Raw genomic sequence first — 130,000 nt, 5'->3', positions numbered from 1 at the left:
CCAGAATGGTCCCAGTCCTAGCTCTCTATTTTGATTCTTAAGATTCACTGTGGACTATAAGAATAAACAATGGCAACATCAAGATATATTGGCCTCAATCCAGCCAGTCAGATCCAACTCTCCAGCTAAAGCCATGTGTTGTCGTGATCCTGATCTGACCTGACCTGATACCTGACGGTAGAGCATATCCAAAACATTAGAGTGGCTCCATCTTAGCCATAAATAGCAGCTCCTAGACACAACATCAAAATTTTGTTTTCCTAAGCCCCAGTTCTCTTGAATTGAAGCAGCTTTAGGAAATCAAACATTGTTTTATTCAATTTGCCAAGAAATGAGAGCAGAGTTTGGAGTTGCAGACTTAGTTACGTCAGTGCCAAAGTATTAAATGATTTTCCCATTTACTATAAAAATGGAGAATCTATACAACAACCAGGTTTCATTGACAAACGTCTGGCAATATGGTTGCTTACTTTCAAGCATACTTAGTTTTATTTCAGGGAGCATTTTCGAAATACAATGTTCTTTAATTTACTTTATGCTTCTGTTGTTTGTTTGTTTGTTTTAAATGATGGCTGTTTTGTAGTATTTTAGATTATTTATTATAAGTCTTCTTCTGAAACTGTAAACCATCTTGAGTTGTCTCTATTTGTTGTAGAAATTGAGTTACAAATTGTAGAAGTAACATTTCAACATGAGAGTCAAAGGTGACGATAGAGGCATCTGATCTAACCAATTTGATTTTTGTTTTGTTTGCAGTGCTATGAAATCCCTACAAAAACAGGGTTTTCCCCTTTTATGTATAAATAACCATCAATTTTTCCTGCAGCTTTTATTTAGCCAGAAAGAGTGCCACATCACAATTTCCCCTTTTTGGGAAGCATAAATCTAAAGGCCAAATTAAATATAATGACAACTGTGTTTATTTACACACCTGTATGACCCATGTGTTCTCTCTCTCACACACACACACATACTGTAGAGGCAAAGAATCCAAAATATCATATATTCCGGCGTATAAGACGACTGGGCGTATAAGACGATCCCCAACTTTTCCACTTAAAATATAGAGTTTGGGATATATTCGCAGTCTAAGACTACCCCTCTTCCAACACACACCAAATAAAATTTTTAAAAGCATCAGATTTGATTTCAATATGGTAATTTTCCTATTACTGTCCCTCCATCTCTGCCTCTCAGATCTCGCACATGCAAGGCCGAACAGGGTATAGGGTTACAGCCTGTGCTGGATGGGGTCGCACTCCCCTTGAAGGCGCAGGTTCGCAGCTTGGGTGTGATCCTGGATTCATCGTTGAGCCTGGATCCCCAGGTTTCAGCGGTGACCAGGGGAGCATTTGCACAGCTCAGGCTCGTGCTCCAGCTGCGCCCGTACCTCGGGAAGTCTGACTTGGCCACGGTAGTACACGCTCTGGTCGCATCCCGCCTTGACTACTGCAATGCTCTCTACGTGGGGCTGCCCTTGAAGACGGCCCGGAAGCTCCAGCTAGTTCAACGCGCGGCAGCCATGTTACTATCAGGAGCGGGACGCAGGGAGCACACAACGCCCTTGTTGTTCCAGCTCCACTGGCTGCCGATCTGCTACCGGGCCCAATTCAAGGTGCTGGTGTTGGCCTACAAAGCCCTAAAGGGTTCCGGCCCAAAATACCTGTCTGACCGCATCTCGGCCTATGAGCCCACGAGGACTTTGAGATCGTCTGGGGAGGCCCTTCTCTCGATCCCGCCTGCCTCACAGGCACGCCTGGCGGGGACAAGGGATAGGGCCTTCTCGGTGGTGGGCCCCCGGCTGTGGAACACCCTCCCTGTAGACATCAGACAGGCGCCCTCCCTTATGACATTCCGCAAGAGACTAAAGACGTGGTTGTTTGAGAAGGCGTTTAACTAAGTGCTACAACAACTGGAAACGATGATTGGAACGGAATATGGATAACAAGATTGGATTGTGATTCTATGATGAGACATCGCGAATTGATTTAGTGTAATTGTATTAGTGATAATGATGTTGTTATTGTGGTTTGTGATATTGCCTTTATTGTAAATTGTTTTTATATGTTGTACACCGCCGTGAGTCGCCCTAGGGCTGAGAACGGCGGTCTACAAATGCAGTAAATAAATAAATAAATAAATGCGCACCTGCACCACTTCACTGCAGTCTTCAGGAGCGAGATCTGAGAGGCAGAGGAGGAGGTATGGTAACAGGACACAAGGAAGAGCCAGACATGTAAAAGAGTTGTGTTTTTCTGGGCCCAGAGCCACTCTATCTCTTTTTTCCATACCCCAGGCACCCCGGAAGCCTGCAGCTTGCTCCACCCTTCACTTTCACCTTCCCGGTGAGGTGCTCCTTCACCTCACCATCAGGACCGCATTAAGTCCACGAATCCTGATGAATGGATTTTCTTCTACTGTACTTGTACAGCATTGCCCTCAATGCTTTCATACAGTCGTTGCATATGGCAGGGACATGTCCATTGCCATTTTTTAGCTCCCCCCACCATATGCGGCAACCACAGATTCTCCAATCTGATTGGAAGTTTCAGCACCCGCGCTATAAGACGACTCCCGTGTATAAGACGACCCACGTATAAGACTACTTCCGTGTATAAGACTACTCTCGTGTACAAGACTACTCTCATGTATAAGACTACTCCCGCGGATAAGACGACCCCGCATATAAGACGACCCTTGACTTCTGAGAAGATTTTCTTGGGTTAAAAAGTAGTCTTATACACCGGAATATACATTATTTTCCAAAAAGCAGGAGTCCCCTTTCCAATGGGGAGGGCAAGGAAGGACACCACAAAAGTTGAACTACAAAAACTATTTATTGCGTGGCCATAGCAATAATGACAAACAAGCATACAGGAATGCAATCAAAGAGTTTGTCGCAACCCCCAATGGGGCTCCAGAGCTTTAATAGTAAATGGAATATACATTCTCATTGGTTCCCAAAGACAAATCATTTCATTGGTCTAAGCTAGCTATACAGTTGTTCATTTATTGTTTATGATTTTGATTGACATTATAGCACACGTGGGATCCTAACAATGACACAACTATGGCACAACTATAGTCTGTTGTTCTCTGACCATGACTGTATCTTATGTGTTAGTCTGTTGCAAACATGGCTCCAGAGCGACTGGGAAACTTGGGGGTTCTAACTCGCCAACAGCTAGCTGGTTGTGTCCGGATGTACTGTTATCCTTGAATAGTAACTTCTTTGGAGCACTGATTTCTCATACAATCAGCATTTTCTGTAAACATAGGCCTACTGCAGAAATTGGCCAATATGGTAGTAAATCAGGACATACGGGCATTGGGAACATCTCTGAAAATTCCCTTTTTAAAACCACGTCCCCTCTAATACAACAGAGGAAAGAGGGGAGGAGCACTGTTTTGAGCATGAAATGAGATACACAGAGGGAAAACTAAACATGAGCACAGCCTTTTCTTAAAACAGTGGTGCTCAACCTTCCAAATGTCACGACCCCTTAATACACCTCCTGTGGTGGTGACCCCCAACCATAAAATTATTTTCGTTGCTACTTCATAACTTTGGCTATTGCTATGAATCGTAATGAAAATATCTGATATGCCAGATGTATTTTCATTCGTTGGACCAAATTTGGCACAAATACCAAATACGCCCAGATTTGAATACCTGTGGGAGTGGGCTTTGTCATTTGGGAGTTGTAGTTCCTAGGATTTATAGTTCACCTAACAAAAAGAGCATTCTCAACTCCACCAACAATGGAATAGAACCAAACTTGGCACAAAGAACTCCCATGACCAACAGAAAATACTGGAAGGGTTTGGTGGGTATTGACCTTGAGTTTTATTTATTTGCTTTATTTCTATACCGCGTTTCTCAACCTATATTAGGTGACTCAATGCGGTTTTGGAGTTGTAGTTCGCCTACATCCAGAGAGCAATGATAGATCTGGACCAAACTTGGCACAAATCCCCAATATGCCCAAATGTGAACAGTGGCGGAGTTTGGGGAAAATAGACTTTTACATTTGAGAGTTGAAGTTGCTAGGATTTATAGTTCATCTGCAATCAAAGAGCCTTCTGAACCCCACCAATGATAGAATTGGGTCAAACTTCCCACACAGAACCCCCATGACCAACAGAAAATACTGTGTTTTCTGATGGTCCTTGGCGACCCTTCTGACACCCCCCTCACGGCTCCCCCAGGGGTCCCGACCCCCAGGTTGAGAAACACTGTCTTAAAACAATGTGTCCAGTGTTCCTTGTGCCTCTCCCCCCGCCAAAAGTAATTAGTTACTTTCCTAGATTGTTGCTTTTTATATTATTTTAAAGATCTTTAGATGTTCAGAAATCCTACTACCACTTCCCCCCTTTGCCATTGATATTCCTTCCTGGCTCACCAAACATTTCTTTCAGTGTCAATACACTTTGACAGAAGGAGCCCCGGTGGCGGATGAGCTCCCTCTATCAGCTCCAGCTCCCAATTGCGAGGACATGAGAGAAGCCTCCCACAAGGATGATAAAAACATCACATCATCTGGGCGTCCCCTGGGCAACATCCTTGCAGACAGCCAATTCTCTCACACCAGAAGCAACTTGCAGTTTCCCAAGTCGCTCCTGACAAGACAAACAAACACTTTGACAGAAATCAGGCTCCATCGATAAACTTTGGTGGATACTCAAGAGAGCAAGTCCAGTCAGACTTCCTTGCTGCATTGTGCTTCCTATGTATGTTTTCAGATGTTTACGAGTTGAAAACAACTTTTCATTTGTAGCTGTTGACACTGGTAATATTGCAGAAATTAAAAAGCATTTCTTCACATTCGGAAAAAAAAACCAGTTTAACAGGATATGCTTCTGTAATGTACTGGCCTACTGTGCAGGGCTGGTGTTTGGTTCCTTAAAGGCGGGAAACCAAACAGCCATTTTCTTAGCTCAAAGCCAAGAAGGGGCGGAGCCAGCAGGCATCCATTTTGTTAGTACTGGCAGCCTTGAGGGTATGTGTCACCACCTGATTGGTTAATAGCCCTGGAGAAAAGTGGGCGGAGCTATGACAAGACATTTAAAAAGAAGTCAGTTAGGGGTTTGGAATTTGGAGAAGTCAGTTAGGAGTTGGAATTTGACAGTTGGAGATGACAGTTAGGAATTGAAAAGGGAGAAAGAAGGAAGTTTAGCTTGTATTATATAATAGTTACATCAAAGGAAGAACTATAGGATTGAACAGACCCTGGAGAACTGGGCTGTTTGTATTTGACGGAACTGTTTAGTAGAGTACTAAAAGTTTAAAGGTTTTGACTGGAATTCAAGCACTGAACTACTTCTGAAACCAAAAAGCTTTGTACAAGAATATTGCAAACATTAAGCTTCTGTGCCTGTTCTAAGTAAATAAATAAACATCTTTCTTTGTTCATACCAAACTAAAGTCTCTGCGTGCCTCATACAAGCTACACACATAAGGTAGCCTATTGAAGAGTTTATATTTGGTGGCAACCCTACCTGTGTTTTGCCCTGTGTTTAATCTTTTACAGCTTCCAATGCAAGTGTAATCTTTTCCCATTTTCTACACCACAGATCAAATTCTTCCATCAGTGTGACAGTAACTTGAAGGCATTCGTTGTAAAGTTCTGGGCACTTGTTTAAGTTGGATCTGAAATGGTCAAGTAACAGGGAGGAACTACTTCCCTGTGCCTGAATTACTTACCTGTGCCTTGTAAACCTTCCTTGAAGCTTACTGCATAAAAACTCCAGAAAACAGATGCACACGTTTAGTCTATATTATTCCATTGATGAAGTTACTGATCTACTCAACTGCTTCCATTCTGATCTGCTCCATAATGGAGTCAGAGGTAGAAAGTTACTCTCTCTAGACCAGTGTTTCTCAACCCTCTTAATGCCGTGACCCCTTCATACAGTTCCTCATGTTGTGGTGACCCCCAACCATAGCATTATTTTAGTTGCTACCTCACAATCGTAATTGTGCTCCTATCATGAATCGTAATGTAAACATTGAGCCGCCTTGAGTCCCCTCTCTGGGAGTTGAGAAGGGCAAGGTACAAATGATTAAAATAAACAAATAAATAAATAAACTTGGCACACAGAACTCCCATAACCAACAGAAAATACTGGAAGGGTTTGGTGGGCCTTGACCTTGAGTTTGGGAGCTGTTGTTCACCTCCATCCAGAGAGCACTGTGGACTCAAACAATGATGGATCTGGACCAAACTTGGCACGGATCCTCAATATGCCCAAATGTGAACACTTATGGAGTTTGGGGAATATAGACTTTGACATTTGGGAGTTGTAGTTGTTGGATTAATACCACCTGCAATCAAAGAGTATTCTTATCTCCACCAAGGATAGAATTGGGCCAAACTTCCCACACAGAACCCCCATGCCTTGAAGCAATTTGCTGGTGTGAACCTCCCTCTCCCTTGCCTGCCATGTGCCAAGCACACTTGCTCTCCCCTCCCTGCTTGGAGTCTCAGAAACAGCCCTCCCCTTGACCGAGAGGCCGGCCAATCACAATGAAGGAGGGCTTTTGGTGGATTTGCCGTCTGTTTCCAAAAAGGAAGAGAAGGACAAGTGGAGAAATCTTCATCCTTCTTTGCCAAAGGGGTTCTGAAGACCATCAGAAATATGTGTTTTCTGATGGTCCACTACAGGGATCCCGACCTCCAGGATGAAAAACACTGGCCTAGACTAAGGACTCTGGTGGTCAATATCTCTGGCCCTCAGTGGCCACCAAGGGACAACAGTCCATGACCTTTTCAAGCCAGGGTACAAAAAACATAATAATAATAATAATAACAACAACAATAATAATCCGAATGGCCAAGGAATAATAATAATAATAATTCCTTGGCCAGTCAGTCAATTATTATTATTATTATTATTATTATTATTATTATTATTATTATTATTATTATAAATACAACAAGATGAGTCCATAGCAGACACTCTGCTGGTTGTTGAATTGGATCACACGTCGGACACTTCCCAAGTGTCTAGGGCTGTGTGATGTATTGGCGAATAATGCGTGCAGATCCCAGTAAGGTGGCCTTCTGCAGCTGGCAGATGGTAATTTTGTCAGCGCTGATTGTGTTTAAGTGCAGGCCAAGGTCTTTAGACACTGCACCCAGTGTGCCGATCACCACTGGGACTACCTTTACTGGTTTGTGCCAGAGTCTTCACAGTTCGATCTTTAAATCCTCATATTGTGTCAGCTTTTCCTGTTGTTTCTCTGCAATCCTGCTGTCACCTGGGATTGCGACATCGACAATCCATACTTGGTTTTTTAACACAATTGTGAGGTCAGGAGTATTATGTTCCAAAACTCTGTCTGTCTGAATCTGGAAGTCCCAGAGGAGTTTGGCATGTTCATCCTCTGTGACTTTTTCTGGCTTGTGATCCCACCAATTCTTTGTTGCAGGCAGACGGTATTTGTGGCATAAGTTCCAATGAATCATCTGAGCAATGGTGTTATGCCTCTGCTTGTAGTCTGTCTGTGCGATCTTCTTGCAGCAGCTGAGGATGTGATCTGTTTCATCTGCTTCCTTGCAGAGTCTACATTTAGGATCTGTTGTCGACTTTTCAATTCTGTCTTTGATGGCATTGGTTCTAATGGCTTGTTCTTGGGCTGTCAGAATCAGGCCCTCCGTCTCCTTTTTCAGAGTTACATTTGTGAGCCACAGCCATGTTTTTTTCTTTGTCAATTTGGTCTCAATTTTTGCCAGAAACTGTCCATGGAGAGCTTTCTTTTGCCAGTTTTTTAAAATTATTATTAATTGGCTAGTCAGTCAATTATTATTATTATTATTCTTTGGCTAGTCAGTCTATTATTATGATTATGATTATGATTCCTTGGCCAGTTGGTCAAGCCAACTTCAGGCAGAGTCGGATGCTTGACCCGGAGGCCAAAAAAGCACGGTCTCACCAAAGCAGGTTCAAAACACTTAATTTATTTTTTATTTACAGAGGTAAAAATATAGATGTATAAATAAATAAATACTGACTCTCCCTCCCTCCCCCTTATTCTCCAATAAATAAGCTAACAAGTAAATATTCATCAACATACACAATTGTTACAAACTGTAAAAAGACCTATTCAGATGGAAAGCGCACCATTGTTTAATATTAAGATACATTTCTGCTGTGAAAAAAAGCCATGGGAGCACCGGGCAGTGTTTCATTAACTGCTACTTATTAACCCATATCAGTAGTTAAAATGTATTCCTATTGGTACACACACATAGAGATAGGCACATAAAGATAGGCACTTGGGAGGTTAAAAATTCAGTGTCTTTGTTTTTTGTTTTTGTTTTTAATTATTTTTATTGAAAAGATTTTTTCAACGTATACAAACTGACAGACAAGACGAACAATACAGACAAATTTATATACAAGATTAAAAGGGTAGTTGCCTTAAAGGCTGTATATTTCTCTCTATGTATTATATTCTACACAATCACCCATGTCTATTTTCTCAAGTCGTATTCGTTCCTATCTATCAAGTTATTTACCTAGCCCAAATTCCTAAACTAAATCTTGTCCTAGCCCCCCCCCCTCCCCCTACAACACATTTCGATATCTATACACATCAGTACATAAATACATAAATACATATAGTTTCCCCCTAACTTCCAGGAACCTCAAGCAACCTGAGTTTAATTCATTCCCAACGTATTTTGTTTTGATAGTTAATTTTTAACCTACTTTTAACATCACTTCCGGAATTCTTCTTTCCTTCCTATTTTAACAATATTTGAGATTATTTTTCTTTAGAAAATTAATGAACTTGTTCCAGTTGGTGTTATCTGTTGTTGTTCTATTTTTTCTTATTTTTTGTGTTAGCAAGTCCATATTCATGACATCCATAGCCTTATTGATCCATGAATCAAAAGTTGCTGTGTTTTCAGTTTTCCATATGCGGGGAATACATATCCTTGCTGCTGTGGTCAAGTAAAAAAAAGATCTGCAGGTATCTGCATGTAATGGCTGTCATCATACCACAAGCTCTACTAGCTTGCAAAATTATTATTTTCTATGTGCCACAGTGAAAGAGGAGGTGAGGCAGAGGGAGAGTCAGCAGCGCCGAGATGGCTGTGGAAAGTGCCCGGGGATGTGTCTTAGTCCTCGTCCGATCACTAGTCTCTGTAGGAATGTCTATGGGATCAATCACAAGACAGGTCCTGCTGCTCAGTCCTTCCATCTTTGTAATTGAGAGAAACAATCAGAGAGGAGTTGTAGCAAATAGTCTACACAAACTTATCAGCAAGACCTTGGATGCCTTAATAAAAACTTGTTTAAAATGCTAATCGGGAGTCATTTCCTGGTGCTTGTAGAAGAAGCGGCCGCGGATGTGGAGGAGCTGGAATCAGCCTCGATTACCTCTATGTCCTCCTCATGACAGGCAGCAGTGATGGCCCTGTGGTGGAAATCTGCATCAGAAACCAGCTTCCCCACTTGTGATGTCTGCACTGAACGAAATTGTATGACTGGGGCCTATAGAGCCTGAAGACACCATCCTAAGAATATTGAAACCTGGAAAACTGCAAAAGGCTGAGGAAGGAGAACTACGAAATGGATGATATGACGCACAGTCATATCCCACAGTGAGGCCTGCTCCCACTAAGGCCTTTTCTCCCACACAGAGAGGCTGCTCTCACACTGAGAGCTCTCTCAGACTGAGGCGTGGCTAAGCAAGAGGCACGCCTGCTTATATCGCCATGCCTAAAATACCTCCCCGCTAAATGCAGTTCCTATTCATCTACTGAAATTGCTGTTTTTGATCCGCTAGGTTGGCAGGGAGCTGGGCTGAAGATTTCGGCTGCTAAAGTGCCTAAATACTCTATCTCACTGCAGGCATGTAGCCGGGGGAGAAGGGGGGGCTTGGGGGGCCTCCCCCCTCCCCCGAAATTCTCATGATGGTCCGCGAGAAGGCCTTACTGGTGCATTATTTAAACTGTTATGTTTATTCATATCATGATCAGATCACCATACTCAATATATGCCATATGCATGAGGTATTGGGGTAACAATACAAAAGGTTTGCTAGGGTAGACCCTCTTTCACTTATACTCAGCCGCCCCCCCCCCCCCCCCCCCCCCCCCGGGAATCAATCTCAGCCCCCCTCAAAACAAAATCCTGGCTACGGGCCTGTCTCACTGAAAATGGAAGGAAAAACCTGCCTCCTTCCTCCCTACCACGCTTCCAACTCACCCATTTCCACCTCCATGGGCTCGTCCTCTTCCAGCTGGTTGGCCTCTTCCAGCTTTCAAGTTCTGTGAGGAAGGCAAGAGGAAACTCTCCATTGGGTTGGGTCATTTATTTTTTTATTTACATCATATTTATCCCGCTCTTCTCACCCCTGCAGGGGGACTCAGAGCGGCTCACAATGACAGCGATTCGGTGCCGCAATAATTACAATTATAAAAGCAGAATAAAATCATACCACACAACACATTAAAACAACATTTTATCAGTCATAAAAACATTGCCATGATAACAATCGTTGTCTGGTCCAATTCACTGTTCAGGTGCCATTATATCCATTAGCCAAAAGCCTTCAGTTTTCTTCTGAAAGAAAGGAGGGAGGGCACTGATCTAATTTCACTGGGGAGCGAATTCCACAGGCGGGGGGTTGCCTCCAAGAAGGCCCTGTCCCTCGTCCCCACCAGCCGCATTTGTGAAGTTTGCGTGCTGGAAGAAGCAAAGACCACCAGCATAAATGCTCCTCCACCATCAAATCCGCTGGACCAACCATTGTCCAGATACCCATTTGTCCGACTATCTTCCCAAGAGATTTGGAAAGGAAGGAAAGAAGAAAAAGGAGAGGAAAAAGGGAGTGAGAGAGAGAGGAAAGGAAGAGAAAAGGGGGAAGGTGTTATGAGGTAAAGCAAGGGGAGGAAAGAAAGAAAAGAGGGAGGAAGAAAGAAAAGGAGGGTTTGTGACTGAAGGAAGGAAGGAGGGGGAAGGCCACACAGGAAGAAACGTATAGATATATATAAGTAAAGGTAAAGGTTTCCCCTGACATTAGGCCTAGTCGAGTCCGACTGTGGGACCTCCATTTCTAGGAGCTGGGGTTGTCCGTAGACACCTCCAAGGCCATGTGGCCACTGGCATGACTGCATGCAGCGCCCTTACCTTCCCACAGAAGCGGTACCTATTCATCTACTTGTTTCCATGTTTTTGAACGACTAAGTTGGCAGAAGTTGGGCCTAATGCCAGGAGCTCACCCCCAATTTTGAACCGCTGACCTTTCAAATACAGGAGGGCTTTGGGGGGAACTGACCTTCATTTCTGGGAGTTGTAGTTCACTTACAACCTGAGACACTGTGAGCACCGCCGAAGACAGATCTGGACCAAACCTGATCTGGACCAAGCCTGATCTACCAAGGCTGCCAATATGATAGGAGGAGACTTACGAGAGGATGGAGGGGTTGTGGCTGGTTGCCGAGTAGGTCCAGGACACACTGCGGTGCTCAGTTATGATGACCTGGGGGGGCGAGGTGACCATTTCCATGACAAATGATGAGAAGGTAGCCCTGGAGTACCTGCAAAGGGGCTTAAAAAGCCAAAACATAAAAATGCATTACAGCGCATGCGCAAAACCACATATATACACATATACTCATACATACACGCACAAAATACATATACACTGACTGGGCCACAGCAACGTGTGACAGTGGGTGACTAATAATAATAAGGCTGTTAGGAATTCTGGGAGTTGAAGTCCAAAGCACCTGGAAGGAGGAGCCAAGTTTGGGCATGCCTGCACTAATGTCTATGAGGCTGCATGGGCATCTGTTGGGAGGGCTTTGATGGTGCTTTCCCCTCCTTGCGAAAAGAAGGGGGTTGGACTGGATGGCATTTGGGGGGCCCTTTACAATGGTCTCTTATTGTGCCAACTTTGGGAGGAGAGGGGAACTGTTTTGGACTCCAGTTCCCATTCCAGGCCAATGAGGAGGGCGGGTACTCACTTCCGCTGCTGTGCCTTCAAGGCTCAGATGTCCCCATCGATCTTCCAGGCTCCGCAGTAGGCGAAGAAGAGGAGGGCTCTGACCCAGGGCAGGAGCAGTTAGATGAGCACCAGGACCGCGGTGGCGTCGAACCATTCCTTCCAGTTCTGCCACCACGGCGCCATGCTGAGTTGCACCGAGGAGCACAACCACACTGTGAATGGAGTCCGCCTGTCGAGAATGGGCTCCCAATGCACCGAGGGAACAACCAACCCCACTGCACTGTCATCCAACTCCTCTAGGCTGAGAAGAACTCTGCGCGTGTCTGTTGTAAACAAGGGGGCGGGACTTGCCAGGGACGGATTGGCTGAGGCCTTAGTGGGCGGGGCTCCTCAGAGCGGGGAAGCAATAGCTGAAAGGGGCGTGTCCGGAGCAACTATAGGGCATGCCACTCTGTTAGGAGTTGTTCCTCATGTAGTACAGACAGTAATTCGTGTTCCTGGAAAGGGGCAGAAGAAAGGAGCTGCGTGAGAGGGTCAAGCACACTGTTTTCTTGGGAGTCTCTAGAAGTGCTGTGGCCTTATGTCGGGAGGGCTTTGATCAGGACGTTGCTAATGTCTACGAAGCTGGATGGCCATCTGTCAGGAGGGCTTTGATTGCCCTGCGGAGGAGACTCAGACTCCCTGGGGAAAAGGAAAGGAGAGAAGGAAGGGGTCACAGAATGAAGAAGCAGCAGGAGGCGGTCAAGGGCCAGTCCTATGGCCCCCAAAAGACTCTCATGAGGCACCATCAACTTAGTAATAATAATAATCCTACAAGCTCTTGCTTAACTCAAAGACCCAAAATATTATTTATTTATTATTTATTTACAGTATTTATATTCCGCCCTTCTCACCCCGCAGGGGACTCAGGGAGGATTACAGTGTACACATATATATGGCAAACATTCAATGCAAATTTGACATACAACGTATACAGCCATACACAGAGGCTATTAACTTTTTCTGGCCACCAGGGGAGCTGTCGCTTTCATCGTCCATCTGCGACACTGATGAAGTACTTCCGCATTCCCCGCATGCTTTTGCTGGAGTGCTTTGCTGGAGTCTTTTTTATGGCCTCATAAATTAGTTAATTTAGCCTCTCCACACAAGGTGGTACCTAATTTTCCTACTTGACAGATGCAACTGTCCTTTGGGTTGCAAAGGTCGACAACAGGTTACACAATTGGTTGGAAGCCCACTCCAACCCGGGCTGGCTTCGAACTCATGACCTTTTGGTCAGAGTGATCTTAATGCAGCTGAGACGCAGCCAGCTGCGCCACAATATTATTAATAATAAACAAGTGCAATCTCAGTTAACTCAAGAACCTAATAATAATATTTATTTATTTTATTTATTTATTTACTGCATTTGTTGACCGCCGTTCTCAGCCCTAGGGCGACTCACGGCGGTGTACAACATATAAAAAGACAATTTACAATGAAAGCAATATCATAAACAACAATAACAACATCACTATTAATAATACCATTACACTAAATCATTCGCGACGTCTCATCATAGAATCACAATATAATAATAATAATAATAATAATAATAATAATAATAATAATAATAAACAAACCAGTGCACTCTCAATTAACTCAAGGATCCAATAATAATAATAATAATAATAATAATAATAATTTGACTCATTGCCATATTGTTGGATTATCAAATGTCTAGGTGTCATCAGGGTTTGTGAAAATATTAGAAAGTTCACCAAAAATGCAATGAAACAATGGAAAACTGAGTTGTTCATGGACAACGAAAGCTATGGAACTGTTAACATCAAGAGAGGAATTTTCCAGGGCGACTCACTGTCACCACTGATGTTCATCATTGCAACGATCCCTCTGTCACTAATTCTACAGAAAACAAACCTGGGCTACCAAACAGCAAGAAATTAACCAAAAATGTATCAATTTCTATACATGGATGATCTAAAGTTTTATGGAAAATCAGAAACAGAAATTCAGTCAGAATCTTCAGCACTGACATCAGTATGGAGTTCGGCCTGGACAAATGTGCCAAGGTGGCATTAAAGAAAGGGAAAATCACTCACAGCAAGGGCATAGAGATGCCAAATGGACAAACCATAAAATGCAATCAGCTTGAAGCCTATAAATATCTGGCTATACTACAGTTGGCCAATATCAAGCATGGGCACGTGAAAAATGTGGTCAGCAAATAATATATCCAAAGAGTCAGAAAGGTTTGGAAGAGCAAATTAAATGGCGGAAATACAATCAAGGCTATCAACACCTGGGCCATCCCCGTCATTAGATACACTGCTGGAATTGTGAACTGGACACAACCAGAGCTGGAGGGTGTGGACAGAAAAACAAGAAAACTGATGACAATCCACTACTCATTACACCCGCGTAGTGATGCCAACAGACTATACCTGCCCAGAAAATCAGGAGGCAGAGGGCTTCTGCAAGTGCAACAAATGGTAGAAGAAGAGAAACATGCACTGGCAGATTATGTGAAAGGCCGTTGAGAACCAACATTGAGTCAATAGTAGTAAACTGCTTCAAGTGCAAAAGACAAAGAGTGAATACCGTAAAAACACAATCCAGAGCAGAAGAGAAAACTGGAGAATGAAGGCTCTCCATGGACAGTTCCTGGGAAAACCTGAGAGCCAAACTGACAAAGAAAAAACATGGCTGTGGCTCACAAATGGAACTTTGAAAAAGGAGATGGAGGGCCTGATTCTGGCAGCCCAAGAAAAAGCCATTAGAACCAATGCCATCAAAGCCAGAATTGAAAAGTCGATGACAGATCCCAGACTCTGCAAGGAAGCAGATGAAACAATAGATCACATCCTCAGCTGCTGCAAGAATATCACGCAGACAGACTACAAGCAGAGGCATAACACCATTGCTCAGATGATTCATTGGAACTTGTGCCACAAATACCATCTGCCTGCGACAAAGAACTGGTGGGATCACAAGCCGGAAAAAGTCACAGAAAATGAACACGTCAAACTCCTCTGGGACTTCCGAATTCAGACAGACAGAGTTCTGGAGCACAATACTCCTGACCTCACAATCGTGTTAAAAAACAAAGTATGGATCGTCGATGTCGCAATCCCAGGCAGCAGCAGGATTGAAGAGAAACAACGGGAAAAGCTGACACGATATGAGGATCTAAAGATCAAACTGCAAAGACTCTGGCACAAGCCAGTCAAGGTGGTCCCAGTGGTGATTGGCACACTGGGTGCAGTGCCTAAAGACCTTGGCATGCACATAAACACAATCAGCGCTGACAAAATTATCATCTGCCAGCTGCAGAAGGCCACCTTACTGGGATCTGCACGCATTATTCGCCGATACATCACACAGTCCTAGACACTTGGGAAGTGTCCAATGTGTGATCCAATACAACAGCCAGCAGAGTAATAATACTAATAATAATAGACCAGTGCACTCTCGGTTAACTCAAAGACCCATTTACTCAAGGACCTAATTCTCTCACTTCTGGTGTGAAAGAATTGGCCGCCTTCAAGGATGTTGCTCAGGGGACACCCAGATGTGTTACACTCCCATGGAAGGCTTCTCTCATGTCCCTGCATGAGAAGCTGAAGCTGACAGACAGTAGCTCACCCTGCTGCCCAGATTCTAACTGTCAGCCTTTAGGTCAGCAGTCCTGTCAGCACAGGGGTTTAACCCATTGTGTCACTGGAGGCTCCTTCATAAAGGTAGATAGATAGATAGATAGATAGATAGATAGATAGACAGACAGATAGGTAAGTAGATAGATTGACACAGAGAGATAAATACATACATAGGGTTGGACTGGATGACTTTTGGCGAGAGTACAAAGCACCTGGAGGGAGGGCCCAAGTTTGGGCGTGCCTGCACTAATGTCTATGAGGCTGGATGGCCATCTGTTAGGAGGGCTTTGATGGTGCTTTCCCTGCCGGGTGGAAAGAAGGGGGTTGGACTGGATGGCCTTTGTTAGGACCCAAGTTTGGGCGTGCCTGCACTAATGTCTATGAGGCTGCATGGGCATCTGTTGGGAGGGCTTTGATGGTGCTTTCCCCGCCGGGTGGAAAGAAGGGGGTTGGACTGGATGGCCTTTGTTAGGACCCAAGTTTGGGCGTGCCTGCACTAATGTCTATGAGGCTGTATGGGCATCTGTTGGGAGGGCTTTGATGGTGCTTTCCCCGCCGGGTGGAAAGAAGAGGGTTGGACTGGATGGCCTTTGGGAGGTCCCAAGTTTGGGCATGCCTGCACTAATGTCTATGAGGCTGCATGGGCATCTGTTGGGAGGGCTTTGATGGTGCTTTCCCCGCCAGGTGGAAAGAAGGGGGTTGGACTGGATGGCCTTTGTTAGGACCCAAGTTTGGGCATGCTTGCACTAATGTCTATGAGGCTGCATGGGCATCTGTTGGGAGGGCTTTGATGGTGCTTTCCCCGCTGGAGGGAAAGAAGGTGGTTGGACTGGATGGCCTTTGTTAGGACCCAAGTTTGGGTGTGCCTGCACTAATGTCTATGAGGCTGCATGGGCATCTGTTGGGAGGGCTTTGATGGTGCTTTCCCCGCCGGGTGGAAAGAAGGGGGTTGGACTGGATGGCCTTTTTAGGACCCAAGTTTGGGTGTGCCTGCACTAATGTCTATGAGGCTGCATGGGCATCTGTTGGGAGGGCTTTGATGGTGCTTTCCCCGCCGGGTGGAAAGAAGAGGGTTGGACTGGATGGCCTTCGGGAGGTCCCAAGTTTGGGCATGCCTGCACTAATGTCTATGAGGCTGCATGGGCATCTGTTGGGAGGGCTTTGATGGTGCTTTCCCCGCAGGGTGGAAAGAAGGGGGTTGGACTGGATGGCCTTTGTTAGGACCCAAGTTTGGGCGTGCCTGCACTAATGTCTATGAGGCTGCATGGGCATCTGTTGGGAGGGCTTTGATGGTGCTTTCCCCGCCGGGTGGAAAGAAGAGGGTTGGACTGGATGGCCTTTGGGAGGTCCCAAGTTTGGGCATGCCTGCACTAATGTCTATGAGGCTGCATGGGCATCTGTTGGGAGGGCTTTGATGGTGCTTTCCCCGCCGGGTGGAAAGAAGGTGGTTGGACTGGATGGCCTTTGTTAGGACCCAAGTTTGGGTGTGCCTGCACTAATGTCTATGAGGCTGCATGGGCATCTGTTGGGAGGGCTTTGATGGTGCTTTCCCCGCCGGGTGGAAAGAAGGGGGTTGGACTGGATGGCCTTTTTAGGACCCAAGTTTGGGTGTGCCTGCACTAATGTCTATGAGGCTGCATGGGCATCTGTTGGGAGGGCTTTGATGGTGCTTTCCCCGCCGGGTGGAAAGAAGAGGGTTGGACTGGATGGCCTTCGGGAGGTCCCAAGTTTGGGCATGCCTGCACTAATGTCTATGAGGCTGCATGGGCATCTGTTGGGAGGGCTTTGATGGTGCTTTCCCCGCAGGGTGGAAAGAAGGGGGTTGGACTGGATGGCCTTTGTTAGGACCCAAGTTTGGGCGTGCCTGCACTAATGTCTATGAGGCTGCATGGGCATCTGTTGGGAGGGCTTTGATGGTGCTTTCCCCGCCGGGTGGAAAGAAGGTGGTTGGACTGGATGGCCTTTGTTAGGACCCAAGTTTGGGTGTGCCTGCACTAATGTCTATGAGGCTGCATGGGCATCTGTTGGGAGGGCTTTGATGGTGCTTTCCCCGCCGGGTGGAAAGAAGGGGGTTGGACTGGATGGCCTTTGTTAGGACCCAAGTTTGGGCATGCCTGCACGAATGTCTATGACGCTGAATGGGCATCTGTTGGGAGGGCTTTGATGGTGCTTTCCCCACCTGGTGATAAGAAGGGGGTTGGACTGGATGGCCTTTGTTAGAACCCAAGTTTGGGCATGCCTGCACTAATGTCTATGAGGCTGCATGGGCATCTGTTGGGAGGGCTTTGATGGTGCTTTCCCCGCCAGGTGGAAAGAAGGGGGTTGGACTGGATGGCCTTTGTTAGAACCCAAGTTTGGGCGTGCCTGCACTAATGTCTATGAGGCTGCATGGGCATCTGTTGGGAGGGCTTTGATGGTGCTTTCCCCGCCGGGTGGAAAGGGGGTTGGGCTGGATGGCATTTGGGGGCCTCCTTTACAACGGTCTCTTATTGTGCCAACTTTGGGAGGAGAATGGGGAACTGTTTTGGACTCCAATTCCAATTCCAGGCCATTGTGTAAGGCGGGCTGCTCACTTCCGCTGCTGTGCCTTCAAGGCTCTGATGTCCCCGTCGATCTTCCAGGCTCCGCAGTAAGTGAAGTAGAGGAGGGCTCTGACCCGGGGGGAGTAGTAGACGAGCACTAGGACCGCGAGGGAGCCGAGCCATTCCTTCTAGCTCTGCCACCAAATGCACCGAGGGAAAAACCAACGCCGCTACACCGTCGCCCAACTCCTCTCGGCTGAGAACTCTAGGCGCGTGTCCTTTGTAAACAAGGGGGCGGGGCTTGCCAGGGACGGATTGGCTGAGGCCTTAGTGGGCGGGGCTCCCCAGAGCGGGAAGCAATCGCTGGAAGGGGCGTGGCCTGAACAGCAACAGAGGGCGTGGCTTTCCAAGGCTAACTGGAACCAAGGGGAATGATTGGCGGAGAAGTTAAGGGGCGTGGCTCCTCAGAGCGGGAAGCAATAGCTGAAAAATAATATATGAAATGAAATATAATTTTATTATTATGTTAATATTAATATATGTATAATAGATTCTATATAAATAAAAATGTAATGTTCGTTTGTGGGATTAACAGAACTCAAAAACCACTGGACGAATTGACACCAAATTTGGACACAAGACACCTAGCAACCCAATGTATGTCCTTCACTCAAAAAACTGATTTTGTCATTTGGGAGTTGTAGTTGCTGGGATTTATAGTTCACCTACAATCAAAGAGCATTCTGAACCCCACCAACGATGGAATTGAACCAAACTTGGCACACAGTTCTCCCATGACCAACAGAAAATACTGGAAGGGTTTGGTGGGCAGTGTCCTTTGGTTTTGGAGTTGTAGTTCACCTACATCCAGAGAGCACTGTGGACTCAAACAATGATGAATCTGGACCAAACTCTGCACAAATACTCAATATGCCCAAATGTGAACACTGGTGGAGTTTGGGGAAAATAGAACCTTGACATTTGGGAGTTGTAGTTGCTGGGATTTATAGTTCACCTAAAATCAAAGACCATGCTGAACCCCACCACCGATAGAATTGGGACCTCCCACACAGAACCCCCACGACTACCAGAGTGGGCCACAGCAAGGGGTGATAGGGGATGGCTTGTATCTATATAAATAAAAATGTAATGTTCGTTTGTGGGATTAACAGAACTCAAAAACCACTGGACGAATTGACACCAAATTTGGACACAAGACACCTATCAGGCCAATGTATGTCCTTCACTCAAAAAACTGATTTTGTCATTTGGGAGTTGTAGTTGCTGGGATTTATAGTTCACCTACAATCAAACAGCATTCTGAACCCCACCAACGATGGAATTGAACCAAACTTGGCACACAGTTCTCCCATGACCAACAGAAAATAGAAGGGTTTGGTGGGCAGTGTCCTTTGGTTTTGGAGTTGTGGTTCACCTACACCCAGAGAGCACTGTGGACTCAAACAATGATGGATCTGGACCAAACTCTGAACAAATACTCAATATGCCCAAATGTGAACACTGGTGGAGTTTGGGGAAAATAGAACCTTGACATTTGGGAGTTGTAGTTGCTGGGATTTATAGTTCACCTAAAATCAAAGGTCATGCTGAACCCCACCACCGATAGAATTGGGACAAACCTCCCACACAGAACCCCCATGACCACCAGAGTGGGCCACAGCAAGGCGTGGCAGAGGATGGCTAGTATCTATATAAATAAAAATGTAATGTTCGTTTGTGGGATTAACAGATCTCAAAAACCACTGGATGAATTGACACTAAATTTGGACACAAGACACCTAACAGTTCAACAAGTGTCCATCTCCCATAAACACACGCGCGCGCACAAAACCCCAGCGGAACAGAGTTAAAAACCCAAAAATTCACCATATACAACATATATACATACACTCATATACCTATACACATGCACACATTCACACACGCACATGTATACATATGCACAAACACACACAAATATACACATATACACATGCACACATACATATATACATATACACATGCACGCACATATACATATCCACATACATACATATATACACACAAATATGCATATAGACAAGCACACACATATACACAATATACATGTACACATATAAACACACAAATATACAAATATATACACATATATACACACACTTATATGCACACACAAAACACAGACTGGGCCACAGCAACGCGTGGCAGGGGACAGCTAGTAATAATATATATTTGTAATATATGTATTGTTATTTCTACTAATAATGTTACTAGCAATATATTTATTATTATGTTGAAATGTTCAATGGTCTCTGTGTGTCTGTCTATATATGTTGTGTGTCTATGGCATTGAATGTTTGCTGTGTATATGTACATTGTAATCTGCCCTGAGTCCCTTGCGGGGTGAGAAGGGCAGAATATAAATACTGAAATGAAATATAATTATATCCTATGTTGTACACCGCTGTGAGTCGCCCCTGGGCTGAGATATAAGCAATATAAGCAAAGTAAATAAATAAATAAATAATATTTTTATTGTAATATAATAATATATATTTGTAATAGATGTATTGTTATTTCTACTAATAATGTTACTAGCAATATATTTACTATTTTAATATTAATTTTGATACATATTTATAACATGCACCGGGACTGTGGCATAGCTGGCTGGGAGTCAGCTGAATTAAGATCACTACTGACTTTCAGGCTGCAAAGGTCGACAGCAAGCTACACAAATTGGTCGGACACTCACTCCCAACCAGACTGGCTTCAAACTCATGACCTTTCGGTCAATAGTGATCTTAATTCAGCTGACTCCTAAACTTGGGTACCGCCTACTCGGGGAGGCTAATTTAATTTATTTACGATGCCATAAAAGTCTCCAGCAAGCCTGCAAAGTACTTCAGCAATGTCACAAATGGACAGTGAAGCAACAGCTCCCCTGGTGACCAGAATACCCTCATGAAAAAGTTGGAATGTTAAATGGCCTCTGTGTGTCTGTGTATATATGTTGTGTGTCTATGGCATTGAATGTTTGCCATGTATATGAAAAAGGAAGAGGAGCCGGCCAAGGGCAAGATGGATGGATGGTATCCTTGAAGTGACTGGATTGACCTTGAAGGAGCTGGGGGTGGTGACAACTGACAGGGAGCTCTGGCGTGGACTGGTCCATGAAGTCATGAAGAGTCGGAAACGACTGAACAAATGAACAACAACAATGTACATTGTAATCCTCCCTGAGTCTCCTGCGGGGTGAGAAGGGCGGAATATAAATGCTGTCAATAAATAAAATTAATATATAATATATAATATATTTATTAATAATATGTTGATATTATATTTATAATAATATTTTATTATCTATATTTATTTATTTACAGTATTTATATTCCGCACTTCTCATCCCGCAGGGGACTCAGGGCGGATTACAATGCACATATACATGGCAGACATTCGGGGGAGTGTGGACAACGGATGATGGGATCTGCAGTAACTTCAGCCAATGCAATTCTGACTTCCACAGACCACTGAGACCCCCATAATTTACAGACCTGGACCAAACATGGCACACAGAACCTCAATGACCAATAGAAAATACAGGAGGGGTTTGGGAGGAATTGAAAGCAATTTAAGAGAGATGTAGTTCACCTATATCCAGAGAGCACTGTGAACCCAAACAACTATGGATCTGGACCGAACTTGGCACAAATAATATGCCCAAATTTTAAGACTGGTGGAGTTTGGGGAAAATAGATTTTGCCATTTGGGAGTTGAAGTTGCTGGGATGTATAGTTCCCCTGCCAACCAAGAGCATTCCAAACTCCAACAACAATGGAATTGAGGCAGACTTGGAATACAGAATTCCCATGACGAACAGAAAATACTGGAGAGGCTTGGGGAAAATAGACCTTGGCATTTGGGAGTTACTGAGATGAATAGTTCCCCTGCCAACAAAGCATATTCTGAACTCTTAACAGCAATGGAATTGAACCAAATTAGGAACTCACACCAGATATGCTTACAGTTGATTACTGGAGGGCTTTGAGGGGAACTAACCTTTGTTTCTGGGAGTTGTAGTTCACTCACAACCAGAGTAACTGACCTCCACCAATGATGGACCTGGATCAAACTTGGGTGGCTAGGCTGCATGGGGAACCTTCCCCTCAACCCTTCCGAGCCAACCAGGGGGCGAGGGCCAAGCAGCGAAGGCTTCCCGGTCGGTCGGCTAGGCCGCATGGGGAGCCTTCCCTCAACCCAAACCAAGTAGGGGGCCAGGGCCGAGAGGCAAAGGCTCTCCGGTCAGCTAGGCCGCATGGGGACCTTCCCCTCAACCCTTATGAGCCAACCAGGGGGCGAGGGCCAAGCAGCGAAGGCTTCCCGGTCGGTCGGCTAGGCCGCATGGGGAGCCTTCCCTCAACCCAAACCAAGTAGGGGGCCAGGGCCGAGAGGCAAAGGCTCTCCGGTCAGCTAGGCCGCATGGGGACCTTCCCCTCAACCCTTATGAGCCAAGCAGGGGGCGAGGGCCAAGCAGCGAAGGCTTCCCGGTCGGCTAGGCCTCATGGGGAGCCTTCCCCTCAGCCCTTCCAAACCAAGCAGGGGGTGAGGGCCGAGTGGCGAAGGTCGGCTAGGCCGCATGGGGAGCCTTCCCCTCAACCTTTCCAAGCCAAGCAGGGGGCAATAGCCGAGTGGCGAAGGCTCCCCGGTCGGCTAGGCCGCAAACATTTGTTGTCAAACATTTGGGGACCCACTTTGCAGGGAGCTTCTTCATATTCAAATTTTCATGGGAAATCCCCATGATGTCTGCTATTCCTTTAGCTGAAATTCGCCAATTCTCCAGTATGACTTTGTGCACAGCACTGACGACCTCCAGAACAACAACCACTCTCAGTCATCCAGGACATTCCTTATCACTGGTGCTGAAGTGGCCCATTTTAAAATTAGCAACTTAGTTCTTAACTGTAGAATATGAAGGGCATGGATCCCCCAAAGTCTGCGACACATCACCATGAATCATCAACTACTTAAATCCAGACATAGTTTTCTAGATCTACAGAGACACTCGCTGGAACGCCTCAGCAAGCGAGAGTCCAAACGTGGCAGGCTCAAACCCAGAACCTCAACCAATGGCTGATACCAAATGAGAGACTCCCCCCTGGGCACACAGAGGACTGGCCGACTTGGAAGGCGCTGAACAGACTGCGCTATGGCACCACGAGATGCAGAGCCAACCTTCAGAAATGGGGCTACAAAGTGGAATCCTCGACATGCGAGTGCGGAGAGGAGCAAACCACTGACTACCTGCTGCAATGCAACCTGAGCCCTGCTACATGCACAATGGAGGACCTTCTTGCAGCAACACCAGAAGCACTCCAAGTGGCCAGATATTGGTCAAAGGACATTTAATCAACTACCAAACTCACACATTTTGTATTTTCTCTATTTGTTTGCTTTGTTCTGTTAGAAATGTAATATAATTGACTGGCTGCCCTGACACGAGAAATAAAAAAAATAAATACCATGAATATCCTTCATGGACTAACCTTGCAGAAACAAGAATTTTATCACTCCTGTGCTCTCATTTGCTGTGAATATTGCCTTAGACTCCGCCATTTTGTTTCCCCATGTGCCTAGATAACTGTTGCCATAAGCTACAAAAAATTTTTTTTGAAAACCTATATTAGACACATAAGGCTTTCATGTGATGTAACATTTGTTACCACAGAAACAAAACAAGATCACAAAGCCAAAGACTTATCAGCAGCCCCTCGTAGTATTTTGAAGTGTCAGATCTCAGTAAGGATTGCTTTGCCCATAGGAAAGCTTTGCCCATACGAAAGCTGACTGGCACAACCTGGGGATCACAACCAGACACAGTGAAGACATCTGCCCTTGCGCTTTGCTACTCTGCTGCTGAGTATGCATGTCCAGTGTGGAACACATCTCACTACGCTAAAACAGTGGATGTGGCTCTTGATGAGACATGCCGCATTATCACGGGGTGTCTGCGCCCTACACCACTGGAGAAATTACATTGCTTAGCTGGTATTGCACCATCTGACATCCGCAGCCAATAGTGAAAGGACCAAAGCAGTGACATCTCCAGCTCATCCCTTGTTTGGGTATCAGCCAGCACGTCAACGACTTAAATCAAGAAATAGCTTTCTAAGATCTACAGAGACACTCACTGGAACACCCCAGCAAGCGAGAGTCCAAAAGTGGCAGGCTCAAATCCAGAACCTCAATCAATGGCTGATACCAAATGAGAGTCTCCCCCCTGGGCACACAGAAAACTGAGCGACTTGGAAGGCACTGAACAGACTGCGCTCTGGCACCACGAGATGCAGAGCCAACCTTAAGAAATGGGGCTACAAAGTGGAATCCACGACATGTGAGTGTGGAAAAGAGCAAACCACTGACCACCTGCTGCAATGCAACCTGAGCCCTGCCACGTGCACAATGGAGGACCTTCTTGCGGCAACACCAGAGGCACTCCAAGTGGCCAGATACTGGTCAAAGGACATTTAATCAACTACGAAGCTTGCAAACTTTGCGTTTTGTCTGTCTGTTTGTTTGTTTTGTTAAAAATGTAATACAGCTGTCTGGTTGCTCCTGACACGATAAATAAATGCCCATTTGAAAACTCAAGTCAAGAGAGGCATGCAAAATCTGCCCACAGAAAAACATTTCTGAGCTTTCAGAGTTTAAAGACTACATTATATAAATGTATATTACAGTTCTACATATTTAAAGAAAAGGTGTAAGAGTTTTCCCTAATAAAGCCAGAAAGGTACATTTATGGAAAGAAGAGAACTAAGTTGCCAAAACTCTTTTGTGAATCACAAGTTGAGCCAACTTTTCTTAATGTAGTCTTATTACCGTTGCTGTCAGTAAACTGGCTGGCGAAATACATGATGCACGAAAAGGTATGTCTTTATGCCAGACTGGGTATGATCTCATCAACAGTGTCCCAGTGCCATATTTCCTAACCTAATGGGTTATGTGGCAAGAGATGGGGACACTGACAAGGACAAATGGGAAGGAGGGGTCCTTATGACTGTCTGGTACCCCAGTCCACAGCTGATTTCTTAATAAATGGGTTCACCTTCTGGTGTACGAATCCAATTGGAAAGTATATTTTTAATAATTATACTTTGGCAAAGGGAGGGGAATTTTGGGAAACTGCAGAGTGAAAGAATTTAAATACCACTCTTTCCTGCTTTCTGATTTTCTGCTAAAAATTTCCACTCCAACTCAGCCCTGTTCTAAGGTTGAAAAGTAAACAGAGTATTGAGAAACCCATCTTTTCCATAGTATTTCTACTTTAGTGGACTCAAGAAATGTGGATAAAAATATCTTGCTGTGGCTTAGTCTGGTGATCTTGAAAATAAATAAAATAAAATTTCTAATATATAGAATTTCTTTATGCTTGTGGATAAACAGTACTTCTTGTTGTTTCTTTGTCAGTGTTGATGTAGAGATTGTCTGGTTTGCCTACTCTGGAACATGCAACATATTATTGTCCTTCTTTAGGGGTCCCTTTCAAATACTATCTCTCTCTATGTGTGTGAATCACATCTATCTATATCTGTGGCTGGATGGCTCTTTGTCAGGAGGGCTTTGTTTACGTTTTCTTGCCCTGGTGAAGGGAGTTGGACTGGATGGCCTTAAGTATTTTCTGTTGCTCACGGGGTTCTGTGTGGCAAGTTTGCCCCAGTTCTCTCATTGGTGGGATTCAGAATGCTCTTTGATTGTAGGTGAACTATAAATCCCAGTAACCACAACTCCCAAATGTCAAGATCTATTTTCCCCAAACTCCATCTCTGTTTATATTTTTTGGGCATATGGAATATTTGTGCCAAGTTTGGTCCAGATCCATCAGTATTTTCTGTTGGTCATGGGGATTCTGTGTGGGAAGTTTGACCCAATTCTATCCTTGTGGGGTTCAGAATGCTCTTTGATTGTAGGTGAACTATAAATCCCAGTAACTGTAACTCCCAAATGTCAAGGTCTATTTCCCCCAAACTCCATCTGTGTATTTGGGCATATGGAATATTCACAGCAAGTTTGATCCAGATCCATCATTGTTTGAGTCCACAGTGCTCTCTGGATGTAGGTGAACTACAACTCTCAAACTCAAGGTCAATGCCCATCAAACCCTTCCAGTGTTGTCTGTTGGTCATGGGAGTCCTGTGTGCCATGTTTGGTTCAATTCCATCGTTGGTAGAGTTCAGAATGCTCTTTGATTGTAGGTTAACTATAAATCCCAGCAACTACAATTCCCAAATGACAAAATGAAATGTTTTGAGTGATGGTCACTCTTTGGGTTAGTAGGTGTCTTTTGGCCAAATTTGGTGTCAATTTGCCCAGTGGTTTTTGAATTCTGTTAATCCCATAAACAAACATTACATTTTTATTTATATAGATAGAATCATAGAGTAGGAAGAGACCTCATGGGCCATCCAGTCCAATCCCCTGCCAAGAAGTAGGAAAATTGCATTCAAAACACCCGACAGATGGCCATCCAGCCTCCGTTTAAAAGCTTCCAAAGAAGGAGCCTCCACCTCACCACAGAGTGTTCCACTGCTGAATGACTCTCACAGTCAGGAAATTCTTTCTCATGTTCTGATGGAATCTCCTTTCTTGTAGCTTGAAGCCATCATTCCATGTCCTTGTCTCCGGGCAGCAGAAAACACATTCGCTCCCTCCTTCCTATAACTTCCTCTCACATATTTATACATGGCTATCATGTCTCCTCTCAGCCTTCTCTTCTTCAGGCTAAACATGCACAGCTCTTTAAGCCGCTCCTCATAGGGCTTGTTCTCCAGACCCTTGATAATTTTAGTTGCCCTCCTCTGGACAAATTCCAGCTTATCAATATCTCCCTTAAATTGTGGTGCCCAGAATTAGACACAATATTCCAGGTATGGTCTAACCAAGGCAGAATGGAGGGGTAGCATGACTTCCCTGGATCTAGAATGGTACTGAATGCATTCCCTCACTGAACCTGGATGAACCCGAGAAAGGAGGTGTGTAGTGATTCAGCCTTCCAATTGAATATTTTATGACATGTTAATTTTTTTTTTACAAAGCATAACATCAATAAGTCGTAAGATTTTTATTGCTCTTGAGTATAGATAGGACTTCCACAGATGCAGGTGAAACGTCAGGAGACAATGTCTCTGGAACATGGCCATACAGCTCAGAAAACTCACAACAACCCAGATCCTCCTCATTTTTCTTCCTTCCCTAAGCATGGATGTAAAAAGAAGAGCTTAACCAAGTCACTAATCTTATTCCCTTAATAAATTAGAGTCTTAAGCATCCCTGAAAAGGATGTGAAAACAATAAGGCTAAGGCATCTTGTCACTAGTGCTCTTCTGTTTCCTTGTGGATAACTCAGGAAAAAAGATATGGTAGAATTGCTTTCCATGTGGAATGACAAGCATTGCAGGTGATTACAAAGGTTTCCAGTGGGCAAGATCACGTAAGTAGAAATACTGCAATGCCTGCAAAATTGTCAAATTGGAGAATAATGACAAGGTTGAGAAGAGCCAGAGCTCAGGAACATGGTGTATATTTAGCTTGCAAAATATCCTAGGTTTTCTTCCAGATATTTCTGACCGAAAGGATGCTCCCAGATCAGGCAATCTTAGATCTCTGCTCTAGTCAGGGTGGACATTGTTTTAGGCATGCAAATGTTCTCCATCCCCTACAAAATTCAAACTAGAACTAAAAAAAAGGCATATCTTTCTTGGGACTGTCAAATTTGTCCTGCCTTGGAGAAAGTAATAGATCTTTCACACACATATTCTTCATAAAACAGTTCCATTACAATGTATTGTCGAAGGCTTTCATGGCTGGAATCACTAGGTTCTTGTGGGTTTTTTTGGGCTGTAGAGCCATGTTCTAGAGGCATTTCTCCTGACGTTTCGCCTGCATCTATGGCAAGCATCCTCAGAGGTAGAGGTCAGACCTCTACCTCTGAGGATGCTTGCCATAGATGCAGGCGAAACGTCAGGAGAAATGCCTCTAGAACATGGCTCTACAGCCCGAAAAAACCCACAAGAACCTAGTTCCATTACACTTTCTCTGTTGAAAATATACCGTAGTTGATATATGTTGGGTTCCCATTTTAATTTAACATTGAAATTATACTTCAAACATTGTGTGTGTGTATAAAAGCTGTACCCGCCACACGTTGCTTAGGTCAACCCTCCCTCTTTCTCTCCTCCTTTCTCTACTTCTTTCCTTCTTTCCCTTTTTTCTTTGCTTCACTCCTTCCTTCCTTCTCTTCCTCTTCCCTTCCTTCCCCCCTTTTCTTTCCCTTCCCCTTTCTCCCCTTTCTTCCTTCTCTACCTATTCTTGGACTGCAACTCCCAGTAGTCCTCCTGATCTATCTATCTATCCACCTACCTATCTCTATCTAATCTATCTATCTGGAGGATTGCTGGGAGTTGCAGTCGAGGAATATGAAATTGGAAATATGCAGGATTGGGATGCTCTCAAAGAAATCCAAGGAGAAGAAAGCTTGCAGCTTGGAAGCAGTGCATTTGAATAATCCTCCTCTTCTAAAGTGCCTGGTCTAGGGGATGCTGGGAGTTGTAGTCCAAAAGAGAGTGTAGATATGCTATTGTGTGTTTTGTTTGCCGGGGAAGTTGTTTTTGCGCATGCGCTGTATTTTTATTTATTTATTTTATTTATTTATTTAGTACACTTGTATACCGCTAATATCTCAGCCTAAAACGGCGACTCATTGCGGTTTACAACATTTAAAAACAACAATATTCCAATTAAAATATAAAACACATACATATACAATACACAGTATTGGGCCACCAATACAGACCAATGCATCTCTTAAATTAAAATCATAATCCAATTTCGTTGTCTGTGATTGCCAGTCCTTGATCAGAGATTTCATCGCATCGGATTAGCCGAATGCTTGCTCAAACATCCATGTCTTGAGTTTTTTCCGAAATACTATCAGCGAGGAGGCTGATCTTATCTCTATAGGGAGGGCATTCCAAAGCCGCGGGGCCGCCACAGAAAAGGCCCTGTCTCTCGTTCCCGCCAGCCGCACCTGTAGCGTCTTTTTGCTTTTTTTGGCTTTTTAAGTCCCTTCTGCTGTGCTTTTCAGTGTTTTTTATGAGTGATGGTCACTCATTGGCCTGATAGGTATATCGTATCCAAATTTGGTGTCAATTCTTCCAGTGGTTTTTAAGTTATGTTAATCCCACAAACGAACATAAAGTAATGGGAAAGTTTTGGTTTCTAATATATGTAATTTCTTTATGCTTGTGGGTAAACAGTATTTCTTGCTGTTTTTTTGTGGTCAATTTTGATGTGGGGATTGTCTGGTTTGCCTACTCTGGAACAGGCAACATATAATTGTCCTTCTTTAGGGGTCCCTTTCAAATCTATAATACTATATCTCTCTGTTTGTGAATCATATCTATCTATCTATCTATCTATCTATCTGTCTATCTATCTATATCTATGGCTGGATGGCTGTCAGGAGGGCTTTGATTTTCTTGCCTTGGTGAAGGGAGTTGGACCGAATGGCCTTAAGTATTTTCTGTTCGTCATGGGGGTTCTTTGTGGGAAGTCTTCCCCAATTCTGATGTTGGTGGGGTTCAGAATGCTCTTTGATTGTAGGTGAACTATAAATCCCAGTAACTACAACTCCCAAATGTCAAGGTCTATTTCCCCCAAACTCCATATTTGGGTATATGGAATATTCGTGCCAAGTTTGGTCCAGATCCATCATTGTTTGAGTCCACAGTGCTCTCTGGATGTAGGTGAACTACAACTCCCAAACTCAAAGTCAAAGCCCACCAAACCCTTCTAGTGTTTTCTGTTGGTCGTGGGAGTCCTGTGTGCCAAGATTGGCTCAATTCCATCTTTGGCAGGGTTCAGAGTGCTCTTTAATTGTAAATAAACTATAAATCTCAGCAACTAAAACTCCCAAATTACAAAATCAATTGTTTTGAGAGATGGTCACTCGTTGGCCTGATAGGTGTATTGTCCAAATTTGGTGTCAATTTGTCCAGTAGTTTTTGAGTTATGTTAATCCCACAAACGCGCATTACACACACACACACACACACACACACACACATATTGCAGGTTTTGTCACAGTGATAGCAACTACTGTAACTTCCTAAAGAAGCCTAAGAAGCTGCTCCACACGTTGTAGATTAAATATATACTGAAACTAGTACTGTAAATTGAAATCATGGAAATGAATATGGGCAAACTCTGTGCACAGAAGGAAAAGATTAATGATTATTTAAGGCGAAGAGAAACTAGATGATGTATATTTTAGCATAAACAAATCTCATCAGTTTATTAACACTATTCACAACTTATTAGCAAGTTATGCTCAAGGCAGCATTATGAGAAACAGGAGGCTGCCATCAAAGCTGGCAATATTAAATATATAGATAGAATAAAAATGTAGTCCAGTACTATACCAGGGCCAGACAGCTTCAATCACTATGTAACAATATTTGAAAGAGTTTCTGTTTAATTGTGTGCTACCTTCTTTGAAAATGGTTGTTACACTTCAGAAAACTTGTTTTTCTGGTTGCCACAAACTATGTTGAATTGGTCGAGACTCTATGAGATATTAATTGAAAAACTAAAGCAAAATGTGCTGCAGGATGTCCCGCAAAGATAAAGGGTTTTTTTCAGTTTAATAAACCGTTTCCATGTCTTTTATGATAGACTAATTAGAAAATGACATTTATAACCCAGGAACAAAAATCATATTACATAGTGTAATCTGTGGATTCTTTCAGAATAGATACAAAATATCTGAAAGGTTCGAGTGATGATCCTTCTTTCACTGACTCCTAACTCAAAAAGGATGGACAAACCTGGCTAGCAGCCTTAACTTACTGATGCATGTATACTCTCATAAGCCATGTCTTTTTCAAGGTATCCAACTTCAAAACAGAGAGAAAAGGAATATTGGATAATCTGGCCTCACCATCTTCTACTTCCTGCATGTGAAAGAACACCTGAAACCAAGTCTGGCCACCAAAATGGAATAGTGTCAGAAAAGTAGAAATTGGTGAAAGAAAGAAAAAAATAATAATTTCTGAATGCATTTTAGAAAAAAGCTTGGAAGTGATCTTTAGCAGATCCAAACTTTTTCTTTTTACTCATGCAAGATTTACCTGGCTAGCTTTTTGTTTCACATATGCATTTAATAAAAAAATGTATTGAAATGTATTTACCTGTTCCTTTTTGTGCTTCCTTCCATGCTATTCCTACCTCTATTATTAAATTTTCTATTAAAGAAATAATAGAACGCACCTATTTCATTTACTGAGCTATAAAAGGTAAAGGTTTCCCCTTGACATGAAGTCTAGTCGAGTAAGACTCTTGAGGGTGGGGTGGAGGTGAGGTTCTCATCTCCATTTCTAAGCCGAAGAGCTAGTGCTGTCCAACTTAAGACACCTCCTAGGTCATGTGGCCAGCATGACTGCATGGAGCGCCTTTACCTTCCCACCAAAGCGGTACCTATTGACCTACTCACATTTGCATGTTTTCGAACTGCTAGACTGGCAGAAGCTGGGGCTAAAGACAGAAGCTCACCCCATCCATTGATTCAAACTGCTGACCGGAAGTTCTGCAGCTTAGCGGTTTAAGCCCCAGCACAACCGTGGCCCCATAACGTAATGAGGAAGCAAATTACTATGCCTAACTACTTTGTTGGCTATGATACTACTGATGAATTGATAAATATGTTTCGCTTTCTAGAGTGAAGACATTGGCAACAATTATTCAGTACTGAGTTTTGCAGAAAGCATTATGCCATCGTGGGACACAATTGTTGTAACTTGCATCTACATCATACTTATGGCATTATTGTTCTTATTCACTGCCTTTGTTTGCCTGTTTGTTCTTGTCTATGCATCCAACCTTCTCTTTGGCTACAAGGAGGATTGCTGAGAGACTCCCAAACGTAAGTCAAATTTTAATGACTTCATATTCTTACGTTAATTGCTCCTCCAGCATTTAATTTTCCCCCGGAATATAGACTTGAGAGGCTCTTGGGTTCGGTGTAGCATGGCAAAGTAGAAAAGAAAAGTCCAAGTGAAGTCCATTACAAATCACACAATTGCTAGTGTTTCGTCTTAGAATTCATTCATGTAAAATTCTATATATTGAAGTATAACGTGTCTAAAGGCACTTTATTCAGTTTATTTAAGAAAGAAACAAAATAAAACAAGATTTTTTTCGATATATGACACTGAAAACTACACAACTACATATTATCTACTACTACAACTAAATTGCCATTAAAAAACAGAACAAAGGCAAAACAAAACACGTACAAATAAAAAACAAACAGGTACAAACTTCACACTCTCAAGTGGTTATTTTTCCTTGTTTATCTTCTCTCCTTAAATAATATTATATATTCAAACTTTTATTTTTGGTAATACTCTGCTAATTCAAGAAGACTAAAATTTACAAATGCCACCATAGTTGTTGTGAATAGGTGATCTTTCTTAGTCATAGATTTCTCCTTAATCAGCATAATCAAATTGTCCATGTCACTTAATTCAAATATATTTATCAGCCATTCTTCTTGCGTTGTGATAGCTGGTTCTTCCATCGGGATGGAAGTTATTATATATTGTAGCAATCTTCCAAATTTTCTTTCTAAATGGTTGTTTAGCATTCCCAACAAATAAATATCTGGTACCTTCATAAATTTCCCTTTAGCAATATCTTCCAGGATCAGATGTATCTGAATCCGATATTTCTGGGCTTTTCTGCAAGATCTCCGAAGACATTAAATACTTGTGGGAGAGGATATAGCAATTTCCCAAGAAAATATAAGCTTCCCAAGGATTTTTTTTTGTTGTGTCAGGAGCGACTTGAGAAACTGCAAGTCGCTTCTGTTGTGAGAGAATTGGCCGTCTGCAAGGACGTTGCCCAGGGGACACCCGGATGATTTGATGTTTTATCATCTTTGTGGGAGGCTTCTCTCATGTCCCCGCATGAGGAGCTGGAGCTGATAGAGGGAGCTCATTCGCCTCTCCCCGGATTCGAACCTGCGACCTGTTGGTCTTCAGTCCTGTCGGCACAGGGGTTTAACCCACTGCGCCACCGGGGGCTCCTTTCCCAAGGATTATTTGCTGGTTTATGTAGGTATAATTCCATGGTAGGGATTAAACAGAGACACACAGAAGAGTAAGTGCAATGTGTTGTTCATGAATTGCCAATTTTATATTAAAGAAGTGTTTATAGGTAACGGAACTACATATAAAAATAAGATTGGAAAGATATCTTAAATCCCAGTAACTACAACTCCCAAATGTCAAGGTTTATTTCCCCCAAACTCCATCTGTGTTCATATTTGGGCATATGGAGTATTCGTGCCAAGTTTGGTTGAGATCCTTCATTATTTGAGTCCACAATGCTCTCTAGATGTACGTGAACTACAACTCCCAAACTCAAGGTCAATGTCCACCAAACCCTTCTAGTGTATTCTGTTGGTCATGGGAGTTCTGTGTGCCAGGCTTGGTTAAATTCCATCATTGGTGGGGTTCAGAATGTTCTTTGATTGTAGGTGAACTATAAATTCCAGCAACTGCAACTCCCAAATGACAAAATCATTTTTTTGAGTGATGGTCACTCCTTGGGTTAGTAGGTGTCTTGTGTTCAAATTTGGCGACAATTCATCCAGCAGATTTTGAGTTATGATGTCTCTCAAAATGAACAGAGCATTTTTAAATAGATAAGATTATTGTTATTATTGTTGTTGTTGTAGGTTTTTTTCCGAGCTATATGGCCACGTTCTAGAGGCATTCTCTCCTGACGTTTCGCCTGCATTTATGGCAAGCATCCTCAGAGGTAGTGAGGATGCTTGACATAGATGCAGGCGAAACGTCAGGAGAGAATGCCTCTAGAACATGGCCATATAGCCCGAAAAAATCTACAACAACCCAGTAATTCTGGCCATGAAAGCCTTCGACAATTATTATTATTATTATCATCATCGGAAAACTCATTTTCCAGAACTTATTTATATTAGTTTATCTGTTTCATGATGCCGTTTGTTTCCCGATCTCTTCCAATAACATGAAATAGAAGTGGAAAACATATTATATAATAGTGTTGGCAGATAGGCTATGAAATACATATGCTACAGTGGGTGACCCAACCTTGGGGTTGTCTACATTTACCATTTAAGCCAGCCTGGAACTGGTTTGGGAAAACTGGTTTCATTGTGTGGATGATTATAATGCCATCCATGCCTGGAACTAGTTTGAGGTTAGGAAGTTGATGACGTTAAAAATGGGATGTGGCCTCAAACTGGTTTACAGGATTTCTCCCCATTTTGGGGAGATTCGTACCAGTGCACCCAAGACATAAAAGGGTTGTTTTGTTTTTTTTTTAAAAAGGGGGGAGTGACAGTTAGATGTGGAGGCAATCAATTACCCCTCCCGTTCTGGATTATATAATGTGCTTCAGCTACAATGTACTTTGCTTTCTGCTGAGCCAATTTCATCTAGGGACTTATGTCTAGACACCTTATGTGACTGTGGAGCAGAACAGACAACTCTGCATCTGTATGCTTGTCCACTATGCCCTGCCTCATGTACAGAAGAATTGTTGGAGGCTACAGACAATGCCATTGCTGTTGCCCCGTTTTTGGTCAAAAGATATTTAGCCGCCTGCATGCCTTCTATTTTTATCATTTTATACTAATTTATGCAATGCTTTGGATACAAAATAAATAAATCTAGGGACTAGGACTCAGTGAAAAGTTGGGGTTCATTGATGCACATTAAGGGGTTTAACTCGGACTTTCCTGTGCTTTTGCTTAATGCGGATTACCGCCATCAATTGAGTTGCAGCACATACCATTGGTGTGCATTTTGTAGCTGCCACTTTTAACCTGTATTAAATCATTTCTGTTGATGAGGCCCTAGCAATGCCCTGTTTACCCTGCAATATGTATTTGTCAGTATTTTTATTGCAAAAAAAAAAAACCCTTCTGTTATCAAAAACATTCTTTTATGAACAATTTCATTTAATCTACAGAAATTATAGAACTTCAAAAAGGCTAAAGCAAAGATTAATAATTTGCAATACGAACTGTAAACTTTATTGCCCAGTTTATGCCTTCTTTGTAAATTCAGGCAAGCTTTTAATTTACCACCCTTACCGTTCTTTTTGTTCAAAAAGGACACACACAAAATCTATATTGTGATTTTCATTACTTTTATATGTCAAAAAGGACTGCATTTCTTCATTAGATATCTGGAGAAAGTTAAAACACATTTCTATAAACAAACCTCCTCGGTATGAAAGTGAATATTTGCTCCAACATCACCGACTAGTGGTGTTAAACTGGGTGTAATACTGGCCAGAAGGAAAATTTGTATATACTTCCTCAAGAAGGTGTCTCTGCCTGGAAAGAAATAGATTAACTTTATTAATAATAAATTAATAACTTAGCAAATTTTGTCTTTTTTGGAAGATAAAATTGCACTATAAATGTCTACTGAAGACATTATTTTTCACTAACACTTAAAAGTTGTCACAAAAGATGCAGCTGACTCATGTTAAGCTGGCATGCTCCAATAACTAACTATTGATAGCTGTATGTTTCTAGAATAATAATAGACAAGTGGCAAAAAATTACTAACTAACATTGCACACTGCATTCATAAAGCTGTTTTAATAATACAATAAAAATGTAGCATAATTAAATTTGTCCTTTTTTCCTTTGAATTACTGTATTTCACTATTTATTTATTTTTTGCCGTGTCAGGAGTGACTTGAGAAACTGCAAGTTGCTTCTGGTGTGAGAGAATTGGCCGTCTGCAAGGACGGTGCCCAGGGGACGCCTGGATGTTTTGCTGTTTTATCATCCTTGTGGGAGGCTTCTCTCATGTCCCCGCATGAGGAGCTGGAGCCGACAGAGGGAGCTCATCCGTGCTCTCTCCAGATTCGAACCTGTGACCTGTCCGTCTCCAGTCCTGCCGGCACAGGGGTTTAACCCACTGCGCCACTATTAATATCAAGTCAATACAAGTTATGGTATGGTAGAGTAAGAGGTAAAGCCCCGTGACGCAGCAGGGTAAACCACTGAGCTGCTGAACTTGCTGACCAAAAGGTCGCCAGTTCAAATCCGGGGAGTGGGGTGAGTTCCTGCTGTTAGCTCCAGCTTCTGCCAACCTAGCAGTTCGAGAATATGCAACTGTGAGTAGATCAATGGGTACAACTTCTGCAGAAAGGTAATGGCTCTCCATGCAATCATGATCTTGGAGGTGTCTATGGACAACACCGGCTCTTCGGTTTAGAAAAGGAGATCAGCAACACTCCCCAGAGTCGGACATGACTAGACTTAATGTCAAGGGGAAACCTTTATAGTAAGAGGTATAGTATTAGGCCTATTTTAAATAATTTTTCAAGCAACCAAAAACTACATTTATCCAGCATCTTCTAATCCTTTATGGGTCCTGATTAACTGAGAGTCTAGTGCAAGGGTCCTCAAACTAAGGCCCGGGGGCCGGATACGGCCCTCCAAGGTCATTTACCCGGCCCTCGCTCAGGGTCAACCTAAGTCTGGATCGACTTGAAAGCACATAACAACAACAATCCTATATAATCAGCCAAAAGCAAGCCCACACTTCCCATTGAAATACTGATAAGTTTATATTTGTTAAAATTGTTCTTCATTTTAATTATTGTATTGTCTTAAGTGTTTTTTTGCACTACAAATAAGATATGTGCAGTGTGTATAGGAATTCATTCATTTTTTTTTCCAAATTATAATCCGGCCCTCCAACAGTTTGACGGACTGTGATCTGGCCCTCTGTTTAAAAAGTTTCAGGACCCCTGGTCTAGTGTATGTCTGTTTCTGGCGTATATTACCACAAGCCAGTGGTAATATACGCGACAGAAAATTGTGAGGAAAACATTATATTGGCAGATTATGTTAAAACCTCATGATGCATTTCTGCCTAATATTATGTGATGCATAATATTAGAGGTCTGAAGTTACCTCATGCATGGCCAAGGGGGCTTGCACGAGTAGTAAAACAGCGTCATAAAAAGTCACAGATAGTGCTTCAATTAAGAATATTCTTCAGAGCCCTGAATGCTTGTTTTTAAGGTATATAACGCTGATGTGACCCCCATCTACCTTATTGTCACAGAAGAGTCAAATGCAATAGCAGATAATTTTCCATTATAATTCATATCATTTTACAACTGCAAAAATCCAAACCATTTTTTCTCCAGAGTGATCAATACTCAGATCCTCGGAATATATATATAAGCCTCTAAAAATATTTGAAGTAAACAGATGTCAACCAATAGGCTGAGCACTTCAGATCAAGCGTGACAAGTTTAAACAAAACAGAATAATTTTCCGATCCCTTGTCAAGAGTTAAGACAAGCCATATCAGGGCATGCTTGATCTAGGGCAGTGTTTCTCAACTTGGGGGTCGGGACCCCTGAGGGGGTCATGAGGGGGTGTCAAAGGGGTCGCCAAAGACCATCAGAGAACACAGTATTTTCTGTTGGCCATGTGGATTCTGTGTGGGAAGTTTGACCCAATTCTATTATTGGTCGAGTTCAGAATGCTCTTTGATTTTAGGTGAATTATAAAAGCCAGCAACTACAACTCCCAAATGTCAAAGTCTATTTTTCCCAGACTTCACCAGTGTTCACATTTGGGCATATTGAGTATTCGTGCCAAGTTTGGTTCAGATCCATAATTGTATGAATCCACAGTGCTCCTCTGGATATAGGTGAACTACAACTCCCAATCTCAAGGTCAATGCCCACCAAACCCTTCCAGTGTCTTTTGTTGGTCATGGGAGCTCTGTGTGCCAAGTTCGGCTCAAATCCATTGCTGGTGGAATTCAGAATGCTCTTTGATTATAAGTGAACTATAAATCCCAGCATCTACAACTCCCAAATGTCAAGGTCTATTTTCCCCAGACTCCACCAGTGTTCACATTTGGGCACATTGAGTATTTGTGCCAAGTTTGGTTCAGATCCATAATTGCATGAATCCTTTGGATATAGGTGAACTACTACTCCTAATCTCAAGATCAATGTCCACCAAACCCTTCCAGTGTTTTCTGTTGGTCGTGGGAGCTCTGTGTGCCAAGTTTGGTTCAAATTCATGCTCTTTGATTATAAGTAAACTATAAATCTCAGCAACTACAACTCCCAAATTACAAACTCAATCCTCCCCCAACCCCACTAGCATTCACATTTGGGCCTTTGGGTATTTGTGCTCAGTTTGGTCCAGTGAATGAAAATACATCCTGCATATTGGATATTTACAACTTATAACAGTAGTAAAATGACAGATATCAAGTAGCAATGAAAACAATATTATGGTTGGGGGTCACCATAACATGAGTAACTGTATTAAGGGGTCACGGCATTAGGAAGGTTGAGAACCACTGATCTAGGGCGTGTTTCATAAACTCTCGGTCCTGACCCCAAATGGGGTCCCCTTAGTTCAATGTTGAGTCATGAAAATCTGGGGAACAGTGAAAAGTTTCTGAATGCCATCCATTTCAACAAATCTGTTAGCAACAATATGCAGTGCTTCTAGTGGACTCTGCTTCACAGAAAAAGGAAAATCCATCTGTTTAGCAAGTCTTGAAAATGCCAATTCATTATCAGTAATTGTTTGGTTTTTATACTTATTTATGTAAATAAAAATGTAATGTTCGTTTGTGGGATTAACAGAACTCAAAAACCACTGGACAAATTGACACCAAATTTGGACACAACACACCTAACAACCTAATGTATGTCCTTCACTCAAAAAAAATAATAATGATTTTATCATTTGGGAGTTGTAGTTGCTGGGATTTATAGTTCACCTACAATCAAAGAAAATTCTGAACCCCACCAACGATGGAATTGAACCAATCTTTGCACACGGTTCTCCCATGACCAACAGAAAATACTGGAAGGGTTTGGTGGGAAGTGTCCTTTGGTTTTGGAGTTGTAGTTCACCTGCGTCCAGAGATCACTATGGACTCAAACAATGATGGATCTGGACCAAACTCTACAAGAATACTCAATATAGTGTAGTTTGGGGAAAATAGAATCTTGACATTTGGAAGTTGCAGTTGCTGGGATTTATAGTTCACCTGCAATCACAGAGCATTCTGAACCCAACCAACGATAGAATTGGGCCAAACCTCCCACACAGAACCCCCATGTGGGCCACAGCAACGCGTGGCAGGGAACGCTAGTTTTAGATACCTATGTATCTGGGGTCATGGCTGGAAAGGGGTTGTGGGTGGAAAATGTTTTAAGAACCCCTGATCTTGGCGACAGGCTCTAAGAGATTTAATATGGAGAGGCTATATGTTGGAGCCTGAAAAAAAAAGGTTTTAAAAAAATCATGTCAGAAGCAACTTGAGAAACTGCAAGTCTCTTCTGGTGTGAGTGAATTTGGCCGTTTGCAGAGACATTGTCCAGGGGACGCCCGGATGTGTTACCATCCTGTGGGAGGCTTCTCTCATGTCCCTGCACGGGAAGCTGGAGCTGACAGACAGGAGCTCACCCTGTCTCATAGATTCGAACTGCCGACCTTGAGGTCAGCAGTTCAGCCAGCACAATGGTTTAACCCATTGCACCACTGCGGCTCCTAGAAAAGCAGGTAAAAGAAAACAAAAGAGGCTTGAAATCTTTATACCAGTAAAAGTAAATTTGTTTGCCACGTAGCAGAGCTCTTCCTTTGAAAATGTGGAGAACAGTCTAACCCAATATATGGTGGCACATCCAATCCACAATATTCCTAGTAAAAGGACCCAGAGTTCCTGCCAGGCCTTACCTAGCTTTCTGCTCCTGGGAGAGCTGCATATTAGAATTATCTAATGCTCTCCGAATTTCTCGATTCTGACGCTGCTGATGACGTTCAAAAAGTACTTCTGCCCTCGCTTCCTGAATACGTTTTCTGCCCCATTCTGCAGTTCTTTGACGTTCTTCTTCTTCCAACCTCTGGGTTAAAGAGGAAATATGTTATGTATTGTCAAAGGCTTTCATGGCCAGAATCACTGGGTTGTTGTAATTTTTTTCAGGCTATATGGCCATGGTCTAGAGGCATTCTCTCCTGAAGTTTCACCTGCACCTATGGCAAGCATCCTCAGAGGTAGTGAGGTCTGTTGGAACTAGGAAAAGGGGTTTATATATCTGTGGAATGACCAGGGTGAGACAAAGGACTCTTATCTGCTGGAGCTAGGTGTGAATGTTTCAACTGACCACCTTGATTATCATACAGTGGACTGACTGTGCCTGGAGCAAACTTTTGTTGGGAGACGATTAGATGTCCTTGTTTGTTTCCTCTCTTTTGTTGTGCTGTTGCAATTTTAGAGTTTTTTAATACTGGTTGCCAGATTTTGTTCATTTTCATGATTTCCTCCTTTCTGTTGAAATTGTCCACATGCTTGTGTACGGGTTTTATGGACTCCCAAAAATCCATAAGGAAATCCACCCCACTCAGACCCATCGTGAGTGCCATTGGACCCCCCACGTATGACTTAGCAAAATTTCTTGCTGCACACTTACAAAGCCATATTGGGCTCACCACACACCACATCAAGGATTCAGCTCACTTCATAGAAAAAATCAGCAATTTCAAGTTAAATACCAATGACAAACTGATCAGCTTCGATGTGGTGTCTCTATTCACCATGGTCCCGGTAGCAGACACCATTGCACTAATCAACCAGAGGTTCCCAGAAGACACCACAGCTCTGTTTCACCATTGCCTCACCACCAGCTACTTTCAGTGGGACAATGTGTTCTACGAACAGAAAGATGGAGTAGCTATGGGGAGCCCTCTCAGCCCGGTCATAGCTAATTTCTACATGGAATACTTTGAAAAACAAGCCCTGGAAACAGCAACAAAAAAGCCCACTATATGGTTCAGATATGTGGATGACACCTTCACCATTTGGAGCCATAGAGAAGAAGAACTCAACAGGTTCCTGGACCATCTTAACAGCATCCACCCAAACATCCAGTTCACCATGGAAAAAGAAAATGAAGGAAGACTGCCTTTTCTAGATATCCTAGTCATCCGCAAACCAGATCAACAATTGGGTTACACCGTTTACAGAAAACCCACCCACACAGATAGATATCTACATAAAAACTCCAACCATCACCCAAGTCAAAAAAGAAGCACCATTAAAGCCTTGGCAGACTGTACAAAAAGAATCTGCGAACCCCACCTCCTCCAAGATGAACTGAACCACCTCAAATGGGCTCTCCAGGCCAACGGATACTCCACCTCAGACATCAGAAGAGCTGCAAGACCAAGAACAAGCCACGAGAGTCAAGATGAAGATCCACCCAGAGGAAGAGTGTTCCTGCCATACATCAAGGGAACCACTGACCGCATAGGGAAGCTGATGAGGAAACAACATACAAACTATCTACAGACCCACCAAGAAAATCCAACAAATGCTATGTTCAGCAAAGGACAAGAGAGATCGTCTCACTTCTGCAGGAGTCTACCGTGTATCATGTAGCTGTGGACAAGTCTACATAGGGACCACCAAACGCAGCATTGCCCAAACACGAATCAAGGAACATGAAAGGCACTGCAGACTACTTCAACCAGAGAAGTCAGCCATAGCAGAGCACCTGATGAACCAACCTGGACACAGCATATTATTTGAGAACACAGAAATGCTGGACCACAAACCAACAACCACCATGTCAGACTACGCAGAGAAGTCATTGAAATACACAAGCATGTGGACAATTTCAACAGAAAGGAGGAAACCATGAAAATGAACAAAATCTGGCTACCAGTATTAAAAAACTCTAAAATTGCAACAGCACAACAACAGAGGAAACAAACAAGGACATCTAATCACCTCTCAACAAAGGTTTGCTCCAGGCACAGTCAGGCCATTGTATGCTAATCAAGATGGTCCGTTGAAGCATTCACACCTAGCTACAGCAGACAAGAATCCTTTGTCCCACCCTGGTCATTCCACAGATATATAAACCCTTTTTCCTAGTTCCAACAAACCTCACTACCTCTGAGGATGCTTGCCATAGATGCAGGTGAAACGTCAGGAGAGAATGCCTCTAGACCATGGCCATATAGCCCAAAAAAAACTACAACAATCCAAATATGTTATGTCTTGGGGACAGCAACCAAATAAAATCTTGGTTGAAAACTGGAAGATATATTAATGGTGATATATGTATTTATAGAGCATGCCAGGACACTCCCAAGACATCTGTAGAATCAGAATAGTAGGCATGGAAACTATGGAGATCTGAAAGAGGAATGTTGAATATTTTAAATATTTTGAGCTTTCTAACATATTTTGACCTTTTTTCATTTCCATTAGAGAACATAAGATTTTGTAAATGAATACCAGTTTTTCCAGCACTTGTTGCATCTGAATATCGCGTATTTCTTTCAGCTGATCTTGATTCATCCCTTTCCATCGGTCAACAACCACGCGCCCTGGACCAAAAGAGCTAATGGCTTGCTCTGGGTTTTCAGACAAGAAGTCCCCTTTAAGTAGGTTTGCAATCTCAGCGACGTTAGCTTCTTGTTCTTGCTGCTTTTCAAGAAGTCTTTTATCTTTAGATTCAGCAGCCTTAAAAATGATAAGAGGAAAGCAAAATGCACCTAAACAGTCAGCCATCAATAGCAATTCCAAAACAGATGTAAGGAAGAAACCATGAAAATGAACAAAATCTGGTTACCAGTATTTAAAAAACTCTAAAATCATAACGGTAAATAAAGAACAACATTCAAAAACAGGGGAACTCCAGACTAGAAACAATCAGGGACAGCTAAACACCACTCAACAAAGGATTCCCCCAGGCTGTAAGAAGCTATTTATTTATTTATTTATTTATTTCGTGTACTTATACCCCGCCCTTCTCAACCCCCGAGGGGGGACTCAGGGTGGCTTACAAAAGGCACATCTTGGTGCCTACACAAATACAATAACATATAAAACCAGCAATTAAATGGTCAACAATTAAAAACACTTAAAAACAATATATCACACAATCGATAGCCAATCTCAGACACAGCGTCCACCAACTCAGAGTTCATATTTCGTTCCACCATTGTCCAATTCCTATCCATCGTCACAGTCCCTTAAGCTACACCTTGAAAACTGCTAGGCTATTTAATGTTAATCAAGGTGGCCAATTGAAACATTCACACCTATCTCCAACAGACAAGAGTTTTTTCTTCCTTCCTGTACATTCCAGATATATAAACCCCATTTTCGTAGTTTCCAACAGACCTCACAACCCTGAGGATGCCTACCATAGATGCAGACGAAACATCAGGAGAGAATGCTTCTGGAACATGGCCATGCAGCCCAAAAAACTTACAACAGCCCAGGGTATACATAAAATATAATAATAATAATAATAATAATAATAATAATAATAATAATAATAATAATTTGTTTTGAATAAAATTCCTCAAGTTGAGGACCCAGAGTTTGGAATTTTTTATGTTTTTGAATTACAAATCTGGATTTATACTCTGAAATTTTTGAGAAACTCAACAATATACAAACGTCAAACAAATCAAATCTCAAACATCCCTATTGTTTATTCTGTATCCTGTTGGCAGTTTATTAGAATAGGAATCTCCCAGAATTTGTGAAGGAGATTTGCTCCTAAACATACTAATTTAAAGAAGATTCCTTGGCACATATTATTTTTTCAAGTTTTTTGTATTGCAAGAACAAAAAATTCTAGAAAAAGATTGAACAATTATAAATTGTATGAATTTTGGAGTAAGAACTAAGCAATGTCAATAATACGGATTGCTTTGTTCTGGAATGGCTCTGAAAACATTTCATAATTATAGAGTCTTGTTTATATAAAAAAAAGTTTTATATAGCATAGCTTAATTTCTAACTGTGGGGAATAATCTTAAATCTGCACTCCAGGTGTTTGTAATAAGACACTATACCGGTAATAGTAGCAAACAGAGAATAGTCATGAAACATGCACTTCCAAGTAGTTTAGGGCCTCTTCTACACTGCCATATAAAATACAGATTATGTGCTTTGAATTGGATTATTAAGTGGATTATATGGCAGTTCAGCACAAAACAGATAAAGTAGATTATCTGTTTTGATAATCTGGATTATATGACACTGTAGAAGGGGCCTCAGAAACACGATAGGACTAATTTTGATTGTCTAAAGAAGGCCAAAAACTGGACAAAAAATTTACCAGAGCTTTATTGAAATCACAGTTAGCAACACAAATTGCCCGTCTAGTTTCTCCATCTATTCTTTGTAGGTTCAGAATTTTGTTGTCAAGTTCCAGTCTGTGCTGGTCATGGAGATCATCTAAATAATGAAATAGAATTGCATTAATATACAATGGTAATATTGTCAATCAGGGCTGGAGACACACTGCAGCTCTTATTTCATTTTTTCCAACCCATAAAACATGAGGACAAAAAAATAGCACTGTAGGAACTAATGAATAACTGCAAAATTGTAAAATAAAATTATATTTTGATTCAATATACAAAAAGTATATAAAATAACATGCTGTTAAATATGTAAGGATATGGAAAAGGACAATTAAGGCCCTTCTACACTGCCATATAATCTACATTCTCTACTTTGAAGTGGATTATATGAGTCTACACTGTCATATAATTCAGTTCAAAGCAGATAATCTGGATTTTATATAGCAGTGTAGAAGGGAGCAAGATGTCTCCAGAGATATAGTTAGAAAGTTAGGCCCTTACTTGGGCCCCATCTGTACTGCCATGTAAAATCCAGATTATCTGCTTTGAACTGGATTATATTGCAGTGTAGACTAATATAATAATAATAATAATAATAATAATAATAATAATGCTTTATTTATACCCCGCTACCATCTCCCAAGGGACTCGGTGCGGCTTACATGAGGCCAAGCCGCAGTACATCATAAACAAAAGCATTAACAAAAACAATCAATACAATACAATTGATATCAATCACATAAACAAAATAAACAATAGACAATAAACAGTAACACACAAGCATTTAAAAACCTAAGGCCGGGCCAAATGTAATAGTTAAAATCTGCATTATCTGCTTTGATAATTTGGATTATATGGCAGTGTGGATCCAGACTTTCCTATATAGAACGTAGTCTTTTGTAACTAATAAAGCTTTACTCTGCTCCAGTAATTGAGGAAGCTTATTTGCTCTACTGCTAGCTCAAGAAGCTTCTGGTCTGCTAAAACTGCTGCTGGTGCTGTTTTACATTTTAAATGCTTTTTCCTTTTTTTTTTAATTACCCAATGATTTCTAGGTCTGCCAGCATGAGCCTGTGGTTGACATCCAGCAGAAACCTATAAATACCTAGAGAACATATTTTTTCAGGCTATCCTATCACGTATAGGATAGCAGGAAATACAGTAATCTGCAAACAATCAGATCTCTGAATGCTTAATTTGCAAATGTGAAGGGATGACTATATAAAGTGTCAGTGCAGACTTTAAAACATTGACAGACATTAAGTTAGTTTGTATGCTTAACTTGACATTCTGCTTTTTCTCTATTCTCTATATCAGGCCCTCCAAAGTCATTTACCCGGCCCTCGCTCAGGGTCAAACTAAGTCTGAAATGACTTGAAAGCATGCAACAACAACAACAACCCTATCTCATCAGCCAAAAGTAGAGCCACACTTCCCATTGAAATACTAATAATTTTATATTTGTTGAAATTGTTCTTCATTTTAATTATTGTATTGTTTTTAAGTGTTTTTGGCACTACAAATAAGATATGTACAGTGTGCATAGGAATTCATTTTTTTTTTCAAATTATAATCCGACCCTCCAACAGTTTGAGGGTCTGTGACCTGGCCCTCTGTTTGAAAAGTTTGAGGACCCCTGCTCTATATTAATAATTGTGTGTCTTAGACCCCTTACACACAGCTGCATAAAATCTCACATTATTTGTTTTGAACTAGGATATGTGGCAGTGTGGACTCAGATATTCCAGTTCAAAACAGATATTTTGGATTATTCTGCCTTCTTATTCTGGGTTATATGGCTGTGTGGAAGGGCCCTAAGCTGTGGTACTAGATACCTCCAAAAACTGAACTAGGGGGGAAAGGTTGTGGTTTTCTATGTATTTCTATTATCATCTGGTGGGAGATTTAGTAATTGAGAAGTGCTCAGCAAACAACTAAATGCACAATTTTCAAAACAATGCATAATTCTAGGTTCACGTCTTACCAGCATACTTTTTATCTGCCAGTGCATTTTGCCAGTCTTTGTGTTGTTCCAAAAGCCATTCTCTTGTTTGTTCCTGTTGAAATTTCCATCTTTTCTCACTGTTTAAGTCTTCTCCCATAAACTTCTGCAAGCCAGAGATGGTACATCGAGGGTCACTGTCAGCAAGACGAGCAGGAGTATCTTTCTTTAGGACTTGGGGGCCAGTCAAGTCAAATTCACGTCGTGTTTCGGGGTGTTGATATTTCTGACGAAATTCATTGAGAGCTTTATTTAGGATGAGAGCGTCTCTTTTCTGTCGTTCATCAAGAATGCAGAGGATCTTGTCATTCTGTTTCATTTCTGAAGCTAGATCATTTTAAAAAAGTTATGAGTTACATTAAATGACTTTTACCAAATAAAGAGTTACAAACTTAAGATTACAAACTTAAGTCGGCGATAAACTTTCTTAGGTTGTTTCCAATTCCATGTGTACACAAATGGATTCATACACCTTATTGCTCCAAATTCAGTGCCTCTTACTAATATGTTCACAGTTTTCTCTAGATTTGCCCTACAGTTTTTGGCCTATTTCTCGGACAACGTTCTAGGCGCTGCAGTAGAACAATAAGCCTCAGTAATAAATAAGATTTTCCTTCCGGTTGTTTGAATAGTTGTTTAATTCTTGAAACTTAAATATAGGAAAAACAGGATCCTTGTTGCATAACTACTAGGATGTTAAGACACGTACACAGATAGTACACAATGCATAGCCATGCTTTAGATCTACAACATATTTATGCCATTTTTTAATTTTTATGGTAGTCTCCCAAGTAATCCTAGAAAAGACATAACCTGCTAAAACTTTCCAATTAGAAGATACTGTGGACCTACAGTTCGCGCAATTCTCAATCAAAATAATAATAGTCTTTTAATTCCCTAGGTAAAAGAAATCACTAGTAAATCAGTTTAGTTTGATAATGTCTAAATCAGGCATGGACTTCAGGATTTGGACTTCAATTCCCACAATTCCTAATAGCCTCAGCTGCTTAAGGAAAGGGCCTGAGGCTGTTAGGAGTTGTGGGAGTTGAAGTTCAAAACATTTGGAGGGCCAAAGTTTGCTCACGCTTCGTATACATTATTTATTTATTTATTTATTTATTTATAACACTTATATCCCATCCTTCTCACCCCGAAGGAGACTCAGAGCAACTTACAAGTTATATGTACACAGAATATATTACATTATTAGCATAGCACAATATTAGTATTATATATTACTATATTGTACTATACCACTATACTGCAATATTATTAGTAATATTACATGCAATATATAACTTATAATTATTATATTGTACTAGCTGTACCCGCCACACGTTGCTGTGGCCAACCTCTCTCTTTCTCTCCTCTCTTTCTCTTTTCTTCCTTCCTTCCTTCCCTATTATTCTTTCATTCTCTCCTTCCTTCTCTTCCTCTTCTCTTCCTTCCCCCTATTATCTTTCCCTTCCTCTTTCTCCACTTTCTCCCTTCTCTATCTATTCTTGGACTGCAACTCCCAGCAGACCTCCTGATCGATCTACCTACCTACCTACCTACCTACCTATCTCTATCTGGAGGATTGCTGGGAGTTGCAGTCCAGGAATAGGAAATTGGAAATATGCAGGGATTGGGATGCTCTCAAAGAAATCCAAGGAGAAGAAAGATTGCAGCTTGGCAGCAGTGCATTTGGTCTAGGGGATGCTGGGAGGTGTAGTCCAGAAGTGATTGTGTATATGCTATTGTGTATGTTGTTTGCCAGGGGGAGTCATTTTTGCGCATGCGGTGTAGCATCTTTGGGTTGTTCTTTTGGCTTTTTAAGTCCCTTCCGCTGTGTTTTCAATGTTTTATGAGTGATGGTCACTCATTGGCCTGATAGCTGTATTGTGTCAAAATTTCATGTCAATTCGTCCAGTAGTTTTTGAGTTATGTTAATCCCACAAACGAACATTACATTTTTATTTATATAGATTACTAGTATTATATTGTATTACAATACTATGATCAATATTATATGTTCTTACAAAATATTATATTATTAACATAGCACCATATTAGTATTATGTATTACTATATTGTACTATACCACGTTCATTACAGTCAGCCTTCCTTGTTCTACTAGATGTGGACTACAGAGACTCCTAGAATGGTGTTCCTTCTATGAACCTATAGGTGCTCCAGTGTGATTGGATGAAGTTAGCTACATAGCAGTACTGGATTCCTAGATTCCTAGATCCTATTGATTCCTAGAAATAACATTTTAATCAAATCTGCAAAAACCAAATCCACAAATGTGGCAAGCTGACTATAGTTCTGAAAACTAACTGTCTCGATCTAATTTGGACTATTCCCGTCTTGTTTTTTTTATATATATTGTTTCATTAAAATGTATATAATCCAACTTCACAAAAGCAAATTTATAACAAAAAGCAGTGGCAAAAGCAACCGATATCAATAGTTTCACGATAAATTGCAATTTTAAAATGACTTGCTCTGTCATATACCAATTGCTGCATCACAGGCCTTCTGGGTCGCTTCTCGGATCCTTCTGTCTTTGATTTGAGCATCCAAAGCTTCTGTGTCAATCTGTCATAAATAGAAACAAAGCCATGGTTCAGATGTACAAGTCTAATTTTCAGAAGCAATTTCTGAAAATAATCAAATAGCATCCCCTGCCACATGTTGCTGTGGCCCAGTCTAGTGATCTGGAGAATAAAGTAATGAGAAAGTATTGGTTTGTAATATATGTAATTTCTTTATGCTTCTGGGTATTTCTTGCTGTTTCTTTGCCAGTGTTGATGTGGAGATTGTCTGATTTCCCCACTCTGGAACATGCAACATATAATTGCCCTTCTTTAAGGGTCATTTTCAAATCTATGATACTATATGTGTGTGTGTGAATCATATCTATCTATCTATCTATTATCTATGGCTGGATGGCTGTTTGTTGGGAGGGCTTTGATTATGTTTTCTTGTCTTGGTGAAGGGAGTTGGACTGGATGGCATTAAGTATGAGAGTTCTGTGTGCCCAGCTCCTTAAGCTGCTCCTCATAGGGCTTGTTCTCCAGACCCTTGATCATTTTAGTCACCCTCCCCTGGACACATTCCAGCTTGTCAATATCTCTCTTCAATTGTGATGCCCAGAATTGGACACAATATTCCAGGTGTGGTGTAACCAAAGCAGGATAGAGGGGTAGCATGACTTCCCTGGATCTAGACACTATGCTCCTATTGATGCAGGCCAAAATCCCATTGGCTTTTTTTTGCAACCACATCACATTGTTGGCTCATGTTTAACTTCTTGCCACGAGGACTCCAAGATCTTTTTCACATGTCCTGCTCTCAAGCCAGGCATTGTCCCCCATTCTGTTGCTTTGCATTTCGTTTTTCCTGCCAAAGTGGAGTATCTTGCATTTGTCCCTGTTGAACTTCATTTTGTTAGTTTTGGCCCATCTCTCTAATCTGTCAAGATCGTTTTGAATCCTGCTCCTGTCCTCTGGAGATGTAGTTATTTATTTATTTATTTATTTATTTATTTATTTTCGAAGGCTTTCATGGCCAGAATCACTGGATTGTTGTAGGTTTTTTCGGGCTATATGGCCATGGTCTAGACCAGGGGTAGGGAACCTTCGGCCCTCCAGGTGTGGTGGACTTCAACTCCCACAATTCCTTGAGGCTCGGCATTCGCCCCAAAGGCTTACACGAACCTCAAGGAATTGTGGGAGTTGAAGTCTACCACACCTGGAGGGCCGAAGGTTCCCTACCCCTGGTCTAGAGCCATGATGGCGAACCTATGACACGTGTGTCAGCACTGACACGCTTAGCCATTTTTATGACACGTACAGAGAAGTATGGGGCCACATGCCGAGAAAGACATTTCATCCTTGGCTCCCGCATGGCCAGGTGCAGTAGCTAAGGATTAAAGATTTGCTGTAGTGTAGTGTAGACACAGGGCGCCCAGACATGCGTCCCCCGTGGCATTCTGCTGTACTGGAGGTCTGTAGGCCAAAACAACAGAACTTCAGTATAGAGCGTCTTGTTCTGAGACGTTCTGGTTAGGCTTTTAGGGAAGCTTTGACCTCACAACCAGCAAAGCAGAGAGCAGCGGGGTGCCGCGGGGGACGCATCTCTGGGGGCCCTGTGATCGCCATTGCCAGCAGCCACATAACCACAGCAACCATCGTCCAATCTACTATTCTGGGATGTTGTGGATTTCTAATTGACCATCATTACTGAGATAAGTGAGGTGGGGACTGGGAGAGGCAAGGGCCTGTGCTATGGGTGCCATTCCCCACCATTAGAAATAGCAGCAGATGAAGTTAGTAGCACATGCTCGGGCTTGATGTGTACAAAATAACAACCTTCAATTGAAGATTTAGCCAATGAAATTCAGCAACAAAAAAGTCACTCATAAGCAGGTGACTTAAAGATTTTCCCCTGACTTATTTTAGCTCACGGCACCCCACACAAGCTAAATAATATCAAGACCAACAAAAGAAACTGACTGATGAGTGAACAAAGAAGTCAGGTAAGTTAATTAATTAGGTTTTTGGTTTATTAAATACAGTTGTATATTACAATTATACATTTTTGTTATTTAAACTATAAATACCACGAAATTATTATTATTATTATTAACTTTATTTGTACCCCGCTAGCATCTCCCAAAGGACTCGATGCGGCTTACATAGGCCAAGGCCTCAAACACATCGCACAGGCGCTTGGTGGGGACACGAGACAGGGCCTTTTCTGTGGTGGCCCCCCGACTCTGGAACACCCTCCCAAAAGATCTTAGACAGTCCCCTACATTGGCAGTCTTTAGAAAGAACTTGAAGACATGGCTGTTCCGATGTGCCTTTCCAGATGAGGAATCTCCAATAACAAGTTCCAGAAGCACTTTAGTAGGACTAAGATTGCTGCACTCTGCACACTGCACTGACCCCATAATCCTTACATACCTCCTGTCACATCAGCACTTTTAATCTTGTACCCATTACTCTGGCCCGGCTCAGTTTTTATAGTGTCTTGATGTATTGATTATTGCTTGTTATTTAATAATGTTTTAACTCTTTTTAATTTGCTTTAGGTGTTGTATTGTTGTGTTGTGTTTCTCTCTCTCTTGAAGTGACACCCCACCCGAGTTATGCTCCGTGTTTTGGCGAATTTTGACACACCAAGCTCAAAAGGTTGCCCATCACTGGTCTAGAAGCATTCTCTCCTGACGTTTCGCCTGCATCTATGGCAAGCATCCTCAGAGGTAGTGAAGTCATCCTCACTACCTCTGAGGATGCTTGCCATAGATGCAGGCGAAACGTCAGGAGAGAATGCCTCTAGAACATGGCCATATAGCCCGAAAAAACCTACAACAACCCTATTTATTTATTATTTACAGTTTTTGTATACCACTTTTCTCACCCCCGAGGGGGATTCAAAGCGGTTTTGCACAAGGCCTTCAGCCTTGCCAAACCACACATCCCAGGATCCCAGAACATGGCATCCTGGCCATCCAAGGGGTGGCCAGGATGCCATGCCGGAGGGCCTGCCTTACCCCGATGATCCTGGCCCGGGCGTCGAACAGCCGGCCTTGCCTCTGCAGCTCCTCGCAGCGCCGCCTCTGGAGCCTCATCGCTTCCGCCAGGTCTTGGCGGTTGCAGTCCATCTTATGCATCGCCGTGGCTTGACTGGTTCTCGGAAAGCGCGGGGAAATGCCTGCCTGGGCCGAATTAATGGCTTCCTTTTTCAACCGGGAGCATAGGCCTCGGCGGCAGCAGCAACAACAACACACGGTTGCTAGGAGACCGTGGCCACGCCCCCTTCCTCCTCGCTCCCCCCTCCCTCACTACATTTCAGAACTCTCGTTCTGGCTAAAGCCAAGAGCATAGGCAAACTTCGGCCCTCCGGGTGTTTTGGACTTCAACTCCCACAATTCCTAACAGCCGGTAGGCTGTTAGGAATTGTGGGAGTTGAAGTCCAAAACACCCGGAGGGCCGAAGTTTGCCCACGCCTGGTATTAAAAAGCTCATATGGCACTTCCCGCGCTTTCCTAACAAGAGTCTCGCTTTGCATTCTCGCGAGAGTTGTTTCCCTCAGCTCACCTCCAGCGCGGTGGGCGGGGCTTGGTGGGAGCGCGAGGCCTCGAAGAAGGCGGGAAGCTCATTGTCGTCTCTGCTTCGTTCCTGTGGCCTTTGAAGAGGAGAATTTGGATGATTAAAAACCTCAGCTTCTTATCTTAAATAGCCACCCATCCAATGTTAGTTTTGTTATAATTTAGATAAGAGGCTATCTATGTACCACTGGGTGCCATTTACAGCATTGGTGCTCCAAACACGCTTCTGAGGCCTATTCTAGGCCCTTTCCACACAGCTGAATACACCCCCCCCCCCCCCATTTTAGGCTTTGAATTGGTTTATATGGCAGTGTGGGCTCAGATAACAGTTCAAAGCAGATATTGTGGGATTATAACCCAGAATATCAAGGCAGATAAATCACAATATCTGTTTTGAGCTGGGTTATCTTTAGTCTTTTTTTTTGTATTGTTGAAGGCTTTCATGGCCGGAATCACTGGGTTGTAGGTTTTTCAGGCTGTATGGCCATTGTCTACAGGCATTCTCTCCTAATGTTTCGCCTGCATCTATGGCAAGCATCCTCAGAGGTAGTGAGGTGAGATGGATGATCCTGGCCCTGGTGAGGGACGAGGTGAGGTGGATGATCCTGGCCTACCTCTGAGGATGCTTGCCATAGATGCAGGCGAAACGTCCGGAGAGAATGCCTCTAGACCATGGCCATATAGCCCAAAAAACCTGTGCCAGCAGGACTGAAGACCGACAGGTCGCAGGTTCGAATCCAGGGAGAGCGCAGATGAGCTCCCTCTTATCAGTTCCAGCTCCTCATGCGTAGACATGAGAGAAGCCTCCCACAAGGATGATAAAACACCACAACATCTAGGTAACGTCCTTGCAGACGGCCAATTCTCTCACACCAGAAGCGACTTGCAGTTTCTCGCTCCTGACACGACAATCTTGAGATGGGCCATCCAGTCCAACCCCCTGCCAAGAAGCAGGAAAATTGCATTCAAAGCACCCCTGACAGATGGCCATCCAGCCTCTGTTTAAAAGCTTCCAAAGAAGGAGCCTCCAACCACACTCCGGGGCAGAGAGTTCCACTGCTTTTTAAAAATTTATTTATCGTGTCAGTATCAACCAGACAATTGTATTATATTTTAAACAAATTTTTAACAAACAGACAAAACAAAGTTTGCAAGCTTGGTAGTTGATTAAATGTCCTTTGACCAGTAGTGCCTCTGGTGTTGCAGCAAGGAGGTCCTCCATTTTGCATGTGGCGGGGCTCAGGTTGTATTGCAGCAGGTCGTCTGTGGTTTGCTCTTCTCCACACGCATTTTGTGGATTTCCATTGCTGAACAGCTCTCACAGGAAGTTCTTCTTAATGTTTAGATGGAATCTCCTTGTAGTTTGAAGCCATTGTTCCGCATCCTAATCTCCAGGGCAGCTGAAAACAAGCTTGCTCCCTTCTCCCTATGACTTCCTCTCATGTATTTATGCATGGCTATCATGTCTCCTCTCAGCCTTCTCTTCAGGCTAAACATGCCCATCTCTTTAAGCCGCTTCTCATAGTCGACACTGAAAAACATGCAGCTTGAAAGGAAATAATAGATAGGGTCCTTCCACACAGCCCTATATCGCAGAAAATCAAGGCAGAAAATCCCACTATATCTGCATTAAACTGGGTTATCTTAATCCACAATGCCATATAATCCAGTTCAATGTGGATTTTATACAGTGGTGTGGAAGGGGGCTTAGGGTCTTTCAGCACACAGGATCTATCCAGCTAATTGCCAACATGTCTTTACTACTGAAAAACATGCAGCTTGAAAGGAAAGAATACGTAGGGTCCTTCCATACACACCGATGTCCCAGAATATCAAGGCAGAAATCCCACAATATCTGCTTTGAACTGGTTGTCTGCGTCCACACTGCCATATATTCCAGTTCAAATCAGATAATGTGGGATTTTGTTCAGCTGTGCAGAAGGGGACACAGTTGGTTTCATTGTTATTACTGGTTTCTGTTATATATTTTAACACCAAAACTTATTGGTATGAAGATATCTATTTAAAAGGAATACAGTGCCATATAATCCAGTTCAATGTGGATTTTATACAGTGGTGTGAAAGGGGGTTTAGGGTCTTTCAGCCCACAGGATATATCCAGCAGAGTGCCAACGTGTCTTTCCTACTGAAAAACATGCAGCTTGAAAGGAGATACATATCAAACATAAATGGAGAGAAAATAAAGAACTATTATTTATTTGCTTTATTTCTATACCGCATTTTTCAGCCCAAACAGGCGACTCAATGCGGGCCCCTTCCATGCAGCTGTATAAAATCCCACATTATCCACTTTGAATGGGGTTATATGGCAGTGTGGACTCAGATAACCCAGTTCAAAGCAGATATTGTGGGTGATTCTGCCTTGATATTCTGGGATATAGGGCTGTGTGGAAGGACCTTAAGCTACACCTTTATAATGACTGGCGAAAAAACATGAAAAATGAAAATTCTGGCTCCATCGAGAAGCCTCTGTGGTCCAGCATTGCCTGCTTATTCAAATTAATTTAATATCAATTGTATCACAGACTTTGATTATTAGTATTCTAAGGGCCCTTCCACACAGCCCTCTATCCCAGTATATCAAGGCAGAAAATCCTACAATATCTGCTTTGAACTGGGTTATCTGAGTCCACACTCAGATAATGTGGTATTTTCTGCCTTGATATTCTGGGATATAGGGCTGTGTGGAAGGACCCTGGGTTTTTAGCTTGTTATTTTAGTTATTACATTCTAGGGGAAAAACTACATTTTATGTTCCAAGTTTCCTTCTTCCCACTTCCATATTAATAATGGCATGTTCTTTCTTCATCCTCCACAGATGGGACACTTAAAGCTTTTGGTTGTGGAGAATTTCAAATCGTGGCGAGGGAAACAATGCATTGGGCCATTCAGGAAATTCAGTTGTGTTATTGGTCCTAACGGTTCAGGTAACGCACGAAGACCTGAAAAGGAGGCCTTCCTATCCTCTCCAGGACATTTCTCTTTCTTGTTGATGTGTAGTCAGGCCCCTTCCATACCGTTGTATACAATCCACATTGAACTGGATCATGTGGCAGTGTGTACTCGGATAACCCAGTTCAAAGCAGATATTGAATATACCTTGATATTCTAGGTATATACATATAACTGTGTGGAAGGGCCCTCAGTTTTTGATCCACAAAACAGGATTCTATCATCTGTCAGCTCTGCATATGACTTGGTTTTTTATTTGTTATTGCATGTATATAGTGTTCAGATGCAAGAAGCAAGGAACAAATGGCTTTAATAAAGAAAATATTTTAAATAACTTTTTAATAGAGTACAACTGACACAACCATCAGTACATGATATCTACAAATTCCTTCATAAAATAATCAGAATTCAATCCGGAAAAAAAAAAATGTCATGTTGAGACCCCAATTGATAGTTTGGAAAGAGTGAGTTCATCTTGCATGGATATCTGAGGGGCCTTCCACACAGCCATATAACGTAGAATATCAAGGCAGAACATTCCAAAATATCTGTTTTGGATTATCTGAGTCCACACTGCCAAATATTCTAGTTAAAAGAAAAAATGTGGAATTTTATTCAGCTGTGTGGAATAGACCTGAAAAGAGCTTTGCTGGCTGGGGGGGGGGGGGGGGGGGGGGGCTCGCAGGGGGCTCCCAACTGATGGTACTGGAGGCAAGATGGAACTGCCTTCATGGCCCCTCTCTTCACTCTGCTCTCAAATGCAAATATATGGAAATATTCCAAAATTTAAAAGAAATCTCAAACACTTTTGGTCTCAAGTATTTTGGATAAGGACTACTCAAGCTGTATATGCTTTAAACTATTCCTATATATTGCATAGAATTTTATTCAGATATATTTTTATGTAAAGTATTATCTGAGTGTTCTTTAATCACAACTGTTTTGTTTTTAAAAACTGCATTGTAGATATGCTCATGAAAAAGACAGCATTGCCTCTCATATCATAAGGAAAAGTCATATTTAGATGGGTCTGCTAAAATAAATAGGTTATTATTTTTTATTCCAAAAATATTTTTTAAGTTATGTATGACTAATCTGTATTAAAGTTTAATACAGTTAATTTAAGATATTTTAATCAGATCAGAACCCTATAAATTATTGAGACATATTATAGGTTTTGGCAATGTACAAGCGATGACTTCAGAGCAGTATTAGAAGTATTATTTATTTGTTTATTTACGACATTTATATCCCGTCCTTCTCACCTCAAAGGGGACTCAGAGCACATTACAAGTTATATGTACATACAATATATTATAGCATTAGCATAGCACAATATTAGTATTATATATTACTATGTTGTACTATACAACTTTACTGCAATATTAGTAATAGAAAGTGTTGATGTATAGCTAAGGTTTTGGGTGGGATGGTTAGTTGTCTATGTCTTTTCTTTTGTACGACATCGAATGTTTACTGACTTTGTTGTTGTTTGCTGAGTCCCTTCAGGGAAATAGGACGGTATATAAATAAAGTTTTTATTTTTTAGCCTTAATTCTTATCTTTGGTTAATCAAAAGAAGCCAAGTTCAATAATTATTTCAAGTAGACTTATTTCTACTTATTTATTTCCATTTATATAGTTTATATTCATCAATGATTATGACCATTAAAAATAGTGATAAATCTCAGTTTGACCATATACCAGAATTCTTACAAATTATAGTGAATCCTAAGACAAAAATGGAAATTTCTATCCTCTTCTCTGTGGCCACATTGGAAGAGAATGAGCATGCAAGGCCAGGGAGAGTACTTTTATTTTCATAAGCTCATCTAGTGGTTTCATATTAAGTTTGAAACAGCTCAGAAATGGATCAGAACATATCTAGCAGATAAGGGTAACTTGATTTAGAGCAGAAATTTGAGGAGTAAGCAGCTCCCTAGAACACCCAGTTTAAAATACTCTTCCCCTGGAAAGAGTCCAAGGCATGCACAAATCACCTGCAAACTAGACAATCTACCCACCTTCAGAAATCCACAGTACCATATAAATCCTGGGGGGAAAATAGCTGAAATGACATCCATGGAGGGTAAGGAGGCAGGAGTGCTGCAGTTGTTATCTCCAAGTTTAGAAGTCAGTTCTTTAATTAAAGAACTTTAATTGTTAAATCTGAAATTTACCATATAGCTGCCTATATTTGTCCACTCCGGATTAGAAAGCTGTAATTTACATATTTTGTACAATTAAAGGAAAATCGAATGTAATGGATGCCATTAGTTTCGTAATGGGTGAGAAGATATCTAATTTAAGAGTGAAACACATTCGAGAGCTGATACATGGGGCGCATGTTGGAAAACCGGTTTCATCAACTGGAAGTGTAAGAATGGTGTACAGAGAGGAAAATGGAGAAGAGAAAACCTTTGCAAGAATTATTCGAGGTGGGTTTTTCCCCTAAGTATTGAATATGTAGTTTATATGAAAATGTAACAGAGTACATAAAACTCTTAATGCTAATTTAGTCAGTTAAATAAAATATATTTTGTAATTGTTAGTGCATAAATTACTGGGTCAAAAAGTGGATAGCAATATTTTTTATAGTGATTACAGTTTGCGAATGTGATCTAGTGCAGGGGTTCTTAAAATTTTTCAACTGTGGTGCCCTTTTTGAAGCAAAAGTTTCTCGAGTCGCGAGAAATATGTGTGTGTGTGTGTGTGTGTCTGTCTGTCTGTCAGGCTTCAGTATATCCAATCAAACCCCCTTCAGCCATGCAGAAAAAGCATAATCAAAGTACCCTCCCTCTGAGAGGTGAGAGAGAAATAGGGGTTTGGAAGCAAACAATGTGTGTGTGTGGGGGGGGGGGGGGGGGTTTCAAAATTTGAAGGAAAATATTTCAGAAACTGAAAACATAGCCATCAAGAAAAATCAACATTTGCGAGGCTTGCTAAACAAAGCAGGCTGATTTTCCTTTTTTATGAGGTAAATGTGAAGAATTTGCTGCATGTTGTTACTAATAGATTCATGTAAATGTCTAAAACAGCCACTAGGTGGCAAGCTACACACATTTTTCACAATCCTCCCTATATTCAGTTACAGGATCCCTGTATGAGTTTGTGGCGTACAGTTTTGCTTTAGACTATAGGCAGTCCCAAGTTACAAATATCTGACTTACAAACAACTCATAGTTAAGAACGGGTGTGAAAGGAATCTATCCCTAGGAAGGGAGATTCACTCCTGAAAGTTATCATGGGGGGAAGGGGTCTCCACTGAAGGTTTCTTGCCAATCCTTGTTTCCACAACAAGCCACATTTTTCAAAACCCAATTATTGCAGGGACAGAAAATGAGGTGAAATCTTCAGAACAGTGGAATAGACAGCAAAACAAACACCACAGGGGTGTTAAGCCTTCCCTATATCTATTGTTTTTGCTGGTGTTACACTTAAAATGTGCTTGTTCTGACTTACAAACAAATTCAAGTTAAGAACAAACCTACAGAAACTATCTTGTTTGTAACTTGGGAACTGCCTATAGTGTAGTGTTTTTGCATTTTAAGTTGTTTGCTTTATATTGGTGTTTCTTTATTCCTCAGAGGTTTGAGTTGGTTGGTATCGTATGTGAAGCTTGACACAATGTGATTCTGTATTACTCTATCAAACCCCAGGATTTTCTTCCATTGTAAATGTCTTGGAATGTAACTTTAAGCACCAAAATATACACACAGAGATGCACAGAGGTGTTGCAGCTGTGTTGTAACTATTTAAAACCATTGAGCAACTGTGCTTGTGATTGTAAATCACATCAAGATAATGCATGTGAGACACCGATCTGTTTTTAAACTGTTGACTTACAAAAAGTGTAATTATGGAAAGAAATGTATTCAGTACCATATTATGTACAGTACTGGGTTGCATGTATAACTGAACACTTAATATCTCAAAATGGGTGAAATATGTATCCTTCTCTTTCTTTCAAAATTAGGCAATGGATCTGAATTTCTTATCAATGACTCTGTGGTCAGCCGATCTGAATATACTAAAGAACTTGGAAAAATTGGCATAATTACCAGAGCAAAGAATTGTCTGGTTTTTCAGGTAAACATTTGAGTTACAAAAATGATAGATTAGAAAACAAGAGCATACTTTACTACAGGTTTCAGAGGGTTGTAATATCACCAAGCAGTGCTCCATTGCCTTCAGAGAATTTGGGATGGCTGGTGTAAACAGGTTTAAGGACCGTTCGACCATTGGTAGGGGGGGAAAACCTTTCTATCCCACCGCTGCCACCAATGTAAGGGAGATTAAGGACCGAGGTGTCCCTTAACACACCTGAGTCACAGGAATTTTAGTGAGGGAATAACTAAAGATATTAGGGACCAATGATTCTGGTAGATTTTTGCCGCCACCACCTCAATTATATTGTTTGAGGAAACAAAGGTGTGAATGTATTTTAGGTAATATGCGCCCTGGCGTCTGTTCTTCTTTATGAGCTCTTTTACTTGCTGACTGGACTGTAAAGAGGTTTTTTTAGGCTGACTTAGTTTCACTGAGTACGACAGACTGAGGCAGACACCAGTTGATAAACTAATAACAGGTTTATTGAACTTTAAGAATATGTCAACTCATAAAATGAGTGGTACACACGCGTAATTCTGTTACTGAGGCTTTGGCTTATTAGATATGAGACTTCCACAAAAGGTGTAGCTTTAACTTGAAGTGAGTTCCCTTCTCCACACTATTCAACTCTTTGAAACAGTGTGTTCCTGAGATCAGTCCCCCTCCCCCCGACTGTCTCACAGAGTAATCAGACTTTCTCCAATCTACTCTTCAGGGCAATAAGCTCTCTTGTACTTTCTATTAATACAAGTTGACAAGTCTTCTTCACTGACCCTCCAAGTACAGTAATACTGAAGCCCTTGTCCCTTTCTTATTCCCTAACTGCTTGGCTCACTCAAAAGCTTCCTTCTCCCTGTTTAAATCCTTCTCTGCTAAAATCCTACTGCTCTCTCTGTTGTTAAAACCTTTCTCTCTGTGATGTTAAATCCCTTCTCCCCTCCTGTCAGAAGTGACAGCCTTTTTCACTCACACCCAATTCCTCCCCTTGGTGCTTAAACCAATCAGGAGTCGGCTGACTACTCCCCTGCCTCCTTGCCTCTCCCAAGATGTCAGCTCTTCTAAACTTCTCTATCAAGATGGAGACTCAGCCCACTGACTCTTAGGCTTCGGCCTAGCCGGCAAAGGTTAGATCTACAGGGTTAGTCAAAATGCATAGGCCAATAAGCCATTCAATTGAATGGCTTTTTGGCCTATGCATTTTGACTAACCCTGTATTACAGCTGGCATTAAAAAACAAACAAACAATGAATTTAAGTTGCACATGGTGCTGTTTTGTTATATATCTGATTCTTTGAGATTTGATCATGTCAGATGTGCATGTGAAATGTAACTACAGGATGTCCCAAAATTCTCCGTACGTAGAAAAAATTAATAAAGGTAAATTTAGCTACAATTTTCCATTTTCCCTATGGTGAGTTTTGAGACACCTGTACTATGAAATGGGATTGTTCAAAGAGCCTAGGGCACAGCTACGTTTTTCTGTTCTGTTGAAATAATGTGGCTTCTCTCAACTTACTGATGCCACATTGCAGATTGCAACTTTCGGCAGATCTATATTTTTGTGTGTTTAAATTGGACACGAATGCTGTGCTTTAACCTCACTTACTTTTGTGAAACCTCACTATGAAATTCCCAAAAGTCACAACATTTTTTTCAGTCTTCTTTAGGCCAGGTATGGGGCGAAGCAAGCCTGGGATTTACAGATTGCTGTTGTAATAGAGACGATAGAGAAATGTTTTCTGCCTTCAAAAGCCCTATTATGGTTTTATGTCTGTTTAATATGTTCTGATTTTTGGTTGGCCTTGAGACCATTCCTTAACTGCCCTTTCTGATTTAGTTGTGGTATATACATTCATAGAAACATAGATGTTCTGCACAGTTATTAACCATAATGTAATTATAAATGTGAGTATATATTTTTAAATACAGTATTTTCTTGAATTCTGTCTTTCTCTGAAAGAAAAAATAAAAAGTGTAAGGCAATTAATATTGCAAAAATGTTTACTCGTACCTAAATCTGCCTTTAGCATAACTTCAAAATTACGAGCAAATTTTTGTTTACAGGGTTTTTGAATTTTCACTAATTGATACTACGTTGTCTTATGACTTGTGTTTCACCATGGAATGATTTTAAAAATTATTTGGGCTTTCAAACCTACTGGAAAACAGTAGTTTTGTCTGTTTTTGTTTCCCTCTTCTCAGGAGTTCTATTCTATAGGGCAGCAGTGTCTGTAGATAGGCCATCAGCTGTAAAAAACAAATTAAACTAAATTCAGACACAATTCCAAATTATGGTTTTCAAAGCCATTTCCTATTGAAGAATCTTTCTCATTTTGTTTTAGTCACTTCAGTGCTTGTACTAATCCACAGCTAAACTGTGGCTGGGCATGCAGTGTGAACAAAGTTCATAGGAACATCCCCCCCCCCCCCCCCGTCCCAGTCCCAGTCCCAGTCCCAGTAATGATGATCCATTTTGCTTTGGTGACAGACTTTTGTATTTGTTCAGCAATTTATTATGCTTTAGATTTGCTGTCTTGTTTCAGGGTGAAGTTGAAACAATTGCAATGAAGAAACCCAAAGAGAGAACACAGCTCCTTGAGGAAATTAGTCATTCAGGGGAGCTTGCTGCTGAATATGCAGAAAAGAAAAAACGTTTGCAAAAAGCAGAGGAAGAGGCGCAATTCAGTTACAATAAGAAAAAAAATGTTGCAGCTGAACGCAAACGTGCAAGATTAGAAAAGGAAGAGGTAATTCAAACAAATTTTAAAAAGATAAAATTCAGCAGAAGAACATACTGCTTTGTGGTCAGTTCCTAAAAGAGAATAAAATAGAAATGTAAATGATGACAAGACAGCAAGGAGTGGACTGTCCTACTCTCTCTAGGATGGCAGCTTCAACGCTGTGAAGCAGTAACCAAGGAAGTTCTCCACCTGCTCCTACCAGACTTGCCTGTGAAGCTGGTGGAAGCACGAGAAGGGCTTCCACTGAAAATGTTAGAACTAGACAAGATTTGTTGGCATCCTCCATAAATTAATTTCCAATATTTCTGAGCTTCCCTACAAGTCCACCAAAGATGGTAGAAGTTTCTTTCATGTTCATTACATTTCCAACGATACATTAAATTTATTGTTTTTTTGGTGTAATGTACCACCGGTGGAACATTTTTAACCAATTTTCTTTTAAATCAGAAGCATATGTATAGTTTAATTTTGTCCCCACATTAATTCCCAATCTGCCAACGGTACCAATCTTTTAAAATTTCTTGACCACTTTAGCATACAATTTTTTATCATCTCCCCTTCTGTCAACCATTCCAGTAATTTATCGTAGATTTTTGTTATATTCTTTTTTTTCTGTTTTCAAAATTTCTGGGCACAATTTATAATTGTGATGTTGATCTGTAATACCATATATATTTTGATTCAGGACTGTAATCTGAACAAACCTGTCAATTTGTATCGTGACAGATGCCTGCTCAGTGGCTGCGCCTAAGGATTGAAATTCCTTCCAGGAGAGGCTAGAACAGGCATGGGCAAACTTTGGCCCTCCAGGTGTTTTGGACTTAAACTCCCACGATTGTTGAAGTCTAAAACACCTGGAGGGCCAGTTTGCTCATGCCTGAGCTAGAATGTCCTTGCTGTCCTTTTGTCAACAGGCCAAGATTTTTTATTCTGACAAGCCTTTAGGAACTGACATTTCTTTGTTTTTTTTAACCCTTCTAATGCACTCCTATATTGTTTGTAAACCACTTTTGAGTTTGCTTTTTAAAGCATATTTTTAAAAAGTTTGTTTTCTTTTTATTGCATATTTTAAATATTTATAATATCTTATTGATCATTTAATTACATTTTAATAATAAAATCTTTGCTGTCTTTTAAACAGTGTTGTCTTTGTTTTATACAATGAGTCTGCTTTGGCCCAGTTGTAGGGATAAGGAGAGAGGTAAATGAAATAAACGTATTTTTACCCCAAAATAGCTTTTGCTGTTGCATGTTGGTTAACAGCTATAATTGGACTGTTTACAGGCAGAATGTTACCAGATCCTATCTGAAGAGCTGAAAGAGAGTAAGAAGCAGTTGCAGCTTTTCCGATTATATCACAATGAACGGAAAATTGGCTCTCTTAATGATAAATTTTCAGAGAAAAACATCCGTATCGATGCTAAGAAAAGTGCTGTGTCTGATGCTGAAGATACAGTAAAAGCCAAGAAAAAGGTCCTTGGAACATTAAATAGAAACCATCAACATATTGAAAAAGAAATAAAGTAAGTATTGTAGCTAGTGAAATGCCTATATCAGCTTGTTACACATCTATGTTGGGAGGTTGTGTTACACATGATAGGCATTGCTGAAATGGGAAGATCCCCCCCCCCCCCTTTTAACTTCATGGCACACGAGGAAATTATATCTGTAACTTCTGAATTGGCCTTTAAAGGGACTTGCTTTAGAGATCATTAGGTTTAGTCTATGGAAGTTTACTCAGAAAAAATGTTTCAGAATATTCCCTTCACTTCCCAGTAGGCAGGAGGATTATTTACAGCTTTAATCTGCAAGTGTATCTTAGACAATTCCAGCAAATAACTGACCTTGTGTTTAGTTTTGGAGTGTGGATGGGATACACTACTGAGTCTTTTTCTACTTTTTGTCAGTAGTAGAGGAAAACAGATATTTTGACTTAATTCATTTGCTATCCTGAATAGAGTAAACCAGTTAATTCAGTGGGATTTACAAAAGTGTCATTCAGCAGTTGGAGTTAAGATTCAAGATCTTTTGGGGTAGGCTGTAGTTTGCCAATGAATTCTAGGATCCTCTGTGTTTTGAGATAATTTGCTATCACGGTTCTTGAACTGATTATAATTAAGTAAGTTTTAGAATTAAGTAGATGGCAGCTGGAGTCTACAAGAGTATTCTGTTAATTGTGATTAAACAATCCACCCTGAGTAGTCCTGGGGAGATAGGGCAGAATATAAATAAGGTTTTGAAGTTAAGATTTATTATTATTATTATTATTATTTTGGTGGACATTGGCAAATCTGTACTCTTCTTAGAGCTTTGGAAGTTGTTTTGAATCAAAAGAGGCCTCAATATATTAAAGCAAAGGAGAGAACTACTCACCAAATTAAAAAAGTAGATGCGACTAAGAAAGTGCTGAGAGATCATATGAAAGAACAAGCGAAGCGAGAAGAAAATAAAAAAGAATTGCAGACAGAACTACAGGATATTGATAAGGCCTGGAGAATGTTTGAAGGAAAGTTCACGGAGGAGAGACTGCGTGGAGTCAGAGATGTTTTTCTGGAAGAAAATCAGGTAAATATGACCAAAAGAAATTTACATGTAGTGTGTAAAACGGTGGATTGAAGTTAAGATTTAGGATGCTTGCTAGTATTTTCTCATAACAGAAGCTGATTTGCCGACCTAAATTCAATTACTATACCCTCCTAGAATCAATACATTGAATTAGTTTGGTTTAACATTTGACAAGAACTGCACGAATTGGGATAAGCATTTGGATGTAAGACTCAGATTACTCTAGTATCCCTCTTGTTTCTGTTGCTGTTATCAACTTAGATGCTTAATAATATTAGTCATAAGGTTTTTCCAATATAATAGGTTACATTTATTTATATATTTAGACATACATTTATATATATTTTGGATCTAGTGAAGAGCTAATGCAGGTTATGGGGTGGAATCACCAAAGTAATAAAATAAAAATAAATCTTCAAAATTATATAGGACACATCTACACTGACCAATAATTAAGTAAGTTTCAAACCGATATTGAAGAAATTGGTTTTGTTGTGCAGACGATTACGCAGGAAATCCTGGAACCAGTTTGAGATTTGGATGATGATTTAATAAACAACAGAGCACTGATGACAGAAAGGGCTTACTTCTGTGTGCTTTTGTGGGCATTCATTGTCTAGCTGCCACAGTTTGATGCTAGCTTTGAAATGCATTAAATGGTCAGCGTAGATGGGGCCTTGGAATGAAAAAGAGCTTCGTAGATAAATATTAACGCTTTAGTACAAGCCAAAAACCTCAGCAATAAATATAATATCTGCCACATCTGTTAGGAACAAGAGTATCTGGAATACAAGCCAAAACAAAGGAAAAATATTTTTAGTGACTGAGTGAGGCACTTCAATATCCAACTGCAATGCCAGATCTAGATGCACTCAGCTGCAAACCTGATCTAGAACAGGCTTGTAATCCCAAGGCTTTAATAGTTTGTTTAATGACCAAGATCACATTAAATTGTTAGCCCATATACAGTGTTCCCTCACTTATCATGGGGGTTCCGTTCCAGGAAAGTGAAAATCTGCGAAGTAGGGACGCTATATTAATTTTAATATTTATACATTATTTTATATATTTTATATATTATTTTCTTACCCGCACTTCCTTACCCGCCTCCCTGCCCATCCCGAGGGCACCTGCCTGCCTGTCTGGCCTCCACAGACCCTGGCAGACCTCCGGAGCCATGCAGGCAGCAGCAGGCCAGGGAGCCAGGGCTTCCCCGCTGTGCCTCAAGACACTGCACTTCCAGGGTCTGTGGAGGTCAGAGAGCCAGGCTTTCCCTGCCATGCCTCAGGCTGCCGCACTTCCAGGGTCCTTGACCTTCACTGGACATAAATATTTTATATTTTTTATTTTTAATATTTTCAAAAACCCACGAAACAGCAAGTCAGCGTGAAGCAAACCGCAAAACAGCGAGGGAACACTGTATGTTCCTTTATTGCGTTTAGACAATGGCTCAGAGCTTCCTCATCATTTTTGATATTGGTTGAAAGAAAAACTAAGCTGGGTATCATCAGCAATGTGAACGTAAACTTGCAGCTCATATAAGTTTTGTAATCCATAAGGATAAAATAAGTCCCCGGAAACATTATAAGCCAGTGGTATAGTATCTCATCCAGCAGCGTCAGACCACAATAGTTTCCTTGAGTCATGTATGAGCTAAACATTTCAGAAGAACATCATTTGGGGGAGGGGGGGGGGGTCGTACTTCATCTCACTGAAAGATTGAACAGATGCATAGAACATTTTGGAAAAGTAATCCATTGCATTTGGGAAACTAAGCAATTTCCAGGAAAGCAAACTGTATATTTAGGTGTAATCCTACTTCTCACATATAAGTTAGACTCTGCAAAACTATTTGTGTTTAAATACAAAAAGAAATACCTCTTAACTATGTTATTTCTTGCTGTAATTATTTTGCACGTTGGTATACAATATTATGAACAGTTTCCTATATGTAAAATGTTTAATACCCTTTTATTTCTTATGTTACTAATGTAATAAGTCAGTTCAAGCCAGAAATAAGATGTTCTTTTTACTATAGTGACTTTAAAATATCTCCCGTTAAGTCTGCCATCCTAGACATAATTTCTTTGAATAAGCATTAATAAAAATAGAAGTCTTCTTAGTAGACATGTACGGAAGCTGTGATCAGTTAATTTATTAAAGTCATATATCTTCTAGCAGGCCTTCCCAGTCAATTTTAAACAATACATTTTAGATTTACATTTTATTAGTATTTGTGCTTTAATCTTTGTCCTGCTTTAATAGCATTGTGTTTTATCTGTGTGTTTTAATTATGTTATACCCCACCTCAAGTCATGAGGAGAGGTGGGGAAGAAACTGAAATACCGTACTACTAATATTATTGTTATTTGCTGATACTTTATTCTTGTGTCCAGATCAATAAATATAAGGAGCTGAAAGAACTGGTAAGGAAAAAGGTAGCTGTTTTGAAGCAGCAAATTGAAACATTGCACTGGGAACAAAAGGCAGATGAAGAAAAAATGTCATTTGATCAGCGGAAACAAAAAGAAACAGAGGTACTTGCTACTGACTCTTGATCTGTTTGCTTTTTACTTAGACTTATTAATATAACTTTGGAATGTTTTGCACATTTTTGTCCAGTTGATTACAAGATGGGCAAAACAAGGTTAACCCATTTTCAATTTCTTGAAAATCCGATTGAGCAATTCTTCCATGTAAATGAAGTAAATTTAACAGGAGGAGAGTGTGCTAGTTCCATCTCCTTCATTGGTCTCCATGTGTGGAGAACAACAGCCTGAAAAGGAGAGCCCCCTGTACACTTGGAGGCTCTCGTATGAGAAGGAGGAACCCCCTTTACGGATGGAAACTTTCCTCTCAGCACCATTATTCTTCCTATGAGAGCCGAAATTGAGATGTAGGACTAACCCGCTTGCCTCCTTACATATTTATGTAATCTGCATTACAAAATGCATCAATGGGGCTTGGCAGACATGTCAAGGGAGTTCTTCTTTTTGCAGGGGTCACACAAATAGCTTATTCTGTTTCTGCACAGGGCACCATATTGGAGGAAGCCCCACCCTTTCTCTGGGTTCCATTCCCTCATAAGCCTTTTTTCCATCACAACAACAGCACCATGAATTCTTCAGAGCTTATTTTTCATCAGTTTAATCTTTCTGGCACGCCTATTGTCTGACTATACATTTTAGCTTAGTTTTTTCTTGGCAGTCACTTGGACTCTTAATTGATCAGACCGTTAAACAGATCCTTTATGTTCTTTGGATTGGAATTGGTATTTGATTGACCATGGCCTCCTCAGTGTACTGAGTGTACTGGTGGAATCCCGGTTAGGGATTGCCATTGGAAGGGCCTTCATATCTTAGAGAATGACACATAGTTTCATCTAGATCAGTGTTTCTCAACCTTCCTAATGCCACGACCCCTTAGTACAGTTCCTCATGTTTTGGTGATCCCCAACCATAACATTTTCATTGCTACTTCATAACTGTAATTTTGCTACTGTTATGAATCGTAATGTAAATATCTTATATGCAGGATGTATTTTCAAATCCCAAATATCCAATATGCCCAAATTTGAATACTGGTGGGGTTGGGAGGGGATTGATTTTGTCATTTGGGAGCTGTAGTTGCTGGGATTTATAGTTCACCTACAATCAAAGAGCATTCTGAACACCACCAATGATGAAATTGAACCAAGTTGGCACACAGAACTCCCATGACCAAGAGAAAATATTGGGAGGGTCTGGTGGACATTGACCTTAAATTTTTGGAGTTGTAGTTCACCTACATCCAGAGAGCACTGTGGACTCAAACAATGATGGATCTGGACCAAACTTGGTACGAATACAGCTTAGAAATGGAGATGAGCACCAACCCCCAGAGTTGGACACGACTGGACTTAATGTCAGGGGAAAACCTTTACTTTTACCTCTATGTTCCTTTTTTGATAAAAGTGGTATCTTACAACATTTTTACATTGTTTCTAGGAAAATATTAAACAAATAAGAGAATACATAGAAGATAATAAAAAACGGATGGAGATACTGATGGAATATATTAGGATGTGCACGTATGTATTTCAAAAGCTGTTAGAATTCAAATTTGTCATTTTTACAATCCATGCAAGCTTTTAGTTTGTTTGTTTTTTCCTGGTATTTTATTTTTTCCTTGTTGTTTATTTACTATATCTGCTCATATATAAGTCTAGAAATTTTAGTCAACCCCCCCCCCCCCCGCAAAAAAAACCTGGGTTGACCAGCCACATTTCAGTTTAAGTGCTGTGCCATATTCTCTGAGTAGAATAGTAAAAGACAATAGATTATTTATTTATTTATTTATTTATTTGCAGCATTTATATACCACTTTTCTCACCCCTAGGGGGACTCAAAGCGGTTTACACATAGATAATGGCAAAAATTCAATGCCTTACAACTACAATATTAAAACCATACTTCAAACATAATCATATTAAAAACAGTACATCATCAAATATCAATATGCACTTAGTAATAGTTATTAAAACCATAAAACAGTCTCATCAGTCAAGTCGCCGTTCCAGTCCTTGTCCCACTAAAAGCTGCATACATCTATTGTCCGAAGGCCTGGTCCCAGAACCATGATTTTAATTTTTTTCTAAAGGTCAGGAGCGAGGGAGCAGATCTTACCTCCTTTGGGAGTGTGTTCCATAGGTGTGGGGCCACAGCCGAGAAGGCCCTGCTCCTTGTCCCTGCCAGCCGCATTGGTGCTGTTGACGGGAGTGAGAGCAGGGCCTCCCCAGATGATCTTAAATTGCGAGGTGGGATGTAGGGGCACATGTGCTTGGACAAGTAAGCTGGGCCTGAACCGTATAGAGCTTTATAGGTCAAGATTAGGCTCTCCCAGAAAAATCTGAAGGAATTACTGACACGCATATGCTCCTTTCTCTATTCTTCTGGCCTTTTTCGAAGCCAGTGCAAAGAAGTGAAGATGGTCAGGGGTAGCCCCTCTCTGCGCAGTAACCCTTGGCCTGTCCATGAGTTGTAGCAAGATACATAGTTTTGGTTACTGATCTTGGCATTGATCTATATATGAAGTCAACAATATGGAAATATTAAAATAATATGAATTTGTCTTAAACAGAAATGATAAATGTTATTGTGACATTGCTACACATTCACCTGTAGACTCTGACCTGCTGAATTTTGGCAATATTTTTAAGCTGACATTAGGCATGCCTGCTACAATTTACCTTTTTGCTTTGTTTTGAAGTGAATCATTAGCAGATAAAGAACAAGAAGAAGCGGTGCTGATAAATGTAATCGAAAGTTCAAAAAAACGGATACCTGAAGTAAATGAAGAACTGAATAAAATTGTCAGCGACTTGCACAATGCTAAAATCGATGTCCACGAAGGAAAACGACAACAGATGAGAGCAGAAACCTTGGAGAGCCTCAAAAGACTGTATCCGGATTATGTGGTAACTAGATAGACTCTATTGTCTTCTTATATTATGCCGTGTACCTAAGCATTCCTTTATAATGCCTTCATGCTTTCTTGAGCTTCCATGCTACCTCAGTGCCATCTCGCATGACTGCAGCTGCACTCGATCTTGTCTTTCAGAGTGTACACTCCCTCAAATGCCCCAACCCAGAGCAGGAGGGTGGTCTTGATACCAGGAGATCAGTATACTCTGAATTCAACCCAAGGCGGCAGGAGTGTGATGAAGATAGTTAAGAGAATTCACCTGCACAGTGTGTTTGTTTTTTAATGCAGACTGTGAACATAAAAGAAATTTGGAGTGTTGTGTGTGGTGCTCATTATTCAACACTGTAACAGTGTATAAAATGTCAAAACTCCAAGGCCACCATCTAGCATCCTACTGCCCAATGACTATTTTCTGTAGAAAGATTGAAATATTGATTGATTGATTTACTATATTTGTATACCGCCCTTCTCAGCCCTTAGGCGACTCAGGGTGGTTTAGAATGGCAACGATTCGATGCTCAAAATCACCATAAAACATTTAAAAACATTAACACATAATATAAAACCATAACAAGAATACTGTTATGGTATTGATCACTTCTGAATGTTCATACTTGTGTGTGAAGAAGGAGATACTCAGTCCCACTAAAGAGGTAACTGACATTCATTTTTTCCCCACTTTGGACAATACGTCTCTTATTTCTTTGGTAGTTTTCTCTCTCTCTCTCTCTCATTCTTGTATTTGCCGTATTGTTGTCTGCTTTTCTATGGAAAGTACTGGTGGATGAGCTAGGGAATTCTATATAAAAATTCAGTTTAGATATCATATGACCCATATCATAAGATCAGAGCTATGGGTTCAAATGACAGGAAAGGAGATTTCACCTGGTAGCGAGATGAAAATGAACGAAATCTGGCTACCACTATTAAAAAACCTCTAAAATTACAGCAGCAAAACAACAGAGAGGAAACAATCAGGGACATCTAATCACCTTTCAACAAAAGATTGCCCCAGGCACTAACAAGCCACACCAGACAACTGCCAGGCCATCAAATGCTAATCAAGGTGGTCAGTTGAAACATTCACACCTAGCTCCAACAGACAAGAGTTCTTTGTCCCACTCTGGTCATTCCACAGATATATAAACCCATTTTCCTAGTTCCAACAGACCTCACTACCTCTGAGGATGCTTGCCATAGATGCAGGCGAAACGTCAGGAGAGAATGGCTATAGAACATGGCCATATAGCCTGAAAAAACCTACAACAACCACATTCTGAAAAACTTCCTGACGTAAACTGTTCAACAGTGGAACTTGCTGCTTGGAGTGTGGTGGAGGCTCCTCTTTGAAGGCTTTTAAATAGAGGCTGGGTGGCCATCTGTTGAGGATACTTTGTGCTTTTCCTGCACAGCAGAGGGTTGGACTAAATGGCCGATGTGGTCTCCTCCAACTCTACCCCTGAATTGCTTGGATAACAGAGGGATGTAACCCATTCTTGGATGTTTCCTTTACAAACAAGAACAAAAAGTCATGGTGAATGACCAATGCTTCATTCTAAATATCTGTATACTCTTTATTAAATATTTTGTGTTTTTTATTTAGAGAGTGTTTGCACCATCTATGTACATTATCAATTTTCCTGTGTGAAAAGCACATATTCTCAGGGTTGATCTATTATAAGAATGTCAGAATAATATTAGTAATGCAATTGAATTCAGCAATAGTATATTTTGCAGACAAATGCATATATAGTGTGTATTCTGTATATGGGCTTCAAATAAATATTAATACAATGTGGTTTAGGAATTTTGGCATCAGACTTTGTTTTCTTGGAAACAGCTAGTAAATGTAAGCATGGACATTTTCTCTTTTGGAAAGTTGACGCTGATAACAGTTAGAGGTGGCTTCATGATTAACAGAAAGGCCAGATGGGAAATGCTGGGCAAATCTAGCTTTTGCTGCCAAGCGGGAAAAAAAGTGTTTCCATGCCTTTAAATCTGGGGAAAAGGCTGTACTCATGCTCGACAAATGATGCTTGCACAATGGTCTGAATAACAAAATAATACAATCTGTAGAATCACTGAGGGACAAACAAAATGGTGTTAACTTTATTATTTTTCTGGCTGCCAATCAGATGTAAAAATCCAGAAATGAGATTTCATATGCACTTAGTAATAATCTGCTTCTTTGTTTCACAAGCATGGAGATTTAACGACAGTGATTGGGAATGAAATATAAAGGGAACCAGACAGGCCCGTAGCCAGGATTTTGATTCGGGGGGTGCTGAGTTTGATTCGTGGGGGGGGGGGGGTGAGTTTAATTCGAAGGGGGGATCTACCCTAGCAAACCTTTTGTATCATTATCCCAATAGCCCCATGCATATGGGTTAAACTGTTATAAACATAACAGTTTAAATAACGTACCCATAAGGCCTTCTTGCGGACCACCCTGAGAATTTCGGGGGGGAGGGGGGCTGAAGCCCCTCAAGCCCCCCCCCCCCCCCCCGGGCTACATGCCTGGAGCCAGAGTATTGCCATTGGAACCCTTTCTTTGAATAATACATTTAATTTGGGTTGGAGATATATAACAAAAGAAAGAGAACCCATAGTATACCCACAGCTGCAGGACTGTGGCTTCCCTTTGTTTTACAACTGAAATGGGTGGTGTGTATACAGCGGTGCTTTGAGTATGCTTATAGCTATGGAGTGCAAGCATGCTCTCCAGTTAGTCAGACTTCACTAAACAGTTGCTTGGGAAGAACCTACTTGGGAAGAAAGGCATCAAGACATTAAGATGGACTGCAGTGATGTGCTTCCACATTCATATCTTTTTTTCCCCCCTTCTTTTTTGTCAGCAAAAGCAAACTTGAAAGCCAGTGCATTGTACAAATTAACATTTCATTTTACATGTGTATATATTATTTCTGCTTTTTAGTTTGGAAGACTGGTTGATTTGTGTCATCCAATTCATAAAAAATATCAGCTTGCGGTTACAAAAGTGTTTGGCAAGTTTATGACTGCAATTGTTGTGGCTTCGGAAAAAGCAGCCAGAGATTGTATTCGTTTCCTCAAGGAAGAAAGAGCCGAACCTGAAACATTCCTTCCTTTGGATTATCTTGAGGTAAATTTGTTTTAGAAACATATTTATCCAGGGGATTCATTCTGCTAGTACACGTTTTTCATTCATTGACACCTAGTACCAGATGACAGTGAGGCAATGCAGTGTATTTCTCAACTGCACAGTTGCCAGTATTTCTAGGACTACAAGAATAAATGAGCTGCTGCTTCCTCAACTGGAAGAGCCAACAGAACTCTGCTACTGTTTTCTCTCACATCTGTTATGTTGGATTTTGATCGTTGTTTCTTTACTCCCAAAGTTCATGGAGAATTATTTCCATTGCAGGGTGTTGTTCAGGGAAAACCCTATTAGGCTAACTTTCAGAAAAAAATATATTGGTAGTCATAGTTCAGAAGGTCCTGCACATGTTTGGCCATTTTTGCATGTTTGCTTTTGTAACACTGTCTCTGGATACTTTTTGGTATCTGTTGTCTAGTGTGGATTGTTTTCTTTGTTGTTTTGAGTTTGAAAATATGATTGGCCAATTCATTGGTAAATATCATCACTGCTTTTAGAAATATGATATTTTTTCTTTGATTTATTAAGCAACTCCTGGGCATTATTTAATTTGCCTTTTTCAAAACATTGCTTTTGTATTAGATAGAACCAATCAATGAACAGTTACGAGAAATAAGAGGAGCTAAAATGATGGTTGATGTCATACAGACTTCCTTTCCTCCTCTGAAGAAAGTAATTCAGTTTGTTTGTGGAAATGCTTTAGTCTGTGAAACAGTAATGGAAGCAAGGCAGTTAGCATTTGATGGTCCACAGCGTCTAAAAGTAAGGTCTAAAATGCTGAATTATACAATAAAAATTTAATCTCATCTTAACAACTTGCCAAATGTTTGGACACTACTGTTTTGTTCACTTGATGAAAATGTTTTGAACAATTCAGAAGCTTTCTGACATATAGACTGATCTTTATTGATACTGTCACTTTGTTTACTTATTATGCTGCTTGTTGTTATTTTGTATTTTATTGAGGGGCACAGAGTAGTAAAAATTAACTTCATGCAGTTATTTATTTATAGATAAATAAATTTTCCTATTTATTGTTTCTTCAGTCCAATTGTATGTGGCTAATAATCCCTTACTTATATATAAATGATTTCAGAAAAAAAGCCAATATCTTAAATTTTCAGACAGTAGCTCTTGATGGAACTTTATTTTCAAAATCTGGAATAATATCTGGAGGCTCATCTTATTTGAAAATGAAAGCTAGATGCTGGGATGAAAAAGAAGTGAGTAAACTCAAAGAACGGAGAGAAAAACTGGTGAATGAATTAAAGGTAAAGCTGCTGAAAAAGGAAATTTCATCTAACAGTAATGTATTGACTTTGATTCTGTGAAAAATTGTTGTTTTCTTTATAATGCCTTCATGCTTTCTTGCGCTTCCATTCTACCTCGGTGCCATCTCGCATGACTGCAGCTTTTATAGTTTTATAAATTTTCCATCATCATTTAATATACTTTAATCCAAGAGTAAACCTTGGTTGTGAACAGTTGTAATGTATCAAATAGTAAATTTTATATCAGACAGAAAGGAGGGAAGATATTTAGTTGGCCAGTGCTCTGAGAACTAGTAAAGCATATTGATACGACTGTTGTATTCTTAGTATGGATTAACTTGTTCCCAAGCTCATTGGACAAGCCACTGCATTTCCCGTCAACAGTGTGGGGACAACAGTGGGGATTAGCTATGCTAGATTGTTGGTAAAATAACTGCAACAAAGATTAGAAACACTTCGATCACTCAGAAAGTGCACTGTATAAATGTTTCCGTTGGTTGCTATTGCTATTATTATTATAGTTCAGTACTGTGAAGTCTCTTTGTGTATGTATGTACAATATTGTTACACTGAAACTTTGGGCAGTCAACCTATCTTTGTCAAGTGGAGCAGTGTTACTGAAAATCTTTGGCAAATAACAAGCTGTGTGGCCGTTGCATGTGTATTGAAATTCCTTTGCAAAGAGAGCAGCAGTAATTGTTTTGTGTGATATGAACTTCCACAACAGCATACCGTAACTTCAGTAGAGGTGAAAATAATTTAGATAGAACTCAAAACAGAAATGATAAAATACAACAAACAATAAACACATAGTTAAGAACCTAACCATAAAATATTTGGGTTAGATGTTGACACTGTTATACCTTGTATATTTTGTTTAAAAAGGTAATTTCCATAGACCAAAACATTAAAACAATGCATTAATCATGGATTAAGGTGTTGCCTAAGTTGTATCAGACATCACAAAAATATGTTAGTACTTTAGAAGTTGTTAAGGATTGTATCTGGATATTATCTCTGTGCTGTGGAAGGCATTAGTGGGAAGTAAGATTCCCAAAAATTGCCTCTCTCCATGTTCGTAAGGTGAATGCTTTGCATTAGTTAGTACCCGTGCCCTGGACAAAAACCGAGTTATCTTTATCTTATATATACATCATTCTGTACCAGGGTGAAAATATAAAACCTTGTGTCTACAAATATAAAAAATGCTTTTGAGTTTACAATTACCATCAAACTCTCTTTCCTCAGGACTTACTGAAAATTAAAAGGAAGGAGGTTGATTTGAAACAACTGCAGGCTCAGTGCCAAGGAATTCAAACACGACACAGATGTTCACAAAATGAACTGGAAGTTATTAGAAAAAGAACTGATAATTTCAACCAGGTAGTATCAGATATATACATGGTTATTTCTCTTACCTTGTGATTGTATCTAATGTCTGGATATGTCGATTACTAAATAGATAATCGTATGCTCGGGTTTTTTTCACCCAGTGAGAATATAATTTTTTAACACTCCACATATCACTGTTTTAGGAACTGGGACTTTCATTCCAGGCCTGTTTTATGCTTGTCATTTTAAAAAGTGTTAGTACATTTAATTGATCGGAAAACTAAAAATATTATGTGGAATGTTATTGCACATTCTGAAATACCGTAGTGTGTATTATTGCAAAATAAGTGTATGATTTCAGAAGAAATTATTCTATATGGGTAATAAAAAATAAAATATAAGACTATTGTTATGTATCATTGTTATTGGGTATTTCTATTTAGGAAAAAAATAGGCTGGAAAGTAAACGAGCAAATATTGAATCACAGTGTGCCATGCTGAATGAAGGAATGTTACAAAGAACTGCAAAAATGGATGGAATTCAGAAGAAAATAAATGAGGTATATTGTTTGAAACATGGCATTGCAGGTAGTCCCTGAGTTACAAACATCTGACTTACAAATGACTCATAATTAAGAATGGGGGTGAGACAATGGAAGTGAGAGAAATCTATCCCTAGGAAGGGAAATTCACCCCTGTAAGGGTTATCATGGGGAAAAGGAGTCTCAACTGAAGCCTTATTGACAATCCTTGTTTTCACGCCACATTTTTGAAAATTCAATTCTCACAGGGACAGAAGGTGACATGAAATCTTCTGAACAGGGGGAGAGACAGCAAAACAAATCCCACAGGGATGTTAACCCTTCCCTATGTTATCCAAGCTAAAAATATATACATTTTGACTGGTGTTGCACAAATGTATCTTTTCTGACTTACAAGCAAATTAAACAACAGCAAACCTAAAAGCACTCCATGCAGTCATGCCGGCCACATGACCTTGGAGGTGCTTATGGACAACGCCAGCACTTCGGCTTATTTATTTATTTCGAACATTTTTACCCCGCCCTTCTCAGCCCCTGGGAAGACTCAGGGCGGCTTACCATTGGCAATAATTCAATGTCGCATCATAAAATACAGAATAACAAATATAACAATTAAACATGAACATTAATAAATAAAGATTAAAACAGTATACTTACACTCTGATTAGCTATTGCCCGTCTGGTGGCTGTTTAGCTAGCCATCTACTAATGATTACTCCGCTTAACTTACCCAAATTCTCTTCCATGCCATAGTCAACATTATCAGTTGTCCTTTAACTTGATTGCCCGAAGGCCTGGTCCCACAGCCACATTTTAACCTTTTTTCTAAAGGTGAGGAGGGATTAATTTCCCCGGGGAGCAAATTCCACAGGCGGGGGGCCACCACCGAGAAGGCCCTGTCCCTCGGCCCCGCCAAGCGTGTTTGAGACAAAGGCAGGGCCGAGAGCAGGGCCTCCCCAGATGATCGTAAGCTCTGAGGTGGGACGTAGAAGGAGATACGTTCGGACAGGTACGCTGGACCTGAGCCGTATAGGGTTTTATAGGTCAAGACCAGCACTTTGAATTGTGCTCGGAATTGGATCGGCAGCCAGTGGAGCTGGCACAACAGGGGGGTGGTATGCTCCCTGTATGACGCTCCGGTGAGTAATCTAGCTGCTGCCCGTTGGACTAATTGCAATTTCCGAACAGTCTTCAAAGGCAACCCCACGTAGAGCGCGTTGCAGTAATCTATTCGGCTTAGAAATTGAGATGAGCAACACACCCCAGAGTTGGACTTAATGTCAGGGGAAAACCTTTACCCTAAACCTACAGAACCTATCTTGTTTGTAACTTGGGGTCTGCCTATACTTTTGTGTTTTTGCATGTTAAGTTGTTTGCTTCATATTAGAGTCCAAATAAAGGTTCAGTTGAGTTCATTGTGCAAAACAAACACCACAGGAGTGTTGACCCTTCCCTATGCTATCCAAAGCATGCATCTATCTATCTATCTATCTATCTATCTATCTATCTGGAATTACACTTAAATAATGTACCTATTCCAACTTACAAACAATTCAACTTAACAAACCTGTAGAGCCTATCTTGTTCGTAACTTGGGGACTACTATATTATAATAACTTTGTTGTTCATTCGTTCAGTCGTCTCCGACTCTTCGTGACCTCATGGACCAGCCCACGCCAGAGCTCCCTGTCGGCCGTTACCACCCCCAGCTCTCTCAAGGTCAGTCCAGTCACTTCAAGGATGCCATCCATCCATCTTGCCCTTGGTCGGCCCCTCTTCCTTTTGCCTTCCACTTTCCCCAGCATAATTGTCTTCTCTAGGCTTTCCTGTCTCCTCATGATGTGGCCAAAGTACTTCAACTTTGTCTCTAGTATCTTTCCCTCCAGTGAGCAGTCGGGCTTTATTTCCTGGAGGAAATAAATATAATAACTAGGTGGTGACAAAATGTTCTAGGGGACCTATTTCCCATGTGGCTTCTTGTGGTACTTTTTATTTTACATATACTGATAATGTTCTTTATGATGGTTAAAGACCAAACTAAATGCAATGTTAATATTCTTGTGGTTAGCAATTCTTTTTTTTGGAATTGGGTGGGGTGGGTGGTCCATAGTAACTAGGAGTCACAGTGTAGGTAGGAGAGCCATAGTTTGTATTCACAGAAGAGTTTCCAGTTCTCGATTAGCAAGAACATGTCGATCTAGTCTAGACATTATCCTTAAACTAAAGTATCATTGTTTTAGGAATACAAGCACAGCTAAATCTTAATTTTTAATATCTACTCAATATTATACTATGAGAAAATTATCATTCTGGAAATGACGTGTAATTCTTCCTGTTATGTATATGGGGGCATGTTGCAATAGGTGGAAGACAATATTTTCCGTGAATTCTGTGAAGAGATTGGTGTAGAGAATATTCGTGTATATGAAAAAGAGCACATACAACTGCAGGAAGAACTTGACAGGAAGAGGTAAGTATTCAGAACACAGGAGCATCCATATTTGGTAACTTATAGTTGGTCTCCGTAGGGCCGTGGTGGCACAGCGGGTAAAACCGCTAAGCTGCCAAACTTGCTGATTGAGAGGTTTGGGGTTCAAATCCATGGATGGGGTGAGCTCCCACTGTTAGCCCCAGCTTCTGCAAGTTGAAAATATGCAAATGGGGGATCAATAGGTACCGCTTCGACGGGAAGGTAACGACGCTCCATGCAGTCATGTCAGCCATATGACCTAAGAGGTGTCTACGGACAAAGTTGACTCTTTGGCTTAGAATTTGAGATGAGTACCACCCCCCAGAGTCAGACACTACTAGACTTAATGTCAAGGGGAAACATTTACCTTTATGTTTAGGTGGTCTCTATCTAGTTTCAATGTAACTGTGAGAAGAAAGAGAATTGAATTTTCATGTGAGAGTACATGGAGGGATATCCATGCATTGCTACTGTTTTAAGAAGATTCGGTTCATTATAGTTTCCAACCATCTGATGGTAGTACCTTTCAGGCAAGAAAACTCATTGCTTGGGACCAATACTATATTTGTGCCGCTGCTACAGCTCTTCCTTTCTTCCCTGGAAGTGCTCTAGCGACCAGAAGCAGATGGCTTGGAGAATGCGATTAGATCACGGACTTCCCATTTTAAAGATAATTGCTCTAATGTTTCTAAAATGATTGAAAAATCAAATTCTTCCAATTGCTCTGGTCTCTCCCAAGCCTCATGCATTCAAGTTTTTGCATCATGCTGAACTATTTTTCCTCTAAAGGCATTAAAGGCCTTTTTTCCCTCCACATAGCTTTAAAAGATAAGTTAATTTTTATTCATTTCTTAGTCATATTTATAGGAAAGCCAACTATTCCAACATTGTTTTTCACTTTTTTTTAACATTATGCTGCCTCATGTTTGTCTAGGTCTGAATTTGAAAACCAGAAGACACGACTGAGTGTCCAACTTGAGTACATTTGCAGCCTCATAGAAAAGGAAGTGAGGAAGATTAGCATGCTGAAGGAGAGTACTTGCAAAGATGAGGCTGATATCATTCACCTGAAAAAGGTAATAATCACTTTTAAAATGTTGTGAAATGTTAGATGATATAATGTCATTTATCCTTGTTTTAAACCTTACATGATTTGCTCGTGGGCTGCCATGTGGCCCTCAAAGTGCTGTCATCTTTTTCCCGCCACTCAGCTAAGCTGGAGCTCATCTATATTTCCAGTTCTTTGTAACATCAACTGGACACTGACAAATGAATAGTAGTTTCTGGACCACTTGCAGTAAGCGAGGAACAGTGATTCAAGATGGTTGTGATAAGTAGCTGATTAAGGCTTCCTTCTTCCACTCCAGAAATCATGATTATAGATTGCTGGGATCCTTCTTGCTTTCCAAGATCTCTGCATGGAAACACACAGTTATCTTTTAGGTCAGGGGTCTTCAAATTTTTTAAACAAAGGGCCAGGTCTCAGTCCCTCAAACATTGGAGGGCCGGATTATAATTTGTGAGTAAGATGGACCAAGCCAGGTGTTTTATTGTTTTATTGTTGTAATGATTGTTTTATTGCTCATTGATGTATTTTTAAAATTTGATTTCTTTGATTTATTTTTAATTTAATTTGATTGGTGGGGATGAGGGAGAGGGCCTTCTCGGTGGTGGCCCCCTGACTGTAGAACTCACTTCCCAGGGACATCAGACATGTCCCAACTCTGGCAGTCTTTAGAAGGAACCTGAAAAGGTGGTTGTTCCAGTGTGCCTTCCCAGAATAAGGAAACTCTCAACAATATGCCCTCAAAATGCACTTTATCATTGATTTAGGACTGATTGCGTTCCCTCACTTTTCTCTGAAAATGTTCACGCCAGCATTATTTTAATTTTAATCTAGTACATTTGGTCCAGCCATTGGTTTTTAAATGCTTGTATGTCACTGTTGATTGTTTATTGCTTATTTTTGTTTATGTGATTTATATGAATTTTATTGTATTGATTGTTTTATTTGATGTTTGTTTATTGATGTACAGGGTTAGTCAAAATGAATAGGCCATATATATATATGTATATATATATATATATGGCCTATTCATTTTGACTAACCCTGTATTGTGGGCTTGGCCTCATGTAAACCGCACCGAGTCCCTTGGGGAGATGGTAGCGGGGTACAAATAAAGATGATGATGATATTTTTTTTAAAAAATGCATGAATTCCTATGCACACTGCTCATATCTTATTTGTAGCGCAAAAAAACCAACTTAAAAACAATACAATAATTAACATGAAGAACAATTTTAACAAATATAAACTTATTAGTATTTCAATGGGAAATGTGGGCTTGCTTTTGGCTGATGAGATAGGATTGTTGTTGTTGTTGTGTGCTTTCAAATACTTTCAGACTTAAGTTGACCCTGAGCGAGGGCCGGGTAAATTACCTTGGAGGGCCGTATCCGCCCCCCAGGCCTTAGTTTGAGGACAGCTGCAACAAAATAGCTATGATTTGAGTCTCCCTTAATCAAAAATCCAAAATACAGGCAGTTCCCAAGTTACAAACAAGATAAGTTCTGTAGATTTGTCCTTAAGTTGAATTTCTAGGTGGAACAGGTACTTTATCTTAAGTGTAACTCCAGCCAAACATACATATGTGTATGTGTGTGTCAGCTTTGAATAGCATAGGGAAGGATTCACCCCTGTGGTGTTTGTTTTCCTGTGCGTGCCTCTGTTAAGAAGAATTTGCCTAACTTTCTGTTCCTGTGGTCATTGGATTTTGAAAAATGTGGCTTGTTGTGGAACAACTATTGGTAAAAAAAGCTTCAGTGGAAGACACCTTTCCCCCTATGATAATTCTTTTGGGAGTGGATTTCTTTTCCTGTAGCCTCACCCCCATTCTTAACTATGGTGTTTGTAAGTCGGAAGTTTGTAACTTGGGGGCTGCCTGTATTCCAAAACCCAAAATCTTTTGCCACCTGTGTCCCCCTTTGGGAAAAAAGGGCTCGTCATAGATCCCAGTGAGTTTTTTTTATTTAAGGAGCTTGGATTTGAGAAAGAAGAAGGGAGAAATGCTTTGAGGGCTCATCTTACATAAGCTTCCAATCTTGTCTTCCATCTAGCTAGCCAATGGTGGCATGTAGCAGAGTGGGCACCCTGGAAGTGGCCACATGGATGATTGTGCAGCAACCCCATTGGTTGATGCCTATATCAAGCCCAGAGACTCTCGAAAATCCCCCACCGTGACAGGAGCAAATTGATAATACAGTTGCAATGTATAAAAAAACCACAAACAAAGTTAAAAACTTGGCATTATGCTAGATTCCCTTTGACTTCAAGTGCCTCTGGAAAATGTGCAGACAACCTTGGAAGTGTCTTCTCCCCATCAGTGTAGCCATTCCGTCCTTGCCCAAGAAAACATAGAACTGGTATACTGTTCAGTGCTGGTAAAAGGCGCCCTAAGCCTCTGAAGTCACTTGAGCTTCCAATGACAATGATAAATCCAAGATTTTCAGCCGACTGCAAACCTGATCCTTTATCCGGTATAAGTAGCATACTTAACTTGTCTTCCGAGCCCCCGGTGGCACAGTGGGTTAAACCCTTGTGCCGCAGGACTGAAGATCGACAGGTTGCAGGTTCGAATCCGGGGAGAGCGCGGATGAGTTCCCTCTATCAGCTCCAGCTCCTTATATGGGGACATGAGAGAAGCCTCCCACAAGGATGATAAAACATCCGGACGCCCCCTGGGCAACGTCCTTGCAGATGGCCAATTCTCTCACACCAGAAGCAACTTGCAGTTTCTCAAGTAACTCGTGACAAGACAAAAAACAAAAACAAAACTTGTCTTCTCACTACATGATTTTCGTTCTTTTTGTTGTTCTGGTTTTGATATACATTTTAAAAGAAAAATTACAATTACTCTAAAGTTAATACAGTTTATATTGACAATTTCTTTTCTTGATGCATGTTGGCTAGTGCCCAATGTATTGCCCAAAACTCAGATCTAATACATTTTTCTTTATCTGTCAACATCTGATATGAGCATGCTGAGGGCATTCATTGCTTTTAGTATCTCAAATAATAATAATAATAATAATAATAATAATAATAATAATACTTTATTTATATACCGCTCTATCTCCCTGAGGGGGACTCAATAGTTGTGTCATTAACTTTATATCAAAGTAGGTTAAGGTCGTGACCGTGTCTGTTAACATCATACACTATATTAGGAGCCCCCGGTGGCGCAGTGGGTTAAACCCCTGTGCCGGCAGGACTGAAGACCGACAGGTTGTAGGTTTGAATCCGAGGAGAGGCGAGTGAGCTCCCTCTAACAGCTCCAGCTCCTTATGCGGGGACATGAGAGAAGCCTCCCACAAAGATCAAAACATCCAGGCATCCCCTGGACAACATCCTTGCAGACAGCCAATTCTCTCACACCAGAAGCAACTTGCAGTTTCTCAAGTCGCTCCTGACACGACAATATATATATATATATACACACTATATGTTGTGTTTTTGGTCATCGTCCATCTCGTTCCCATCCCCCCCCTCAAATTCTCAGATGGTAGAAACATAAGATACATGTGATGCTGTAGTAAGCATAGCATGAAGCAGTTTGGAGTTTTCATTTTAGTATGGAACATATACAAACTTTTGTTTGTACAAATGTATGGGGTTTTTTATTTCCCAAATAAGCAGGGCACTGAATGAAGTACTTTATGTTGCTTAGTAGAAAAATGTGTTTGGATTTGAAATGCAAATAAGCAGCTAATATATGCTTTATTTTCCCAAAAATTTGGGGTGGAGGGAGGGGTTTGAAAGAACGTGGACAAACACATTATCTTTCCTCCTTCTATGATTTCAAAGTTTTCCAGAAATGTTACTTCTCTAGCCACTACTAATATGAGGAATTAATCTGTTGTCATAACTGCAAATTCCAGTACATAAAAGGTATTTCTATTGTATTGGTTTTATTGTGAGCCACTTTGAGTCTCTTTTTTTAGAAAGAAAATGGTGGATACATATAAAATAATAAACAAAAATTCTGGAAATTATGATTCCTTATCTGCTTGACAGAAACATGTCAATAAGAACTAGATCTAACAAAAGAATAATACTTATCCTGTGTGTTTTAAAACAGATAGCATTATATTACTTAAATCAACAATTGTTTAATAACTTCATTTCAGAAATGTTACTGCTAGATAGCCTTGTCTGCTTAATCTTTTCATAGTGTTGTTCTGTTTCTAAACTGTAGGTTTTTTGAAATAGCATATTTTTCTTATATAGGTTGAGGAGAATTGCTTACAGATGGTAGAGGAAGTTATGGCAGAACTGCAGCAGCTTAGGGAGAGGCAGAATGTTAATAAAAATGAAGTTGCCAAGGCACAGAATCAAGTTGACGAATCAAGGAAGATATTATTAACACTAAATAGGTAATTGATGCTATTAACCAATTTGCATTCCTGATATTTGAAACTCTGTTCATAGTTTGGAGGGATAGTTTTGTTAGATTACTACAGAAGTATTTAAATTGAACATTCAAGTTTTACAGTCCTGTATGAGTGATGGTGAAGTTCTGGCTCCTGAGAGTTGTGGCAGAAAATGCCTGCAGGTATAGGAGGTTGTCACGTATTTCTCAACCTTCCTAATGCCGCGACCCCTTAATACAGTTCCTCATGTTGTGGTGACCTCCAACCATAACATTAGTTGCTACTTCATAACTGTCAATTTGCTACTGTTGTGAATTGTAATGTAGATATCTGATATGCGGGATGTATTCAATATATATTTCCATTCACTGGACCAAATTTGGCACAAATACCCTGTTGGCATGTAGCAGTGTATCGCAGAAGCTCAGAATAATGGACTCTGGAGTCTCCGGTAAAAAGCAGGTTTCAGCTTTACTAAAGCAGCTCAAAATAGACAACATACACCATCAGCGGACAGATGTGAAGAACACAAACTGAAAGAGATAGGCACAAAAGCATACTGCAGCTTGAAGGGAGTTTATCTCTGGCACTCCCTAATCTTTCACACAGCAAGAACTCAGGGTCACATTCTCACAGCCTGTTACTTTGCTGTTTTTAACCCTTCTATGTCAAACTACATCCTGGCAATACAATTCTATTACAATCTATTACAATCACAATCCTATCACATAAAATTGCATTTAAACATATATGATACATAAATCATACACTGACATACCCAACATGTCCAAATTTGAATACTGGTAGGGTTGGCGGAAGATTGATTTTGTCATTTGGGAGTATTCGTTAATGGGATTTATAGTTAACCTACATTCAAAGAGCATTTTAAACTCCACCAACAATGGGATTGAACCACACTTGGCACACAGTACTCCCATGACCAACGAAAATACTGGAAGGGTTTGGTGGACATTGACCTTGAGTTTTGGAGTTTGTAGTTCACCTACCTCCAGAGAGCACTGTGGACTCAAACAATGATGGATCAGGACCAAACTTGTCATGAATACTCAATATGCCCAAATATAAACACCGGTGGAGTTTGGGGAAAATAGACCTTGACTTTTGGGAGTAGTCGTTCCTGGGATTTATAGTTCATCTACAATCAAAGAGCAATCTCAACACCATCAATGATAGAATTGGGCAAGATTTCCCACATAGAACCCTCTCGACTAACAGAAAATACTTTGCATCGTCTCCCGCAGTGAGGGCATTGGTTTCCAGGTGGAAGGCAGTCCCGGTTGGGTTTGGCTTGACACGCCTAGACAGATAGAACATCAATAAAAGAACTATTTATAGTTTTAATGAGATGTAGAGGAGTCTGGAGCAGCATTTTTCAGCTGTTCTGAATGCTTCCCTACTTTACTTGGCTCAATGTGATGCCTTTCTTTAGACTGGGAGGTTTCTCCTGGTGGAGAGGGGAGCTGACTTGGGGAAAACATGGCTGCTCCCAGCAGGCCTTTGCAGCTAGAAGGGGCCACCTGCAGCAGCCAGCCAATGGCACCATCATACTTTGGCAGCTCTGGCAAGCTGGGCACTGTCCTAATGAGAAAGGTTGAGACTGATCCCTTGGATCCATTTGGCAGACTATTCAAAAAAGGACTTGTGGGGATGGGGCACATTTTCATGACACACTTAGGGAATTCAGGTGATATGCCAGTGTGTCGCAACACACAGTTTTGAACACTTTGCTGTAGAGCCAAGGACTTCTTCGTGTTTATTGAAATAAAACATTTTCATTACAACATATTAACTGAGATCCTGTTCAACTCCAGCAGAGCAGAAAGGCTCTAGCGGCAACCTCCCACCAGAGACAACAGGGTACCATAGCAGAACTTTTTACTTGGGTCTGAGTGCCAATACATAGTGGGACAGATGGCTTGGGAAATCGCCTGTGGTTTAGCAACTCCATAGATCCACTTCCTTCCCTGGCAGGAGTGTGTGCAGGCCGCAAATGGCAAGGTGACTGTACTTCATCTCCACTGCCTTTCCATTGTGATTGCCTTGATGTGTCATGTACCCCTCTGAACCCTCAGAGGAGAACTTGGAAAGCTGGGCACTGTCTTGGGAACTTGGAAATGTTCAACAGGGCTGTAAACTAGGGCCATTTGGTCTATTCAAGGTTGAGAAAAGAGCTGGAGCCACAATCAAAGAATGATAGTGCTGGGGTTTGTTTTAGCTAGTTGGGGAATTAGAAAGCTGGGAATAAGTAAACAAAATAGGCAGGGAAGTCAAGAAGAAGGATGGGTTGTTGCCTGTGGATATTAGCAATGCTTTTTGAATGTAAAGCTCAAAAGTAACTTTCTCTCCATCTTGTATTGATCTGGATAATAAAGAAATCTGATTTCCAAGCTTGCTAGTGGGTGGATTTCATCCTAGGGATCTCCAGCCCACAAAATGATGCACAAGTGGCAGAAGTGTCAATTCACTCACACAATAGTCCATTGTATGATCATTTTGACATAATAGGATAATGTCCCTGTTGAGTAAATAAAAACAGCTCAGTGCCCCATGGCATTATACTGAATATCCTCTTTGCTCCATCTGTTCCAGTTCTCATTATTCTTGTGTGGTGGGTCATAAATACTGAATTTTGAAGGAAAGTCTTCAAATTCTAGAATTAATTGAGACATTATGTGTAACTCACATTCACATAAACAGATACAATTTCTAAAAAGGCAAAAATATGAAAGAGCAACAATATAAAATAATATAAAAGAATTACAATGTAAAACATAAAAGTACTACATAAAATAATTGACATACAGGTCTTGACTATTAAAATTCAATGCCTTTTAGATACAATAGAACAGGGGTCCTCAAACATTTTCAACAGAGGGCCAGGTCACAGTCCCTCAAACTGTTGGAGGGACGGATTATAATTTGAAAAAAAATGAACGAATTCCTATGCACACTGCGCATATCTTATTTGTAGTGCAAGAAACACTTAAAAACAATCCAATAATTAAAATGAAGAACAATTTTAACAAATATAAGCTTGTTGTTGTTCATTCGTTCAGTCGTCTCCGACTCTTCGTGACCTCATGGACCAGCCCACGCCAGAGCTCCCTGTCGGCCGTCACCACCCCCAGCTCCTTCAAGGTCAGTCCAGTCACTTCAAGGATGCCATCCATCCATCTTGCCCTTGGTCGGCCCCTCTTCCTTTTGCCTTCCACTTTCCCCAGCATAATTCTCTTCTCTAGGCTTTCCTGTCTCCTCATGATGTGCCCAAAGTACTTCAACTTTGTCTCTAGTATCTTTCCCTCCAGTGAGCAGTTGGGCTTTATTTCCTGGTTAAATATTTAAATAATTTAAATAATTAATTTAAATATTTACCTTTAAATAATTAAAGGTAAATATAAGCTTATTAGTATTTTAATGTGAAGTGTGGGCCAGCTTTTGGCTGATGACATAGGATTGTTGTTGTTGTGTGCTTTCAAGTCATTTCAGACTTAGATTGACCCTGTGAGAGGGCTGGGTAAATGACCTTGGATGGCCATATCCAGCCCCCGGACCTTAGTTTGAGGACCCCTGCAATAGAACATAAAAGATAAAATTCTTTAGTTAAAATCATCATTTGAGTTATCAATTAGTAGTAAAAATACAACTCAAAAATACTTAAGAGATCAATTATTTTTCATAAAGGAAACTCTTGTCAACCCAGGCTTAAACCTAAATGAGAATAAATAAAAAACATTGTCATAATTTGTACCTTCGATAGTTGAATATAAATGTTAAGCTTTGTATCTTGTTTCTTTGTTTCACTGACAGAGAGTTGGTGACTCTACAAAAGGAAGCCGTAGTGATTGAGACCTCGCTGGAACAGAAAAAATTAGAAAAACATAATAGGCTTCTTGAATGCAAGCTTGAAGACATAAAGATAAACCTTGTTTTGGGATCTTTAGATGATATTAGTGAAATTGAGGTATAATATGAATGCTTTCTTGCAATAAATGATAGCAGTTGTTGAGTTTGTGCATAACAAGCCTCTACTTGTTCTTGAGCAAACTAAGGTTTCATCCTACTACATTTTAGCAGAATTACTGCTCCAATTTGATGCTGAGAGCACACATTGACAGAACAGTTATGACAGAGTACATGTAGGCCCATTGGTTTTGCCTTCATCTTATTGCTTTGGTAATATGTTGAACAAATTGCATCAGATTGAAGAAAGCTATATACTTTCTTGGTAAAGGAGAGACTGCAGAAAGTTGACAATATAAGACTTATGAAGAACTGGAAAACGAATGAGAAAGAAATTGAACATAGATGGAAAGATTGTATTGGAAGAGACAAAAATACATACTGTCTTAACATGCATTTTATGCATTTCATGTTTTTAATTGAACGTTTGTTGTAGTTGGGACCTGAAACTGAAAGTAGTGAAAGAACCGCTGATATCTATGAAAGGGAAGAATTAATTCAAATAGACTATAGCACACTTTCAGAAGAATTAAAGGTAAGAACATTCGCAGTCTCCATTTGTAACATTACATTCCTTAGCATCTTTCCTTAGCTTAATTTTTCAGAAGATTCTGTCTGATGTTACACTTGTGGGTTACGTATGCCATCTCTCCTAGCGTGGTGTTGCAGCAGAAATTGTTTGCTTGACTTTCCTGTTGCACAAACACTTGAACTATGTTCTAGTTAATAATTGTTGTGGGTGTCGACAGTTTCCTCTCATGCCTTTGTAGTGGATTTTTACTCCCAGCTCTCTTATAAGGAAACCTTTTGTTGGTGTTACTGAGAGCTTCCAGTAGCTTCAGGAACTGAAAGGTGTTCATGAGGATTGCTGCACGTGGACAGTGGTGAGAACTGTTGAAGATAACAACCTTCTCAAGCCTCCTCTATTTAATGTTATATCTGTTTATAATTTGTCATTTTATTTCCTGAAGTGCATGTCGTCTTCTTTGGTTTGCAGTTTCCTTAGCTCTATGTACTTGAGGCAGTGGGAGGGGCTGCAGATCACGTGTTTAGAATGCAGTTTAAACATGATGACAGTTGAGGAATGACAGCTGAGGCATGAGTCAGTTAAAAAGACAGAAGTCAGTATTAGAAGTTCGAAGACAGTTAAGCCTTGAGTCAGCTTGAGTACAGAAGTCTGTTTTTCAGTCTGATGTCAGTTTAGGAAGTTAGAAAACGGTTGATGCTTGAATTCTTTGAAAGTAGATTCTTATGAAAGAGAACTGTAGAGAGCAACATTGTTTTTGAAGAGACTGTTAAGTTAAAGATCAAACTGAAATGTTTTAAAGTTTACTTTCAAGTAATGTTCCTGTATATACATGAAGTTATGAGTAAAACAAATATGTTATTTTAAAGAAGTCTACTTGAATCTTTGTCTGCTGAGAGCATTGAATAGAAACAAGTTCTCTATGTGCCCAGCGATCATCCATTACTCAATAAACTAAAGGAATACCTCCATAAATCTACTGCCCAATAAGTTATGATCCTAACAGGTCATAATCCATAATCCCCAATAGGTTGTGATCCTAACAGGTCATCATCCTTATCCCAGTAAGAACCTCTACCTAGTGTGTCACAGATGGGACATCCCTGCAGTGGCTATTTAAAAATTTCAAATAAGCTACCGCATTTTACCACATAGTCACCTTTTTTCCCTTTAAAAAGGGGTGGGACTATTAAGTGGTGTGAAATATGAGAGGCCTATGAAGCTTCTCCCTGCTGGCAGCCAAAGGAGGCCCCATAGGCCTTGCCCGCTAGCAAGCAACAACTACAGGGCCTCCTTAAGCAGGCAACCGAGAGAGATCCCGTAATTCCCGTTCACTCACAGGTGAGTGAGCCTTCACCTTCCTAAACACCTCCCCCCCCCACCCCCACCCCACTCCCGCCGGGAGTTATGGGGCTTCCCTTTAGCTCCAAATGGCAGGCATGTGGGCAGCTGTGTGAGTATTACATGAGGAGAGTTTTTTAATCTTCAAATTTGGCACCCCCAAAACGGGGATGCGTCTTACATGTGGTGGAGACGATTATGCAATGAAATACAGTACATTGTGTTACAAAGTGATAGTGAATGACGTTAAGGATGCACAGCTTCTCAGAAACATAGATAATCTGATGTGTATTGATTTCCAGATTTGCTTCTTTCATGAAAAACAGATTGCCTATAGACTGTACATCTAATGTAGCTGACCTGCTCAGAATCTGTTCTTGCAAATAACACCATGCCTATATAGATACTAGCTGTATTCACCACGCGTCACTGTGGCCAAACTTCCCTCCCTTTTCTCTCCTTCCCTTTTTTTCTTTCATTCTCTCCTTCCTTCCTTCTCTTCCTCTTCCCTTCCTCCCCCCCCCCTTTTCTTTCCCTTCCTCTTTCTCCCCTTTCTTCCTTCTCTACCTATTCTTGGACTGCAACTCCCAGCAGTCCTCCTGATCAATCTATCTACCTACCTATCTCTATCTGTCTTATCTAGCTGGAGGATTACTGGAAGTTGCAGTCCAGAAATAGGAAATTGGAAATATACAGGGATTGGGATGCTCTCAAAGAAATCCAAGGAGAAGAAAGCTTGCAGCTTGGAAGCAGTGCTTTTGAATCATCCTCCTCTCCTAAAGGGCCTGGTCTAGGGAATGCTGGGAGCTGTAGTTCAGAAGAGAGTGTGGATATGCTATTGTGTGTTTTGTTTGCCAGGAGAGTCATTTTGCACATGTGCTATAGTGTCTTCTTGCTTTTTTTTTTTTTGGCTTTTAAGTCCCTTCCTCTGTGTTTTTCAGTGTTTTTATAAGTGATGGTCACTCATTTTCCTGATAGGTATATTGTGTCCAAATTTCATGTCAATTCGTCCAGTGGTTTTTGAGTTATGTTAATCCCACGAATTAACATTGCATTTTTATTTATATAGATTGTAATCAGTGGTTCTCTTCCAGATATCTCTTTAGAACGTTTTATATTAATTTGGCATTGTTAATGTGCCTACTGTATTAATTCTCATCTGTACAAAAAAATAATAGTTTGAGTTTATTGTTTTTATTTATGGTTCTTATTTATGGTCAGGATGAGGGCCATGCGCCACATGAGGCACAACAGAGAGGCATCAAGATGTTGTGTGATCTACTGTACACCTTATCGCCTACCCATTTTAGAAATTCAAGATGGTGTTTAGAGTCCCAGAAACATTTCCCCAATGTTCTTACAGTGCTTTATTTTGTGTTACAACTAGGACTTGCAGTCTAATAAAGAGATTGAGGCTCGCCTAGAACAACTTCGGCAGGAAATAGCATCTAAAGAAGATGTTTTAGTAAAAACAGTTGCACCAAATATGAGAGCACTTGACAGATTACATATTGTTACCAATAGATTTCAAGAATCCGTTGATGGTAATAGCCTTTCTGATTCATTGCAGTAATTTATAAGATGCAGAAAATACTTAGCTTCCAACAGTTGCCTTCTTTTACAAATCTAAACTTTTGGTAATTAACAAATTAGTTTCAGTCTATCCTTTTATGTATGTGTTTATTTGTTGATCTCATAAAACTTGAACTTGTAGCCATGTGATCATTGTATTATGCACCCAAATCCAAAAACACTAGTGCAGCTTTATGGTATCAATACTTCAGAAAGATTTATAATAGTAGCTTTCCATGTTTCAGTTGCAATGTTTGCAAGGCAATTCCATTTATTTTCATTTGTCACATTAGTCTGATTAATATCCAATAAAGATAGTAAAAATTTATGTTCAGTTCTTTCAAAAGGATGGGTATTTGTACATATGTTCTGTAATATTGGAAAAAGTAAACATTTATGGGCACTCAAATTTGAGTATTGCCACCGAGGAATCGGGTTTCTTTCTTTTCCAAGGAATTAGGGTTTCAGGTTCTTAATCCTACATAGATATTATTACTATTTCACATATTTTGTAGGTTTTGATAAATTCAAAATAGAAAAGAAATTCTCACCCAATGGCACTGAAGAGCAGTTAATTGAAACTGTTATTTAATTTTAGTTTATGTTCAATCAGAGCCTTATAACATATAGGAGGAATTCAGCCATTGTACAGAGATAAAAAGTATTATACATGCTACTTAAATGTATGTATATCTGTTTCCATTGTTCTTTCTGATAAATAATACTATTTTTGTGTTTGTAAGCTGAGTTTAGATAAGATGTTATAATCTTGGTTCTCATATCAACAGTTTAGTATTCTACTAAATCCAGTTGAATAATCTTTTTATAGTGTTTGAGGCTCATAGAAAAGAGGCCAAATTATGTAGGCAAGAATTTGAGAAAGTGAAAAAAAGAAGGTATGAGCTGTTCAGCCAGTGCTTTGAGCATATGTCAGTAGCTATTGATCAGATCTACAAGAAGCTCTGCAGAAACAATAGTGCTCAGGTGTGTACATCTAAAGATATTTCATTAGAGCTCATAAATATAAAAAGTTGTCAGTTTATCTATTTCCAATGTGTATTTATATCTATCCTGTAATATTCCTGGATGACGTACATCTTGAAAGTTGATAAAAACCAGTAATCATTATGGTTGGGTGCTTTAGAAGTTGTCATGCAAGAAGTAATGTTTCCAAACTCTGCTTAAAATACAGGCCGATACAAAAAGAATACAATCTCAGTGTCACGTGTAACCGTTGTGTACCACAATAACATTAAACAGAGGCAGGAATTAAAAATAAACCACAAAATCCATGTAAAAGCCTCTTGGCTCCTAAAAAGACTTGGGAGTTTTATTTGTTTTTTATATATCACACAGAACTACCCAAGCATCTCTCTGGAAGGCATTTTATACGTAGAGTATGCTGTGCGTTCTCTCTCTCTCTCTCTCTCTCTCTCATTCTCTCCCCCCCTCTCTCTCATAGATAGGGATGGAATTCTTCACTAAATTTGTTCTCAAGGAAAATAATGATTAGGCTCTTAGTATCTGCTTGAGTTTAGTTCCAGGACTACCCATGGTTCTTATTTGTGGTCTCTGTAAATGCACACCAATGGGTTAACTGTGCTTGTGTAGTGAAATTCGGAATCTTAAAGAGCTCTAAAGTACATTTTATAGTACCCCAGCCCACCATCCTGATGATATATAATGGGTGGGCAGCATCATTGCTTCAGTTCTTTTCTTTTTACCACATCAGTAGCGAGAGAAAGAACCATCACTCATTAGTATTGTTAGATTTAGGCCTACTACTGTATTCAAATAACTTTCTGTAATAGATTAGATAGTTTTAGTTAGGACAATCCTTTTGTTATTGGGGCTTCCACCTAGCCATGCTAGTCAGTTGGTAGGCATGGTTAGGTCCAGTCAGAATCTTCGTAATACAGAATAAATTTGGAAAAATTACCTTTTTGAAGTGATTGTGAACTTTTTAAGGAAACCGGAAGTTCCTTTGTCCTTCCAAATCTAGTCTCGCCATTTTTCTTCCTACTCATGTAATGTGATATAATAATAATAATAATAACAATATGGTATTATAATTATATATTTATATTACATGTAATATTACTAATAATAATACGATGTAGTGGTATGGTGCAATATAGCAATGTTTAATGCTGATATTGTACTATGCTAATAATATAATATATTGTATGTGATATATACCTTGTAAGCCGCTCTGAGTCCCCTTCAGGGTGAAAAGGGTGGCATATAAATGTCGCAAATAAATAAATAAATACTCAGGAAGTGAGTCAGAAATTATTCTGGTCCCTGACCTGGGCTCAAGCCGGAGGAGCCAGTTTTGAACTGGGAAAGGCTGATTTTCTTCCCTTTGCTTTCCCCACTTCTGCCTCAAGCCAGAGAAGCCAGTTTTAAACCGGGGAAGGAAGAAATTTCCTCCGCTTGCTTTCCCCCGCTCCTGGAGTAAAACAACTACTTTCAAAGTAAAGACCACCCAATGAAACAGGAAATAACACTTTCAAGATATTAACGAAAGGATTCAGAAGTCTCGGAAGCTTCAAAAAGTTTTGAACATTTTTTTCCGTGAAAATTGGAATTGACTTTAGAATTGAACCACCGGCGCCCCTTACATCTGAAACAAGTTTTGAACCATTTTTTTAAATCAAACAAGCCTATCAGCTAGACTAGTTTTTTCTCTGTGTTTTTTTGAGCATGCAAACCCCTCAAAATTCTTATTTATCTGGATTCAGAGAGGCATACTTCGATGTCAACCACATTGTTTAAATGATGTGCAGGCTGTAAGGTTAAAATACCTAACCACGATGGCCATTCCCATGGTTTAGTCTGCCTTGGTGAGGCGCACGTGTTCTCGCCCTGCAAGATTTGCCAGATCTTCACACCAACAGCCAGGAAAAATGGAGCAATGCCTGAAAGCAGCCATCTACAAGACCACCCTTGAATATCAGCCTTCTTTCTCTTGTCTCTAAAGCTGAGGCCAAATCTGAAGCCAAATCTGACGCTTCATTGGTGGAGGCCTCTCTCCTATGCCCAAACACACTCACTCGAACACTCGAACATCCAAAAAGAGCAAGGCAACAGCGGTGGAAACCCTCAGGCTCTGGCTGCCAATTTGTACAGGCCATGGACAAGTCTGGAATGATGGGTGTTGTGCATCAACATCTGAAGAATTCAGGTTCTCTGCCCCTGCTTAAATGTCTGTTGTCATCTTTCACACACACCAGTTCAGGTGTAGAAAAGCCTCTCAAGCCAGAGTAGTCAAGGTCCTTTCTTCTCACCAATAGTTTTCTTCTGCAAAATCATTCTTTCTTAGATTGATCTGCATAAAACGATTCCCTAGTGTTTCAGAATATCATAGACCTTGATAATGTGGGAGAAGGATGATGGACAGATTAGATATAGTGGTATACAGGACTGGACTAGTATTAATCATATTCAAGAAGGGAAAACCACTTATCTGTTTTCATTCAGAATTTCTTTGCAGCCCTTGTTTGAGAAGAGATTTTAATTGCATTTTACATTCATGAAAACCAGTAAATGTTATAATTAATTTAAGCGTGCAGTCGAAAAATGTTTTTGCTGCCAACTGAGAAAGAGCCCATGTGTGTTTCAGGCTTTTCTTAGCCCCGAGAATCCTGAGGAACCTTATTTGGAAGGTATTGGTTTTAACTGTGTTGCTCCAGGGAAACGATTTATGCCAATGGACAACCTGTCTGGTGGTGAGAAATCGGTAGCAGCTTTGGCTCTTGTGTTTGCAATACACAGGTAAGAAGGATGCAGTTTCGCTGATAGATTATGCTCAGTGGATTTTTTTGTTTGTTTTTTAGAACTTGCATTTTTGTAGCTCTTATTTTTCCAAACGACCATGTATGTCAGCTTGTACATCAATAATATTTTATTATTCATGGTGCAGGGCTTATGATATATTAAATACTTTCATATTTTAAGAACAAGGATGAGATAATCCTGCCACTCTTCCACAACCAGTATGTTTCTGTAACACAGGGGTGAGAAAAATGCAAGGCCCAATTGTTGGAATTGTTCTTGGCCAGATTATTACATTATGAAGCAAGAAGCACTCAAGAATATGGTTAGGTTTTCCTCTGCCAGAGGAAAAAGTGCCACCCTTTATTAAACGTTATATTTTCAACAGCTTTGCATCTTTGAGGGTTTCTTGTAGCGAGGGGTCCTCCAATAATAATAATAATAATAATAATAATAATAATAATAATAATAATTTATTTAGATTCCGCCCTTCTCACCCCGAAGGGGACTCAGGGCAGATCACAGTACACATAAATGGCAAATATTCAATGCCAATTTGTATGGACAATACACAATCAGACAGAACAGAAGAAGGTGCCATGGAAGGTTGGGCTCGAGTCCAGGGGGTGCTGTTGCTCTATCCTCTATGACGAAGAGCCGTCAGGACTTCCTCTTTCCTTTCGGTCGCCCATCATTTTCTGGTCTTCTTTCTTTATGGCGTCATAAAACACCTCCCATGCTTTTAGCGGTACCTAATTTCTCTGATCACACCTAAAGATGTTTTCGAATTGCTTAGGTAAACAATGAGCTAGGCTGAAAGTTGGCAGCTCACGCCAACTCGGGGCTTCGAACTTGCAACCTTTTGGTTGATAGATCTTATAATTGCTGATGATTTACCAGCTGTGCAAAACCTCTGGCTCATAGGTGATTCCTTTCCACTCTTTAAAGTTTAATCTGTTCCAGGATGTTTCCTCCTTTTTGGCAAGAATAGATCTTGACAGTAAGTTCCATTTTCTGGTAACATCAGTCCTACGACATTTTCTTCTTCTTCTTGTTATAAATTAAAGTGAAAACTGGGAAATGCACAAAATAGCAGTAATTATTATTTTTTCATTCCATCTGATGAAGGTGAAAGTAAAGGTTTCCCCTTGACAGTAAGTTGAGTTGTGTTAAGACTCGGGGGTGGTGCTCATCTCCATTTCTAAGCCAAAGAGCCGGCGTTGTCCATAGACACCTTTTAGGTCATATGGCCGGCATAACTCATGGAGCGCCATTACCTTCCCGCCGAAGTGGTACCTATTGATCTACTCACAGTTGTATGTTTTCAAAATGCTAGGTTGGCAGAAGCTGGGGCTAACAGTGGGAGCTCATCCCGCACCCCAGATTCAAACCACCGACCTTTTGGTCAGCAAGTTCAGCAGCTCAGTGGTTTAACCCGCTGCTCCACCGGGTGCTCCCCATCTGATGAATAGGCACATGTTCATTTTTATAAAACAGTTCTTACAAAGCATTCAGAAATATACAGAAGATACTAAAACATGACCTTGTAGATAAACGCACAGTTAAAGATACTACCTTTACTTTTAATAAATCTGTTTACTTGTATTTATTTTTCCTGCCTCAAGTTTTAGACCGGCTCCCTTTTTCATTCTGGATGAAGTTGATGCAGCACTAGATAACACAAACATTGGCAAAGTAAGTACTTTTCTGTGTTCCTATTTGCATCTTGCTTTCCTGATTAAAATCCAAAGTGATGTACAATTAAACATAAAATCAAATAAATAGTTGTAAAATAGCTACATGTGTAATCTTGTTTATATAAAAAATAACTTATGAGTTTATAATAAAATGTTTCCTGTTCTGATTCTTTTCTGCACTGTATTTTTGTGGAAAAGAAGGTTGGGGAAATGCAGCACAGAATAGGTAAAGGTGATTGTGATTGTATTTTTGCACTGTTTTATTGTATTCTTGTGTTTTATTTACTTTATTACGATGTTTGTTTTGGGTTTTGGTTTTATTTTGGTGTAATGCATCACTGGGCTTGGCCTCAGCATTCCAGAATCTAGATGAAGCCACTGAGAGGGCCTTTGGTGCGTTAGAGAATTTAACTTGAGTATCGATGAAAATTAACAACCTCACATTTGTGCAACGTGTTTCAATTTGATGTATACTTAAATCTAATTATCCCTATTTTGCCATCTTTTCTCCCTTCCCAGGTCTCAAGCTTCATTAGGCAGCAGTCCCAAGAACAGTTCCAGATCATAGTTATCTCTCTAAAGGAAGAGTTTTATTCTAAAGCAGATGCTCTAATTGGAGTCTGTCCTCAGGTATATATAACTTAACATAACTTATTATAATAATACAGTGTAAACAAAGCTGAGCAAACTACTAACAAAGGAAACTATAACAAACAATACTGATATATCTTCCACACTCACATTAAAAAACAAATCAAAATTGACAAAGACAATCTATATAAGACTATAATAATCTTCTCATCACAGTTTGGCTAATGTTCTTCCTCTACTAACGGGTAAAATTTAAAACTCAATCAAAATCCACAGGCGTCATCTTCTTTCTTAATAAAAGATTTTAAAAGATGGCGTTTTTTTAAACAAACTCTCCAAAAGATGTGTTGTTGAAGGCTTTCATGGCTGGAATCACTGGGTTTCTGTGAGTTTTCCGGTCTGTATGGCCATGTTCCAGAAGCATTCTCTCCTGACATTTCACCCACATCTATGGCAGGCATCCTCAGAGATCACGAGGTTTGTTGGAATCTAGGCCAGCGGGGTTGATATATCTATAGAATGTCCAGAGTGGGAGAAAGAACCGTTTGAGGGAAATACGAATGTTGCAATCGGCCACCTTGATTAGCATTGAATGGCCTTGCAGCTTCAAAGTCTGGCTGCTCCGTAACTGGGGGAATCCTATGTGGAGAGATGTTAGCTAGCCTAGCAGGAAGCAGCCAGACTTTGAAGCTACAAGACCATTCGATGCTAATCAAGGTGGCCAATTGCGACATTCACATTTGCCTCAAATAGACAAGAGTTCTTTCTCTCACCCTGGACATTCCACAGATATATAAACCCTACTTGCCTAGTTTCCAACTCATTATATCAAACAAAATAGAAACTGAATATGGTTATAAATTAGAAACTGATTTTCTAATGACATTGAGGATTGGGACAGTAGAAATAAAGAGAAACACGTAAATAGCTATACCTGTATATTATGGTAAGAAATTCTAATTAGTGATTTTTCCCCTCTTTTCAGCAAGATGATGTTATGTTTAGCCAAGTTCTGACCCTGGATCTTACTCAGTATCCAGATCCTGAGAATGAAACACGACAGAAACGCAGAAAGAGCTCTTTGCAGAAATAAGGCGCTGAGCGTATTTGTGGTAGTTGAGAAATGTTGCCTTCACAGGTTTGTAAGTGCTAATGGGTTACTAAAGCATCAACCTGTTTATAGTGATGTTGTGAATGATTTAGTGTAAGAACTTGTTGTTCAGCATTATGTTGTTTGAAAGTTAATAGCTAAACTCATGGCTTGTAGTCCTCCATGATGGTTTTCTTGCAAGAAAGGAAAATGAACATCTGCCGATGGTGGAGAATCAGGGTTGAAGAAATTCCCTTCACTTACTACTATTAAGAGACAAATATATATTGGCAAAACAACTATACACAGAAATCAAAAGCAAAGCCATTTATGGGATAGGGGGTCGCTATAAAGAGGGATAAGCATGATAAAAAGGGTGAAGCACACATATTAAAGCACATTTCCATGTCACTCTGCCATGTTATAGGAACATTATTCCACAAAGAGATCAGTTTTCATCCTGGTTGTATTGGTGCAAATTCTGTCATTTGGGGGCTTTTTAACTGTATGTTAACTTTGATCCTTAAGTACTGGGACACTGCCCTGTGTTAACAAAAACAGTATAATTAGCAAAGAAGCATAAGACTGTTCATTTAGTTTAAACATTGTCCTAAATGCATATTCTGTGTTTTGAATTGGTTCAATAAATTTTGTTCAATTTCAGTTACTTACAGTTTTTCCTATGTTCCTTGAATCCTCTCTATGTAAAGGAAGAGTTATATACAGTGTACTACAACCTTCAACCACTACTCCTAGGTTTGAGCAGTACACTCCAGAAATAGCTGTCTCTGTGAGGCAGGACAATCCTAACAGCTAATCTTTTCTAAATGATACTAATGATAGTAACCAGACATTGTGTGTAAACACTCTTTGAAAATGTTTGTTAGTTCTCCTCCCTTGTGAACCTGACATCAATACCAGGAAAGATTCTAGAGCAGATAATTAAAGAGAAACTTAGAAAGGAATGCCTTGCTCACTAAAAGTCAACATGGGTTTCTCAGAAACAAGCAATGTGAAACTAACCTTATCTTGATAGAGTTCCAAGCTTGGTAGATGAAGGGAATGCTGTGGCCTTTGACAACGGCTCAATGACATTCTCACGAACAAGCTACCGTATATTCTGGCGTATAAGACTACTTTTTAACCCAAGAAAATCTTCTCAAAAGTCAGGGGTCGTCTTATACGCAGGAGTCATCTTATACGTGGAGTAGCCCTATGCATGGGGGTCATCTTATATGCGGGTGTAGTCTTATACGCAGGGAATCATCTTATAGAGTGGATGCTGAAACTTCCAATCCTGATTGGAGAATCTGTGGTTGCTGCATATTGTGGGGGGAGCTCAAAAATGGCAGTGGCCGCATCCCTGCCGTATGCAGCGACTGTATGAAAGCATTAAGGGCGATGCTGTACAAGTATGGTAGAAGAAAATCCATTCATTAGGATTTGTGGACTTAATGCGGTCCTGATGGTGAGGTGAAGGGATGCCTCACCAGGAAGGTGTAAGTAAAGGGCGGAGCAAGCTGCAGGCGTCTGGGGTATGGAAAAAAGAATGGATGAAACTGGAGAATTGGCTACCACACACACCCCTAATAGCCATTTTAAATATTTGAAAGAATTCCAAATTAAGGAGGGGAAAAGATTGTTTTCTGCTACCCTGGAAACTGGGACACGGAGCAATGGACTCAAATCACAGGAAAAGAACTTCTACTTAAACATTAGGAAGAATTTCCTGGTGGCAAGAGCTATTTGTCAGTGGAATATGCTGCCTCTGAGTGTGGTAGAGGCTCCTTTTTCCAGTGATTTTTAAGCAAAGGCTGGATGGTCATCTGTCAGGGATGCTTTGGTTGTGTGTTCCTGCATAGCGGGGGGGGGGGGGGACGGACAGGGGGACTGGATGGCTCGTGTGCTCTCCTCCAATTCTATGATTCTTCACTCAAGCCAACAAAAACACTGAAAACATTTTCTGTTTAATTTGAAATATATTTATTAAAATAGGAAAAAAATGAATTGCATTTAATATTTTATTTGTTCTATTTAAAAACCTTACAAAATATATAAACCATATGGCATTAGTATAAGAAAGAAAAGAACCGTTAGCATTCCACAAGTGCTTGTTTAAGAGCTAGAAGTGGTTTGATAACTACATTCTTCTTCTTTTTTTAGTTTTTTTTCTTGAAACAACATAAAGGGAAAAAGCATTTGGTTCACAGATATTATCTTTAAGTTTTCTCTTAGTAATATTTAGAATTGTAAACATGAAAATCCAGAATCCAAAATATCTACAGAAACAGCTTCATGGTGGTTCACGTGACAAACAGATATGTACGAAGTAGCACTGAGAATGATGGGCGATATTTCCAGTTTGCTTTGAGATCGGCTTGATCTTTCAAGATCTCAGAACTAGTTCTACATCATCACTGGCTACTTACTGTTCATTCTATGCTTAATTTGCCAGGCTTTAAGGAAGGAAGAGCCATGCAGAGAAAAGTACATTGGTAGGTTTGGCCTTCTGTTGGGTAGCAAATTACAAACCTCATTGTCATTGCTACTACCACCAAAATACGTCTTTTGAGTTTGGATTCCTTTGTACAATATATAATCCAACACTTTTAACCCTAACACTTTTAACAATTAATTTATCAGAAATAAATATTAAAAGGCAACCCCTTTTCAACAAATGGCAATTTTTTAAAAACCCATCAATCTACTGTTAGAATAAATGAGTTTCATACTTCAAATACTTGAGGTCCACCAATGACCAAAGCATGTGTGCCTCTTAAAGGGGAATATCCAAATTTTAAATTTTCTATTTGTCAGTGTTACCAATTTATTTTAACATTACTATCCTAGTACTATTAAATGCTCATTAATAGGCATTTAAATATATGCCACTTTACATTTATGGAATTCTTTCCATTTCAAACATAGAGGTGCTTTTCCCATTACAGAAAGTGGAATAATGGTCCATCCGCATTTAAATCTATCATTTCCCATGGCGCAGTGGGTTAAACCCCTGTGCCGGCAGGACTGAAGACCGACAGGTCGAAGGTTCGAATCTGAGGAGAGGCGGATGAGCTCCCTTTATCAGCTCCAGCTCCTCATGAGGGGACATGAGAGAACCCTCCCACAAGGATGATAAAAACATCAAATCATCTGGGCGTCCCCTGGGCAACGTCCTTGCAGACGGCCAATTCTCTCACACCAGAAACGACTTGCAGTTTCTCAAGTTGCTCCTGACACGGAAAAAAAATCCCATTTAACCTTCACATTATAAACAGTTTGTTGTTATTGTTGTTCTTTCGTTCAGTAGTTTCCGACTCTTCGTGACTTCATGGACCAGTGCATGCCGGAGCTCCGTGTCGGTCGTCACCACTCCCAGCTCCTTCAAGGTCAATCCAGTCACTTCCAGGATGCCATCCATCCATCTTGTCCTTGGTCGGCCCCTCTTCCTTATTCCTTCCATTTTCCCCAGCATAATTGTCTTCTCTAAGCTTTCCTTTCTTCTCATAATGTGGCCAAAGTACTTCATCTTGGCTCTACTATCCTTCCCTCCAATGAGCAGTCAGGCTTTATTTCTTGAAGTATGGACTGGTTGGATCTTCTCGCTGTCCAAGGAACTCTCAGAACTTTCCTCCAACACCAAAGTTCAAAAGCATCTCTGTTCCTTCACTCAGTCTTCCTTATGGTCCAGCTTTCACATCCATAAGTGACTATGGGAAATACCATTGTTTAACTATGTGGATCTTCGTTGCCAGTGTGATGTCTCTACTCTTCACTATTTTAACAAGATTGGTCATTGCTCTCCTCCTAAGAAGTAAGCGTCTCCTGATTTCCTGTCTGCAGTCTGCACTAATCTTTGCACCTGGAATTACAAAGTCTGTCACTGCCTCCATGTTTTCTCCCTCTATTTCCCAGTTGTCAATCATTCTTGTTGCCATAATCTTGGTTTTTTTGATGTTTAACTGCAACCCAGCTTTTGGGCTTTCTTCTTTCACCTTGATTAGAAGGCTCCGCAGCTCCTCCTCGCTTTCGGCTATCAAAGTGGTGTCATCTGCATATCTAAGGTTGTAAATGTTTCTTCCAGCAATTTTCACCCCAGCCTTGCATTCCTCAAGCTCCACACATCTCATGGTGTGTTCTGCATACAAGTTGAATAGGTTGGGTGAGCGTATACAACCTTGCTATACGCCTTTCTCAATCTTGAACCAGTCTGTTGTTCCATGGTCAGTCCTTACTGTTGCTCAGTAAGTCCTTACTGTTCCTCAGGAGAGAGATAAGGTGATTTGGTATGCCCATACCACCAAGAACTTGCCACAATTTATTATGATCCACACAGTCAAAGGCTTTAGAATAATCAATAAATCAGTTAAAATCTTTGAAAAAATTCATCACGCATTCACAGGAAGGAAGATTGTCAAATCAGTTCCATATAGCAGCATATGAAGTAAATTCTTTAGCAGTTCTCCAATTTTTTTTTTGCCCTTGGAAGAAAATCTTTGGATTCCATCCCATTCTTCTCATGCAGTTACTCTAATGGAAGATATTAAACACCCGTTCTGTTAGAAGAAGATATAGTCCTCTGTCTAACTGACACCAGGTGGAAAGATGATGCGTCAAGGAAATTCAAAGTAAAATGATATTTCCAAACCTCTTGCAATACTTTATCCCTGAGATAGCTAGGTTATACCAAGCCAGTCTTGGTTCAAAGTCACTTCTGCAGTTAACATATCCTGACCACATAGGAGTGTTACACATAGTTAGCCCATTTTCACAAGGATAGACGCTTCATCACATACTTAGTTAAACTTTAGCAGTTAAGGGCTTCCTCTATCCTCCACATGATTCTTCATGTTTTAAATAGATGGCACAGTCGCAGCATATAGTTGTTTTGAAGTCACATCCTCACATATTCACAAGGACCGGATTCTTCAGCAGTGTCTGTTTTAAAAACAAAACCGCTTTTTAGAAATAGTAGCTGATGCATAGAGGCAGGTCAGTGAAAATTAGAGTTGCAATAAGTACAAACAATGAATGTTTGAAAGCAATTGTTTCTCTGAAAAGCAGTTTTGCAAGCTTGAGCAAAAAACATTTTTTGGGATTTTTTGTTTGACACATTCACATTGCAAGACACAACACAATTCACATTGTAAGACTCACAATAGCAAACTATAGTGCAGATTATTAGTCCTGACAGCTAGAAAAAGGCTAGCCACACGTTCAAAACTATCCCAGGGAATGGGCCTGGTTCACACAGATGTGTCACAGTTCAGCCACAAACCTGATCTTGTAGAGAAAAATGGTTTTCAGTCTATCCGTAACTTTTAGTTATAGGCTTCTATGCCTATAGAGGGAAGTAAACCCTTCCAAGACCATTACAAGATCATTTGCTTTATGTTTTCCCCTTTTTAACCTCAGAGTACCATAAGATATTTTGAAAAATGAAAATCCCACTGTAATACAACAAAGTTTCTCCAACTCTCTACAGCAGAACTTTCCAAACTGAGTTGTGACATGTTCGTGGGTCAACTGCAGTGTGTGGTGTGTTACGCAAACGTAACAAGAAACCTCTGAGTCTATCTTATATAAATAAAAATGTAATGTTCATTTGTGGGATTAACATAATTCAAAAACCACTGGACGAATTGCTGCCAAATTTGGCCACAAGACACCTACTAACCCAAGGATTGATTTTGTCATTTGGGAGTTGTAGTTGCTGGAATTTATAGTTCACCTACAAACAAAGAGAATTCTGAACTCCACCAATGATGGAACTGAACCAAACGTGGCACACTGGACTGATAACTCTCCTAGAAATAAATTTCCCTTCCTAGATGTAGATTTATCTCATTTTTATTATTTATTTATTTATTTACAGCTTTTATATTCCGCCTTTCTCACCCTGCAGGGGACTCAGGGCGGATTACAGTGTACACATATATGGCAAACATTCAATGCCAATTTTTGACATACAAACATATACAGACATACATAGAGGCTATTTAACTTTTTCTGGTCGCCAGGGGAGCTGTCGCTTTCATTGTCCATCTGCGACGCTGATGAAGCACTTCCGCATTCCCCGCATGCTTCCCCGCTGGAATGCTTTGCTGGAGTCTTCTTTTTGGCCTCATAAATCAGTTAATTTAGCCTCCCCATACTTTAAGGTGGTACCTAATTTTCCTACTTGACAGATGCAACTGTCTTTTGGGTTGCAAAGGTCGACAACAGACTACACACAATTGGTTGGAAACCCACTCCAACCTGGGCTGGCTTTGAACTCATGACCTTTTGGTCAGAGTGATCTTAATGCAGCTGACACTCAGCCAGCTGCGCCACAATCCCGATGCTCTCACTTACTGTTGTCTCAGCCCCATTCTTAACTAGGAGTCTTTTGTAAGTTTGTAACTTGGGGACTACCTGTACATGTCAGGTTTTTTTTGTTTTTGTTTTTGTTTCCCACTTTCTGTGTGTTCCTGTTTCACTTATTTTAAATCATACTTAAAATAATGGGCCGGAGGTTAAGCAGAGCTGGTAAATTACCAGCAACTATAAGATCAACCAAAAGGTTGCAAGTTCGAAGCCCCAGGTCAGCGTGAGCAGCCGACTGTCAACCCTGCTCACTGTTTACCTAAGCAATTCGAAAACAGCTTTAGCTATAATTAGAGAAATTAAGTACTGCTAAAAGCGGGGGAGGTGTTTTGCAACACCATAAAGAAAGAAGACCAGAAAATGCTGGGCGACCAAAAGGAAGGAGGAAGTCTTGACGGCTCTTTATCATAGAGGATGGAGCGACAGCACCCCCTGTGGCTGGACTCGAGCCCAACCTTCCATAGCATCGAAAGAACACACCTCCTTTCTGTTTTGTCTGAATGTTTGCCATGTATGTGTACTGTGATCCGCCCTGAGTCCCCTTCGGGGTGAGAAGGGCAGAATATAAATAAAGTGTTGTTGTTGTTGTTGTTATTTGGCATTTAGAGTAATCAAATTATTTCACATTATTCTGCCCCCCCCCCCCCCAGCATCACATTGGCAAGATGCTTTGTGAGGGCATGTCATTGTGAATAACGTACAATTAAAGACACATTGAAAGTTCCTAAGACAAGTAAAAATAACTGTTGATAAGAATTACCATTATTGAGTTGCTTTGCTCTTTTATTTTGGTCACTGCCACTTTCTCCTAGCTTTCGCTTTGCACAGTCCGAACAAGATGCTCCTGGAAAGACAAACAAAGTTACAAATTGCACACATAATCAAACTAAACTTCCAGGACTTTGCTTCAGCTCTTCTGCTTTCATATAATATTGACACAAAAGCCCTTTTGCGATCAATTGACATCCACATAAGATATGGAGTGTCTCCCTGCCCCCCTTGGTCTGGGAAACATTCATGATTTTAGAATATCCATGGGAAGAGACCTTTGAATAAGGATAATTTTATAGAGAATTCTTATTTTAAGTGGTAACTTCTATTCTACATATTTTTATTACAAAATACAGGTATAAATTTAAAATATACTCAACCCAAAGGTGTTGTGCTGTCCACTCGATCTGTATCTGGGGAAAATAATGAAAAATAAGTGACCAATTAGATTGTCTAAATTTGATAGTAACAAAAGAAACTATTTTAAATGCACAAAATTAATATTGAAAAATAAGAACATGTGAGCATGGAAAGAAATACATTGAAATCACACAGACTATATTCACAGCAATCCTGTATACGTAGCTTGTAACAATTAGTAGAAAACTCTATAAATATGCAATCCATGGTGATAAAAGGGTTATCTGGAAAGTAAGCTTACAAGGCATGTAGCTCTTGCGGGGAATTTTCTCAGGGGAAGTTGGTATCACTGTCATGTAGCAGGAAGCCTGACTTGGCCACGGTGGTCCACGCTTTGGTTACATCCCGTTTAGACTACTGCAACGCTTTCTACGTGGAGTTGCCTCTGAAGACTGCCCGGAAGCTGCAGCTAGTCCAACGCTCGGCAGCCAGACTACTAATGGGTGCTGGGTACAGGGAGAACACCACTCCACTGTTACACCAGCTCCACTGGCTGCCAATTAGCTTCCGAGCACAATTCAAAGTGTTGGTGTTAACCTATAAAGCCCTAAACGACTCCGGCCCTGTTTACCTCTCCGAACGTATTCTCCCCTATGAACCATCAAGATTATTAAGATTGTCTGGAGAGGCCCTGCTCTCGGTCCCACCGGCCTCGCAAGCGCGTCTGGTAGGGACGAGGGACAGGGCCTTCTCGGTGGTGGCCCCTCGACTCTGGAACTCTCTCCCACTGGACATCAGAACCGCCCCGTCTATCCTGACATTTAGGAAACAGGTGAAGACCTGGTTATGGAGACAGGCATTCGACAAGTGAGCCAACACCCTGAGATATGGATGGAGGATGATTTTAGTGTGACGATTTTAGTGTGACAACTGACCATTATAGTTATTGAGTGTAATTGCTGTTTTAATGTTTTACTGTAATATGTATTATGATGTTTTATTGATTGTATGTGATATTATGGTTGGAAACCGGTCTGAGTCCCTCAAGAGAGGTGAGAAGGCCGGTATACAAAACTTTTAAATAAATAAATAAAATAAATAAGGTTAGCAAGTTTAACAGCTCAGCGGTTTAACACACTGCGACACTGGGGCCTTTGGCATAACCACATGTGTATTTATGCATAACCACATAAATACACATATGCACAAATATATACACACACATATACACACACAAAACACATATACACAAACTGGGCCACAGCAACGCATGGCGGGGGATGGCTTGTCAATAATAAATTTCTCGCAAAACAGATTTCCATGAACATAAAGCAATGGTTTTTATTCCTGAAAAATGCATAACCAAGAACTATGGATAAATGGAAGACAGTAAAAGTTGCCCTGACACAATATTTTTTGATACTGTACACAGTACCTGGACTCTTCTGTTTGCAGATCTGAGTTGTGAGACCTTGAACATACTCAGGGAAGCTTTCAAAGGAATCCCCATAAGAAACGACTTTTATGCCGTGTAAAAGCATGTCTGCCTGTAGTTTAAAAAAATGGTCCTCGTTTTCTTTGAGCACCAACATGTAATGTTCGAGATCCACTTTGTTTTTGACAGTATATAGAAAGAGGGCTTGAAATATCTGATCGCGCAAGGTCTCCCCACAGCCCAAAAACAAGAAAGATTTTGTCCGATACAGGTTTTGCAGAGTCTCCTGCAAGGAAAAGGAAAATTACAAGTCAAGGTATTTCAAGACATTTTAAAGTAGATGTGAGGAACATGAAACCTTGAAGAGGAAGCTGTTCTACGGCACCCCTGTGACCATGTTGCCTGGGGCTGATGGAAGCTGAAACCAGCAAGAGCTTGGGGTCTTCGGGTTTCCTACTCCAGTTACAACTGATTTGCTCTATATAACTTACATACATTGCATATGTTTTCACATATACATGTCAGCAAAAGGTAAACATAAAAATAGGACAAAGATCAGAAATGTGGTATGACCAGTTTTTAAAGTGCAGACAAACAAACTATGTAATTTCTACTCACATACAAGAAATGGCACAAGCCACTCACTAGGGGACATTCTATGCATATTACTAATGCAATCAGGACTTCATACAAAGTACACAAGTATAATTCTTTCCACCTATACAACAAAACTCTGCTCACATCTTCCCACTGTAAGCAAAGTGTAACAATAAAGATACACGCTGCCACCATTTAACCTTGATTTCTATAAACTGCTTTAAGCTTCTCCCACAGAGGCACACTTGAGTCAGTTGTTATGAACAAATAATGTTTATTTGAGAGACCCTGAACAATACAGGCACTAGTTTAGCGGTTGCAATATTGAATAAACGGAACTGTTTATTACTTTTAATAAACAGTTCAGCACTTAGTTTCAATAACTCTTCTCCACTCCCTCAAGAAACTAACAGGTTTTCCCTCTGTCTAGTATTCTTGAAACTCCATGCAGACAGTCCTTTCCTTCTGGATCTGTCTCTCCACTCCACTAGCTATACTATGTAATAGCTATAAATCTTCTAATTAACTAACTCTGCTGACTAACTGACCAATTTCTGGCTTTTCTAACTCTGTTCCTCCGACACACACTCCCTGACTCTCCTTCACACCAAAACCCAATCTCCAACTGAGCTGTCAGATTTTAAAATGCACCCTAAAAGGCATTTTTTTTCCTTTTCTCAAGTTAAGTTCTGCCCATTCTCTCTCAGCCAATCAGAAACTCCCCACATTTCCCTCCAGGCTGCTCCTAAGCACCGCCCCCTCTAGGAAATGAGTTTCTAAGATGGATGCCCCCAGGCACCCTCCTAAAATGGCTGCTGAAACTTCCTGGGCCTACTTTTCTGAGCTTACTCTGGGCTTTCCCTGGCCTAGAAAGTTAGGGAAGTCATCACACTGTGGGGCATGAAATTTTAAGCCACGAGCCTCACTAAAGTATTATTCATACTGTATATTAGGCTTGTGGATAATTTCGTTTGTAATTCGTATTTCAAATCAAATATGTTAAATTTGTGCATACAAAGTGATATTAAATATATGCAGAAAGAGGGGGTTAGAAATTTGGATCTCTCCCAAGGCCAGTTTAATTTTCAGTACAAGCATTAAGCAGCCTGCGGGCTGATATGGGCGGGATATAAGTGATGTAAATAAATAAATAAATAAATAAACTTTGGTAAAGCCAAGAAAACATAAAATGCTTTAAAAACCAATCCTTTTTCTTTGGCCCAATTGCCATACGGAAGGCACTGTGGGTGGGACTAGCAAAGTTAATAGGAGGGAGACTGAGAACACGGCCATCTTAAATATAGTTTGGGAAGGTGAGGCCTCCTGTGACAGAAAATGCAAAAGACCCTGCCCTAAACTACATTTCTCAGAATTCAATGCTCAGCATTGGCCTGCAGCAGCCATTTAGAGTCAGTCTAATAATAATAATAAATAAAATTATTGAATCTGCAAAGAGGTCTAAAGTAAGTAAGTAATAGTATAAATCTGTGTTAAGTTGAAGTTATGTGGTTGTGTGTCTTAAAGACAGAGAGACATTCAAGGCGACTGATGTTGTCGCATTTTGGGGGGGGGGGGGTGGAATTGTCTTTGTCTAAACTTAAAAAAAAAAAACCAAAATCTGTAGATGTGTGAATTTTTCTGAAACTTCTGGGGATTGATGCCCTGGTTAACTTGTCCATTGTATATAAAATTCAAATAGATAGCTCTAGTGGTTTTTTTAAAGTTGTTTATAAAAAAGGTTGAACATTCCCCAAAACTCAGTGAATAAGTAAAATGTTCTGAAATTTGGAGGGCTAACAGAGATAAATATGTTCTACAATTGTAGCAAGTTTCACTTCAATGTTTTAATTATGTGCATATGTGATTACTATAAAGAAATAGTAACAAAAGTCTGTTACATTATAGTAATTAATTTATCACTGTATACTTTAGAAACACTTAAGAAACAAAGCACCAGCACCCCCCAGTTTTGTAAGTACATTCAAACCATTTTAATAGATCACAAATGCTTACTGTATATCTATCTGATCCTATCACTCCAGTTCCCACTAGAATCTACATTAAAAGCATTGCTAATTTTCAGGTTGTGTGGCCTGCAAGAAAATAGTTTTCTGATCTCAAGGTTCACATACCATCACCTCGGCATCTTGAGTAACATCTCTATATCCCGAAGGATCCAACACCATTCCACAGGGGTCAGTATACAAGCCATGAATGTGAAGAACTCCATATTGGACGTGTCCCTTTGCCCACTGGAGAACCTAAAAAAAAGCCAAACAGTGTGTTAATACTGCCACATACTGTGAAGCAGGAGGTCAAACTTCAAAAGAATGATTTTTTTTCAACTGTGTTATATGCTCTCTTCAGTGTTTTAAAGTCATACAAATCTGAACAGAAATGCCCCACCTCAAAACTAGACCACACCATTTTATTGGCAATTTATCATGAGGAATATGTATCCGGACTTTGCATGGATACAGGAAATCACAGATAGTAGCTGTTGCACTCTAGAACAGGAATAATCCTCTGACTTTAAACACCACACGTTGAATAGGAAAAACAATCCTTTTATTGAAGATAAGTAAAAAGCAGCAAAGTAAAAAAGCACTTTAAAGAAATAGGTAAATCCAATTAGGTAAGAAGATAAGCAGGAACAAATTAGTCCAAGGTAGAGTTCAGCAAAGTCCATAAAAGCAAAGTCCACACATCTCTAATATAATCTAGAAAATCAGGAATACATTGATCCAAGGCTTGGGTAAGTAATCAGTAAATCCAGGAATCAAAACCATGAAACAAGAAGGATATTAGCATGAATCGTCAAAGCAAGGCTTCCATGAAACAAGGACAAGAACTTATTGTAAAGGATGCTTCATCTGACTACACATCCCAAATTGGAGACTTTTACCCCTCATTAGCTAGGACACTAGCGGTCAGAAATTGGTTTCTCTTTAGCTGAAATTCTCTTACAGTGTTAAATGATGTATGTTTTCTAAACAGAGAGTGGAGATGGACAATTTCGCAAAGCATATTTATCAGTCTTATCATACCTGGTCCTTATCTTTCAAGTCAAGAGATACCATGGGCTTATTTTGTTGCTGACCAAAAATTTCGAGTAAGTTATCATAGTTGGTGGTAAGCACCATTGTGCCTCTCTCCATGAGTCGGAGGATTGCCTGCAGGAGAACAGGATTCTGAATGTGTTGCTCCAAGTTATCAAAGACCTCCATTAGGCAGTCCTGGAAAAAGTTAGGCTTGGCATCTCCTGTGCGCTGGGGAGAAAAATAATAACATCACCACAGAGAAATAAAAGCTTTAGTAAAAGTACTAAAAAATGTAAGCAAAGTTTTACTAAACCTTGAAGCCACCAAATGCATAGCTGTCTTAACACTGAGCAGTCCTATAGAGTTTTAGCCTAGTTTCCAAGCTCATACCTCGTGAAGTCTGACTTGCTTACATCCAGACTGGACTACTGCAATGCACTCTACATGGGACTGCCCTTGAAGACGGCCTGGAAGTTTCAACTGGTACAACGGGCAGCAGCCAGGCTCCTTACTGGAGCAAACTATAGGGAGCATACAACGCCCCTATTAAAACAGCTTCCTTGGCTGCCGATAAGTTGCTGATCAAATTCAAGGTGCAGGTTATGACCTATAAAGCCCTAAATGGTTCGGGCCCCACCTATCTTCACGATCGCATCTCCTTCTATGAACTCTAAGATCTTCTGGGGAGACCCTCCTTTCGCTCCCACCGCCGTCACAAGAATGGTTGGTGGGGACGAGAGAGAGGGCCTTCTCGGTGGTGGCCCCCCACCTTTAGAATGCCCTTCCAAGGAAAATAAGACAGGCCCCATCCCTCCCCTCCTTTCGTAAGAGCTTGAAGACCTGGTGGTTTCAACAAGCCTTTGAGAATGACCAGTTCTAGTCCAGCCCAAACATTGTTGAATATGGCCTTGCACTCTTACCTATTACCCCAGTCATCCCTCTAATAGGCCCTGGAAATGAGCAGCCACAGACCTGTACCGGCTATTGCCATTAGCCTGTTACAGCACTGTACTTAATTCCCGCCCCCCTCATATTTTGAGTTTGCACTAGCCTTGGCTCGGCTTTTTAATTGCTCTGAATAGGAAGGATTATTTTTAATATACATGTGTTATTGTGATAATTGTATGCTTATGTTGTTTTGTTAATTTTCTGTTATGCTGTTTACTTTGCATGTTTCGGTGATGTTACTTGGAAACCGCCCTGAGTCCCCCTCAGGGAGACAGAGAGATATATAAATAAAGTTTTATTATTATTATCATCATCATCTAAAAGCCTTTGTGGTACAAATGTGCATACAAGCATACGAGTGTATACATTGGCTTTTATATATACTGAAGATACACATGTTAATTCCACTAGGGATCACAGAAATGGCTTAGAGGGCCATATGGAGCTTATGAGCTACAGTTTGCCAAACACAGTTCTGTACCAAGAAGTCTCTGATGTTTTGGGCTTGCCAAACAAGTAAGTTCTCTAAGTCTTTGATCATTTCAGGCTGTAACTGTATGCCTGGCTTACTTCCTTGTATATCTTATTTAGGGTTAAACACTACTATTTTGGGATGTCTTTTTGATACAAAAAACCCTGTAAATATGCACAAGATTAAAAATCCGGTGAAAGAAAAATTCCCATATCGCCGCTTTCTGCCACCCACAGCTTCAAACAGCCAGAAGTAATCCTACTAAGACATCTCTTGGACTGAGTATGTATTTACAGTCAACCAGGATCATGAGGACTGGGTTTTGACAGCTGAGCGCAGCCCGCTGGGATTTCACATGAATGCAGAATGCCTCTGAACACAAACAACCAAGATCCAGGAAGACATGTGTGAACTCCTGATCTCTGTCTACAAAGGAGAACACGTTTCCCAAATAATAATAAAAAAACTCTCTCAACTTTTTTGGACAATAGCTCAACAGCCTGAAAGCTGGATACTTGCATGCAAGCAAATTTAAATCACAGCTAGAGTGATTTTCAGAGGGACTCAAGGAAATAAATCTCTAAAATCTCTGGCTCAATGACAACTTTATTTCAACTGGCTTGGCGATGATGTGTTGCATTTCCCAATTTGGGGATCTTATTTATTTATTTATTTATTTATTTACGACATTTATATGCCGCCCTTCTCACCCCGAAGGGGACTCAGAGCGGCTTACAAGTCATAAGTACATACAACATACAACATACTACATAATACATAACTAGCATAGTACTATTACATCATTCATAAAACTAGTACTACATAATATTACATTATTGCTAGGGGAGGGGCGCTGATGTCACAGGGGACAAGATCTTCCCTTTTTCATGTGTGAAAACAACCAAAGCAGTAATTAAAAATGACAACTCATCTGCCCTTTCATGCCACCTGTATAGCACCATAAAAACATGTTCCCTAGATACCATTTTTGATAACTCTACGTGATATTATGGGAATTCAAAATATTGTCATATATTGTCCAAAAAATAATAATCCATTACAGTGATTGATTTTACAGAATTGTACAAAAGTCAATATAATTTATACTTTTATCTGAAGTCTGGGGAAGTGCGACTATTTAATGAATAGTATTATTTTTAAATTTTATATATTCATATTAATATTATTATTATTATCTTTATTTGTACCCCGCTAGCATCTCCCGAAGGACTCGATGCGGCTTACAAAGGCCAAGGCCTCAAAACACAACATAACAATACAACACCTAAAGCAAATTAAAACAGTTAAAGCAATATTAAACAACAAGCAATAAACAATACATCAAGACACAATAAAACTGGGTCGGGCCAGAGTAATGGGTAGAAGGTTAAAAGTACTGATGTGACAGGTGATATGTAAGGATTATAGGGCAAGTGCAGTGTGCGGTGTGCAGCGATCTTAATTCTAATAAAGTGCTTCTGGGACTTGTTATTGGAGATTCCTATTCTGGCAAGGCACATCGGAACAGCCATGTCTTCAAGTTCTTTCTAAAGACTGCCAATGTAGGGGCCTGTCTAAGGTCTTTGGGGAGGGTGTTCCAGAGTCGGAGGGCCACCACAGAAAAGGCCCTGTCACGTGTCCCCACCAAATGCACCTGTGACGCAGGTGGAATCAAGAGCAGGGCCTCTCCGGATGAACGAAGTGAACGCGTGGGTTCATAAATGGAGATGCGGTCACGCAGGTAGGATGGTCCCAAACCGTTTAGGGCTTTGTAGGTAAGCACCTGCACCTTAAATTGGGCTCGGAAGATAAACGGCAGCCAGTGGAGCTCCTTGAACGGGAGGGTTGACCTCTCTCTGTAAGGGGCCCCAGTTAACATCCTGGCCGCTGCCCGTTGGACCAGTTGGAATTTCTGAGCTGTTTTCAAGGGCAGCCCCATGGTTTTATATTGTTGTTTATTGATATTGTGGCATTGAATTGTTGCCTATGTTAGCCGCCCTGACGCCCCACCCCACCCCGGGAAGTTGAGAAGGGCGGAGTAGGAATGCTATAAATCTATAGAAATAAAAATGTAATGTTCGTTTGTGCTACTCACAAAACTCAAAAACCACTGGGGCAATTGGCACCAAATTTGGACACGATACACCTAACAACCCAATTTATGTTCTCCACTCAAAAAATAAACAATAACTGGAAAGAACTTACCCCCACAAGGCTAAATGCCTATATAGAGCCTGTGTTAAAAGAACCCGTCCCCCGCCCCTCGCTCCTGAACAAGGGAAAAAAACCCAACCGCTGAGTGGTCCAGTGGTTTTTGAGTTATGTTAATCCCACAAATAAAACATTACATTTTTATTTATATAGATTGACACATCCGGAATAGCATTTATTCAGAATCACTGCAAAGCAATAAACATACACTTACTGGTGACATCTTTCGAATGAGGTCATGGGCAACCACAAGCAAATCTCTTTCCTTGACCACTTTCTTCTGGAATTCAGCCACATCTCCTGGATGCAACACTTCCAGCTGGTCGGCTGCTTCAATGACGGCCTCAATGCAGCTCCGCCAAGAGCAAAGGGCTGGAATTCCGGGTGCCACCGCTGCGCTCACGCCAGTTCCAATTACCAACAGGAGCTCCTGGGGTTGTCTCCGTATAAGGCTTTTTAAAAATTTCCTAGACAGCAGACACCAAGCAGAAAATCTACCTTTGGTCATGCTGAACATACCTATATTCAATCAAGTAATTATTTTATTTGGCTAACAGGTTAAAAAACATTTGGTCAATGACAAGAATGGGCAGTGTTAGAATAATGTTTTTGAAAAACAGTTTAATTAATTTAGAGGAGGATTTCTGCTGATGAGGATTGAAAAATTAGCAGGATACTGGTGATAAGGAAAAGCATGACTAGTTGTTCTGTGTCGAGTCAGCATTTTAATTCCATTCCTAGTTGACTGCAGAAAAGAAGTCTTGTGGGTGCACAGTTTGGACTGGCTGGCAAACTGTAGTCAAAAATCAAAACTTTTCTGATTTCACTATTACGACAAAATTGCTCATCGTACAACACTCCTTCTTCACTTGCAGCACAGAGCCTGCAGGCTCCCATCCCATGACGTAGATCTACTTCCAGTATGGCTCTGTGGTGCAAGTGAAGAGGGAGTGTCGTAGGCACTGTGGCTGCAACAGGGAGGCTTCCCGTGTTGCATAGGCAACAATAGGGGGAAGCTGGGCAGCGGATACTTCCCCCATTGGATGGGGTGAGGGGAAGCTGGCCAATACGAGGCATAGGTTCTGCAGGTCCCACCGGAATCACCACTTGTTGTTGTTCATTCATTCAGTCGCTTCCAACTCTTTGTGACCTCATGAACCAGCCCACGCCAGAGCTCCCTGTCGGCCATCACCACCCCCAGCTCCTTCAAGGTCAAGGCAGTCACTTCAAGGATACCATCCATCCATCTTCACAACACACAACTCTGTGTGTTTATGAGTCCTCCGTAAATACCCTGCTCCTATTTTACCTCATTACACTTTTTAATTGTCTTATCCTTTACATGCGGCCCGCCCATTGTTATCGTTATTGTGACTGTGCTTATTAGAATGTTATTTTATTACTGTTTTTTTTTTAAAAAATGATGATGTTGTTATTCGCTGTTTATGTTTTGATTTTATTGCTGTAATAAGTTGTCCGGGCTTGGCCTCATGTAAGCCACTCCGAGTCCCCATCAGGGAGATGGTGGCGGGGTATAAATAAAGATTATTATTATTATTATTATTATTATTATTATTATTAATAATAATAATAATAATCTTTGTTATCTTGCCCTTGGCCAGCCCCTCTTCCTTTTTCCTTCCTTTTTCCCCAGCTTTCCAGTCTTCTCATGATGTGGCCAAAATACTTCATCTTTGCCTCTACTATCCTTCCCTCCAATGAGCAGTCGGGCTTTATTTCCTGAAGTATGGACTGGTTGGAATTTCTCGCAGTCCAAGGCACTCTCAGAACTTTCCTCCAACACCACAGTTCAAAAGGACCTATCTTCCTTTGCTTAGCCTTCCCTATGGTCCAGCTCTCACATCAATAGGTGACTACAGGGAATACGATTGCTTTTACTATGTGGATCTTCGTTGCCAATGTGATGTCTCTACTCTTCACTATTTTATCGAGATTGGTCATTGCTCTCCTCCCAAGAAGTAAGTGTCTTTTGATTTCCTGGCGGCACTCTGTGGGGATCACCACAGTGTGTGGCAAATCCCAGTCTTGATGTGATGAGATCCTTAGTCTTTTCACTGGGGTTGAGACTATTTACAGAGATATAGCTCATGCAGACCTTTATGTGTCTGCTGCTACATGCCCTTTGGATGTGAGTGAATTTGGACACCTTTTGCAACCTTGATCCTTTTGAATACGTTCTTTTGAAAGCACGTGTCCACTGTATCTTAATGTCTCTGATAAGCATATGTAGACCAGGGCTGGAAATGTGTGATTCTCCAGATGTTGCTGAAGTATAGCCCTCATGATCCAATACCACTGACTCTATTGAGCAGGGCAATATGTAGAAGGCCCTAAATTCCCAACACCTGACTTATTCATTCAGTCACCTCAGCATGCTAGAAGGAGTGTTTGGACTTGTTTTCACTGTACACCACTAAAGGTAGCCAGAGTGGGCACCTCTGCAGCTACTGGGTTAGATGTCAAATGGATTTCCATCTGGCCCTATAGAAAATAATGGACTGCTTTTGCATTTCTGTTTTGGTTGCCATTGAGACTAACTAGTCTGTCCAACCAACAGTAATAGTAAGGGGGGGGGGGGGGAGAATAGGTGGTTTTGGTAGCATTACACAACTTATTCATAGGGTTTTTTTATTTGTATGTCAAAAAAACCCCCTACAAAATAGCAACAAGCATGACTCACATAGAGTTTGAAAATGCATATCATTGATCAGCTTGTTTTTACCTTGATTTTTGTTCACTTCGATTTGTTGTCCTTTCAGCTGAATCCATGTCTCCCACTCCTGTGAAATAAGAATACAGGTAGACTTTAACTGATCAACAAAGAAGACAATTTTAAAAATTTGGCACATCAACTGGACTAATCCCATGTATGCATACCATTACTCTGGAGACTGAATGCTAGGTACTAGGCCTGGGTAACAACGGAAAAAATTGTTTCTAAAATCGATTTGTATTTGGGGGTTTTTTTTGTTTCGATATTTAAAATAATTACAACATTTTCCTTTTAAAAAGTTCGATATTTACGAAATTTCGTAAATGGTAAAAAATTAACGAATCGATTTCCGAAACAATAACGAATCGATTCGTTAATGGCGGACGCGACCGCAAAATACGCTAAAAAACCTCCAAAAACTTCTGAAGCTTCCCTCTCCCTCTGTTCTTGATTGTTGGTGTGATATTATAATTTTTTTTTCACTAATTAAACCATAAAACTGGCCCAGACATGCGGAAATAATAACGAAACGACCTCAGAACAATAACGAAACGAATACAATAACGAAATACGAAGCATTTACAAAACGTGTTTAAAAATTCGTTTTTTTAAATAATTGCTCCAGAATGGTTCGTTATCGTTTTGTAATTGGAAAAATTAACGAATTATTAACGAAACCGCCCAGGCCTACTAGGTACCTCTGTAGAGACTCAGCTGTAGTCAGAAAAATGAATGTGATGGAAATTATTGAACTGTGCAAAAAGACCCCTGAGATTATGGCAAATTTAAAGAATGAAACAAAGTCTCATTTATGTGTAGGCAAATACCAAAACAGCAGACCTACTACTATGTTCAACTGCTGTATTTATATTTTTACCATATGTTAATTGCTACTAGTATCATTGTTAGCACTGGGACTGTGGCACAGCTGGCTGGGAGTCAGCTGCATTAGATCACTACTGACTGAAAGGTCATGATTTCGAAGCCAGTCCGGGTCAGAGTGAGCTTCCGACCATTGTGTAGCTCGCTGTCTACCTTTGCAGCCGAAAGACTGTTGCATCTGTCAAGTAGGAAATTTAGGGACCGCTTATGCAGGGAGGCTAATTTAACTCATTTATGACACCATAAAAATATCCAGCAAGCATGTAAAGAATGAGGAAAGTACTCCATCAGTGTCACAAATGGACGGTGAAGCAACAGCTCCCCTGGTGGCCAGAATACCCTCATGAAGCTGGAATGTTAAATAGTCTCTGTGTGTCTGTCTATATATGTTGTGTGCCTATGGCATTGAATGTTTGCCATGTATATGTACATTGTAATCTGCCCTGCACAGTGAGAAGGGTGGAATATAAATACTATAAATAAATAAAAAATAATTGTTAAGGCTTTGGTCTTAATTGGGAGGTAGCAATGGGAAAACATTATATCCTGGACCAGTGTTTCTCAACCTGGGAGTCAGGACCTCTGGGGGGGGGGGGGGGTCGTGAGGGAATGTCAGAGGGGTCACCAAAGATCATTAGAAAACACAGTATTTTCTGTTGGCCATGGGGGTTCTGTGTGGGAAGTTTGGCCCAATATTATCATTGGTGAGGTTCAGAATGCTCTTTGATTATAAGTGAACTAAAAATCCCAGCAACTACAACTCCCAAATATCTATTTTCCCCAAACTCCACCAGTGTTTACATTTGGACATTGAGTATTCGTGCCATGTTTGACCCAGATCCATCATTGTTTGAGTCCACAGTGCTCTCTGGATCTAGGTGAACTACAACTCCAAAACTCAAGGTCAATGCCCACCAAACTCTTTCAGTATTTTCTGTTGGCCGTGAGAGTTCTGTGTGCAAAGTTCAATTCCATCATTGGTGGAGCTCAGAATGCTCTTTGATTGTAGGTGAACCATAAATCCCAGAAATACAGCTCCCAAACGACAAAATCAATCTCCCCAACCCCCCCCCCCAGTACTCAAATTTGAGCATATTGTATATTTGTGCCAAATTTGGTCCAGTGAATGAAAATACATCTTGCACATCAGATATTTACATTACAATTCATAACGGTAGCAAAATTACAGTTGTGAAGTAGTGACGAAAATAATTTTATGGTTGGGGGTCACCACAACATGAGGAACGGTATTAAGGGGTCGCAGCATTAGCAAGGTTGAGAATCACTGTCCTAGACTATTTCTTAGACTGGAGACTCCTGGCACTAGCAACTGAAGGACACTGGGCCGCTGTCATGGGGGAAGGGCTCCAGAGACTGCTGAGAATATGCTGAATAAGCGGTCCCTAAATTGGAAGTTTGGAGCTTACAAGGTTGTTCTTATATTGTACACTTTGTGTTCCTGCTATATGAAAATGCCTTGAAAATGTGGGGTTCACATTTTGCTGCACTGACAGTTCTATTCAAGTCTTTGGTGAAGTCTTTCCACAAAGAAGAGCCTGGGCTCATAAGAAAAGTTGGGTCATCTATACTCTTCTGATGTTGCTGCAACACCCAATTTTTCTGGTCTGGCTATACTGTCAGAAGTGATTCAGGCTATGTGGGGAAAAGGTCACAAGTCAAAAAGCATGACTCCTAAGATGGGGAAGAGGCAGAATGCAGATGCCCATATCAGTTTGGCCTTTGTGATGTACAAATACAATCAGACACGTTGCCATGTTATTTATGTGAATGGCACAGAAACAAAACAAAACAAACCCAGAGGAAAAGTGTTCCTGCCATACATCAAGGGAACCACTGATCGCATAGGAAAGCTGATGAGGAAACACAACATACAAACAATCTACAAACCCACCAAGAAAATCCAACAAATGCTACGTTCAGAAAAGGACAAGAGGGATCCTCTCACCTCTGCAGGAGTCTACCATATACCATGCAGCTGTGGACAAGTCTACATAGGGACCACCAAACGCGGCGCCCAAACACGAATCAAGGAACATGAAAGGCACTGCAGACTACTCCAACCAGAGAAATCAGCCATAGCAGAGCACCTGATGAACCAACCTGGACACAGCATTTTATTTGAGAACACAAAAATGCTGGACCACTCTCACAACCACCATGTCAGACTACACAGAGAAGCCATTGAAATCCACAAACATGTGGACAATTTCAACAGAAAGGAAGAAACCATGAAAATGAACAAAATCTGGCTACCAGTATTAAAAAATTCTAAAATTAAAACAGCAGAGAGAAAAACAGGCAGGGACATCTAAGCACCTTTCATTAAGAGTTTGCTCCAGGCACAGTCAGCCCATTGTATGCTAATCAAGGTGGTCAGTTGAAAAGATTCACACCTAGCCCAACTTACAAAAGCCTTTTGTCTCACCCTGGTCAGTCCACAGATATATAAACCCCCTTTTTCCCAGCTCCAGCAGACCTCTGAGGAAGCCTGCCATAGATGCAGGCGAAACGTCAAGAGAAATGCCTCTAGAACATGGCCATATAGCCCGAAAAAACCCACAAGAACTGAGTGATTCCGGCCATGAAAGCCTTCGACAATACACAAAACAAACCTGTTTACTACTGGCACATTAAATTTTATATTATTACATTTGGTCCCGTCATAGGTTTTTTAAATGCTTGTGTGTTACTGTTATTGTTCATTTCTTGTTTATGTGATTTATATTGTTTTGTATTGGTTGTTTTTGTTATTGCTTTTGTTTACTGATGTACTGTGGGCTCGGCCTCATGTAAGCCGCACCGAGTCCCTTGGGGAGATGGTAGTGGGGTATAAATAAAGTAGGTGAACTACTTTTTGTACTTTTCCTTTAAAAAATTAGATTACTGTAATGGCACTAGACCCTGTCTTATTCTAAAAGCTGAGCAGGGTCTACTTAATAGTTATTACTTGAATGGGAGATTGTCAATGTTCCCAGATGCTGTAGGCTATATTTCAGAGGAAGGAACTGGAAAAATCACCTCTGAGTATTCCTTGCCTAAGAAAACCCTATAAAATAAATGGGGTTACGATGAATCATCAGGCAACTTGAAGATACATATTCATACAAACACATTAAATAAACTACAAGCCAATATCACATACCTAAATACTAAATATGTGGATGCTACCAATCCCACATCATCTTGGCCAAGATGAAGTACTTTGGCCACATCATGAGAAGAAAGGAAAGCTTAGAGAAGACAATGATGCTGGGGAAAATGGAAGGAAAAAGGAAGAGGGGCCGACCAAGGGCAAGATGGATGGATTGCATCCCTGAAGTGACTGGATTGACCTTGAAGGAGCTGGGGTGGTGACGACCGACAGGGAGCTCTGGCGTGGGCTGGTCCATGAGATCACGAAGAGTCAGAAACGACTGAAGGAATGAACAACAACAACCCATCCCACACAATAATTTTTAAGTATGTGCCTGATGAAGAAGCCATTTGAAAGTTAGTATTTTATCCCTTTTGACTGATCCAATAAAGGTGGTGTTTTGGATTTTTAAAATAATACTAAATATCAATCAAAACCAAAACTGTGCCTTTACGTTTTTGTGTTAATTGAACTACTGACAGCCAGGTTACAAATGGTACTAAATTTTAACTACAAATATCTAGTAGAGATTTGTTTAGATTACTACATTGTGTTTGTGTACATCTTTGTGCCTTCATGTCAGCGGTTGACTGATGGCAACCCATGTATTTCATAGGATTTTCTTAGACAAGCAACAGAGTTAGTGAGTTTTCGGAGAGTGACTATGTACCTCCTTTCTGTCGTTCCTCCCACAATGTTGTACTTTTACTGTATTTCTCTCCACTTATGTGAAAGCCTGTTCTTCACTACTTCGTCTCCAACAAGTTTATCCCTTACAAACATTTCCCTTTTCATTTTCTCATCCAGCGTTTTTATCGTTTCATGTTATACACGTGGCCCGCTCACTATGATTGATTTCTCATTGCATTGTTTTGTTTTTATTGTATTCCTATGCTTTATTTATCTTATTGTGATTTTAATTTTGTTGTTTGGTTTTATTTTATTGTATTTTGTTGTAATTGTATTTCTGGGCTTGGCCTCATGTAAGCGGTCCCGAGTCCCCTTTGGGGAGATGGTGGTGGGGTATAAATTATTATTATTATTATTATTATTATTATTATTATTGCCAATTTCTGCAATATAATCTACAGCACCTTGTATTGTCAGTGATCTCCCATCCAAGTATTAACCAGGACTGAACCTGCTTAGCTTACAAGAACAGACAGAATTGACTCCTTTAGTGTAATTGGGCCCTCGCCCATCCTTTAAGAAGGGACATGACACAGGAGCTACTCTGACTTGGCAACTAAAAATAGAAGACATTAGCACTGCTATTTTGACCAATGATGACAGCCTGTTATTTGACCTCGGGTAGTGCTCTTTGGCATCCGGATGCCCAGTCCTGCTGTTACTGTTAACATGGCTAAGATTTCTCAAAGGAAAACTAGAAACTACATCTGAAGAAAGAGTAAATAATCCAGCAGCCACATGCAGACAACCAGTGCTTTACAACCCAGCCGGACAGATGGAATTTATGGCTTAAGATCAGGATTTTCCATGATTTCAGAGTTCAAACAATAACAAGAATATACTAAACAGAAGACGAGCTAACACACTCTGGAGAAAGATAGACCTGATATCACGTTGAGGAATACAACCTCAGGAAAAGCAAATAAAAGACCATTTGGAGAAGAATTGTGCTAAGAACAAGATGCTTATGATCTGTTTTTTGTGTGTTCGGGACTTATTTCTATTCCCAAAAGAAGGCAGTTAAAATCTGGTACATAAGCATCTTTCAGAGTTTGTAGTAAAAAGAAAATTAATTTACTACATCTGGCCCGGCCATAAGGTTTTAAATTCTCTGTGATATTGTTTATATGTAAGTTATATTAATTGTACTGTTTTGCTTGCTGTTTTGTTTTTACTGATGTGTTGTAGGGCTTGGCCTCATGTAAGCTGCCCTAAGTCCCTTTGGGGAGATGGTGGTGGGGTATAAATAAATTATTATTATTATTATTATTATTATTATTATTATTATTATTACTACACAAGGAGGATAAAGGCACAGTAAATACCGTCGGCAGTGTCCGGGAGGGCTTTTGCACAATTGAGACTCGTGCGCCAACTGCAACCTTACCTCGCAAAGGCTGATCTAGCCGGGGTGGTCCATGCCTTGGTCACCTCTAGATTGGACTACTGTAATGCGCTCAACATGGGGCTGCCCTTGAAAACGGCTCGGAAATTTCAGCTAGTCCAACGGGCGGCGGCCAGGATGTTAACTGGTGCTCCTTACAGAGAGAGGTCAACCCTCCTGTTCAAGGAGCTCCATTGGCTGCCGTTCATTTTCCGGACCCAGTTCAAGGTGCAGGTGCTCACCTACAAAGCCCTAAACGGTTTGGGACCTGCCTACCTGCGTGACCGCATCTCTGTTTATGAACCTGCACGCTCCCTTCATTCATCCGGAGAGACCCTGCTCACGATCCCACCTGCGTCGCAAGAGCGGTTGGTGGGGACGAGGGACAGGGCCTTCTCTGTGGTGGCCCCCCGACTCTGGAACGCCCTCCCCAAGGACATCAGACAAGCCCCAATGTTGGCAGTCTTTAGGAAGAGCTTGAAGACCTGGCTATTCCGGTGTGCATTTCCAGAATAGGAAACACCAGCAACACATCCCAGAAGCACTTTATTAGAGATTTAAGATTGTCCGCACATGGCACTTACCCAAAAATCCTTATATTTCACTCGGCATACTCAGCACTTTTAATCTGTACCCATTATACTTGGCCCGGCCTTAGTTTTACTGTGTTATGGTGTATTGTTTTTACTGTTTACTGTCTATTGCTTTAATATTTTAATATTTTGATTTGCTTTATGGGGTATGTGTATTGTTATACTGTTGTTTTATTGAGGCCTTGGCCTTGTAAGCTGCATCGAGTCCTTCGGGAGATGTTAGCGGGGTACAAATAAAGTTAATAAATAATAAATAATAAATATAACAAGGAAGAACTGCCCGTAATTATTCTGCAACACAAATAAGCTTACTACAGATATTTTTTCTTACCGAGTTTCATGCATATTACTAACAAACTATTCACTGCCCTGGCTCAACAATATGTGTATACCTTTTGGTATGGCTATGTTATCTATCATTCCCCAGAAAATCAAAGGCAGAAATTCAACAGGGACAGATGCTGCCAGAAATACTCCGCCAGTAAAACCCTGTAATGGTGTCACTATAGGTTAGAAGCAAATTGAAGACAAACAATAGCAATTACACCAAGATATATTAACCCTGGGCCCTTCCACACAGCCACATATCCCACAATATCTGCTTTGAACTGGGTTGCAGGAGTCCACACTGCCATATATTCCAGTCCAAAGCAGAAAATGTGGGATTTTGTGAAAGGGGCTTCATATAATCAAGATCAAAGCAGAAAACCTGGGATCAGTTCCTGGGATATAAGGCCCACGGCAAGAAGATGTGAAGACCAGACTTAAAAGTCAGAGGGCAGTATTTCTCCTCTCTTTGTTATAGAAAATATATAGAATATATATGTGTGTATATATATATAGAATATATGTGTGTGTGTGTGTGTGTGTGTGTGGTCTGTTTGTTTTGAGTGACATCATAACTCAAAATCCACTTGACGAATTGCCGCCAAATTTGTACACAAGACACCTAGTAACCAAAGGAGTGACCATCACTCAAAAATTGATTTTGTAATTTGGGAGTTGTTGTTGCTGGGATTTATAGTTCACCTACAATCAAAGAGCATTTTGAACTCCACAAACAATGGAATTGAACCACACTTGGCACACAGAACTCCCATGACCAACAGAAAATATTGGAAGGGTTTGGTGGGCATTGACCTTGAGTTTTGGAGTTGTCGTTCACCTACCTCCAGAGAGTACTGTGGACTCAAACAAGGATGGATCAGGACCAAACTTGGCATGAATACTCAATATACCCAAATATAAATACTGGTGGAGTTCGGGGGAAATACACCTTGACTTTTCGGAGTTGTAGTTCCTGGGATTTATAGTTCATCTACAATCAAAGAGCAATCTCAACGCCACCAATGATAGAATTGGGCCAGATTTCCCACATAGAACCCCCTTGACTAACAGAAAATACTTTTGTTTTCTGATGGGCTTTGATGACCCTCTGACACCCCCTTACGACCCCCGAAGGGGTCCCGACCCCCAGGTTGAATAACACTGGATTAATGGGCTGCTAATTGAGAATGCTCAATGTTAAGTATTAATGTTAATGCTTAATGTTAATGGAGCCCCTGGTGGCGCAGTGGGTTAAAGCACTGAGCTGCTGAGCTTGTTGATCGAAAGGTCGCAGGTTCGATTCCGGGGAGCGGCGTGAGCTTCCGCTGTCAGCCCTAGCTTCTGCCAACCTAGCAGTTTGAAAACATGCAGATGTGAGTAGATCAATAGGTACTGCTCCGGCGGGAAGGTAACGGCGCTCCATGCAGTCATGCTGGCCACATGACCTTGGAGGTGTCTACGGACAACGCTGGCTCTTCGGCTTAGAAATGGAGATGAGCACCACACTCCAGAGTCAGACATGACTGGACTTAATGTCAAGGGACTACCTTTACCTTTACCTAATGTTAAGGTAAAGGTATGGGTAAGGAAAGGAAAGGAAAAAGGAATCGAGAAAGGAAAGGAAAGGAAAAAGGAAAGGGGAATAGAGAAAGGAAAGGAAAGGAAGGGAAAGGAAGGAGGCTCTCTGGGACCAAAGCAATGGGGTTTTTGCCTCTCCCCAAGGACGGAAAGGGCAGGAGAAGCTCAACGGACACGGCCTCCAGCTTAGCCTGAGAAATGGGTCAAATCCTGCAAAGCCTCCCTTCCTGCCTGGATTGCAGATCAGATCGAGAGCGCTGGCTCCCTTCCTTCCCTCCTTCCTTCCTTCCTTCCTTCCTTCCTTCCTTCTTCCGCCCGCCTCCCTTTACCTGGCCCCGCTGGCGGCTGCTCTTCCTCGGCCGGCTCCAGCCAGCGAGAGGACCGCAACTCCTCCTCTTCCTCCGAGGCTGGCGACAGTGTGAGAGAGAGCCTCCTGTCTGTCTCGAGGAGCCGCTGCACGCCCAAAGCATCCTCAGGTCCCAAAGCAGGCCAATTGCGCGCGCCGCTGGCCAGCCCCAGTCAAGCGGGGGTCGCTGACCAATCCGGGCAGCCGCATCTCGGAAGCTAAGCCCCGATTGGTTGGCTGCCTGGATTGTTATTCTTCTGCTCGCTTGGGTACCCGAGGATATTTGGAAGAGACCTCACTACCCAGAGGGCCCAGAGAAAGACATTACTAGCATAAGCTTTCAAAAATGTTTACACTAGAGATGTCTTTCCCTTAATCTCAAAAGTACTGCTAGACTCCTTTATATTTTTTTCTGTTCAAACTGACTGCCAGGCTATCAAATGCTAATCAAGGTGGTCACTTGAAACATTCACACCTAGCTCCAGCAGACAAGAGTCCTTTGTCCCACTCTGGTCTTTCCACAGATATATAAACCCATTTTCCTAGTTCCAACAGACCTCACAACCTCTGAGGATGCTTGCCATAGATGCAGGCGAAACGTCAGGAGACAATGCTCTAGAACAGGGGTCCTCAAACTAAGGCCCGGGGGCCAGATGCAGCCCTCCAAGGTCATTTATCCGGCCCTCGCTCAGGGTCAACCTAAGTCTGAAACGACTTGAAAGAACAACAACAACAACAATCCTATCTCATCAGCCAAAAGCAGGCCCACACTTCCCATTGAAATATTAATAAGCTTATATTTATTAAAATTGTTCTTCATGTTAATTATTGTATTGTTTTAGTGTTTTTGCATTACAAATAAGATATGTGCAGTGTGCATAGGAATTCATGCATGTTTTTTTTTTCAAATTATAATCCGGCCCTCCAACAGTTTGAGGTACAGTGACCTGGCCCTCTGTTTAAAAGGTTTGTGGACCCCTGCTCTAGAACATGGCCATATAGCCCGAAAAAACCTACAACAACCCAGTCAGTTTTTTAGTGGAACAGAATGCATAAGGTTGTGGGTCAACTACAACTCACATTGTGCCAGGTTAAGCCCGAGAAACTCCATCAGTACTTAAAGTTTGTCATTTTGGGCAAGTATGCTCTGGATGCGTCATCGGTGGTACAAAATGCTTTACTAATAATATCTATCTAAATAAAAATGTAATGTTCGTTTGTGCGATTAACAGAACTCAAAAACCACTGGATGAATTGACACCAAATTTGGACACAAGACATCTCTCAGGCCAACGAGTGACCACCACTCATAAAAACACTGAAAAACACAGCAGAAGGGACTAAAAAAGCCAAAAAAACCAAAAAAAATCATTACAACGCACTCCATGCCACACTGTACATCCTGGTGCGGTTTGGAGAAGGATGCACCATGAATGATGGGACTTGCCATACCTGCACTCCCTTTCTGAGACCATTACATCTGCCAACAATGATAGATCAGGACCATAATTCACACAGAGAGCCCACATGACCCACTCTACATCCTGGTGCGGTTTGGAAGAATTTGGATATGGATGATGGGACTTGAAGTAACTTCACTCACTTCCTGAGAGCACTGAGACCCTCGCCAATAACTGTTCAACATCCTACTGCAGTTTGGAGGAGGATGGACCATGAATGATGGGACTGTAGTGAATCATACCTTGTAGGCCGAAGCCAAAGCCTTTAGAGACAGTGAGCCGGCCTCCATCTTGGTGAGGGAAATACAAGGAAAGCCAGATCAGCAGAGGGGAAGAGTTTAGCTGCCCCAGGATTGGCTAGGACAGATGGGAGGAGCTGAAGCTGTCAGTGTAAAAGGGAGGCAGGCAGCTTCTGGAAGAGAGAGAAGTGATTGAACATCAGACAGAGAGAGAAGGGATTTTAAGGGAATTGAATTTCAAGCTGAGGGAAGAGGGTAGTTTGAGGGTGAGTGGAATATTTCCTGAGGGAGAGTGTTGGAAAGGCAGGTGTGGCTATAGAGTGGCCTGGAGAGCCAAATAGCCGCTTGTGGACTGGTGTGAGAGGAAACCACACTGGTTGTTATACACTTTAAAGATCAGAGTATTCTAGTGGGATCTAGATACGCTGAGGGAAATCGCTCACATCGAAGAACAGATACACAGTTGAGAAGTTCAGCAAGCTTGTTAAGTCTTAGTAACTGTTTAAGAAGATTGTGCTGTGCTGACCATATATGCTTTCGTAATTCAAAGAAGAATCCAGATGTTTGTTCTAATATATTTAAATAAACTTTATTCTAGTTCAACTTTACAAGAAGTCCTCACAGTGATTCATTTCATTAAGCCTGTTCCAGTAGAATTCTAACATCTTTTCGCCTCAGACACATTAGGGAGAGTTAAGGAAAGGGCTGTGGCACTCTAAGCTTTACCTCACACATAACATCAAGTTATATTCTCAAAAGCTATTTGAGTGGTGGCAGTAATATCTTAAAAAAAACACATAGAGCTTTGTGACAGGTGTCCAGTTGGAGCCTAAGAAGACAAAGTCCTTTACTCTGTTCCTTCAAATTGATACCAACGGCCAAAGGGGTCATCCAATCTAGTTTACATTGGTGACCAGATGAGAGCAATATAACAGTAGAAGGAACGGGTGCGTGTGTGTGAGCTAGGGAATACATTTGAAGCATTATTCCTTAGAGTTCCGGCCAACCGTTGCAATCTGGTGGCAAGTGGTGGGATAAAAAGGTTTTCCACCCTGCCAACGGCTGATCGGTTACTTGGTCCTTTAGAAGCATGTAGTACCATCACTCACTTACCGAAACCACTGCGACCCTAATCCAATGATTGATCAAGACCAAACTTGGCACACAGAGCCCCCATGACCCACTCTACATCCTTGTGCTGTTTGGAAGAGGATGGGCCATGGATGATGGGACTTGCAGTACCTCCACTCACTTCCAAAGACTGCTGCAATCCAC

At 40.7% G+C, this 130,000-nt stretch overlaps 3 protein-coding genes and 1 long non-coding RNA gene across 8 annotated transcripts; 1 reads left to right on the top strand and 3 right to left on the bottom strand.

Annotated features, from left to right (window-relative positions):
• Window positions 1-8,565: 8,565 nt before the first annotated feature.
• On the bottom strand, window positions 8,566-18,494 carry LOC132775419 (uncharacterized). Its single transcript, XR_009631533.2, has 5 exons — window positions 18,195-18,494; window positions 11,985-12,646; window positions 11,427-11,566; window positions 10,222-10,283; window positions 8,566-9,427 (listed from the first exon to the last, which is right to left on the bottom strand). It is a non-coding gene; the product is annotated as an uncharacterized lncRNA (long non-coding RNA).
• Window positions 18,495-35,254: 16,760 nt separating this feature from the next.
• RIBC2 (RIB43A domain with coiled-coils 2) lies at window positions 35,255-52,344 on the bottom strand. 2 transcript variants are annotated; one of them, XM_060778133.2, is made up of 7 exons: window positions 51,972-52,343; window positions 48,928-49,009; window positions 46,409-46,753; window positions 44,397-44,515; window positions 42,557-42,784; window positions 39,991-40,157; window positions 35,255-35,583 (listed from the first exon to the last, which is right to left on the bottom strand). In XM_060778133.2, exons 1-7 carry the CDS (start codon window positions 52,089-52,091, stop codon window positions 35,502-35,504), a joined length of 1,143 nt encoding a protein of 380 aa, XP_060634116.2. In that variant the 5' UTR covers window positions 52,092-52,343; the 3' UTR covers window positions 35,255-35,501. The 2 variants fall into 2 exon arrangements, with proteins under 2 accessions (XP_060634116.2, XP_060634117.2); XM_060778134.2 differs by lacking the exon at window positions 42,557-42,784 and having other exon boundaries at window positions 51,972-52,344.
• A 3,024-nt stretch (window positions 52,345-55,368) lies between these two features.
• Window positions 55,369-99,741, top strand: SMC1B (structural maintenance of chromosomes 1B). Of its 2 annotated transcripts, XM_060776159.2 has the most exons (25): window positions 55,369-55,477; window positions 57,752-57,940; window positions 59,479-59,591; window positions 62,156-62,359; window positions 63,638-63,876; window positions 64,660-64,918; window positions 67,315-67,455; window positions 68,905-68,987; window positions 70,166-70,373; window positions 73,317-73,502; window positions 74,100-74,279; window positions 74,642-74,788; window positions 76,037-76,171; window positions 76,564-76,680; window positions 79,026-79,132; window positions 80,067-80,208; window positions 84,420-84,565; window positions 88,391-88,544; window positions 88,980-89,078; window positions 91,798-91,954; window positions 92,812-92,966; window positions 95,608-95,759; window positions 97,385-97,454; window positions 97,976-98,086; window positions 99,033-99,741. In XM_060776159.2, exons 1-25 carry the CDS (start codon window positions 55,369-55,371, stop codon window positions 99,138-99,140), a joined length of 3,711 nt encoding a protein of 1,236 aa, XP_060632142.2. In that variant the 3' UTR covers window positions 99,141-99,741. The 2 variants fall into 2 exon arrangements, with proteins under 2 accessions (XP_060632142.2, XP_060632143.2); XM_060776160.2 differs by lacking the exons at window positions 95,608-95,759; window positions 97,385-97,454.
• Window positions 99,742-101,144: 1,403 nt separating this feature from the next.
• LOC132776465 (protein FAM118A) lies at window positions 101,145-128,773 on the bottom strand. 3 transcript variants are annotated; one of them, XM_067468918.1, is made up of 9 exons: window positions 128,729-128,773; window positions 118,082-118,139; window positions 115,553-115,805; window positions 111,714-111,935; window positions 110,799-110,927; window positions 108,070-108,355; window positions 106,655-106,687; window positions 106,264-106,347; window positions 101,145-104,075 (listed from the first exon to the last, which is right to left on the bottom strand). In XM_067468918.1, exons 2-9 carry the CDS (start codon window positions 118,126-118,128, stop codon window positions 104,032-104,034), a joined length of 1,098 nt encoding a protein of 365 aa, XP_067325019.1. In that variant the 5' UTR covers window positions 118,129-118,139; window positions 128,729-128,773; the 3' UTR covers window positions 101,145-104,031. The 3 variants fall into 3 exon arrangements, with proteins under 3 accessions (XP_067325019.1, XP_067325021.1, XP_067325020.1); XM_067468920.1 differs by lacking the exon at window positions 128,729-128,773 and adding an exon at window positions 127,010-127,155; XM_067468919.1 differs by lacking the exons at window positions 115,553-115,805; window positions 118,082-118,139; window positions 128,729-128,773 and adding an exon at window positions 127,010-127,162.
• Between the last annotated feature and the right edge of the window lie 1,227 nt (window positions 128,774-130,000).

Source organism: Anolis sagrei, chromosome 5 (genome assembly GCF_037176765.1).
Source record: "Anolis sagrei isolate rAnoSag1 chromosome 5, rAnoSag1.mat, whole genome shotgun sequence".
Taxonomy (NCBI): domain Eukaryota; kingdom Metazoa; phylum Chordata; class Lepidosauria; order Squamata; family Dactyloidae; genus Anolis; species Anolis sagrei.
Note: the sequence above shows the minus strand (reverse complement) of the source record. Positions and strands in the feature narration are given on the sequence as shown.

Excerpts from the sequence above, each read along its gene's own strand:
- LOC132776465 (XM_067468918.1), bottom strand. The coding sequence starts at position 118,128 with ATGGATTCAGCTGAAAGGACAACAAATCGAAGTGAACAAAAATCAAG. Across the intron at positions 115,806-118,081 it reads CGAAGTGAACAAAAATCAAG|GAAATTTTTAAAAAGCCTTA; the intron begins GTAAAAACAAGC and ends TCTGCTGTCTAG. Across the intron at positions 108,356-110,798 it reads CTCAAGATGCCGAGGTGATG|GAGACTCTGCAAAACCTGTA; the intron begins GTATGTGAACCT and ends TTTTCCTTGCAG.
- RIBC2 (XM_060778133.2), bottom strand. The coding sequence starts at position 52,091 with ATGCATAAGATGGACTGCAACCGCCAAGACCTGGCGGAAGCGATGAGG. Across the intron at positions 49,010-51,971 it reads CCCGGGCCAGGATCATCGGG|ATTGACACAGAAGCTTTGGA; the intron begins GTAAGGCAGGCC and ends TATTTATGACAG. Across the intron at positions 44,516-46,408 it reads GGCAGATAAAAAGTATGCTG|ATGATCTCCATGACCAGCAC; the intron begins GTAAGACGTGAA and ends TTCATTATTTAG.
- SMC1B (XM_060776159.2), top strand. The coding sequence starts at position 55,369 with ATGGGACACTTAAAGCTTTTGGTTGTGGAGAATTTCAAATCGTGGCGA. Across the intron at positions 62,360-63,637 it reads CAAGATTAGAAAAGGAAGAG|GCAGAATGTTACCAGATCCT; the intron begins GTAATTCAAACA and ends GACTGTTTACAG. Across the intron at positions 88,545-88,979 it reads ATGATATTAGTGAAATTGAG|TTGGGACCTGAAACTGAAAG; the intron begins GTATAATATGAA and ends CGTTTGTTGTAG.